This window comes from Rhineura floridana, chromosome 7, assembly GCF_030035675.1.
Source record: "Rhineura floridana isolate rRhiFlo1 chromosome 7, rRhiFlo1.hap2, whole genome shotgun sequence".
NCBI lineage: Eukaryota > Metazoa > Chordata > Lepidosauria > Squamata > Rhineuridae > Rhineura > Rhineura floridana.
Window position 1 is genome coordinate 144,933,253 of NC_084486.1, and position 125,271 is coordinate 145,058,523.

At 47.3% G+C, this 125,271-nt stretch overlaps 1 protein-coding gene across 3 annotated transcripts; it reads left to right on the forward strand.

Moving 5' to 3' along the window:
* Positions 1-20,572: 20,572 nt before the first annotated feature.
* On the forward strand, positions 20,573-119,572 carry CLCN2 (chloride voltage-gated channel 2). 3 transcript variants are annotated; one of them, XM_061637447.1, is made up of 24 exons: positions 20,573-21,053; positions 67,540-67,696; positions 77,718-77,849; positions 78,808-78,936; positions 82,029-82,162; positions 82,404-82,481; positions 83,391-83,469; positions 88,591-88,716; positions 89,536-89,620; positions 89,727-89,828; positions 90,778-90,862; positions 93,663-93,818; positions 94,784-94,853; positions 96,304-96,414; positions 97,602-97,815; positions 98,879-99,012; positions 107,438-107,622; positions 107,843-107,948; positions 108,050-108,126; positions 108,285-108,344; positions 113,793-113,831; positions 115,180-115,284; positions 117,040-117,126; positions 118,205-119,572. In XM_061637447.1, exons 1-24 carry the CDS (start codon positions 21,000-21,002, stop codon positions 118,397-118,399), a joined length of 2,700 nt encoding a protein of 899 aa, XP_061493431.1. In that variant the 5' UTR covers positions 20,573-20,999; the 3' UTR covers positions 118,400-119,572. The 3 variants fall into 3 exon arrangements, with proteins under 3 accessions (XP_061493431.1, XP_061493432.1, XP_061493433.1); XM_061637448.1 differs by lacking the exon at positions 108,285-108,344; XM_061637449.1 differs by lacking the exon at positions 77,718-77,849.
* Positions 119,573-125,271: the final 5,699 nt, after the last annotated feature.

Consider the following 125,271-nt stretch of genomic DNA (forward strand, 5'->3'; position numbering starts at 1 on the left):
TCTCCAAGAGGTCTTCTGTATCTTTAAAAGTTGTGCAGGGGGAAGGGAGAATCCCACCTTGTGGTTTTTCCCATTACAGGGTTGGAAGAACACCTGCACTTGGCTGACTTCTCTTTTCCTAAAGATACAGGATCAGTCTCAGGCCCTGAACCTGGCAACCCTATTCCAGACCCTACCTGGAGATGCCAGGGATTGAACCTGGGACCTTCTGCGTGCAAAGCAGTTGCTCTCCCACTGAGCTGTGGCCCTTCGCCGACACAGTAGAGGAGGAGTGGGGAAACTTTTTCAGCCCTCAGGCTGAATTCCCTCCTGGGAAACTATCTGAGGGCCGCATGCCAGTGGTGGGCAGGGGCCAAGGACAGAAGTGAGTGGAGCAACGTTACACGCCATGCACAGAAAAGTCAGAGGTTCTTCTTACACATGCATGCCTATACATATCACTTTATCCAGGCAAGCAATGTGTATTATCACAGTCTGAAGACACATTCCAACCAAGTTAAAGCACTTGAGGAAAGCATGGAGCAGGCCTGGGGAAAGGGGTGTGGTCTGAGTGGGGTGTGTGGTCTGAGTGGGAGGCGTGGCCTAGGGATACCAGGTAGAGAGCTCAGAAGTCTACATTTGTACCCTGGGCCTGAGGTTCCTCACCCCTGCCGTACAGCACTGTTCTTCAACCTTGGGTCCTCAGATGTTCTTGGACTATGACTCCCATCATCCCCGGACAGCTTAGTCACCAGTCAGGGGATCATGGGAGTTGTAGTCCAACAACATCTTGGGACCCAAAGTTGAAGAACACTGCGGTAGAGGATGCTGTCCTGTTAACAATGCTGATGTGAGATTCAGCTGCCAATCTGGTCAGCTTCTGTATGGGGAATGGTGGTGTGGTGATGGCATATCGCCCTTTGCCTCAGGCAGCACTCTGATATTTCTGTCACCCCTGGGCTTCAGCCAGTGTACCAGCGGGCTCTCAGACGAACGAGACACCCTTCTTTCATCAGTAATAATAACAATTTTAAAAAGTAATAATCATAAAACAGCAGACAACTGTCCCTGCTGCAGTCAGATAACTCTGACCCATTGGGCCTATCATGAATATAATTAGAAGCATAAAATAAGTAGCGCTGAGTAAGGGTACCTTTTTGACCTTGGATTATTCCTGATTTTGCACTTGTTAAAATTATTTTTTTCATGGTGCTTTTGAAGGCAGGCGGGCAGGCACCAAGTTGCCATCACACAGCCCTGTGACACTCTTCTCTCACATGCGGCAGTGACTGAGTCCCAAAACAGGTCATGCAGAGTTCGCAGAGTGAATCATACAATGAGCCTGCTAAAGAGTACTTTAAACAACAACAACAATACAGTAATAATACAGGGATAAGGTGGCCTGTGTATTCAGGGCCGGCCTTACTGTTAGACAAAGTGAGGCAACTGCCTCAGAGAGCAGATGCTGGCAGGCAGTAATAGCAGCCTCTGGGCTGTTCCTCCTCAGCCCCAGGCCATTTCCTTCTGTAGGAGGACAGGGCCAGGTATGCTGCAGAGTGCCCTGGCATAGCGTGGGATGCTGACCCATCACCAGTACAGAGCTTGGAAAAGTTACTTGTTTGAACTACAACTCCCATCAGCCCCAGCCAGCATGATCACTGGATTGAGCTGATGGGAGTTGCAGTTCCAAAAAGTAACTTTTCCAAGCTCTGCACCAGTATCAAAGCTAGAGTCAACTGCTAGCCCAGTGTGCTTCTGAATGTGCGATGGGGAGGGGGCGCCATCCTGTCCTTTGCCTCAGGCTTGTTTTCAGGACCAGCCTATGACATTTTGCTGCCTGAGAGGAAGAACAAGATGGCGCCTCATTTCCCATTCCACATGCCGAAATTAGCTGGATCGGCAGCTGCCTTTTGACTTTGATGCTGACGGTGGGAGACATCTGCCATGGCCTCTTAGGAAGCAGGCCAGCTTAGAGCCTCGGGACAAGAGGCCGTGCAGAGCTCTGCCCTCCAACAATGGTAGGGGGCCTCAGGAGCAACAGCTGGGGGGCTGCCACTGCTGCGCCTCATAATCTACTCCCTGAGGTGGGCACCTCACTCTTCCTAAGGGCAGCGCTGGTCCTGCCTGTGTTCACAAGCACAAAACCAAGAAGCAGGAAGCTAGCTGGGCCAAGCTCAGCGTTTGCAAAACATCCTGGCATTTCAAAATTCAAATGACAGAACTTGCGTGTGTGTGTGTGTTTCCCCATTGCAGGACTCTAGGCTCCCTGGCTACAGTCTCACAAAGTGACTTATCTACTTCCCACAAGTGGGGGGGAAAGCACCGCTCTGCCCTTTGTGCCTGCCAAGATGGCTGGCATGACCTTGGCTCCAAGGTGGAAATCCCTGGAAGCAGACGCTTCAGCTACTATGCCACGAAGCAGAAATTATGTACCAACAAAACCCAACTTTTAAGAAAGATGCTGTTAAGAAATACTGTGTAGGTTTAATCTAGAAACAAATGGTTAATTAAAAAAAAAAAAACACCAAACCTCGACATGACTTGAAATGGCAAACCCTTCCGTGGTTCTGCTCCAAAGACTGCCAAGGCCCAAAGGTGATGCTTTACCAGGGGTGGGCCTGCTTCCCATGATCACCTGGAGCAGGGGGCTCTGCCACCCATTGGGACTGGTAGGGTGAATGGCAGAGATGCCATCAGGAAGTGGAGCCAGGGCCGACCACAGGCACAGCCAAAGCCAAGGACAGGCACAGCCAGCTCATTCTACTTTGGTCCCCAATCCTCCACTGGGCTGTTCTACAAGGGCAAAACTGATGCTAAGGAGGAGGAGGAAGCTGGCAGCCAGGGCCACGCTCCGCAACAGTTGTAAGCAAGGTGGTCAGTCAGAAGGCAGGTGGGTTTGGAGGCATAAAGACCGAGATTGGCAGGGCAGTGCTCCATTTGCCCTAATGGACCAGCCTTCACTGACTTGGGGTAAAAGGCAAACATCCCTCTCTGGTCTTTCTCCCCTTCCTTCCTGCATTTGCCTACTCAAGGCAAAAAAATTGCTTGGCTGGATCAGGCCAAGGTCTATCTGCTCTCTCATTCTGTTTCTAACACTGGGCAGCTCGATGCCTCTAATGCAACGCTGCAGTCCCCAAACTCACACACACACCCCACTTGAAAATTGCTGCTGGTCTTGCCAGACCACTTAGTGGTTTTTCTGCCTGTTTTGTAGCAATTGTGATGCGCTGTGCTAAGCACTGTATGATTTTCAGTTGTGTTTTTGTTGCTTCCTTTATTTCTTGTATTGTATTTCGTAGCGTTTGGGTTCTACGGAATGCAGACTGTAATACAATAAAACACAATATAAGAAATAAAAGAACCAATAAACATACAATTAAAAATCATATGGATATTTAAAGTGGACATGCTGCGGACCACTCAAGTGGACCACTGGTGGACCACTGGTGGTCTACAGGCCACAGTATGGGAACCTCTGCTCTAGAGGCAACCCGGGTGGCTAGCCCCCAGTTTGGGGGCCTCATCCGGCTCCCGCAAGCAAAATTTTCAGCCTCACCCTGACCTAATCAATTTTGGCAGCAGTGACAAAAAAGGAAAAACCTATGGTATACACAGCACTGCAGTGGGCAAAGCCTGTGCTCTGTTGAGGATGCAAATTGCCCCCTTTCTAGCCATCAGATCAGTTATTTGATAAAGAGGACACATAACCTCCCCTCCTAGCTGATTTGAATGAATCAGCTGAGGAGGGAGGGCTCTGTGGGTGGGTGCGTGGGTTTATTCACTTCCTGTTAAAAAAGTCCCAAAGCCATTTACAACGGTATAGCACAGTGGGGAGGAGACCCTGGCTGGGAGTCCAGAGTCTGTGAGTTCAAATCTCCGCTCGTGTCTCCTGCATGTCAAGGGCCAGCTAAAGATCATCCCCACAGTGAGTGGCTCAGGGGTTACGTGCCCTGCCACCTGTGCAGCCGTGGGCAAGCTGCATAGTCCCAAGGAGCCCAATTGCCTCCCAGCTGGCAGTTACGGCCAAGGAAGGGCCTGGCTTGTGCAGCTGTGGCAAGCTGAGCAGGCTCTAGCCAGCTGGGGAGGACTGGCCTCAGGAGGCAATGGTAAACCCCCTCTGAATACTGCTTACCATGAAATCCCTATTCATAGGGTCGCCATAAGTTGGGATTGACTTGAAGGCAGTTCATTTACATTTCAATACAATAAAAATTATATAAACATTATTAAAATCAGACTTAACCATATAATATCATATCATTGGTGTTGCTCAGATGCCTGGGAAAATAAAAACATAATTGCCTGTTGCAGAAAAAAAATCACAGGTGGGCCTCCCTAAGGAAGGCATTCCATAAATGTGTGTGTGTGTGGGACGTTACTACAGAGAAGGGGTGAGAGAGAGCATAAGAGAATACGGGTAGTCACACTCACTTTTAGCCACACCCATCCCTGGCAAGTGGCCCCAGATGGTTGGACAAGGGTCAATTTTTGGGCCCTTGGGCCCAAACAGCTTAGTCACCTTTGCTCTAGGAGTGCACAAAGATGATGGCCATCCCTTGTTTTGGGCCCACAGCACTGGGCATTTAGCACATCCACACCATACAATTGAGGCAGATGACTTCCCAAAGAATCCTGGGAACTGTAGTTTACCCCCACAGAGCTGTAATTCCCAGCACCCTTGACAAACTACAGTTCCCAGGATTCTTTAAGGGAAGCCATGTGCTTTAAATATATGGTGTGGATGTGAGAACTATCTCTATACATACTGGATTGTTGCTATACATGGCATTCAGAGATACACTGTCTTTTGCCCGAACCTGAAAAAGGAAGAACAGAATAAAGCTTTTCAGGAAAAGAGGCAAATCCAGCCTCCTTTTCTGCTGTCCAGGAGTCCCCACTATGAGATGGGCCTTTGATCCAATCCAGCAGGCCTCTTCATATTTCTATGCTGGGTGCAGAGGAGGAGACCCTCTCTTTTATCAGCCATGTGGTTTTGATGCTGGGCACAGAGAGGAGACATGGACTCCCTCATCCCATGTCTGCCAGCCCTGACACTCACCTGCATCCAGCTCCTGCAAGCCTATAACCACTGAACAAAATGTCCTAGAGCAGCTGGTATGATCTGTCTAGGACGCTCTTCACTACCTTGGAGATCTTGACCAACAGCAGAGGACTGAGAAGGGATCAGTTGCTAAGTGATGGCCACCAGCTTAGATGGCTTTAAAAGAGCATTAAATAAATTCATGGCAGATAAGGCTATTTATGATTACTAGCCATGATGGCTATCCTGTCCCTCCACTGTCGAAGACGGTATGTCTCTGAATACCAGTTGCTGGGAATTCCAAAGGGGAGAGCGCCGTTGTGATCAGGTCCTGCTTGCAGGCTTTTCTGGTTGGCCACTGTGAGAACAGGATGCTGGACTAGTTGAACCACTGGCCTGATCCTACTTCAGGGCTCTGCTTATGTTCTTAGGGGTGCGTGTGTGGATTTCCTAGTCCCTTAAACTTCCAGCTTGTTTTGGCTGGCACTTAACTATGGCACAGTTAAGCTATGGAATTCACTCTTAGAGGAGGCATGATGGCCACCAACTTGGAGGATTAGACAAATTCATGGAGGATAACTGCATCAAAGGCTGCTAGCCACGATGGCTATGCTCTGTCTCCACAGTCGGAGGCAGTATGCTTCTGAGTACCAGTTGCTGGACACAGCAGGAGGGGAGAGTGTTCTTGCCCTCAGATCCTGCTTACGGGCTTCTCATGGGCATCTGGTTGACCACTGTGAAAACAGGATGCTGGACTATATGGGCCATTGGCTCTTCTTATGTTCCTAAGGAACTCCTCAGATCTCTTGGGCTGTGCGCTGCACTTGTAAATGCTCTTTCTTGTATAGGCATCACAGCATATTGTGTGTGCCTGAAAAATTCCTACCTCCACCCACTGCAAGAACATTGCATTGTATCAGTACAGGGAACGAATGCAAAGTCGCCCTTGCAGTGCTGTATATTATTGTATCAACAACATAACTGCAAACAGACAACACTCATCATGGAGAAAAATCCAAGTCAAATCTCAGCCACTAAAGTGGGCAAACCCCAGGTCACTCAATCCGGATTAGATAACCCAGGGATGGGGAACCTCAGGCCCAGGAGTTGAATGCGACCCTCCAAGCCTCTCTGTCTGGCCCTTGGGACTCTCCCCCAGCCACACCCCCTAGTGGCCCTGCTTTGAACCCTCCTAGAGTGTTTATAAGCATCCAGCATGCTGTTCTTATGCCTAGCTGGAACTCTGATCATGCCTTTTGCTTTCCTGGAGGACGGACAGAGGGATGTGTGTAGAAACTAGCCTAGTGTACAAAGGTAAAATTTCCATTCATCGTCCCACCCACTTTTGCCTCTGCCCCCCCCCACCACTGGCACGTGGCCCCCAGAAAACTGCCCAGAAGGGAATGCAGCCCTCAGCCTGCTAAAAAAGTCCTGTCCCCCTGAGATATCCCTTTTAGCAACCTAACTACTCTAGGATGGTGAAATAGATAAATGGACTGTTCCTACATAGGAGAAATAAACAAATGGACTATTCTTGCCCTTATAATGCTTGGTAAAACGGGTTGCGCTAATCTACTTTACAGAACAGGAGCAGCCTTGTACCTGGCATTGCTTGGGAACTCTAAGAAGCCAAAAGAATCATTGCAGCATTGAAAAGAGTAGTTCATATCAATGCAGTTTTGAAAGGTTCAATCTGCCTTTGCATGAGCCAAAGTGATCAGTGGCATTTGCAACGGCACAGGGCTTTGCAAGTGCCAACGATCAGCTGATTGGTGGTGCTTGCAAATTTGGCAGGGTGAGGGGGAAGTACAGAACCAACTAAAAACCATAACACAAAGATGTGCGTGTTAATTGCATCCGCTCAGTTAACATCACTCCCAGTTTAGTCCACAGTCCTGAGTGGCTTACTTCGGCTAGGCCCCAGCCTCAGGGCCAACTACATATGTGATGCAGTCACAGATCTGTAGCACTGCAAAGCTAGCAGCCCTTACCAGGGAGAAGAGTCCATCAAAAGGCTGGCTAGTCGCTGAATCACATCTCCATGTGATCTATCTAGGAAGTGGTTAGTGCCTTACTTCCTCCCTGTAAGCCTGTAGCTGAGATGAGGGGGAGACTTTTTAAGCCTTAGGAAGGTTTGAGCTTGGAAATGTTACTTTTTTAAGACTACAACTTCCATCAGCCCCAGCCAGCATGGCCACTGGATTGGGCTGATGGGAGTTGTAGTTCAAAAAAGTAACTTTTCCAAGCTCTGGGCCAGCGCAATCCTAACCCTGTCTGCTCACAAGTAAGTCTTGTTGAATTCAGTGGGGCTTACCCTCTGGTGAGTGGGGTTAGGATTGCTGCAGCCTGCAGAAGGAGGAGCATGTGAGCAAGTGCTCTCTGTGAATTGACAGAGGTGTTTGCTTTAGGCTTGGCTTCTATTGCTGCTGTCAAATTTCTCTTGTAAGTATGTATATGGTTTTAATTGAGGAAATGTGATAAATCAGATTCCTGACCGCAATTTCTGGCTCATTTCAGACTCCACATTAACCTTGGGCCAACCAGCACACCATCTTCTGATATCTTGGGTGTTTTTAGACCTAAAGACAGCTGTTGAGGAAAGATTAACCCTTTCTCCACACTATTTTCCCCAAAGGAAATCTCCCCCTCCATTTCCCCTCTTTCTTCTTTTTTCCTTTTTCTCTCTTTTTTCTTTCATGCATTGATATTGATATTTTGGATTATAATATTAATGATTGTTATTGAAAGTTTGCTCATAATCTGATTATTGTTCAGGTTAGGGTTGCCAGGCTCAGGGCCTGAGAATGATTCTGTATCTTTAAGAGAAGAGAAAATTCAGCCAAGTGCAGGTTTTCCTGCAACACTGTAATGGAAAAAGCCACAAGGTGAAATCCTCCCTTCCCCCTGCACAACTTTTAAAGATACAGAAGACCTCTTGGAGGTCTGTAACCACCAGTAAAATGGCTGATAAGTAAATGATGCACTTTGAACTTTAAAGACATTTTTGTCTTCCTGATAAAGAACCTACTCTGCAACAAACAGCAGGGGCAGGAGAGGGCATAGTTGGGAATGTAATTTGTTTTAAACTGTTTTTAATAATTGTTGTGACCCACCCTGGAACCTACTGGTGAAGGGCAAGTAATAAATTTAATAATGATGATGATAATCAGGGGTGTAGTCATCCACGGTCTCAGGGAATCTTAGACCCTTTACTTGGGAACCAGGCCCCAGCAGGGTCCCTATGTTTCCCCTGTTTGACAGGGGAGTGTGTTAGCCACCGAGAAGAGTCTTCTAACTTGCTTCCTTGCTGTTTCCTACTGATTGGAGCCATCAGAGTGAAAGGAGTTCCTATTAGTTCCTACTTCAAAAACCCAAGTTGTGGAGAGGGAGGATTCTGTAACTGCAGAAGAAGAGGCGGGAGGCAGTGAATCCTGATGATAGCATCCCATCTATATCATCAGGCGGTTTGGAGGCGGCAGGAGACAAAAGTGTAGACACTGAATCCAGTAATTCAAGCAATAGCTCTGGCACTGAGAAAGGACAATCAAATGGTGATAACAGTGACAGAGAAGCAGAAAGCAGTATTCACGCCTGGCCAGATTATTCTATCATCTTAGAAGGCTGTATACTCTTAGAATGGGGTGTGGCTGTGACTATCATGACTTCTGAATTTGTCACTATAAAACTGATAACAACAACAACATAACACAAGAAGAGCCTGGCTGTTGGATCAGGCCAATGGCCCATCTAGTTCAACCTCCTGTTTGTCAAATTGGCTGATCAGATGCCCATTATGGGAAGCCCACAAGCAAGACCTGAGTGAGTCTTCCCACTCATGTTCCTTACTGACTGATATACAGGGTCATGCTGCCGCTGATTCAGGGTCCCCAGCAGGGTTGCCAGGCTCAGGGCCTGAGACTGATCCTGTATCTTTAGGAGAAGAGAAAGTCAGCCAAGCACAGATGTTCTTGCAACACTGTAATGGGAAAAACCACAAGGTGGAATTCTCCCTTTCCCCTGCACAACTTTTAAAGATACAGAAGACCTCTTGGAGACCGGGCCTGGCAATAAAGAGGTCTTCTGTATCTTTAAAAGTTGTGCAGGGAGAAGGGAGAATTCCACCTTGTGGTTTTTCCCATTATGGTGTTGCAAGAACATCTGCACTTGGCTGACTTTCTCTTCTAAAGATACAGGATCAGTCTCAGGCCCTGAACCTGGCAACCCTAGTCCCCAGCCTTTTTTTGTGCCATTGGGCACTTTATTCTAAGGTTAAGAAATTGTTGTGGGGACACTACCACAAAATGGCTGCCATGGGGTGTGCAGCTAGTCACAATGGACAAATAACTTGCCTAAAAAACGCCACAAGAAAGAGGTAGGGCTTGAGCCCCAAATTGCAGCACCCATGGGTGATGCACTGTGGAATGCAGAAATAGCCTTTATGACTAGTAGCCACTGACAGCCTTATCTCCCATGAATTTGCCTTGTAAAGCTAACTAAGGCCACGTTCACACCATACATTTAAAGCACTATTATACCACTTTAAATAGTCATGGCTTCCCCCAAAGAATCCTGGGAAGTGTAGTTTCTTAATGGTACTGAGAGTTTTTAGGAGCTCCCTGTTCCCCCCACAGACCTATAATCCTTCTTCCTAGGGAACTCTGCTAACTAAGGCTCTATGAGGGGAACAGGGGTCTCCTAACTGCTGTCAGCACCCTTCACAAACTACACTTTCCAGGAGTCTTTGGGGGAAGCCATGACTGTTTACAGATCCTCCGTGGCGCAGAGTGGTAAGTGGCGGTAACGCAGCTGAAGCTCTGCTCATGGCCGGAGTTCGATTCCAACAGAAGGAGGAAGTCGAATCTCTGGTAAAAGGGGTAGAGGTCCACTCAGCCTTCCATCCATCCGTGGTCGGTAAAATGAGCACCCGGCATATGCTGGGGGGTAAAGAAAGGCCGGGGAAGGAACTGGCAATCCCACCCCATATATCCGGTCTGCCTAGTAAACGTCGCAAGACGTCACCTAAGAGTCGGAATCGACTCTCACTATAAGTGCAGGGACCCCTTTACCTTTTATGACTGTTTAGTGCTTTATATGTATGGTGTGGACGTGGTCTAAGTTTAGTGGCCGTCCATGGGGGAAATAGCACAGGGGGAAGGGTTACTTGATCACCTAGCACCATGGCCCCAATTCAAGAAGTCTCCAGTGGTTGCTTTTTTGGCTACAAAGAGATGTTGGGAAATCTCTTCAGGGTTCTGAATTGCATGTAGTTTGCCCCTCAGACTACAAGGTTCCCATTGCAAGGCCTGTCCCACCTGGCACCATCAGACCTAAAGCCTAGGAGCTCAGTTGAAAAAGCACCTGAGCCTGGTCGTTTCCCGTGCCCTGATGCCACAAGCAACAACAGGCACACACCTTTTGATTCTGCTTGCATAGATTACCCATAACCAGTGTATGTAGCCTGCATCGCTCAAGTAGGCCATGGTTCACGGCCACCTCAGCGGTCCTTGCAATAGAACATTTTGTTTCGTTATGCTGTTGCTCCTGATTGCCCATGTACAATGTCCTTTGTTAGCTTTGTGAATTGCACGCCATTTAGAGTACAGATGTGGGCTGTTTTCCCACCAAAGCCTCAGCTTTCACCTTTCTTTGAGCCTTTTAATACCTGGGGCTTGCACATCCGATGGCCAAACCAAGGCAGCTGGGATGCTGGCAGCCAGGTTTGTTTAATCAAGTTCCTGCCCCACTGATATATATGTTGCTGGGGGAGGCGCTTTTGATTTTAACATCAGAAGGGATGCATAGCTGAGGGCAGGGCTGGAGCAAGACATTTTGGGTCATACCTACACCATACGTTTAAAGCCTGTGGTTTCCCCCAAAGAATACTGGGAACTGTCATTTGTTAAGGGTGCTGGGAACTGGAGCTCTCTTGGAGGGGGTTAACTAAGACAAGATGCCCCCCACCCCCATACCCAATTCCATGTACAGATGTCAGCTGGATGGACAGCTGAATTGCTTACTTCAACGTTCTTAAAAGAATAGGTCCTCCAGCAGAGCTGAGGAAGCTGCCTTATTACACTGAGTCAGCCCATTGGTCCATCTAGCTCAGTAGTGTCTACACTGACTGGCAGCAGCACTCCAAGGTTTCGGAGAAGGGGGATTCTTAAGTCAGCCTGGAGAGGGCATGAGTTGTTTGGGTGCAAGCCCTGCAGACAGCAGTAGCTTCTAGCAGAGGCAGACAGCTGGGGGAACAGCTGTTCCAAGATGGAACAGCAAGGGACTGCTACTGCCCACCAGCATCTGCTGCCTGAGGTGGTTGCCTCAGTCTACCTTATGGTAGGGCCAGCCCTGGTTGAGAAGGGGGCAAACCCTCCGCCCTACAGTCCAGTGCTCCTGGCAGGCTTTTCCTCCCAGTTCAGTTTACTTGCTGTACCAGAGACAAGCTGGGGTGGGGTAGAGAATTTGGGGTGGGGGGTGACTGCACAGAGATTGCAGAGGGGAAAAGGAGGGTTTACATCCTTCAATGTTAAAATCAAGTGCACATATACACCCCTGCACACAGACACTTTAGATGTGAACAGGAAACATACCTGGCTAGCGCAACGTGGCTTCTGACATCACACCTAATTTGGCCCTTGAAGAGCACCGCATAGAAAGCTGCCTTATACCAAGTCTGTCCATCAAACTCATTATTGTCTACACTGGCTGGCAGAAGATGTCTAGGGTTTCAGACAGGGCTAATGTTGCCCCTATTTTTAAAAGGTGCAAAAAGGAGGAACCTGGGTACTACAAACCAGTCAGTCTGACATTAATCTCAGTGAAAATTCTGGAGCTGATTATAAAGCGATCAGTCTGTAAGCACCTTGAAAACAATGCAGTGATTACTAGAAGCCATCATAGATTTCTCAAGAACAAATCCTACCAGACTAATCTTATTTTTCTGATCAGGCTACCTCCCTTGTAGACTATGGGAATGCTGTGGATATAATACATCTCGATGTCAGCAAAGTTTTTGAAAGTGCCACATGATATTTTGATTAGCAAGCTAGCTAAATGTGGACTGGATGGAACAGTTGCCTACAGGACCATACTCAAACAGTGCTTATCAATGGTTCCTTCCCAAAGTGTGGGGAGGTAATGAGCAGAGTACTGCAGGGCTCAGTCTTGGGCCCAGTGGTCTTCAACATTTTTATGAATGACTTGGATGAAGAAGTACAGGGAATGCTTATCAAATTTGCAGATGGTACAAAATTGGGAGGAATAGCTAATACCCTGGAGGACAGAAAAAAAAATTCAAAGTGATCTTGATAGGCTGGAGCATTGGGCTGAAAACAACAGAATGAAATTTAACAGGGATATGTGCAAAGTTCTAAACCTGGGAAGCATTATGTGGAGAGACTGGGCATGTTTAGCCTGGAGAAGCGAAGACTGAGGGGAGATATGATAGCACTCTTCAAGTACATGAAAGGTTACCACACAGAGGAGGGCCAGGATCTCTTCTCAATCATCCCAGAGTGCAGGACACAGAAGAATGGGCTCAAGTTGCAGGAAGCCAGATTTCGACTGAACATCAGGAAAAACTTCCTAACTGTTAAAGCAGTATGACAATGGAACCAATGACCTAGAGAGGTGGTGGGCTCTCCAACACTGGAGGCCTTCAAGAGGGAGCTGGACAGGTACCTGTTGGGTATGCTTTGAGCTGGATTCCTGTATTGAGCAGGAGGTTGGACTCTATGGCCTTATAGGCCCCTTCTGACTCTATGATTCTGTGAAAAACAGGGAGTGAAGCCAGGTCAGTGAGGGGTGTGGCCTGGGGATAGGGGGTGTGGCCTGGGTAGATTCCGAGGGCCAAACTGAGATGCCTGGAGGGCCACATTTGTCCCCTGGAAATTCAACAGGGATAAATGCAAAGTTCTACACTTAGGAAAAGAAACCAAATGCAAAGCTCAGCAATACGACATATGAGAAGGATCTTGGAATTGTTGTGGATCACGAGCTGAATATAAGCCAACAGTGTGATGTGGCTACAAAAAAGGCAAATGCTATATTAGGCTGCGTTAACAGAAGTATAGTTTCCAAATCGCATGAAGCATTAGTTCCCCTCTATTCGGCACTGGTTAGGCCTCATCTTGAGTACTGCGTCCAGTTCTGGTCTCCGTACTTCGAGAAGGATGCAGACATACTGGAACAGGTTCAGAGGAGGACAACAAGGGTGATCAGGGGACTGGAAACAAAGCCTTATGAGGAGAGACTGAAAGAACTGGGCATGTTTAGCCTGGAGAAGAGAAGACTGAGGGGAGATATGACAGCACTCTTCAGGTACATGAAATGTCATCACACAGAGGAGGGACAGAATCTCTTCTTGATTGTCCCAGAGTGCAGGACACGGAATAATGGGCTCAAGTTGCAGGAAGCCAGATTTCGACTGAACATCAGGAAAAACTTCCTGTTAGAGCCATATGACAATGGAACCAATTACCTAAAGAGGTAGTGGGCTCTCCGACACTGGAGGCATTCAGGAGGCAGCTGGACAGCCATCTGTCGGGAATGCTTTGATTTGGATTCCTGCACTGAGCAGGGGGTTTGGCTTGATGGCCTTACGGGACCCTTCCAACTCTACTATTCTATGATTCTGATTCATACATGTCACATTAAAGCTAGCCACCTTGCAATGGTGTCTGTTGGCTCTGTGTCATTGGGGGCTCTGGGTTTTAGTCCAAACTTTTGCTCCTTAAAAGTTTGGACTAAAATCCGGAGTGGATTCCACTGCCCCACAGTCATGGGGTCACTGCTCTCTTGTAGTCTTTTGACACAGTCACCTTTCTGTTTCAAAGAGTACGTGGTCTAAGCTACATCTGTTGGAGTTCTTTTATTGGCTCTTGCTGCTGATGAACTCTTCAGATTGCTTAAGGCCACAGCTGAAATTGCTTTGATTGGATTTGTGTTTTGATGTTTATGCTTTTACTCATGCAGGGCGAGCCACCTGGAGGATTTAGAGAGGCAGGTTGGAAACTAAGAAAACAAATTGGCTACTGGGAAGAGGGACTGATTATTAAGCCATTCTGAGAAGTGTAGCTCTGTGAGGGGAACGGGGCTCTCTGAACAACTCTCAGCACCCTTTTCAAACCTCAGTTCCCAGGATTGTTTGGGGGAAGCCATGACTGTTTGAAGTGGTATAATACTGCTGTAAATGTGTAGTGCAGGTGTGGCTAAGTGGTGAAGGAAGTTTAAGTGAACACGAGGGATGGAGAAGCGTTGGATATACTGAAACGAACCTTGCTGGTGTGCAACTTAGCCGTAAGCATGATTGTGTCTTTTCAAAGCAAATTTTTTTAAGTGCAAAAGAATTCTGGAGTAGAGCACAATTCAAGATAGATACTACAGTGCTAAGTGTAAATTGTGTAAGACAGAACCAGCACATACCTGGTACAGATGTCCTGGTCAGCAACTAGTTTTGGCAGTGGGCCATGGTGACTGGGCAAACACTCCAAGCCTCACTGTGAGGGCCAGCTAGGAAGTCATGTTCCTCCACGCTGCTTTTGTCTCTGTGATGGCAATGGAGGAGCAGTGGGTGGGCGGGCAAATGGGCTCCTTCAGTGGGCCAGATTTGGCCTAGGGGCTGCCAGTTACCTATCCCATGATAGATTTATTACAGAAAACCTTGTAAAAAAAAAATTGGCCAGGGCCAATAACACCTCCCTAGAGCTGCTGCTGTGTACTTTTTAAAAAGCTTTTCTCTATTACCTCTCACAAGGAACAGCAATTGCCATGCCAAGAAACAGGATGGCTGAGGAATGGCCCACGGGCCAAATGTGGCTGCCCAAATGCATTGAGCAGGGGCTTGGACTTCATGGCCTTATAGGCCCCTTCCAACTCTACTATTCTATGATTCTATGGTGGCCCTACCCAACCTGTTCTTCAGTTGCAAGAAATAAAGAGATTTCAAGACTTGTTTTATTTTCAAATATATTTTGTCAGCCTACATATTTGCATGTAATGCTAGGCTGGAGCGCATGATCAATGTGAGGGGCAAACCTTGAGTGTTGCCCTTCCCTTTCGGGGAGGGTCATGGCGCAGTGATAGAGCATCTTGCTTTGCATGCAGCAGGTTCCAGGCTCAATCCGCAGCATCTCCAGATAAGGCTAAGGAAGATTCCATCTGAAACCCTGGAGAGTTGCTGCCGGTCAGTGGAGACAATACTGAGCTAGATAGATCAATGCTCTGATCCTCAGTATTTTTATTTCATTTACCAAAATTTATTAAGGCAGCTTCCTACGTAGATGGTCCCCATTTTGTTACAAGGTTGGCCATTTCAGATCCTGATCTGCTGTCTGGAGAACACCAGTTCCTGAGATTTCAGAACTTGACAGTTCCTGGCCTAGAAGAGCTTTAACGTCACAGCAACAGCTTTTGAAGACAGGGCAACATTCCAGGGGCATTAATCTGCACCTCTTCCCCTAAACTTGCATAGCAAAAAAATTGTTGCTGTTATGTGCCTCCAAGTCAACTGCGACTTATGGCGACTCTATGAATCAGCGACCTCCAAGAGCATCTGTCATGAACCACCCTGTTCAGATCTTGTAAGTTCAGGTCTGTGGCTTCCTTTAGGGAATCAATCCATCTCTTGTTTGGCCTTCCTCTTTTTCTACTCCCTTCTGTTTTTCCCAGCATTATTATCTTTTCTAATGAATCATGTCTTCTTATTATGTGTCTAAGGTATGATAACCTCAGTTTCATCATTTTAGCTTCTAGTGATAGCTCTGGTTTAATTTGTTCTAACACCCAATTATTGGTCTTTTTCGCAGTCCATGGTATGCGCACAGCTTTCCTCCAACACAGCAAAATAAATAAATAAAAGTTAAGGGGGGAAATCAAAGAGGCCCCAGAAAAGCATAGGAACATAAGGAGTGCCTTTATACTGAGTGAGACCCTTGTTCCATTTAGCTTAGTGTTGTCTGTACTGACTGGCAGCAGCTTTCCACGGCTTTCAGACAGGTTACATCCCCAGCCCTACCAGCAGATGTCAAATAATTGAACCCGTGACCTTTAGCATGCAATACCAATATGCTCTACCATACTGAGCGATGGTCCTTCCCCGAAAGACACATTGGAACAATTGGGTGGACTTGCTGCTGAAGTAGACTGACCATCGGTGGAGGCTAATGCACTTTGAGGCTGGCAGGGGGGATAGCAAGGAGCCCATCAGTGGGCGGAGCCAAAGACAATGGCAGGCGGAGCTAGAGCCAGTGGCAGGCAGTCTCAACTGATTCTGGTTTTGTTCCCGCCTTCTTCCCCGCTGAGTTCTGCAAGGGTGACACTGAGAGTGACAGGGCCACCTCCTAGAATGATTGTAAAGAAGGAGGAGGCAGGTGGGGGTTTGGTGGGGCAGTGGCCCATTTGCCCCAACAGACCAGCCTCCAGTGCTGATAATTAAAGCAAGCATGCGGCAGCTGCTCAGCGATCTGTCACGCTTCCGCCCACCAGCACATGCAAGAGAGAAAATAGCTTGTGCCCCAGTCAGAAGCCCTCACTCTGCCCTCTGCTTCTGTAACATCGCCTGCAACCGGGGAAGGCTGCGAAGGAGGACACATCATTGCTTGTTCTGAAGCGCACCTCCTGCCAAGCAGCTGTGCCCACTTCCAGGAATCACGCCTCCTGCAAAAACTGCCGGCTATTGTTGATATTTCCACATTTACTGGAGCTTCTCTAAACTGATGGCATGATGTACTACATCCTAGTAAGCAAGAACTAAGGAAGGTAGCCTTTGAAAGCCATGGATACAACTGACCCAGTGTGAAGGAGACGGACGGCCTCATTTGTCTTACCCCTTTAATAAATAAATAAAATCTTTTAAAAATTGATTTGCATTTAATGTTTTCAACAATACAGCTGGAAAAAAATGCTTTGAGGAAGGGGCAACCCATCCACAACGTGCATCACACATGCTGAAGATGAAAAAGGCACGTGATACAAATTAGCATTTTTTTTTAGTAAATGAGTGAATCTTTATTGCTCAGAGCCATGGGCCACTACAATTCAATACATACAGAAGTACCGTTTCATCTCTACGTATGTCATCAAACATATTTCATCAAGCAAACACACGTACAAAAGCAAAGTAAAAAATAAGACTTCTCCTCCAGAACACACTGACCCCTCCACAGGATGCTTCAATTTAATAATAATAATAATAATAAATAATCAGTGTTTTAAGGCTTTTCAGCCTGAGGACTGCCTTTCCTTGCAGCCACTTTCCAGGGGCTGCATGCCAGTGGTGGACAGGGCCAGAGGCTAATGGGAGTGTGGCCAGAGGCACAAGGGGGCAGAGCAAACGATGGGGACTCTTCCCTTTGTATTGCAGGCTATAGTCCAGGCACACAAAAGTCAGTGGTTTCTACACACAACTCTCCCCAGCAAGCAGGGGGCATCTTCATAACTCAGGGGCACATTTTAACCAGGTAAAGGCACTCAAAGAGGGTGCAGAGCAGAGCCAATGTAGGCTATAGCCTGGAAAGCTCCTAAGGGCCAAATGGAGGGCCACATTTGGCCTTCAGGGTTCCCCCACCCCAATAGTCCATGACAAATATTTATTTAACAGGAGGTTGCAAGTTACTAGATTCCTTCTCAATATAACAATTAAAACATTTAGCAAAAAAGTGTTAAGATTGCTAGACTTTGGGGGCAGCAATTCAGAGTCATTACTTTCTCCGCCTTTGCCTCACCCCACTCCTGAAGGTATCAGGGAGCTTCCAGTGGTTGTGTCTAGCTCCATCCAAACAGCTGTTTGAAGCAGCAGAAAATATGATCCTTCTGCCTAAGGTTTTCCAAACCGTCTCCAAATAGATTCAGCAAGGCCAAACTCCAATGATCTTATTTTGTAATTTTCCCCACTTCGTGAAAAATCCCATTCCAAAAACTAGAGGCTCTGTGTCACATGGGCTAAAGAGCGCCTAAAGCCTCGCACCACCTCTAGCATTTTATTGAAGTGGATGGCTTAAAAAAAAAAAAAGCATAACGTGCCAGCGATACAACACTTCTGAATGTCATATTTGTCTTATCTCGAGTCTATGGAGACATCTCTGCACTGTGACCCAATTCAGCACGGTGCCTCCTGACAAAGATTTGCCTGCCACGGCACTGGGATCTGGATTCAAGAGACGCCTTGCTGCTTCTGATAGACCTGCTAAACTGCATAGTCCTTTTTTGGGAAGGGCAATACCTCAGCAGCAAAGCATCTGTTTTGCATGCAAAATGTCCCAGGTTCAATCCCCGGCATCTCCAGGAAGGTCTCTTGCCTGAAACCCTGAAGAGCCGCTGCCAGTCAGTGTAGTCAATACTGAGCTAGATGGACCAATGGTAGCTTTCTATGTACTTACAAGCTACTGCCCACCCCAATGAGCAAAGCCTTGGAACAGATGAATCTGCGTAGGAGTGGCAGAGGCCGTTTCTCAGGCCAGAGATGGGGAACCTCAGGTCCATGCACCTCTCTGACTGGCCTTTGGAACTCTCCCCAGCCTACACCCCATCTTCCTAGGCCACACCCATCACCGGCCCTGCTTCACACCTCAGCTATTTCAGCCTGCCTGGAATGTGGCCTTGAACTCTGATCATGTTTATGGCTCGCCTGGACAGAGGATAGAAGCAGAGCATGAAGGTGTGCAAGAACCAGCCTACTGTACATAAGGAACATTTACATCAGTTGCTCCATCCACTTTGGCCTCTGGCCCCGCCCACCACTGTGGGCAGGTGGCCCTCAGAAGGTTGTCCAGAAGGGAATGCGGCCCTGAGGCTGAAAAAGGCCCTCATCCCTGTCTGAGGCAGCAGTTGTGCAAGGAGTTTGAGGGCACCTAGGCAGGTTACCTCAGTGGGCCCACCTCAGCCTAAAGAGGTGGGGTTCACCAAGAAAGAAATCTCTCGCCTTGCCTCTGCCCATTTTGGATGCTCCGTCCACGTTCTGTGAGAACAGCAGAGCTACTGGGCACCCTGGTGGTCCTCCTGCTTCAGCATTAATGCCTGCCTTGTGTTGTAGCGGTTAGAGCAGCAGCGGGGGGGGGGGGACATTTGTCAGACTGCATTCCTTTATGTGAAGCCTTCTGGGAGCCACATGCCAGTGGTGGGTGGGGCCTAAAAGTAGGCAGGGCCAGAGTCAAAAAGTAGGCAGAGCAACAAACGGAATGCGACTCTTACCTTTATGAGTAGCCCACATTTCAGCTGCAGAAAAAGTTAACCCCAAGAGTGTACACAGCATCAGTGATGTAGTGGCAAATTCATTAAGTGAAGGGGCCCTTCCTGATAGTCACAGCCACACCCTCTTTCTCACGGCTGGGTTGAGAATGAAATCCTTACTCATGCCTTCTCCTACAACCACAGACATCCCCAGAGGCCAATAAGCATGAAAGGGGGGTATTAACTACTGAGAAGAGTCTTCTCAGTGGCTGACTTACCTCCTTTCACTCTGATTGGCAGTAATCAGCAGGAAAGTACCAGGTAGCACGTTAGGAGACTCTTCTCAACAGCTAACACACTTCCCTTTCATGCTTTATGGCTTCATAGGATTCAGGAGACATAGAGTGCCTGCTCCCAAAACTGTAAGGGGTCTAAGACCCCTGAGACCTTGGACAACGACACCCCTGCACACCACACACTTAAAGGCCATTTGCCACCCAACCCCCAAAGAATCCTGGGAACTGCAGTTTGTTGAGGGTGCTAGGAATGGTAGCTCTGTGAGGGGTAAACTACAGTTCCCAGGTTTCTTGGGGGAGGGTGTCCTTTAACTGCATGGAGTGTAGGCAGCCTGGGAGAGTGGGGTTCAAATCTCCAGTCTGCCCGGAAGCTCACAGGATGGTTCTGAGCCACTTGCTGTCTCCCAGCCTACCCCTCAAGGCTGTCGCCAGGCTAAAACTGGAGGGTGAGCTATGCACACTGCTTGAAGTTGCCAGGAAGAAGGGCGAGATCAATATGAAATTAAACAGCAAATCCTTTTAACCCAGGAACCTCCTGCATGCAAAGCCATGTGCTCTGGGAGAGCCTGCAAGAAGTCATCCGCAAACTCTCAAAAGAACTGGCACAATCTATCCCCCCCCGCCCCGTGGTCCACCATCCTGTTGAGCAAGGAGTTGGAGGGGGGGGAGGAGGGGAGAGAGAAAACTGCACCCCCCCACCTGACAGCCCAAGAGGGCTGTTTCCAAGGTACTCTTCCCCTGACCTTTCTAAAAAGGCACTTTATGCAAGTGGGGTAGGCCAGAGCAAAGGGCGTCAATGCACTTGTCAGGAAGCCGCTTGACCCTGTTGGGACAAGGAGTGGATGCCAATGGCCTGGGGGTGGGGATACGATGGGGTTCGCCCTCCCGCCCCTAGCATTACAGTGAGAAGACGAGTGTGCGGGGAACGGAACCAGAACGGAGTCCAGCCTGCCAAATCCTCCCCCCTCGAGTCTCAGTGCCGGCAGTCCCACGCACGCTTCCTTGGGGAGTAAGCCCCACTGAATTAAAACGCGGGGTGGATCCTCCGGAGTAAATAGGCACGGGGTCGCATAGCTGCAAACCCAACCCCGCTTGCCGCCGGCCGGACCTCTAAGGACGCTGACTCCGAGTAAGCGTGCCTGGACTGGGGCTGTCACACGCCACGCCCCCTTCCTCACCAGGCCAATCCGGGGTGACTGAGCTGGCCCCTCACCTCGGGTCAGGAGCCGGGGGTTGGTGGCACTGTTGCCCCGCCGTGACGTGTCTTCTCCGGCCCCTCCCCAGGCGCCCCTCCGGCGCAGAGACGGAGCCTTCCCCCTGCGGAGGCGGAGCGGCCGCCTCGGGACCTCCCTCCGGCCTGCCCCAGCCCGCCTTCCCGCCCAGTCCCGTCCCTCCCCGTGCTGGGGGCGTGGGGAGAAGAGAGGAGCCCAGCCGAGGCGCAGGGAAGGAGCGAAGAGAATCGCTGCCGGGTCTGCTCGGAGGAGCCACTGGTCGGAGAGAGACCCGCAGAGCCAACCGGGATGGCGGCGGACGGCGGCCTGGAGCAGCGGGCGCTGCAGTATGAGCAGACCTTGGTGAGTGATCCGATGTCCGAAGGACCTCGGCCGGCCGGCGCGCTGGCGGGCGGGATCTCCTGTAGCGGCTGCCCCGCGGCGGGACGGGTGTCTCTGGGTTCAGCGCTCGGGATTTGTTTCCAACGCTAGCTGGACCGCATAAAGGGGAGAGTGTATCTAAGCGTGTGCAGAGCGCCGCCTTTCGTTGGGCTTAGAGAGGAGAAGGGTTGCCCAGGCTGCTTTCAGCCTCGCGCACCTCTGCACTGTTCCCCGGGTATCTGGGGGAAGAGGGGAAAGGAGCAGGGCTGGGCTAACAAGTGTTTCTGAGCATGTGCGGAATGCCTCAGCAATAGAGTGATGTGGCACCTTAAAGACCACCAGATTTATGCCGCTTGTTAAGTGCCGCCAGCCTCTTAGGTTGCAATCGGATATAAGAACATAAGAAGAGCCTGCTGGATCAGGCCAGTGGCCCATCTAGTCCAGCATCCTGTTCTCACAGTGGCCAACCAGGTGTCTGGGGGAAGCCCGCAAGCAGGACCCGAGTGCAAGAACACTCTCCCCTCCTGAGGCTTCCGGCAACTGGTTTTCAGAAGCATGCTGCCTCTGACTAGGGTGGCACAGCACAGCCATCATGGCTAGTAGCCATTGATAGCCCTGTCCTCCATGAATTTGTCTAATCTTCTTTTAAAGCCATCCAAGCTGGTGGCCATTACTGCATCTTGTGGGAGCAAATGCCATAGTTTAACTATGCGCTGAGTAAAGAAGTACTTCCTTTTGTCTGTCCTGAATCTTCCAACATTCAGCTTCTTTGAATGTCCACGAGTTCTAGTATTATGAGAGAGGGAGAAGAACTTTTCTCTATCCACTTTCTCAATGCCATGCATAATTTTATACACTTCTATCATGTCTCCTCTGACCCGCCTTTTCTCTAAACTAAAAAGCCCCAAATGCTGCAACCTTTCCTCTTAAGGGAGTCGCTCCATCCCCTTGATCATTCTGGTTGCCCTCTTCTGAACCTTTTCCAACTCTAGAATATCCTTTCTGAGATGAGGCGACCAGAACTGTACACAGTATTCCAAATGCGGCCGCACCATAGATTTATACAACGGCATTATGACATCGGCTGTTTTATTTTCAATACCTTTCCTAATTATTGCTAGCATGGAATTTGCCTTTTTCACAGCTGCCACACACTGGGTCGACATTTTCATCGTGCTGTCCACTACAACCCCGAGGTCTCTCTCCTGGTCGGTCACCGCCAGTTCAGACCCCATGAGCGTATATGTGAAATTCAGATTTTTTGCTCCAATATGCATAATTTTACACTTGTTTATATTGAATTGCATTTGCCATTTTTCCGCCCATTCACTCAGTTTGGAGAGATCTTTTTGGAGCTCTTCGCAATCCCTTTTTGTTTTAACAACCCTGAACAATTTCGTGTCGTCAGCAAACTTGGCCACTTCACTGCTCACTCCTAATTCTAGGTCATTAATGAACAGGTTGAAAAGTACAGGTCCCAATACCGATCCTTGAGGGACTCCACTTTCTACAGCCCTCCATTGGGAGAACTGTCCGTTTATTCCTACTCTCTGCTTTCTGCTTCTTAACCAATTTCTTATCCACAAGAGGACCTCTCCTCTTATTCCATGACTGCTAAGCTTCCTCAGAAGCCTTTGGTGAGGTACCTTGTCAAACGCTTTTTGAAAGTCTAAGTACACTATGTCCACTGGATCACCTCTATCTGTATGCTTGTTGACACTCTCAAAGAATTCTAATAGGTTACTGAGACAGGACTTTCCCTTGCAGAAGCCATGCTGGCTCTGCTTCAGCAAGGCTTGTTCTTCTATGTGCTTAGTTAATCTAGCTTTAATCATACTTTCTACCAGTTTTCCAGGGACAGAAGTTAAGCTAACTGGCCTGTAATTTCCGGGATCCCCTCTGGATCCCTTTTTGAAGATTGGCGTTACATTTGCCACTTTCCAGTCCTCAGGCATGGAGGAGGACCCAAGGGACAAGTTACATATTTTAGTTAGCAGATCAGCAATTTCACCTTTGCGTTCTTTGAGAACTCTCGGGTGGATGCCATCCGGGCCCGGTGATTTGTCAGTTTTTATATTGTCCATTAAGCTTAGAACTTCCTCTCTCGTTACCACTATTTGTCTCAGTTCCTCAGAATCCCTTCCTGCAAATGTTAGTTCAGGTTCAGGGATCTGCCCTATATCTTCCACTGTGAAGACAGATGCAAAGAATTCATTTAGCTTCTCTGCAATCTCCTTATCATTCTTTAGTACACCTTTGACTCCCTTATCATCCAAGGGTCCAATTGTCTCCCTAGATGGTCTCCTGCTTTGAATGTATTTATAGAATTTTTTGTTGTTGGTTTTTATGTTCTTAGCAATGTGCTCCTCAAATTCTTTTTTAGCATCCCTTATTGTCTTCTTGCATTTCTTTTGCCAGAGTTTGTGTTCTTTTTTTTTTTGCCCTTCTGAGTCCCACTAAACTCAGCGGGGCTTACTTCTCCAGAGGCACGCGGAGGGTTTTTATTTTGGTGCGACGAACTAAAACTGCTGGAAGTTAGTAGCAAGGGGTGACTGCCTTATACAAAGTCAGACCAAGCGCCATACTCGCTCAGTTTGTCTCTACACTGGCTGGCAGCGGCTGTCCTGAAAAAAGGGATCGTTCCCAGCTCGACTTGAAGTTGCTGGGGATTTGACTCTGGGACTTTTTTGCATGTAAAGTCTGGGCTGTCCCGCTGAGTTACCGTTCTTTCCTCCAGATTCTTGCCCCTGTTGCAGCAAGTCTGCACCTACACATCTGGGCTGATAGCCAAATCGCCCCACTCTCAGAAGAATGAAACAAACGTGTGGGTGTCAGGGCATGGTGGAAGAGGGGGAATGCCCGTGGCATACTTCCCAGTAGTATGCTGAACATGGGAGAAAGCCGTTTTGTAAGGGAGTTCCAGGTTGTGGGTACTGCCAAGGGTTGGCACTTACCAGGGTGCCATGATAGGCCCTGAGGGGACCTTGAAGAGGGCACTTTGGGAGTGGTGGTGCATGGATGGTTGTGCCACTTGGGGGGTCCTGATTATGACTGGGTGCCACGGCAGTGAATGGATCTTGAATGGGCATTGCCAAAAATGGATCTGGCAGTGTAAGTGGGCATCTCAGCAGTATGGGATGAGCGTAGGAAGGGGAATTTCTCATCTTGGAAGGAACAGTTGGCAGCCAGGTGAGGCGGTGCTGAGAAGCCCCCCCCCCCCCCAGCACTGGTGCAAGCACAGGTTTCACAGGAAGGGAGCGTGCCTAAAGGCATGTTTGCAGTAGGGTGTTACTTAAGGTTGCCTGCCGTTTGCATGGGTTTGCCACAGTGAAATGTCTGAGGCAAAGTGGGGTGAGTATCTTGGGGTGTAGCGATGGGATGGGGCTGCGCATGAGAGCCCCCTAGGAAGGGTGTTGAGCCTTGACAGTGCCAGCTGCAAATAGCTAAGATTGGCTCTGCTGGCAGGAGAGGTTTCTTGTTAAGAGTAGGTATGGACAAGGGCATTAGCTGTCAATGTCGAGGGAAGGGAATTTACGTGGATATGTACTGTCAAGATGGCTTGAGCAAGGCACAAGGCTGATTTTATTTGTTTTAGAAAAAAAGAACTTTAAAAAACCCACCTCTAAGCAGTGTACATAAATATAAAAATGATCAGTAACAATAAAGATAAGCATCAGCAAATACTAACCCACACACACACACACCGTATCCCTAACTACGTTATGTGTCTGGATAGGCTTGTTGAAATAAAAAAATTTTTAGAAGGCGTCTAAAGCTGCAATCCTAACCCCACTATCCTGGGAGCAAGCACCAGGAAATTCGATTGGATTTACTTCTGAGTAAACATGGTTAGGATTGTGCTGTAAAACAGTCTAGCGGGGTGGGGTTCCTGCCTCACGTTAACAGGTGTCTGTTAGGCATCTCAGATTGGATCCTTCCCCTGGACTGGGGCCATTTATTTATTTATTTATTACATTTATATACCGCCCATAGCAGAAGCTCTCTGGGCGGTTTGTGCTTTGGCTAGGTCTGGGGAGGAGACCTGTCAAGGTTTCATGTGCTGCAGGTCAGGAGTGGGAATGGAAGGAAACAGTGCCCTGGGTGCGAATCCAAGTGTGCCAGGAGGGTTGTTGCTTGTTATCTTTGTTGAATGTGTGTCTTGAGTGGGGAAGCCAAGATGGTCTGGGCAAGACCATGTATTGCGCCATAGTGGCAGAGACCAGGTGAGAGTGAAATTTCAGGGTGGACACAGATGTGTAGTTTGTAACTTTTGTACATACCAAGCTGCCTTATACTGAGTCAGACCACTGGTCAATATAACTCATTATTGTCTACACTGACTGGCAGCAGCTGTCCAGGATTTCAGGCAGGGTTTCTCTCCCAACCCTGCCTAGACCTGTCAGAGATTGAGCCTGGGACCTTTTGCATGTAAACCAGGTGCTCTAACACTGACCTATGGACCTTCCCTGTGGGGACTTCAGGGTCTGTTTTGGGGCTGTTGTAAAAATAATTGCAAATATCAAAAATATAAATACGATTTTGATTGCTTATTTGTTACATTCCTATCCTAGCTGTCCTCTGAGGACCTTTCCAGGGAAGAATGCCTTTCTGGTTGTGGCATCTTAATCACCCGGAGGTGCCTCTACTAATGTGTTTTACCTGCCCGGCAAAGACTTTTTCATTTCCCCCCTTGCTTTTAACCTCTCATGTATTCTGTGCCTGTCTTGATTGTTTTTAGCATGTTGTGTAATTATGTGTCATTGTCAACCATCCTGGAAATCTTTAATTTGAAAGCTGGGATAAAAATGTTTTGAAACTGAAAGCAACCCTGCAAGGTAGGTTAGGGTGAAGCCCAAGGTTGTGGCTGAGTTGGGGATCTGAGCATGGATTTCCCCAGTTCTAGTCCAACACTATAGAACTTGTGTAGCAGTTAGAAAGTTTATTTCATTTATTACTATTATTATTAATGTGTTGCTTTTCTCACTAGATAACCCACAACTACTTACATAACCAATTAAAAACAACAAAATCCATAAAGCCTAAAAACACCTCTGACATTAAACTAACTTAAAACAAACTCAGTCAATATAAATAAAGGGCAAGAATATAAGTCCCGACTCACTGAAAGGTGTCATCAAGGGCCAAAAGCCTGGGTGTAGACGAAGGTCTTTGCCTGGTGCCTAAGGATGGATAAAGATGGTGCCAGGCAGGGCGTTCCATAGCTAGGGGGTCACCACTGAAAAGGCCCATTCTCATGTTGCCACCCTCTGAATCACCCGGGGGGGGGCACATGAAGAAGGGCCTCCAATAACGATGGCAGGGGGCGGGTTAGTATTGGAGCCCTGAGCCACATAAGGCTTTATAGGTCACTTTGAATTGAGTCCAGAAACTAATTGGTAGCCAGCGCAGTCGTACCAGAATTGGTGACCAACCTGCCCTGGTCAACGATCTGGCCACCCAACTCTGTACCAGCTGCACAATCTTAAATAGAATATAACTAGTAAAATTTAGGGTTCGAATCCCCACATAGCCATGAAGCTCACTGGGTGACCTTGGGCCAGTCACTGCCTCTCAGCCTTATGAAAACCCTATTCATAGGGTCGCCATAAGTCGGAATCGACTTGAAGGCAGTACATTTACATTTTATTTTTTTTTAAGTGTGCAAGTTTTTCTTGGTGCTTTTGTGCTTGTTAGCCTGAGCAGTGGGCAGCAGGGAAAGGTTTGCTTCTTATTAAACAATGGAGGGCAAAGAATGCCTGTATGGTTCTCCTTTTGCTAAGGCAGAAGAATCTGCAGCCCTCTAGATGTTGGACTCTCTGCTCCCATCCGCCTCAGTCAATGGTCAGGAATGATGGGAGTTCTAGTCTTGCAGACTACAAGGGCCATGGCTCAGTGGCAGAGCACACGCTTTGCATGCAGAAGGTCCCAGATTCAATCCCCAGAATCTTCAGGTAAGGCTGGGAATGTCCCCAACCTGGACCCTGGAGAACAGCTGCCAATCAGTGTAGACAACACTGAACTAGATGGACTAGTGCAGCCTTTCCCATAGTGGGCCACCAGATGTTGGTGGACCACAATGCCCATCTTTCCTGACCATTGGCAATGCTGGCTGAGGCTGATGGGAGTTGTGGTCCAACAACATCTGGTGGCCCACTAGTTGGGAAAGGCTGGACTAGTGACTTGGTAAAAGCAGCCTCCTGTGTTCCAGGTAACATCTGGAGGGCCACAGATTCCTTGCTTCTGCCCTGTAGCTTTATATACAAAATGGCTGGAGACTTCTTGCGAGGGAAAAAAGAGAGAACTGAACTTTCAAGGAAGGAGCCTGGAATCAGGGTTGCTGGTGGCTCCATGCCAGTGGGACAGTGGAATCTGCTCCAGGTTTTAGCCTCAACTTTCAAGGAGATCCTTGAAAGTTCAGACTAAAACCTGGAGCGGATTCCACTGGCATGGAGCTACCAGCCACCACTGCCTTAAATGTACCTGAAAGGGCAGATTCCCTATTAGATACTATATAGATGACATAACCGTAAAGTAGCTAAGTACTATTCCACCTCAGGGTTGAAAATTAAAACATTAAAGAAAAAAGTTGTTAAAGTGGTCAAACACTTAGGTTATTAAAATAAGCTTGCAAATCGTTTTGCATAAGTTGAACTTTAAAGAGAAAAAATATAGGCGTGCCATTTCAAGGCCCACTGAATCAAAGCAGTGCACCATTTCACCGTTCATAGATGCGATCTTCCTCGGCTTTCCTTCTGGAAAGACCTCCGCTTAACAGAACAATCCTGTGCTCATGTACGTGGAAGCAAGACCACTGTGTTCAGTGGAGTTTTCTCCCAGGTAAGGGCCTTACAACTGCAGCCTGATTCCAGGATTCCCAGCACATAATCTATAAGATGGCCTGTAAATAGCCAACTCCATGCACATCTTCCCAACTTTCTGCTCTTGTTTGTTGTTTGTTAATATACAGTCACAGACCGAATCAAATAAAATTGTTATGTTATGTTTTATTTCTAGGCCGCCTTTCGGCCAAATAGGCCCCCAAGGCGGCTTACACACAAATAAAAATACAAAATACAAAAAAATCCAAAACAATTTACAAAAAAAAAAATCAAACTAACAAAGTCCTAACATCTCTAAAAAAACAGGAGCAGCAAACCAAAAGCATTTATCTTCCTGGTAAAGGGCAGTCCCCAGAAAAATGTCACTAAGAGCAGGGGTGGGGGGCAAAGCAGGTGGAAAAGCATGCCCCTTGATGGTCCCAGCACAGTCTCATCCCTGCAGCAGTCAGTAAAACATCAGAATAGTTAAGATACAGGAATATAAAAGTACAGCATAAAAGAAATAGCAGTTAAAAGAGAAGAATCCTCTTACGACTAGAGTGGCTGTTAGTTCGGCCAGATAGGCGACTCATAAATAAAATTGTATTATTAGTATTTATTTGGGCAGAGAAGAGGAACTTAGCCACTGACTCTGTTATAGACTTATTAAAATCAGCTAAGAAGTATTTTAAAAACCGGACCAATGGCCTGCCAGGAAAGTTCCTCATAATTGGGCCGAGTAGTCTATTGCGATCCTCCCTATAAAAATTACATACAAAAAAGACGTGAGTCAATGTTTCAACTTTGTCACCACAAGGACCCAACCTTCTGGTTGAACTGGGACAGGCTGAACTGCTAGAATACACTGGGTTGTATCTAACATTAATCATGCTCGGGAGTAAACCCACTGAAATATTGACTAATAAGTCCATTGATTTTAATAAGGCATATAACAACAACCGCAAAACTTTGAGTAACCTAGATACAGTTCGTTGACTATAGCAGGGAGCTCCTTTAAAAATACTATGTACTCAGTATGCGCCTTGCAGCTACTGGGGAGGGGTCATGGCTCAGTGGTAGAGCATCTGCCTTGCATGCTGAAGGCCCCAGGTTCAATCCCTGGCATCTCTGCGTAGGGCTGGTAAAAGACTCCTGTCTGAAATCCTGGAGAGCCACTGCCGGTCAGTGGAAACGACACAAAGCTAGTTGGATCAGTGATCTGATTCAATATAAGGCAGCTTCTGATGCTAGTTATAGGAATATGTGCTGGATATCCTAAAGAGGACAGTGTAAGAGGTTTAAGCCAGTCTTGGTGCCCTCCAGATGTTGGACTCCCAACTCGCACCAGCCGCAGCCAGCATGGCCAGTGGTGACGGATGATGGGAGTCCAGCAACATCTGGAGGGCCACAAGTTTCCCATCCCTGGAGTTAGCTGTACGGGGCTAGAGAGATAGTCTGTTATGGCATAAGGCAGAGCTTCATAACTTGTGGCTTTGTCGTGTGAGGCTCCCAGTGTGTGATGCACCTTCTTGTCTTCCAGCAGGAGCATGTCCGGTAGAAGGACCAGGGGGGCTGTGCATATTCCTCTGCGGAACTTACTCGGAGGATTTTAGGCCCAAATGGCATGTTCTCCTCTATTTTCTGCATCAGGGGGTTCCCAAAATGTGGTCTGGGGACCACTGCTTTGTTCAGATAGTTTGCGGTGCACCTGTGGATTTGTGGTTGAAGACAGGAGATGGCACATCCATTGCATGAAATTTGTTGAGTTTTAATGGTATTTTTGTTGCTTCTGTGATTTCTTTATTATTTTATTATTATTATTAATAATAATAATTTAAAAAACATTTATATACCACCTTTCCTCCAAGGAGCTCTAAGTGGTGTACAGGTTTTTCCCCTCTGCATTTTATCCTCACAACAACCCTGTGAGGTAGGTTAGGCTGAGAGGCAGTGACTGGCCCAAGGTCTCCCAGGTCCCAGCCCAACTCTGTATTTGATTGTATTACAACCTGTGGAATTCAAACTGCAATACGTATGCAATTAAAGAAGCAGTTAGAAATCCTAGCACAACACGCGGCAATTTTTACAAAAGGCAGAAAAATCATTAACTGGTCCACCAAGCCACTCAGCCACACAATGCAGTGTTCAAGTGGCCCTCGAAGAAAACAGCTTGGGAACCACCATTGTTAGATGGTAAAGAAAACAAGATTGATGGGGTGGGGCATGAGGGAGAAGAAGGAAAATGTTGGGTGATGTTGGAACCATGGTTAGGCTACATTTAGTCATCGCCTCCCCATGGAAGGTGGGAGGCTGTGACAGACATTCAAATGAGTTCTAGAAAACCAGGAAGCTTGCAGCCTGTTCTGTAACACTTTGGCTGGCCTAATACAGGCATTTCCCTAAGGTGAATTTTGGAGGAGGTTTTTATAGGCAAACTTGATAACCTTTTCTTACCCCCCCCCCAGTTCGTTTTAAATACAAAAGGCAGCCATGGAGGATTATTTAACCCTTTTTCCTCCAACCTTTTTCCAGCTCAAAATCGCCTCTCCCCTGGTCAATCTGCTTTTCCCCCTATAGAGGAAAATATATTGGCACCTGTATCTTTTCCTGTGCTGGTGAGAACTGAGAACCTATTTTGTTCCAGCAGAGAAAGAGGATGTGGCAGTTGTTCTACACATTGGTTTCTTTTTAACTAAGTTATACTCAAGAGTAGATGTATTGAAATTTATAAACTTAAGTTAGGCATGTCCATTGACTTCAGTGTGGCTACTCAGAGTAGGACTAACACTGGATACAATCCATTGGGTTTTATCCAGCTACTCGAGAGTAGACCTACTGAAATTAGGCTGCAACCCTAAGACTGCAACGTACCTGGGAGTAAGCCCCACTGCATTCATTGGGACTTATTTCTGAATAGACATGGTTAGGATTGTGCTTAAAGCCATGGCTATTAATTTCAGTGGGTTTAATGGGTAGCCCTAACATTGGATGCAATCTAGAACTGTTTGTATTTCAGAATGCTCCACCGTGTGCAGAGTTCCTTCCTTATTGCTATGCTAATACGCCAGAGGAAGCTGCCTTGAGCTCTTCTTCCAGGTGCTAGACTATGACATGAAGAGGATTTTGGTTTAATGTGGGAAACTTTTTTTTTAAAGGAGACACATACCTTCAGTTGAAAATTGCACTACCCCAGACTCTGCTATCTCATTCTGCATCATTCACAGAGTGGATGTTGGATCCATCTCTCCACTGGAACCAAAGAGTTTCCTGGCACCTTCCTCCCCCTCCTGCTGCAAACACATGTGCTAATTTTGTTGTCCATAAATTAAATGTTTATTTCCTCCTCCCTTGCTACTTGTGCCTCTCCCACGGCCTTGCCGCATAATCCCACGTTAAGACCGCTCAAATGCTTGCTGCCGGGCATAGGCGCCTCGCCAGACAGATTTAGCTCCTTTAATCATCCCTTGTAGCCGGTTCCTCCAGGTCCATAATTGGGTAGCTGTGGGCACATATGGTTTTCTGCGGTCATGCTTTGGTCTTCTGTTCTTCCATGTTTCTCTCTTTTCCTCCCCAACCTCTGCCCCCAAATCTTAGCATGGCATTAAGACCCTTCCCTAATAAACGCCACAGGCCTGGTTCTTGCATCTCTGCTCATTTCCCACCTTTTAGCTACTTATCTCCTGTTAGCAACATAGGAAATTGCCTTATACTGAGTCAGGCCGTTGGTCCATCGGGCACCTGGAGGTGCCGGAGATTGAACCTGGAACCTTCTGCATGCAAAGCAGATGCTCCACCGGTGAGCTATGGCCTACTTCCTGTCATCAGTCTTCGGGGCCGCTTTATACCATCAGCATGATCAAGTGGTGGGAAGCTCTTCTGGGTGGGGTGATGTGGTGCATGGATGGGGAACTTGTAGCCCTCCAGATGTTAGGGGGAGAGACTGTAGTCCAGCAGCAGATCTTTGCCTGCAGAAAGTCCCAGGTTCAATTCCTGGCACCTCCAGGTAGGGCTGGGAATGTCCCCTGCGTGACACCCTGAAGAGCTGCTGCCAGTCAGTGTAGACAATACTGAGCCCGATGGAGCAGTGGTCTGACTTGGTATAAGGCAATTTCCTGTGTTCCTAAAGGGAGATAAGTAGTTAAAAGCCAGGAAATGAGCAGGGATGCAAGAACCAGGCCTTTGAAAACCTGGAGAGCTGCTGCCAGTCAGTAAAGACACTACTGAGCTGTATGAACCAATTGTCTGCCATCGTCTAAGGCAGCTTCTTATTGTGGAAGTGTTGTAGCTCAGTGGTAGAGCATCTATTTTGCATGCAGAAGGTCCCTGGTTTGGTCCCTGTCATGTCCAGGTAAGGTTGCGAAAAGACTTCTCTCTAAAACCTTGGAGAGCCACTGCCAGTCAGTGTAGACGATATGGAGCTAAGTGGATCAAGGGTCTGACTCAACATAATGCAGCATGCTGGCTCGGGCTTGTGGGTGTTGCAGGTCCCCCATCTCTGGTGTAGCAGTTGGACTGGGACTGAGGAGAGCCCAGCTCAAAGCTCCACTCGCCCATGAAAGTCGCTGAATTATTTTGAGCCGGTGAACATCTCTGAGTCTGGTCTGCCTCACAGGGCTCTGGGGAGGGTAGAACCATGACCTGTGCCACCTTGAATTTCTTGTTAAATGTAACTGATGAATATGAGACTGCATGCAAGCATGTCTTGTAGGAAGAAAAGACTCTTTCCTATATGTGACAAGCTTGCAAGCTGGGAGGAAGGCTAGGTTGAGCACTTAAGGTCGTTCCCACATTCAGGCCGTCATCTGACTGTGTGAACCAGCCTTGGATGCTGGGAAAATAAGGCTCCAGGAACAGAAACAATTCCTTGATAGATCTCATTTTCCTACCTCTTAACCCTGGTTCACTCCATGAATATTCATAGTTTGACATCTACATCATAATTATCAGACGATGTCATGTGCGTGAGTGAATGGCCCATTGCTGTGTAAAACCTACACCTGGAGCATTCATCTTTTTCACACATCACCTGAAATTTAAGACTGGTCAGGGGAGTCTTGTCATCAAATCAGCTGCCAGTCATCAGTTCATGATCCTTTCCTCACTGTATGCTCTATGACTGGCAGCCAAATTGACCAACTTGATCTCCCTGGAAAGTGTTGTGTGTGATACATGATGAGTGTTCTTTGGCTGTTGTCACTTCTGCAAAATGGCTATTCCCATGGAAAAAATCATCACTGGCTCTGTGACAGGGCCTTGGTAGTCTCTTCAGTAAATCTGGCCCTGGTCAAAATGCCCTCTGTTGCAAGAAAAAAAAAATCTAGTGATGCATCCAAGAAGGAAGGCAATGGTAAACCACCTCTGAATACCTTTTACCACGAAAACCCTATGAACAGAGTATCCAAAACACAACACGAGATAGTGCTGGAAGATGAGACCCCCAGGTCAGAAGTTACTCACTGAGCTACTGGGGAAGAACAAAGGACAAGTACGAGTAGCGCTGTGACTAATGACGCAGCTGGGTCAAAGCTGAAAGGAAGCCCAGAGGCTGATGCGCACAGATGCGAAAGGAGAGTCCGGAGTTGTATGACACACACAATAGGAACATGGAATGTGAGAAGCATGAACCAGGGAAAGTTAGAAACTGTCTAGAAAGAAATGGAATGTATCAACATTACAATACTTGGCATGAGTGAATTAAAATGGATGGGAATGGGACATTTTCAATCAGGCAACTACAAAATATTTTATGCAGGAAATGAGAAATTAAGGAGAAATAGGGTTGCTTTAATAGTAAGGTGTGATGTAGCAAAAGTAATTAGAAGCTATAACACAAGGTCTTAGCGAGTGATATCAGTGAGATTAAATGGGAAACCTATTAACATAACCATCATCCAAGTCTACCCTCCAACAGCAAACACAGAAGAAGAGGAATTGGAGAGATTTTACACAGAATTAGAAGAAGAAATTGATCAAACACCAAAACAAGATGTACTGATAATCATGGGGGACTGGAATGCAAAAGTAGGGAACAAAGAAGAACCAGGAATTGTGGGAAAATGGGGCTTAGGAGATAGAAATGAAGCAGGATACTTATTGAATTCTATGAAGCCAATAATTTGTTTCTTGCAAAAACATTTTTTGAGCCACCGAAAAGGCGACTGTACACATGGACATCACCAAATGGTCAATTTAGGAATCAAATTGATTATATAATTGGTAGAAGATGGAGAAGTTCCATACTTTCTGCAAAAACAAGACCAGGAGCAGACTGCGGTACAGATAATGAACTGGTAGTATCAAAAATGAGAGTAAAGCTAAAGAAGAAGAACAAAGCAATCATAATGCCAAAATACAATTTAAATAACATCTCAGAAGGATATAAAGATCAAATAAGGATCAGATTTGAGGTTTTAGTTGATAGAGAACCAGAAGAACTATGGAGTGAAGTCAGAGACATTATCAGGGAAGAATACAAAAAGACAATACCTCTCGTTAAAAAGAGAGAAAGACCTCAATGGATGACTAAAGAAACTCTTAAAATGCTTAAAGAGAAAAGGAAAGAAAAAGCAAAAGGAGATAGAAACATGGTTAGAACACTAAATGCAACTATACAGTGATTAGTGCATAGGGACAAAGAACTATTACAATAGTTATTGTATAGAAATAGAACTGGACAACAAAAAGGGTAGAACAAGAGTCCAATTCCAAAAGATAAGAGAAATTAAAGGGAAATTTCAACCAAGAGTAGGGATGTTGAATAATCAACAGGGGAACACACTGACTGACTGAGATGATATAAAAGGACCATGGAAGCAATACTCTGAAGAATTCTATAACAGAGATGCAAGAATGACAGATTCATTCATGGATGAACCGTATGATGAAGAACCAGAAATTTTAGAATGTGAGGTGGAAGCTGCTTCTAAAATACTTGGAAGAAACAAATCACTGCAAGCTACTGAAACTGAATCTGTCCAAATTTTGACAAAAATTTGTCAAGAAATATGGAAAACTAAACAATGGCCCACAGACTGGAAGCATACAATATACATCCCAATTCCAAAGAAATGGGATCCCAGGGAATGCAGTAATTATCAAACTATTGCCTTAATATCCCATGCAAGTAAAGTAATGCTCAAGATTCTACAAAAAAGGCTCTTACCATATATGGAGTGAGAAATGCCAGACGTCCAAGCTGGATTTAGAAAGCAAAGAGGCACTAGAGATCATATCGCACACATTCGTTGGATAATGGAATGGACCAAAGAATTTCAGAAGGAAATCACCCTGTGCTTTATAGATTACAGCAAAGTCTTTGATTCCTTCATGAAAAGCTATGGAATGCTTAAAAAGAAATAGGGGTGCCACAGCATCTGATTGTCCTGATATGCAGCCTCTACTCTGGACAAGAGGCTACTGTAAGGACAGAATATGGAGCAACCTATTCATTCCCAGTCGGAAAGGGTGTGAGACGGGCGTATTTTATCACCCAATTTATTTAATCAGTACGCAGAACATATTATACGGACAGTGGGATTGAACCAAGATGAAGGAGGTGTGAAAATTGGAGGAATATCAATAATTTAAGATGTGGAGATGATACCATACTACTAGCAGAAAGCAGTAATGATTTGAAATGAACGCTGATGAAAGTTAAAGAGGAAAGCACAAAAGCTGAGCATCAAGAAGACTAAAGTAATGACAACAGAAGATTTATGTAACTTTAAAGTTGACAACAAGGACGTTGAACTTGTCAAGGATTATCAATACCTTGGCACAGTCATTAACCAAAATGAAGACAATAGTCAAGAAATCAGAAGAAGGCTAGGCCTGGGGAGGGCAGCTATGAGAGAACTAGAAAAGGTCCTCAGATGTAAAGATGTATCAGTGAACACTAAAGTCAGGATCATTCAGACCATGGTATTCCCAATCTCTATGTATGGATGTCAAAGTTGGACAGTGAAAAAAGCGGATAAGAGAAAAATCAACTCCTTTGAAATGTGGTGTTGAAGGAGACCTTTGTGCATACCATGGACCGTATAAAGATCAATAATTGGACATTAGAACACACTAAACCAGAACTATCAGTAGAAGCTAAAATGATGAAACTGAGGTTATCATAGTTTGGATACATAATGAGAAGACACGATTCACTAGAAAAGACCATAATGCTGGGGGAAACAGAAGGGAGTAGAAAAAGAGGAAGGCCGAACAAGAGATGGATTGATTCCATCAAGGAAGCCACAGACCTGAACTTATAAGAACTGAACAGGGTGGTTCATGACAGATGCTATTGGAGGTCGCTGATTCATAGGGTCGCCATAAGTCATGATCGACTTGAAGGCACATAACAACAAGACAGATTCATGGAGGATAAGGTCATCAACGGCTACTAGCTGCAATGGTTATGTTCCACCTCTGCGTTCAGAGGTGTCCTGCTTCTGTAAATCAGTTGATAGGAATCACAAGTGGGGATACTGCTATTGCGCTGAGGTCCTGCTTGCAGGCTTCCCAGAGGCATCTGGTTGGCTGCTGTAAGAACTCTTGTGCTGGACTAGATGGAGCTTTGGCCAGATCCGGCAGGCTCTTGTTGTGTCCTACTGAAGGAGATATTAAAGGAAACGTCTGATCCCAGATTTGACATTGGCTCTCTGCAAAAAGCTCTCTCTGAACTCTGTGGGTCGCCTGGCTGAAGGTCTGAAGCTGGGAAAGTATTTCAGATTCTTCGAAGCTAGAGAGAGATAAGCTGTTTAGACTTACTGATAACATGTTCCTGTCTAGTCCAAAGTCCTTGGAATGTGGTGGAGATGAGACAGTGAGGGTTGCATCTGTTCTGCTTCGGGGCTTCTCTAGGAAGGATTGGAAACTGTGGCTAAACCTCTGCTGCCAAAAGAACATAGGAAGATGCCTTATACCTAACCCTTGGTCCATCTGGATCAGTATTGTCCCTCTTTCCAGGGTTTTAGATGGGGGGCATTTCCTGGCCCTACCTGGAGATGCCGGGGATTGAACCTGGTACCCTCTGCATGCAAAGCAGGTGCTCTCCCACTGAGCTGTGGTTCTTCCCTAAAGTTCTTTCTCTTCTCCCTCTATCCTCGCCCCGGGTGTTACCAACTGACAGTGATGCCACTTCCAGCCTTCCGGGAAGAGCAGATATGTCCCATATGCCCTATTCCGGACTGGGTAACCAGAGAGGAGTCATAGTTCAGTGGAAAATCCTCTGATCTACATATAAAAAGGCTTGGAGTTCATTTCTTGGTATCTCCAGGTAGAAGGATTTCCCGGAGCAGGGGTGAGAAGGGACTGCTGGGGAGCCCCTGCCAGTGACAGTCCTGGGTTGGATGGACAAAGGGGTTGAGACAGTTTCATAGGTTCATGTTCCTAGGCCTCTACAGTTACGTTTTGTTTGTTTTTTAACGGCATTTGGTGTTGGGCATCTGATTCAGTGTTATATGGATCTCTCAGCCAGGGATGAAATTGTGGCATATATCTTTTGCCAGAACTCTCACAGTATTATCACAGAAGCAACAGAGGTCCTTGGGGTGCTTTAAAGACTTAATGGATTTAAGGGGACTGGGAACAGTGCCCTGTGAGGAGAGACTGAAAGAACTGGGCATGTTTAGCCTTGAGAAGAGAAGACTAAGGGGAGATACACTAACACTCTTCAAATACATGAAAGGTTGTCACTCAGAGGAGGGCCAGGATCTTTTCTCAATCATCCCAGAGTGTAGGACACGGAATAATGGGCTCAAGTTGCAGGAAGCCAGTTTTCGACTGAACATCAGGAAAAACTTCCTAATTGTTAGAGCAGTACGACAGTGGCACCAATGACCTAGGGAGGTGGTGGGCTGTCCAACACTGGAGCCTTCAAGAGGCAGCTGGACAGCCACCTGTTGGGTATGCTTTTTGGATTCCTTTTTGGATTCCTGCATCGAGCAGGGGGTTGGATTTGATGGCTTTATAGGCCCCTTCCAACTCTACTATTCTGTAGTTCTGTTCTATGAATTGATTACCTAAGGAGGCGGTGGACTTTCCAGCACTGGAGGCCTTCAAGAGGCAGCTGGAGAGCCACCAGTCGGGTATGCTTTATGTTGGATTCCTGCATTGAGCCAGGGGTTGGATTTGATGGCTTTATATGCCCCTTCCAACTCTACAATCCTGGCATAAGCTTTTATGGAGCAGAGCCATCAGGTGTGCGGGGGTTGCCCTCAGAATGTTCGTACACACATACTCATGCATGGAGGGGGACATAATTGTAAACACTGGGGCCAAGTGGTCATGAAATGTAAAAAGTACTACATAAAGCTTCAGAATGCACAACAGGGCTAGTCAGACTTCAGTTTTGTGGGATTAACTTTCTTGATTACTGGAGCCCCTAGATCCACCAGCTGCAGCTGGCTGCAAAACAGTGGCACAGATGTGTAGGCTGTGTACACACCTTATATATAAAAAGCACATTCCCACCCCCTCCAAAGTATCCTGGGAACTGTAGTTTACCCCTCATAGAGCTACAGTTCCCAGCACCCATCACAAACGTTTTGGGGGAGAGCAGGGATGTGCTTCAAATGTACAGTGCTTACACAGCTTTACTTAGAAGTAAGGAAGGGCGCCTCTGAGACGATTCTCAGCTCTTGGATTTGCTTTCAGTACCAGAACTGAACTCTGCCTTTTTATGCAAAAATCTTGCATTAAGAAAGCGTTCTCATTTTAGGGGGTGAAATGTTTTTGTTACTAAACCATTGTGAGCCAGAAACCCTCATTGATCTACTGCGGATCACCCTGAGATCTACCAGTAGATCTTGATCTACATTTTGCTCACCCTGGTATTCATGTCAAGCACAGTGACAATTCACAACAGTAGAGACTAGTGATAAAATCATGCAGTCTTCCTATCTTTGCTATGGTATTTTAACTCTGGGAGACCAGGGCTCGAATCTCCACACAGCCATGAAGCTCACTGGGCCAGTCACTGCCTCTCAGCCTCAGAGGGAGGCAATGGTAAACCCCCTCTGAATACCACTTACCATGAAAACCCTGTCCCATTGGTTTCAACAAACTTAGTCCAGCTCTAGTCTGCTATGTTCACCTTACAGCAATCCTCTATGGTACCCTGAGTTAAATAAATATGTAAGGTTGAATCCAGTGTCAGGCTAAGTTGTTTTGCTAGTGCAAGGCTTTACCCTGGTGCAACGGGACTTCCCCCCTCTCTTCCCCCTGCATGCCCCCCTAAATCTGTTCTGGGGGTTCTCCCAATGCTCCACAGCACACTTGGGGAGGGTCCAGGGTATGCCTGGGGGGTCCTCAGTGTAAATCCTTGCGTTAACTGAACGAGTGCATGGGACACCTCCTGTGGTTTCTAATAGCACATGCCCTAGCTATGTAAACCCTTATGAAGAAAGGGTTGAATAGCCAAAGTTTTGGCTTACAGAAATACACATTTTTTAAAAACGATGCGTTCAAAAATTTCGTTATGAAAATATAACGTCCTCCCAACCGTTTTTTGTTGACTTTCTGTGAGACCTGCTATCTCTGTACTCAAGAGTGTAATGGAACCAACTTTCCTCTCTGTGCCTATGGCCCTGAGCGACACATTCTGCCGGTTGTTGCAAAACCTCTCTTTCTCTCTCTCTGTCTCTGGGTGTTTTCTCCCTGCCGCCCAGAGCACAGATTGCACCCTCTGCAGTTGCCTCTCTTCTGTCTATCAGTCATGGCTCTTGAAAACTTGCTTTGTGGAGCCACTTCAAAGAGGACCCACAGACAGGCCCTCATGATGCTTATCTGACCAAGGCTGGGAGTGGGAGGAGACCACACACTCTCTAATTATCCCCACCTCCTTGCAGAGACGGAGCCTTGATGGAACTTGACCTGGCTGGTTTGAGCAGGACAGGGAGGCAATGGGAACTGACCCCTTTCCCACTCTTCTGCCTTGCAAACCGGCAGGAACCTGTAGCCAGTTGAATCTTTCCTCTTCTCCCTGTGGGCGCATAGTTCGGTGGGAGAGCGCATGGCTTTTCATGTAGAAGGTCCCAGGTTCAGACTCCAGCATCTCCGGCTATTGATGTACAGGAATATATATCAATGTACGAGACAGCTAAATGACTGTCCTGCTTCCTATTTTGCCTGTTTTAGTCCTAGACAAGTTAAACATAAATGTGCACTGATAATCAATTATAAAATTGCAGCCCTTAACAAATAAAGGTTTCCAATTCCTAGCAAATATTAAAGCCTAAGGCCAGCTGGATTAACCCAAGCAGCCACCAGATCTTGTCTCCTCCCTACCAAAAAGTGGGGATTGGGAGTGGCACAGCCCTGCAAGGTCAGTCGGTCTGCTCCCATAGGAGGCGACCTGAGGAAGCCTCTGTGGACACTTGAAGGCAGCAAGCGTTTGAGAAGGGCATTCTTGGTAGTGGCACAAAGCCGATTTGTGTTCCAGCAGAATGCGCTTTAGGTCAACAAATAGTATGGTACATAGATGAGATGGGGCTGAGGACTTGTGTACAGCACCCTCAAAAAGCACTGACATCAAGTACCAAATGCACATTATCACGCAGGGTGTGCATGCCCTTAGTCTCCAAGACTGGCCAAGCATGCTGACTTAATACCATCTGCATGCCATGTTTGTTGCAACAAAAGTGGGGTCCAAAGGATGAACATCCTCAGAAAGTTATATAAAAAGGTTTTTGATGGGGAGGTGACAGGATTTGGTGCCTGTTTGAGTTAATCCAGCTGGCCTTAGGTTTTAATATTTGCTAAGTATTGCAAGTTTTTATTTAGTTTTAAGGGCTGCAGTTTTATAATTGGTTTATAGGTGCAAATGGTCAATGAAAGCTTAATTAGTGCCTCCTTCTGTAATTAATAAGGACTTCTGGAGCTGGCTGTGGTGCCTCTGTCATCCCTGATATAACCATGATGGAAACTAAACTTTTAAGATCATTCTGATGTGCATCTAAATCCCAGACAGTTGCTTGTTATTTCATGCTGAAGAGGTGCTATTCCCTTCTTTTAGATGTACAGTTTTGAAACATGCATTTGCATTCTCATTCAGCAATTAATTAAAAGTTAGAGATGTAATCAATTACAAATTTGTTAAGTAGCAGATAGTGCTAATATTTACAAGTGTTTTTAAAATGCTTGTAGCCTGACCTTTGGATGGGTTGGGCTATGCATTGGCACACAATACATAAATGTGCTGTATGCAAGGTGGAGACTTACATTATTGTTTTTATCACTGTGGGGAGCCACTTAAAAGAGCCTTTTCTGGGTTTGTGTGGGTGAAAATGGTCAATGTGGTCAGTCATGGGCATGCCCTTGGGAGTAGCTGGGGCTAATGGCAGCTGGTGGTTCCATGTCAGTGGGGCAGGCGAATCCACTCCGGGTTTGAGTCCGAACTTTCAAGGAGCTGCCCAAGGTGCTTCAGTAACTTGGACAGCTCCTTGCATCTTGGGCAGCTCTTTGAAAGTTTGGACTCAAACCCGGAGCAGATTCACCTGCCCCACTGACATGGAGCCACCCCTGGCTAGGACTCAAAAGGGGAAGCCCCTTGATCGTTACTTTTCTGTCTCTGGTAGAGTACAAAACAATGCTAACATCCTCTTTTTCTTAAGATTGCAAGCCACCCAAAATTATGCAGCTCTTGTTTAAATGGGCAATGGGAAAGGCGGTGTGGTGTAGTGTATAGAGTGTTGGACTAGGACCTGGGAGTCCAGGGTTCAAACCCCTACTCAGACATGAAGCTTGCTGGGTGACCTTGGGCCAGTCACTGCCTCTTAGCCTAACCTGCCTCACAGGGTTGTTGTGAGGATAAAAAGGGGAGGGTTGAGAACCATGTATGCCAGCTTGGAGGAAAGGTGGGATGCAAATGTAACAGTAGATAAAAATAGAAGGGTTGCATCCCGTTAGTGCAAGCAGTGGCGGCTGGCACCCATTGAGACTGGTGGGGCGGAAGGCAGGAAGCCCAACAGTAGGTGGAGCTAGAGCCAATGACAGGGACAGCCAACCCATTCTAGCTTTGGCCCTGCCCTCCTCCTCCTCCTCCTCCCTGTTGAATTCTACAAAGGCAGCTAAGGAGGAGGAAGCCTGACAAGCAGGGCCATCTCCTGGGCTAGTGGCTCGGCAGGCAAGCAGGTGGAGGAGGCTGGCTGAGGTGGGTGGGGCAGTGCCCCATTTACCCTAATGGTCCACCTCCACTGAGCACGATGCCTTGTGCAATGGGACTTCCCCTCCCCCTCCATCTGCCCCAGAGGGTTGGGGAATCCTCAGAACGGATTTAGGGAGTGCATTGTGGGGGAGGAGAGGGAGGAGGGGTTGATAGCACAAGCGGAAGTCTTTGCATGAATCAAACCACTTTGTTGGATGCAACTCCAAATAAATATACTTTATTTACAATAATAATAATAATAATCCCAAACCCCAAGTCTGCTCTTTTGTTTTATCCACAAGCTTCAACTCACTCCTTTCCTGCAGTGCGCATTCTTTCCAGGCACGACCTGTGTTCTTGAATATTCACTTTCTGAGCTGGTGCGCTGTCAGCTCTTCTCTCCCTCCTCCCTCCTCCGCTGCTACACCCACCGCACACCAGCTTGTCTGACTCTCCTTGGCTGTTCTACTTTTGCCACTTGCTAACCTTGATCTTTTCCCTGGTGGCCGCCTTATCACCAGCAAGCAATCTGCAGCCTAATCCCTTTTTATGATGGGTTTTTATGCTCTCCCTAGTCAATCCACTTGCCCTATTGCCAGCACAACATTTGCCTACACAAATGTTGCACAACACTTTCCAGGGAATGGCAACGGGCTGTAGCTCAGTGGTAGAGCATCTGCTTTGCGTGCAAAAAGTCCCAGGTTCATTCCCCAGCATCTCCAGGTAGAGGCACCCTGCCTGAAATCCCAGAGAGCTGCTGCCAGTCCGTGTAGGCAATACTGAACTAGATAGACCAGCGTTCTGGCTCATTATAGGGCAGCGGCCTCTGTTCCTGTGAGGCAGAATGTTAAAACAGCAGCTATCTGAACTGGGATCCAACCCTGACAATGGGCACTTGGACTTTTGCAACATTCTCTGAGCACACTCGCCCACTGCACATGGCTTCAGACAGCCTTCCTCGCCCTAGAGCCCTTCAGATGCTGTTGGACTCTTTAACTCCCATCAGCCCCCTGCCAGCGTGACCAATAATCAGGGATGCTGGGAATTGTAGACTGACAATCTGGAGGGCACCAGGTTTGGGGGAGACTGGCTTATGGCTTTTCTCTACCACCTGCATGTTCCATTCATTACTCCGCTGTCGTCTGAGCTGCGCTGACTTTTGCCATAAGCTTTCTTTCTCTGTAAATGCAACAGTGTTTAATAGAATGATTTATCTCCCAGTGCAGCTGGCTGTGCTTAGAGCTGCAGCTCCAAACATACTCAGCAGTATGTATTTGCCGTCTGGATTAGTCATTATTTTTCTGGGGGTGGAGGGGGAAGAAATGCAAGCCAGGCAATGGGCATTTCTGTGCTCATCTGCATACATTGACAGGACTGCACACCAGGGTCAAGAAGCTCTTGCCATAAACATTCAGAAATGGGGGTGGGGGTGGAGGAGAAATGAAGTATAACAAACTCTTGCTGCACCTACGTACACATAACTAACAAAAATTTGCAAAGACACTTTCGATGTCTTCCCCTATAAGAAGTAGGGCAGGGCTAGCCAATGTGGGGCCCTCCAGATGTTGTTGGACTACAGCCCCCATCATCCCACACCATTGGCCATGCCTGGCTGGGGCTGATGGGAGTTGTAGTCCAAAACATATGGAGGGCACCACATTGGCTACTCCTGGAGCAGGGAATAAAAAAATAGGTATTACCACTGCTAAATAGGGATTCTTGGGATTGTCACAGCACTAAGCAACCCAATCCTGTGCATAAGTCTCACTGTGTTCAATCGGGCTTCTCCCTTAGGAATTGTTAATAGGACTGCTATGGGGCTGTGATCAGCTTGCATAACCACCTCCATTCACAAGGGGCAAATGCATAGGTTTGTTTTGTTTTTCTTCTTGGTGAGAGGAGAACAAAGGGGTTCTTAGTCTGATAGCAAACCAGGGTCAAAACACATTGTGTGGATGCCATTGGCATTCCTGTTTTTGCCGTTTAACATTGCGTTCTTACACCAAAAGCATTTCTGTTGATGTTAAAAGTAATTCTGATAAGTGGGGCATGTAATAACGCACTGTGTAGGGTGCTGTGGTTCACTGTTCCAGCCAGCCAGCTGTGCCCTCCTCTAGAACACTCCATTCCATTCTTCCTCCCATTTGGTTTTCCGTTCCCCACCCTACTAGTCAGTCTGCATTCCTTGGCACACTCGTGTTTAATTTATTTTGTACTTCTTCAGATCTTGGGGTTCTCTCCTCAGTCTGCTGAAGCCCCCCTTGTGACACACACTGTGTCCATCAACATTGGCACCTATGCCTGAACATCACAAAGAAAGGGAATTATTATATTTTTTCATCAGTGCACATGGCACTATACAGGGTACAGACAGACAGTTTCCCTGCCTAAAGAGATCTTGCAGTCTATCACAAGGCCCAGCAGAGGGGAGAAAGAAGGCAGGTGGAAGTTAGCAGGGAGAGTATGTGATTATGCTGTCTTAGTCCTTTTTGTTTGGGCTTTAAATTTTGTATATTGTAAGTTTTAACATTTGATTTATATTCTGTGTTTTTAAAAATGTGTTGTAAATTGTCTAAAGACCACTAGATACAAGGCAACTAACAAATTAAATAAAAAATATTTTAAAAATATTATTGCCACTGCATGTGGTCAGGCTTAGCTGCAGGAGAGCAGGGGCGGGGACCGCCGGCCAATCTTGGCCCGCCATGAAGTCCAGTTTGGCCCCCAAGGCCATATTCCCCAAACTACGCGTACCCACTCATCAGCTGACATTACCGGTGATGTCAACTGATGGGCGGGACCTTCTTGGAAAGCCCGACCTGTGATGATCCCAGGGCTGGCATTGGCAAATGCAGGGCCCAAGTGGGAACATTATGGTGGGCGCTGATTTCCGCGAAGCAGCGGAAATGGAAACAAGCACTGCTGCTGGAGGGTTGAAAAAGGTGCAATTCCCCCGTGAGCACAGGGCTCCCGCTAAGCCTTTAAGGCGCAATGGCCCCACGAGCACAGCCCAATCGGTATTTTGCTGGCCCTGGATGATCCCTTCGGCTTCCAAAAAGGATCAGTGAGGGTGGCCTTTCCAAAAAACCTGTTCGCTTTCGCTGGGCTTGCTCAACTGGGAGTGTGGGGGCTGTCTTGAAGCATTTTGCAGCACTGTTTGAAGCAGTCTCTTCCCTTCCCCTTTAAAGGTTGCTTGAGCAATATTCGAAGGGGGCTTGGGAAACTGCTTCAATGAATGCTTGCTTTAAGACAGTTTCTGTGCGCTTGTCCTCAGCCAGGAGCACAGAGGCCGTCTTAAAGTGTTTAGCAGCACTATTTGAAGCAGTTTCCTCCTCTCTTTGAGGATCATTGCTTCAAGGAGCAGTTGCACGGGGACGTGGAGACTGTCTTAAAGCAGGCACTCTTTGAAGCACTCTCCCTTGCTTTAAAAGGGGGGGGAGATTTCTTCAAACAGCACTGCAAAACAAGCCCCTGTTTCTTCATTGCTGTGTAGTGGAGCAGTCCCTGCCAGAGCTGATGTCTGCAACCCACCTGGCAGCCATGTGACATCGAAGTGACAACATGTGATTGACAGGTGGATTGCCCCACCCACCCATCAGAGTTGGCCCATGTGGTAAGGCTGGATGAAGATCAGGCCCCCAAAGGTCAAAGGTCCCCCACCCCAGAAGTAGGGCATGGGGACTTAGTGGAGGTGCCAAAGGCTTCGTGGAAAAGGGTTGTATGGGGAGGGGGTTGAGGAGGGATATGCAAGAATTAGAGTGAAACCCGCAGGTAGGTCTGCAAGATTCACAGAAGATAGTTCATGGATCTTGCTGCGTGTGTATAGCAGCCCTCCCCATCCAGATACCCTCCAGAGATTTTTGGCTACTACTCACATCAGAGTGCCAGTGTGGCATAGTGGTTAGAATGTTAGACTACGACCTGGGAGACCAGGGTTCGAATCCCCACACAGCCATGAAGCTCACTGGGTGACCTTGGGCCAGTCACTGCCCTCAGCCTCATGAAAACCCTATTCATAGGGTTGCCATAATTCGGAATCAGTACACACTCACATCAGCCCTAACCAGCATAGATAATGGCTGGCAGGGAGCTGTAGTCCAAAGCGGCTTTAAATGGCTGAAGGGCACAGGGTGGAGAAGGGTGGGCACACAGAGTGCCCTAGCTGAAATCTTGCTTTGTGCATGAACTCACTTTGTGGACAGAGGCAAGGCACTCCCTCTCAGCCTTGGTACTTCTCCTCCTCCCCCCCCCCCCGCCCACAATATGAGATTGATGATAATACCAGGTTGTGGCAAAGATTACCGAGATAAAATGTACATGAATCACTTTTTACCATCTAAAGCTTGATGTTTGAATTACTGTTATTATCTACCCAGGGGGTTTCATGCCAATTCCTTCATCAGCAATTTCCAATGAGAAATGAACAATTACAGGTTCCTTGAAGCCCACGAAGGGGGCTACTCGCTGTCTCTATGTATGCTTCGTTGCTCTGGTTGTAATGCCTAACTCCAGTCGGCTTCCATGATGTGTCTGTGTACCCGCCACTGCTCTGGGCTTGTAAAAACGTAAAAGGCAGCCCCGTGGGATCAGAGCAAAGGGTCCATCTAGTCCCACATCCAGTTGCAGATGTATCTGGGAAGCCATCAAAGAAGACTTGAGAGCAATCTCTATCCCACGGTTGCTTCTCAGCAGCTGGTATGCAGTGACTGACTGCTTCTGAACCTGGAAGTTTCATTTCATTTCATTTATTACACTTCTGGCCTGCCTCTCTTCCAAAGAGCTAAAGGCCGCATGCAAGGTGCTCCCCTTTCCCTATTTTATCATCACAACAGCCCTGTGAGGTATGTTAGGCTGAGAGTTAGTGCCTGGCCCAAAGCTGATCCCTGCATGAGTATGGATTTGAACCTGGGTCTCCCCAGCCCCAATTTGACATGACAGTGACAGCCCTCTCCACCTCTTTCATCAATTCATCCAAAATGGAAATGGACTGCCTCCAAGTCGATTCTGACTTATGGCGACCCTATGAATAGGGTTTTCATGGTAAGCGGTATTCAGAGGGGGTTTACCATTGCCTCCCTCTGAGGCTGAGAGGCAGTGACTGGCCCAAGGTCACCTAGTGAGCTTCAGGGCTGTGTGGGGATTCGAACCCTGGTCTCCCAGGTCGTAGTCTAACACTCAAACCACTACACCACACTGGCTCTCTCAATTTGTCCAAGCCCCTTTTAAAACCTCGTAAGGTTACTGGCCGTTACCGTATCTTAAGACAACAAATCCCATAAATCAGTTGTGTGTTTGTTTTCTTTCATTCTGGAAGAATGCTCAACAACTGATGTTGAAACACACAGGATGGGCCCCTCTGGGGAGTATACCCTTCAATACTTGAAAGGATTTACATTTTATAACATTGGAGGGCAGACCTCAGGCTTGTAGGATCTACAGCTGGAGCCAGGTGCAAAAGACACGCTCAGAACATTAAAAAACACCGTTCTCTGAGCCACTGCTGAGCACAGGGGCACTTCCAGATTGTCGTAAGTTTTCAGATGTGATTCAGTTGCACGCCAACAAATCCAGGTTGCACAATTCGAGTCAATTATTGATCTTGCGCAACAACCGTTGGACTGTCTGCAATGAGGCCAGTTGCTGGACAGTGTGGGGTAACAGTTGTTTGGTGCAAGGTGGTGTAACCTGTCTGCAAACAAATCAGGATGCGTGCTCGGTTAAGAGCCATCAGTATCTAACCTCCCTGCAAACTTTGTACAAACAAACTGGGATGAATGCTCAATAAACAGCTCATTTGGAAGCAAAGAGGGGTTTGCTTCAAGTAGCCATACTGAGCTGTGCTCACGACAATTCTTCCATGCCAAAATCCTATTTCTGGTCACTCCAAGCTTTCTTTATTTCATCAGCCTAATTGTGGGACAGGGAAGAGTCACTGGGTTGTTGATAGTGTTAGACAAAGGGAATGCAGAAAGCCTTGCTGATCTACCACAAGATCACCAGAAATCTACCAGTAGATCCCAATCTACCTTCTGCCCACCCCTGATTTCGAACATTTAAGGCTGATGGCCAAGACACAGGAGATCTGTGATGAGATCTCCCGGGTTGTCTGTTTCTCCTAGAAGCAGCTTCAGGGGGCTCTAAATTGGATCAGGGCAATGGCACTAGGTGGTGTGGTGATAACATTTCCCTTGTCATCTTCCCAGTCTCGTTCTCTTCTCTCCCAATCCCTCAGCTGCTAGTTGCCCTGGGTCTATTGCCTAAGATCTTCCTGAAGCCTATTAATTCACTTATCAGAACTTCAGGACACACTGTCCTCCAGTGCAGGAAGGTTGTGCCCTGTCCTTGATAACCCAGGCTATAAGAATCAAGCTGGCTCCCACTGCAGTCTTGGGCCTTTCTCTGCGTCAGGGTCTGTTTCTCTGACCACGTTCACACCATACATTTATTCCGCTTTGACCAGTCCTGGCTTCCCCCAAGAATCCTGGAAAGTGTAGTTTGTGAAGGGTACTGAGAGTTGTTAGGAAGCTCCTATTCCCCTCATAGAGCTGCAGTTCCCAAAGGTTCCTGGGAAGAAGGACTGCCTGTTAAGCCACTCCGACAATTGTAGCTCCATGAGGGGAATAGGGGTCTCCTGACAACTCTCAGCACCCTTCACAGACTACACTTCCCAGGATTCTTTGAGGGAAGCCAGGACTGTTCATGGTGGAATAGCAGTGGAATAAATGTATAGTCTGAATGTGGCCTCTGCCACTCCAGACTGCACTGTGGAAATGGGCTTTTTTAGCAGCCCCATTCATGTTACACACGTGAAAGGACCGTGGTGGCTGGCTCTGCCCTAGACATCATTGTATGCCAAGCACCCACTGAGCATGGACATCTTCAAGAGGGAGGCCAGCATTTGCATACTTTCACGCTTTCTTGAACCCTCTGGAATTGGGGCTCCAGAACGCATGGAGGGATACCCAGGAATATAGGAAGTTGCCTAATACCAAATCAGACCGCTGGCCCATTTAGCTCAGTGTTGCCTGCACTGGCTGGCAGTTGCTCTCCAGGATTTCAGACAGGTCTGTCCTAGTCCTGCCTGGACTGTGACTACACCCCTTCTCTCTATGCGTGTCAGCCGGTGGCAGGCAGTGGCTCCCTGTCAGTGCAGCAGTGGAATCCGCTGAAGCAACCTTGGACAGCTCCTTGAAAGTTCGGACTAACCCCCAGAGCAGGTTCCACTGCCCCACTGACGGGGAGCCACCAGCTGTGCGCGCTGTAAGCTTCTCTCTTGCAGATGTCCCGACTCAGCAACCCCTTTGGGTCTTCCGATAGCCACCTTCCCTTGAATGGGACTCCATGCATTGATGGGACCAGGACTTTGACCCCACTCTGGACGTCTGGACTAGCCGCACCCCGGTGGATGTTTGGGCAGGACTAGTCACAGGGTTAGGAGTGGGATTAGTGATGTGGCCCCACAGACCCTTCACCAAATGGAACACCCTTCAGGTGAGTAATGGGTGAAAGAGGCAAAAGGCAGGTTATTTTCTCAGTAATCCCCACAAGAATTCTATAATGGATACCACTATTACTATTATCCCACCTTTCCTCCAAGAAGCCCAAGGTGGCTTACATGGTTCTCCCCCTCCCAGTGTTATCCTTACAACAGCCCTGTGAGCTAGGTTCAGCTGAGAGGCAGTGACTGGCCCATGGTCACCCAGTGAGCTTCATGGCTGAATGGGGATTTGAACCCTGGTCTCCCAGGTCCTAGTCCGACAGTCTAACCATCATACCACGCTAGCTCTGTATCCTTATACAGCAGATGGCTGGGTGTGTGTGCTGAGTTTAGAGCCGGGGTGGGGAACCTTTGGGGGCCAGTGGGCCAGATCTTTTTCTCCCACCCCTTGTGGGCCAACTTTGATAGGTGGGCAGGGCCACCCCCATGTCAGCCATCTGATGTCGTGATGACATCAGGTGACCGATGGCTGGCCAGTCCCGCCCACCTGTCGAAGTTGACCGGAGGGGAGGGGTAGGATCTGCTTCCCCTGTGTGCTCCCAGTGGGGAACGCGCTGGCAAACCAGCACTCAACAAGACTGAACCAGCTGATGAGGAGATGGTTCAGTCCTGCTGTCTGCAGGGGTCTGCCTTGCCAGTGCAATCCCTGAAGGAGTTATGCTGGTGAAGTTGCACCCAGTCAGCTGGTGGAGAGGTTGGCATGGCTTGGAGGAAAATGGCCATGCAAGCCAACTTGGACCCCCTGGGAGGCCAAGAATGGCCCATGGGGTGGAAGTTTAGAGAATATCTTGCCACCTCGGAAGTTCATGGCACAGGAGAGATTCGAACCAGGAATCTCCTTATTTGTAGATCATTATTTACAGCTCTCTCTTAACTGCTGTTCTATCCTAGTCTCACGTATCATGAATGGAGCCTTTGTGTGATGACCCACAAAGAAAGGGCAGCTTACTAAAGCAACATAAAAACAAGCAGTATCTAAAAACAGCTGAGTGCTTGGCAGAGTTAGAAACATGAAAAACTGTAGTTATTTTAAGATCTGTCAAGAATGTAATTTGCATATCGTCTCCATGAATCTGGTGGATGCCAAAAGGCAATTGATGGACGCTGTTTCTGCTGAACATTCACTTAGTGTTGTGTGCTAGGGGCCGAATGTCTTGCCTTGGACTCCTCTTTTGAAGTAATGCTTATTTTCATAAGCTTTTTATCCCACCCTTCCTCTAGTTAGGAGTGCAATGCTTGAGGTCTCCCATTGTCCCCAGTTTGTCTTCACCACAACCCTAGACGTAGGTTCGGCAGAAAGAGAGATTGGCAGTGGATGACTGAAAGATAGAAACCTTAAAAAGAACGTCTCTTCAAAGGGGGAAGGAAATAACATTGGGCATGCACATCTTTTGTATCTTCTCAGTAACCCTGTGAGGTAGGCTTTGCTGTGAGTGAGTGAGTGAGTGAGTGAGTGAGTGAGTGAGAGAGCGAGAGCGAGAGCGAGAGAGCGAGAGCGCTCTCTAGAAGTTGCTGGACTACAACTCCTGGCATTCATCACCATTGGCCATACTGGCTGGGGCTGATGGGAGTTGTAGTTCAGCACTAACTGGATGACTTCAGGTTCCCCAGGATTGCTCCAGAGCTTCATAGTTGTGCAGGGATTTGCATCTGAGTCACTCCAGTCTTAAGCCCAGCATTCCACCCACTGTACCATGATAACTCTCCCTTACGTAACCATCCATGACTTCAACAAAACCTCTTAATATATGGAAATAGGTGTTCATTACAGGGATACCTAGAATTACTTATGTTGTGGTCATCATTTTCTCCTCCCTTCAAGGATTCCCGAGGATGTCACATCCACACCATGCATTAAAGCACACAGCTTCTCTCAAAGGATCCTGGGAACCATACTTTGTTAAGGGTGCTGGGAATTGTAGTTCTGTAAGGGGTGAACAGCCGTTCCCAGGATTTTTTGGGGGAAACCATTCCATAAAGAAAGCCACAGACCTGAACTTACAAGATCTGAACAGGGTGGTGGTTCATGACAGATCCTCTTGGAGGTCGCTCATTCATAGGGTCGCCATAAGTCAAAATCAGCATGAAGGCACATAACAACAACAATGTGTTTCAAATGCCTTTAAACGTATGGTGTGGAGTCTTAAGCTCACTTCCAGGAACAATTCCGTATAGCAGATCTCAGTTCAAAAAACCTACCTCTTTCACGGTCTTTGGCTTTATTCTTTAGTAAAAAAGGTAAAGGTACAGGTGTCCCCGCACTTATAGTACGAGTCGTTTCCGACTCTTAGGGTGACGTCTTGCGACGTTTACTAGGCAGACCGTATATATGGGGTGGGATTGCCAGTTCCTTCCCCGGCCTTTCTTTACCCCCCAGCATATGCCGGGTACTCATTTTACCGACCACGGATGGATGGAAGGCTGAGTGGACCTTGACCCCTTTTACCGGAGATTCGACTTCCTCCTTCCGTTGGAATCGAACTCCGGCCGTGAGCAGAGCTTCGGCTGCGTTACCGCCGCTTACCACTCTGCGCCACGGAGGGTCTTTATTCCTTAGTACTGTCCTCTAATTGAATGGAAGACTGTGAGGCTTCAATCCTATATCCATTCACTAGGGAGTAAACCTCACTGAATTCAGTGGGTCTTCCTCTTGAGTAGACATGTATAGTATTGGGCAGTAAGAGCCCATCTGCACTAGGCATTTAAAGCAGCATTATACCACTTTAGCAGTCCTCCAAAGAATCCTGAGAACTGTAGTTTGTGAAGGGTGCTGAGAGTTGTTAGTGGACCCCTGTTCCCCTCGCAGAGCTACAATTCACAGAGTGGTTTAACAATTAGGCCCACTTCCCAAAGAACTCTGGGAGTTGTCGCTCTGTGAGAGGGATGGCGTCTCCTAACAGAACCCCGAATAAGCTACAGTTCCCGGATTCTTTGGGGGAATTTTATTTTAAGATTGATCTTATGTATTTTTATGTACAATTTGTACTGACCACTTAGATATTTTCAATTATAAATTCAGTAAATAAATGAGTGAGAACACTGTGGGACGGCTGTTGTCTGGGGCAGCGAGAGATCATATCTCCCTGTTCTGAGAGCGTCGCACCTTACTCTCAGAGTGCTATCAGGCCCAATTCAAAGTTTTGCTGTCTGCATGTAGGGCCCTAAACAACCTGGGGCCCAAATACTGAAAAGAACATCTTCCTAAGTACTATCCCACCTGGGTACAACTGCAGGGAGGTTTCAAGCAGTGTCCCTGGAGTTCCTCAGAGGCTTTTGATGGCTTGCTCGAGGAAAGCGTAAAGCTAAGTGATGGGAGATAAACTTCTCTGAAAGGCAACTTGCTCTCACCCTTTCCATTGCTGATCTCCCCTTGCAATCTGCAGCTACAGGAGTCTGGGTTTTAGGGCTAGCCTTGTATTTAAGCACTTGCCTGGTAGGCATGGGCAACAAGGAAATTGCACACAGGCAAGTAAACAAACTGGTTGAGGATGGACAGAGTTCTAGGCTGGATGCAGGGGAGAGACAAAGGAGGGTTTGCTAGAGAAAGGAAGACTTGCCTCCCGCCGCCCTCTTAGCACAGAAACCCAACAGTTTGTGGAGGATGGACTGAGTTCTGTGCTGCCCCTCTGCCAGCTTTTCATCAAGCTAGCCGGTTTTTTGTTTTCTTTTGTTTTTGCAGGCTAGTAACTTTTGTGGTCTTATTTGCAAGGTTGGTTTTAGGGGCTGTGCTCAGTTCACACACGATGAGGTTAAGTAACAGGAACCAGAGAGCAGAAATAAATGGACAGTTCTCCTATTGGAGGGATGTAGAAAGTGGAGTCCTCCAAGGATTGGTATTGGGACCTATGCTTTTGAACTTGTTCATAAACGATCTAGGGTTATGGATGAGCAGTGAGGCAGCCAGGTTTGCTGATGATACTAAGTTGTTCAGGGTTGTTTTAAAAAAAAGGGATTGTGAAGCACTCTAAAAAGACCTCTGCAAACGGAGTGAATGGGCGGTAAAATGGCAAATGTAATTCAGTGTGAACAGGTGTAAAGTTATGCATACTGGAGCAAAAAAACTTATATTCACATATACGTTGATGGGGTCTGAACTGGCAGTGACTGACCAGGAATGAGGCCTTGGGGTCATAGTGAATAGCTGAATGAACATCTCGACCCAGTGTGCGGCAGCTGTGAAAAAGACAAATTCCATGCTAGGAATCACTAGGAAAGGAACTGAAAATAAAACTGCCAATACCATAATGCCATTATGTAAATCTATGGTGTGGCTGCATTTGAAATACTGTGTACAGTTCTGGTTGCCTTACCTCAAAAAGGATTTTGCGGAGCTGAAAAAGGTTCAGAAAAGGGCAACCAGAATGATCAAGGGGATGAAGCGACTCCCCTATGAGGAAATGTTGCAGCATTTGGGGCTTTTTAGTTTAGACTAAAGACTAGTAAGAGGTGGCATGATAGAAGTGTACCAAATTATACATGACATGGAGGAGATGGATATTGAAAAGGTTTTCTCCCTCTCTCCTAACACTAGAAGTTGTAGACATCCAATGAAACTGAATGTTGGAAGATTCAGGACAGACAAAAGGAAGTACTTCTTTACTCAGCGCATAGTTATACTAAGGAATTTGCTCCCACAAGAAGCAGTGATGGCCACCAACTTGGATGGCTTTAAAAGGCTGTGAGCGCTTGCCTACAGCAAAGCATGTCCATTGGTCACACCGGGAAGGCCAACAGGTTGATCTGCTAATCAGTTGCAGAATCTTGTCTGAAGCAAATTAAAAACACACACACTCAAGCTGATCCCACCAAGTTTTACAGTAAAAAGGGACAGGGTTTGACTAGTGTTGTGTGCCCCTGTTTTCACAAAAGAGAGGCGGAGAAACACTGGAGCGGCAGTATAGTAAGTGTGTCTGTATCCTTTCTTTCTTAATTAATTAATTAATTAATTAATTAATTAATTAAACAAACATTTGTATACTGCCCCATAGCCGAAGCTTTCTGGGTGGTTTACAACAATTAAAAACATTAAAAACAAATATACAAATTTAAAAACACTTCTTAAAAAAACAATTTAAAAACACATGCTTAAATGCCTGGGAGAAAAGAGGAAAGTCTTGATCTGGCGCCGAAAAGATGTTGGTGCCAGGTGCACCTCATCGAAAAGATCATTCCATAATTTGGGGGCCACCACTGAGAAGGCTCGCTCCCTTAGACAAATTCATGGAGGAAAAGGCTATCAGTGGCTACTAGCCATGATGGCTGTGCTCTGCCTCCATAGATGGAGGCAGTATGCTTCCAGATACCACTTGCTTGAAAATGCAGGATGGAAGAGTGCTCTTGCACTCAGGTCTTGCTTGTGGGCTTCCCATGAGGGCATATGTTGGCCACTGTGAGAACAGGTTGCTGGACTAGATGAGCCACTGGCCTGATCAAGCAGGCGCTTGTTATGTTCATATGTGAACTTTCAAGAGGCCTGGCTTGTGAACTGAGGGCCAAAATAGGCAACTGGTTAGGTGCATGATTTAGTGCAGCCTTTCCCAACTAGTGGGCCACCAGATGTTGTTGGACCACAATTCCCATCTTTCCTGACCATCGGCAATGCTGGCTGAGGCTGATGGGAGTTGTGGTCCAACAACATCTGGTGGCCCACTAGTTGGGAAAGGCTGATTTAGTGGGTCTTTTTTTTGGGGGGGGGGCAGAAGGGAATCTTTTAAATAGCAGCCATAGGGAGGTGCAATGAGGACTGAGGCTGCAATATGCCAGGAAGAGGAGAAAACCCTTTCCCCTTGCATTGTAGTCCTGATTCTTTTTAATCCCCTGTACCAAATGTGGCATAGCGGTTAAGGCGTTGGACTACGACCTGGGAGACCACGGTTCGAATCCCCACACAGCCATGAAACTCACCAGGTGACCTTGGGCCAGTCACTGCCTCTCAGCCTCATGAAAATTCATAGGGTTGCCATAAGTCGGAATCGACTTGAAGCCAGTACATTTACCTTTTATTTACGAAAGCTGTAATGATTTGAAACAAATTCTGTTGAAAGTTAAAGAGGAAAGCACAAAAGCAGGACTACAGGTGAACGTCAAGAAGACTAAAGTTATGACAATGGAGGGTTTATGTAACTTTAAAGTTGATAATGAGGGCATTGAACTTGTCAAGGATTATCAATACCTCGGCACAGTCATTAACCAAAATGGAGAAAATAGTCAAGAAATCAGAAGAAGGCTAGGGCTGGGGAGGGCAGCTATGAGAGAACTAGAAAACATCCTCCAGTGCAAAGATGTATCACTGAACACCAAAGTCAGGATCATTCAGACCATGGTATTCCCTATGTATGGATGTGAAAGTTGGACAGTGAAAAAGGTGGATAAGAGAAAAATCAACTCATTTGAAATGTGGTGTTGGAGGAGAGCTTTGCAGATACCATGGACCATGAAAAAGACCAATAACAAATGAACAAATGAAACGAGAACTATCACTAGAAGCCAAAATGATGAAACTGGGGCTATCTTACTTTGGACACATCATGAGAAGACATGATTCACTAGAAAAGACCATCATGCTGGGAAAAACAGAAAGGAGTAGAAAAACAGGAAGACCCAACAAGAGATGGATTGATTCCATAAAGGAAGCCACAGACCTGAACTTACAATATCTGAACAGGGTGGCTCACGACAGATGCTCTTGGAGGTTGCTGATTCATAGGGTCGCCATAAGTTGTAATCTACCTGAAGGCACATAACCGCAACAAAACCAAAGCTGTGGTAGACCGCAGGAGGAAACTGCCACAGCCACCTTCTTTGTGGGTGGGGGGAAATAGCTTTATAAGAGAAGGGTAATTTTTCTTGGGAGTGTGACACAAGGTGAAAGGGTTAAATCTCCCCTCCTTGTATGCTACCAGAAGAACGTAAGAACCTCCTGCATCAGGCCAATGGCTCATCTAGTCCAGCATCCAGTCCTCACAATGGGTAACCTGATGCCTGTGAGAAGGCTGCAGTCAGGACCTGAATGCAACAGCCCTCTCCCCCCAAGAGATTCCCAGCAACTCATATTCACAGGCATACTGCTTCTGACAGCAGAGATCTCATTCCTGATTTTCCGTTCCTTGGTGGGGCTACCGTCCCGGGTGCAGCTACCGTCTTTCAAAAAGGAACAAAATAGATGCATTCAGTCATTCATGGATTTAACATAATTGTCCTCTTTGGTCCTGGAATGTACACATCAGAACATCTCCCAGAATCCTTTGCAGGGTTCCATGGTGGGCAGTCGGATCCTCCACCAGCCACCTTAGCATGGAAAGGCTGTCCTAAAAAAATGAACACTGACTGTTATGCTGAGAAAATACTTCTGAATAGAATTATATCCACCGTAGCTGTCCTTTGGCAAAGAAGGTCCTTTGGGATTAAAGTTTACAAGCTCCCGTTGTTCCCCCGTGCAGCCGATTGGGACTGATTAGAGCGGCCTGGGAGAGATTTGTTGAATAAATTCAGCATGACACAGATTTTCTGCTCCTGTTCCTTTGTATCTAGCGCTCTTGGCACTCCGGGCCAGGGACAGACCAGGAAATTATGCCAGAGAGAAGAAAGGCAGGTGGTTCCCCCCCCCTTCTTTGAACAGTGAATGCTTGAATCTAGCAACGTGGAAAACGGGCAGCCACTCTCCCCCCAACCTTCCTGAACATTATTTCTTTTTGACACTGAACTTGCTTTTGACACCTGAGCCTCTTCCACTCTGCCCTCCAGGACTGGAATTGTCCCTGGAGTATTTTGAGCCTTCCGTGTTACCATTAGAGGTTCTTTAGCTCAGTGTCGCTTTTGGGGGGTGGGGTGGGTGGGGAGAGGAGTTTTTTCTCCTCTCTCACAGTATTAGAATTTGGGGGAGGGCAACCAATGAAGCTGAATTCAGGCAACTAGTTCTCACACAGCACGTAGTTAGACTGCGGGATTTGCTCCCTCAAGACGCAGTGACAGCCACCAACTTGTTGTTGTTGTTATGTGCCTCCAAGTCGACTACGACTTATGGCGACCCTATGAATCAGCGACCTCCAGTAGCATCTGTCGTGAACCACCCTGTTCAGATCTTGTAAGTTCAGGTCTGTGGCTTCCTTTATGGAATCAATCCATTTCTTGTTTGGCCTTCCTCTTTTTCTACTCCCTTCTCTTTTTCCCAGCGTTACTGTCTTTTTTAGTGAATCATGGCTTCTCATGATGTGTCCAAAGTATGATAACCTCAGTTTCATCATTTTAGCTTCCAGTGACAGTTCTGGTTTAATTTGTTCTAACACCCAATTACTGGTCTTTTTCACGGTCCATGGTATCTGCAAAGCTCTTCTCCAACACCACATTTCAATCCACCAATTCGGATGGCTTTAAAAGAGGATTAGACAAATTCATGGAGGACAAGGGCATCAGTGGCTACTAGCCATGATGACTATCCTCTCCCTCCACTGTCGGAGGCAGTATGCAGCGGTGGGGGGGGGGGAAGAGAGCTGTTGCTTACTTATGTGACAATCTGGGTGCAGGAGAAGCCTGGCTCCAGCCTCTGCATTTGAGCTGTTCTTACCATAGGGTTCCTCTGCCCCTACAGGCAGAATTCCAGGTAGAATTCCAAATTTGGCCCTCCAGACTTGTCTGTTTAGCCCTTTGGACTCTCCCCAGCTACTCAACCCCCTCCTCAGCTGCACCATCTTGCCCCAGGCCACGGCCCTCACTCGCCTTGCTTCCTGTCCTCCTTTGCTGTTTAACTCTTGCTTATATGGATGGAGGATGGAGAGGTGTGCATTTCTGTGAATCTGTTTAGAAGCTAGCCTACAGTACAAAGGTAACATTTATATTCATTGCTGTGCCCACTTTTGTTTCTGGCCCCGTCCACACTTGATATGTGGGCCCCAGAAGAGAATGTGGGTCTTGGGCTGGCAAAGGTTCCCCACCCCTGATGTGAAGACTCTGTTTCTGGAGCGCTGCCATAAGTGGGCTTTTCATGTGCGTGCCAGAGGTGAAATCCTGTGTCTGGTGCACGTGTCCACACCTCTGTGGCCAGCTACAGCCTGGGAGTCAACATGGACTAGCCCAAGGATGGGCAACTGATGGCCTCCAGATGTTCTTGGACTCCAGCTCCCACTGGCTCCAGCCAGCATAGCCAGTGGCCAACAAGGATGGTAGTCCAATATCATCTCTGGCAGGCTACAACATCCCTGGAGGCAGGCTTGTCCTTGTGCCTGGATGATTTTGTGATTGGATTACCGATTCCAAATTATGTGCCAGGAGAGGACATGAAGTGTGCCTGGGGAAATTAAGGCACCATGTTGGGTGCATTTGAGCTTCTTGTCCAGAGGAGGTTTGGTGCAGCGTTGAGCACACACATTCACATACCCCCACAGCGGTGACGTTATCCGGCAGGTGGAGTGACTGTGTCCCAGGATTCCCTGACTCAGGCTGTGCTGCAGTTAACAGAAGTGTGGGAATCCCAGAAATCATGGACAATGTGATGTGTGGAATGGTGGGGATGAAAGCAGCAGAGAAAGTAATAAGTGGCATCTGGCTAAACAGTTCAACGGCTAGCACAGGTTTAGGGGTCATGCAGGGAGCAGAGAGAGAGCACGGAGTTCGATTGCACAGCTAAAAGGCTGTGTGCCATGGAACTGTTTCGTTGGATGCTGGCCAATAACACAACTTTGAACAGCACCAAAACTTTAAAAGCCTGGGAAAGTAAGAAAATGTCTTTACCTGGCACACAAAAGACCACAGCGCAGGGGCCAGAAATACAAGAGAAATAGTATGTAGGGACAAAAAGAACTATTACAATAGTTATTGTATAGAAATAGAAGAGGACAACAAAAAGGGAAGAACAAGAGCCCTATTCCAAAAGATTAGAGAAAGGGAAATTCAAACCAAGAGTAGGGATGGTGAATAATCAACAGGGGAACATACTGACTGACAGAGATGAAATTAAAGGAAGATGGAAGCAATGCACTGAATAATTATATAAAAGAGATGCAAGGATGACAGATTCATTCATGGAGGAACCGTATGATAAAGAACCAGAAATTTTAGAATGTGAGGTGAAAGCTGCTCTTAAAATACTTGTAAGAAACAAATCACCAGGAATAGATGACATACGAATAGGGCTGCTACAAGCTACTGAGACTGAATCTGTCCAAATTTTGACTAAGATCTGTCAAGAAATATGGAAAACTAAATAATGGCCCACAGACTGGAAGTGTTCAATATACATCCCAATTCCAAAGAAATGGGATCCCAGGGAATGCAGTAATTACCGAACTATTGCCTTAATATCCCATGCAAGTAAAGTAATGCTCAAGATTCTACAACGAATGCTCTTGCCATATATGGAGCAAGAAATGCCAGATGTCCAAGCTGGATTTAAAAAGCAAAGAGGTACCAGAGATCATATTGCAAACATACGTGGGATAATGGAACGGAGCAAGGAATTTCAAAAGAAAATCCCCTGTGCTTTATAGATTACAGCAAAGCCTTTGACTGTGTAGATCATGAAAAACTATGGAATGCTTTAAAAGAAATGGGGGTGCCACAGCATCTGATTGTCCTGATGCGCAACCTATACTCTGGACAAGAGGCTACTGTAAGGACAGAATACGGAGAAACTGACTGGTTCCCAGTCGGAAAGGGTGTGAGACAGGGGTGTATTTTATCACCTTATTTAATCTATACACAGAAAATATCCTATGGAAAGCAGGATTGGACCAAGATGGAGGTGTGAAAATTGGAGGGAGAAATATCAGTAATTTAAGATATGCAGACTATACCATACTACTAGCAGAAACCAGTACAGTAGGGCCCCACTTGTATGGCTGGTTAGGTTCCAGACCCCCGCCGGAAAGCTAAAACCACCAAAGAGCGGATCAGCTGTAGCATGGGGGTCTGGAACCTAACCCACTGATCGCACCAGAGGAGGAGAAGATCAGATCTTCCCCTCCTCAGGCACGATCAGCTGGAGTGCACAAGTCTGACTGCCCCAGAGGAGGAGATGATCAGCTGTAGCATGCTACAGCCGATCTTCCCCTCCTCCTGCACGATCAGCAAGTCTGACTGCCCCCGAGGAGGAGATCAGTTGTAGTACGCTACAGCTGATCTTCTCCTCCAGTGCGATCAGCTGGAGTGCGGAGAGCTCCAGCCCCCCTCCAGGTGATCGCCTCGCTGGTGCCGTATTAACAGAACGCCGAAAAGCGGAGCACCGAGAAGCAGGGCCCTACTGTAATGATTTGAAACAAATGCTGATGAACGTTAAAGAGGAAAGCACAAAAGCAGGACTACAACTGAACGTCAAGAAGAGTAATGGAATGGACCAAAGAATTTCAGAAGGAAATCACCCTGTGCTTTATAGATTACAGCAAAGTCTTTGATTGTGTAGATCATGAAAAACTATGGAATGCTTAAAAAGAAATAGGGGTGCCACAGCATCTGATTGTCCTGATGCGCAACCTATACTCTGGACAAGAGGCTACTGTAAGGACAGTATATGGAACAACCCATTCATTCCCAATTGGAAAGGGTGTGAGACGGGTGTATTTTATCACCCAATTTATTTAATCAATACCAGAACATATCATACGGAAAGCGGGATTGGACCAAGATGAAGGAGGTGTGAAAATTGGAGGAATATCAATAATTTAAGATGTGCAGACGATACCATACTACTAGCAGAAAGCAGTAATGATTTGAAATGTACGCTGATGAAAGTTAAAGAGGAAAGCACAAAAGTAGGACTACAGCTGAACGTCAAGAAGACTAAAGTAATGACAACAGAAGATTTATGTAACTTTAAAGTTGACAACAAGGACATTGAACTTGTCAAGGATTATCAATACCTTGGCACAGTCATTAACCAAAATGACAATAGTCAAGAAATCAGAAGAAGGCTAGGCCTGGGGAGGGCCGCTATGAGAGAACTAGAAAAGGTCCTCAAATGCAAAGATGTATCAGTGAACACTAAAGTCGGGATCATTCAGACCGTGGTATTCTCGGTCTCTATGTATGGATGTCAAAGTTGGACAGTGAAAAAAGCGGATAAGAGAAAAATCAACTCCTTTGAAATGTAGTGTTGGAGGAGAGCTTTGCAGATACCATGGACCATGAAAAAGACCAATAATTGGGTGTTAGAACAAATGAAACGAGAACTATCACTAGAAGCCAAAATGATGAAACTGAGGTTATCATACTTTGGACACATCATGAGAAGACATGATTCACTAGAAAAGACAATAATGCTGGGAAAAACAGAAGGGAGTAGAAAAAGAGGAAGGCCAAACAAGAGATCGATTCATTCCACAAAGGAAGCCACAGACCTGAACTTACAAGATCTGAACAGGGTGGTTCACGACAGATGCTTTTGGAGGTCGCTGATTCATAGGGTCGCCATAAATCGTAATCAGCTTGAAGGCACATAACAAGAAGTTGTAATCTAGAACAAATCTCTGCCAGTGTTTCCTGAACTTTGGGTATGTGGGGATTAAACCGTTAGGTGGTTTTATTATTCAGGCTCGCAGTTTGAGGAGGGGGCAGGAATTCCAAAAATGTGGAGCAGCGCCTCTCTAGGCACCCTTGATGTTTGAGCTTCCATGAATGTAGCGGTTTACAGAGTGTTCTCTGAGGTCCCTGTTAATTAGTGTGAGTTGTTCTGAAGGCAAAGCAAGACCCAGTGTGATTCTGGGCTGTTGCTATTTTTGAGTGTGTTTCAGTCTCATACCAGCAAATTCAGGTTGTACAATTACACTTTATTGAAAGGTCTTGCACAACAAACCTGCTTCCCGAAAAGATCTCACTTTTTGCACTAAGGCAGGTGATGGGAAATTGCACTGGAAAGTGTGGGACAATACTTGCTTTGACGCAACGTCATCTAAGCTCCCTGCAAACAAATCACAATGGATGCTCATTAAGTAACCACCGTCACCTAATCTCATTGCAGACAAATCAGAATGCGTGCTTGGTGAACAGGTTTGTTTTCTGGTGGGATTCAGTCCCATACTAGCAAATTCAGGTTGCACAATTAAAGCTTGTTCAACAAACTTGCTTCTTCCCCAAAACCGGATTTTTGCAAGAAGAAGGGTGACGGGAAGATGCACTGGAAAGTGTGGGAGAATATTTGCTTTGACGTAGCGTCACTGAGCTGGCAAACAAATCAGAGTGAATGTTCAGTAAATGGCCAACGTCATGTAACCACCCCTCAAACCTTGTGAAAACAAATCAGGGTGAATGCTTAATAAGCAGGTTGTCTGGAAGTGGTCCCAGAGCCCTATGTGGACACCACTGCTACAAAGATGTCCCCGCTAAGCAGGCCTAGTGCTCAGGGAGGAAGGGTTGAGCTTGGGAAGGGGGCTCCTATACTGAGGGACAGGGAAGGCCCCAGTGGGGGGGAGGAAACAGTCTAGAGTCGGTTCTCACATTTTGAGTTTTGGGTTTCCCCTCCCCAGCATTTTGTGCTGGTGAACATGTGCTCTGCAAGTTTGTAAGATGTGTTCACAAGTCTGCAATCTGATGTGTGGTGTGAAAAGTCTGAGCTTTTCTAATTTGAAAAAGCAAAACAAGTTTGTATTCTTTAAGGTAGCTGGTTTCTGAGGAAAAGAGAGGGTTCTGTGGTGATGAATCTCAAGTCCCTAGGAGTTCCAGGGGCTCTTTTCTCATCCGTATTGAATTTAGCAGGTACTTGGGCAGCCTTCCTTTACTTGATCCCACCACCCTGTAGCCATGCTGGCAGGGGCTGATGGGAGTTGTAGTCCAAAACATCTGGAGGGCATGAATTAGAGAAAGGCTGGTCTCGGGGAAATTATCAAAGGCTGCACCTCTCCCTCTGCCAAAACTGTCAGACCTCTGTTTTTTTCTCCACATGACCCATGACCATGGGGCCTCTTGAGGCTGGCTTTTTTGTGTAGGTGCATTGTGCAACATATCATTGATGCAATTATAGTGCATTAGTGGTGGATTTATGCTGGAACGCATCCACCCATCATTCTGCTTCTTTATGAATAGTTCTGCAATGCTTCCTTAATGTGACAGCATTATTGCTGTCTGGAGGGGCACCTTTGTCCTATATGCAACGAAAGCGGAACAAAACAAAACAAAAACACTCTCCCAGAATATTTGGAGTATGAAAAGTTATCGGAAGTTACACTGACTGGAAACAAAGGAGTATGCCCGTTTGGAAGCTTTTGCAGGCACAAACAGGGCTGAAAGAATATAACCAGTAACCACACCAATACCACCGTGAGCACAAATCATCATGAATGCACGATCAGAAGGACATTTTGGAGGGACCCCAAATCTCTCCTCTAGCTGAAGCCTCCCACTGTTCTCCCTGCCTTTCCTGCCTGCCTTGCAAACTTCTCCTGGCTCTTTTGCTATTCCAGACCTGGGGCAGAGGGAAAGGAAGCCAGGGAGTTTAATCCTTGGCAGGGCCTAAAAGAACCAGCTGAATGCAGCCACTGACCCCTCAATGATTGTTTCCCGGTTGAAGGACCCTGCCGGAGGATCCTGGGGCTGGGAAGAGACTTCTAGAGGTCATCTGAGCCAACCCCCAACCCCGTTTGTGAAGGGGTCCTCTCTGCACAAAACTGCCACAAAGAATGTTTCCATGCCCATATTACATATGGCAAGGCTGAGGCTGAGAGAGCAGGGGCTTCTCTAAAGCTACCTGATTTATGGCCACCTCTTTGCTGCCTGGCCCCGCCACCCCACACAGGCTCATATGGCCATTGGTGACATCAGGTTGCGTGGGTGGTCCATTCGCCAGTGCCAGCAAGCCTCAGCTGGCCTGTTTCCGGCCTCAGTGCTGGGAGTAGCATTGCACTGGGGAACAATGGCTATTGATCAGCCGGGCAGCCTCCTTATCTGCCCGGCATTGTTCTGGATGGGGCTCTAGATGCCTCCCTGGACAGGGAAGAGGCCTCTGTGTTTGCTTTGCCTTGACCTATCCCTTTGCTTCCCCCCCCTGCCCCCCATTGACGGAACTGCTCGGCTTCCAGGGCAGAGCGTCTGCTTTGTGTGCAGAAGGCCCCAGGTTCAATCCCCAGCATATCCATGAAGGGCCATTAGAGACCCCCGCCTGAAACCCTGGAGAGCCGGTGGTCTGACTCTGTATAAGGCATTTTCCTATGTCCCTCCGAGAGGCAGAGCTGCAGCTTGGAAGGAGCTGTGCTGGCCTCCTCTGGAATATTCCTGGTCCTTTCCCTAAATTTTGTTTTGTTTTAATTTTTTCCTAATGAAAGCTGAAGTTTTTAGTCCTTTTGTTTTATGCCGAGTGAAGGAGAAATATGCAAGCAATATTCTACCCAGTTCAGTGAGAAGGAAGTTTGTTCCCACCTTCTAACTGTCTTCCCAGGGGATGAAAAACCACTGGAGATGCCAAGCAAAGGGATGTGGGGGTGCTTGGTTCAATACGGAATTTTATTAATATCATTCGGTAGCTTTCCACCTGGTGCGCTGCTGCTCCAGGGCACTGGAGGTTAACTTTTTTGCCGCCATTGATTTTATGATAGCAGATACACACACACACATACATGTATATTATTCCTCCCCATGCTGTGTATTTTTATTTCAGAAGTTCTGGTCTTTGGGGCCAAATAGAAGAGGCACAGCCCGGCTGACACTGCTGGGAGCAAAAGACTTTCTCTTTGTTGTGGCTGATGTGGGCAGACAGAGTGGGACCGGGCCACCTGTGCTTGGCTCCTTGCATGGGGTGAAGGGACTGCAGAAGGAAGCGAAGTGGATGCAAGAGCATTCCCTATGGCTCATGCTGTCAAGTTGCTACTTTGATAGAGTGGGTCGCCACCAGGGGTGTAGTCGTCTGGGGTCTCAGGGGTTCTTAGACCCCTTACATTTTTGGGAGCAGGGTCCCTTTGTCACCAGCATCCTATGAGCCAATTAGCACGAAAGGGGAGAGTGTTAGCCACTGAGAAGAGTCTTCTAACATGCTTCCTTGTCCTTTCCTGCCGATTGGAGGCAATCAGAGTGAGAGAAGGTGAGTCAGCCACTGAGAAGACTCTTCTCAGCAGCTAACACTCTCCCTTTTCACATTTATTGGCTTCCAGGAACATCTGTTGTTGTGAGAGATGGCATTCACAAGGATCTCATTCTCAACCCAGCAGCAAAAAGGGGGATGTGGCTGTGACGATCATGAAGGGACCCTGCCCTGCTGAAATTGCCACCGCACTACTGGTTGCCACCTAAAATATCAAGACATCAGAAGAGCTTGGATGCTGGATCAGGCCAGTGGCCAATCTAGTCCAGCATCCTGTTCTCACAGTGGCCAACCAGATGCCTCTGGGAAGCCCACAAGCAGTGCCTGAGTGCAGCAGCACTCTCCCCTCCTGGTATTCAGAGGCATACTGCCTCCAACAGTGGACAGTAATTCCTACTGAGATCTTTAATGGATCCCTGTACACCATGTTTCAGTCTTTAAGACTGACTGAGCATGTTGCCATAATACCAGCTACATGTCAGGGTTGCATAGCAGGAGTGGGGCTCAACGGATGAGGATCCTCGGAAAATCATGAAAAAAACTTTTTGTTGGGAAGGAGACAAGATTTGGTAGCTGCCTGGGTTAATCCAGCTGCCTCTGACAGTGGAGGAAGAACACAGCCATTGTGGCTAGTAGCCACTGATAGCCTTATCCACCATGAATTTACCACATCCTATATATGAAGCTGGAAAAGCTGGTATAGCACAATGGGGAGGAGAGCCTGGCTGGGAGTCCAGAGTCTGTGAGTTCAAATCCCCGCTTGTGTCTCCTGGGTGTCAAAGCCAGGTAAAGATCACCCCACAGGGAGTGGCTCAGGGGCTATGTGCCCTGCCACCTGTGCAGCCGTGGGCAAGCGGCAGAGTCCCAAGGAGCCCAGTTGCCCCCCAGCTGGCAGTTGCGGACAAGGAAGGGGCTGGCTTGTGCAGCTGTGGCAAGCTGAGCAGGCCCTGGCCAGGTGGGGAGGACTAGCCTCAGAGGGAGGCAATGGAAAAACCCCTCTGAATACCGCTTACCATGAACACCCCATTCATGAGGTAGCCATAAGTCGGGATCGACTTGAAGGTAGTCCGTTTCCATTTTACATATAAGACGCTCCCGTATACCAAGTCAGGCCACTGGTCTGTTTAACCCAGTATTGTCTTCACTGACTGGTAGTGGCTGCCCAGGGTTTCAGACAGGGAGCCTTTCCCAGTTCTGCTTGGTGATGCTGCCAGTGGTTGAACCTGGGACCTTCCGCATGCAAAGCAGGTGTCCAGCCATTGAGCTACATCTGCATCTGGATTAGGAAGGAGGAGATGCAGGTCGGAGAGGGTGTTGCTTTGAAGCAGGATGGAGGCCGGCACCTCTTGTTAGAAATGATCCAATGGTGCTGGTACTCCTTGGCTCCTCAGCCCTGGGGCATTTTAAAGTAACAGACACTCAGAATAAGAGGGCTTCACACACTGCAGAGTTAATCTTGAGGAATTGACTGCTGTGGGAGGGAGGTCAAGACTAATCAATGGCTTCTGCTCACGACGGCTTATGCCGCCTTGAAGATCGAAGGCATCTGAATGCCAGTCCCTGAGAAACAACAGCAGGAGGGTGGCTGTTGCATTCAGGTCCTGCTTGTGGGCTTCCCAGTGGTTGGTCTCTGGGAGAACAAAATGCTGGATCTTGGTCAGATCCAGGAGGACTCCAGTGCAGCACTGAGTATGTACTGAGTGCATTTTGTGCAAATAACCTCAGCATGCATCTGGACATCTGGAATACAGGGGCGGATTTCGTGGCTTCCGGTCGCTACCCTTCCTCTCCACAACTCCTGCCCGCATACAGGCATTCTCCTGAACATTGCTGGGCTAGTTTTATGGACTACTTGTTACACATAGCAGGCAGCCCCCCTCCACCAATTGGAAATTGATGGTTGGGTCCCAACGGCAAGGAGGTGCTTCTTCCTGATCTCCACGTGGTGTCGAGTCAATCCGTCTTCTCTTTAACGTGCCTGGCAATGCCCTTCACCCTTTCCCTTTTCATTTCCTCCCCAGATGTATGGCCGCTACACGCAGGACTTAGGAGCCTACGCCAAGGATGAAGCAGCCCGCATCCGCCTGCAGAAGGAGCGCTGGAAATTGTCTCCGAAGGAGTGCCTCCGCCCCTCTGAGCTGCTGGAGTACGACCAGAGCCGCTGTGCACGTTGCCGTAGTAAGAAGCCTGCCATGTGCTGGGGAGCAGGGAGAATTGGAGGGTGAAGATGTGTGTTCATAAGTCCCTGCTGCTTCTTTGAATGTGGGCAACTGAGGGGGGGGCATGTGTCCTAGGCCTGCAATTTGACTTGTCAGAGATCGGTGTACATAGTGCAAAATCTGCATTCAAAGGCATGGTCGGCGTTGTGCAAATTCATCCTCAGCCTTTCATGCCCCTGTGGAAGACACAAGCCGGTGTTTTTGTTACACACTGATAAATTTCTGCCTTGCTATATGCTCTATTTTTCGTCCTTTGTAAACGCACATGCAAACAGCGCAGATCAGATTTTGGGAGGGCTTGAGGTGCTCTGTTCTATTGTTTTGTAGTCATCTCAGTCCAAATGTGGAGGGCGCATCTGCCCAAGGAAGTTGACTCAGAACAGCATTAAGACTGATGCAAGCTGTGTTGTTGACTCCAGCCATTCACTGGGGGGGGGGGCCTCCTGGGAAAAGATGTATTGCCTTTCCCCAGATCACTTCCCATGCTCCCCTTTCACTTCCCATGCTCCCCCTTATTTACCACTGTGCTGAGCTAGTAGTATGAGGATTCATCTTTTGCACCAGCTCTTACTCCCTGATAAGTCAATGCAGCCACTTGGTGCACTCTGAGCCTTTTCTCATGCCTGTGCACAGATGCATGTGCGTGCTTCTTAAGAATCGGCATGTGACTCTGCATTCAGTGTTTGTTTCAAATGAACCAAACCAGACTTTTTCCGTTGCTTATGTCACTCCCTTTATTCATGAATCACTGCATGCTGGGTAGTTCTAGGGTACCTTCTCTTGTGCACACTGTTGCTTTGTCCACTGTAATGTTGTAGTTATCCACACCTGGCATTTCTGGCACAGGTGTCCTCCCATGTTCAGCTGACCTTTCTGTTGCTTCTGCCTTCCCTTCTCGCTTAGCTTCTCTCTCTCTGTCTTGTTTTTGGAGCGAACGCTCTCAGCATCCTGTAACAATAGTCAAGAGTATTCATGACCTCAGCCTGACCAGCACACCGCCCCTGGCTGAATCCTTGACATAAGCGGGGCATGCAAGCACATTGAGCCAGAGGGAGATACAGTTTCGCGCGGCTTTTTATTGGGCACTTGGAGGAACACAAGGTCAGAGAGCTTTCGCACCATCTCCTGTGGTGGAAGCTTCCCCAGAAAATTTGCCAGAGGTCCCAGGCACTCCTGCCTTGTCTGTGAGGGGCGTGTCCTTTGGAAGGAGGCTGTGCTCTTTCTTCCCATTTTGGTCCTCATGCTTTATATCTGTATGTACCCATCTGGGGAAGGGCCGTAGTTCAGTGGTAGAGCATCTGTTATTATTATTATTATTATCTAAAATTTATTCAATGCCTATCTGGCAGGACAACCTGTCACTCTAGGCGACATACAAAGGAATAAAAATACAAAAACAACATCAAAATAAAAATCAACAGGTACATAATAAAAATACTGTTCACATAAGACCCCAAAAATCAGACCACCCCCTTAGCCACCTAACTGTGGCATGTTCATTCATCTGACTGTACAAAAAGCCATGTCTTCAACTGCGTCCGAAAACCCAAAAGTGAAGGGGCTAAGCGAGTATCAACTGGTAAGGTGTTCCATAGCGTGGGAGCTACAATGGAGAAGGCTTTAGATCTAGTACCACTTAATCTGGCCGCTCTGATAGATGGAACCACAAAAAGTCTAGTGGCTGAGGACCTCGTACGCCTATCTGCTCCAAGAAGAGAGAGTTTGTTCTTCAAATAGATTGGACCAGCATCAAAAAAGGACTTACAAGTTAAAGCTAGTATTTTAAACTTCACCCGCAACACTATCGGGAGCCAATGAAGTTCTCGAAGGATTGGGGTGTTGTGTTCTGCTTTGCATACAGAAGGCCCCAGGTGCAATCTCCAGGTAGGGCTGGAAATGTCCTCTGTCTGAAACCCTAGAGAGCCACTGCCGTTCAGTGGAGACAGTACTGAGGTAGATGGACCAACTCAGTATAAGCTTCTTATGCTACTATGTGCAATGATGACTTGCTTTGTCATGGCCTAATAGTGTATAAGGACAACATGCATTGGTTTGGGGCAGAGAGGTAGGCTCCAAAGGGGAGTCACAGGATTAGGAGGCCCTCTAGACGTCCTTTTTATTATGCATTCATGATTATTTCTACTCATGATGGTACAGGGGTGGTTATAAGTAATCCTCCTTTCAACACTGTTGCAGGACCAAAGTGGGCATAACACTTTATTTCCAGTCGGTGCTTATCCCGCAACTTCCTGCTGAAATCCTAAAACTTTTAAATATACACGTTTCCTTTTAATAAATAAACTTCTTATGCCACAAATGTTGCAGTTTATTTTTTGTTCTGCTGTTGTTGCACTATAGTGCAAGAGCGCCCCTCTGGGTGGCAACAATGCGGTAGCGTTGAGGAAGCCTTGCAGGACAAATAATGACGCAGAATGATGTCTGGATGGTACAGTACAAACCCACCGCTAATGCGCTATCATTGCATAAGGGACATGTTTCAGAATACGCTTGCAAAATAAATACATAAATAAATCTACCAATCTGGAGAGGCCTTAGCCACTTCACAGTAGGCCAAGAGCAGAGGGCACGTCTACTGCACCGTCATCTCCTAATCGCTAGGAGGAGATTATTAGGCGTGTGTGTGGTGCAGGCTGGGTGGCTGGGGGCATGTGAGCTCAAGACAAGGGAGAATAGCTTGCTGTGTGCCTGCAGTATTGTTAGAGATGGCCGATGAGAGGTGCCTGTTCTTTGTTGTTGTAGACGTTTCCCGTTCTGTTCTCAGAAGGATCGTTCTGGCCGTCTGTCACCACATCCACACCATGTTAAAGCACATGGCTGCCCCTCCCCCAAAATCTTGGGAACTGTAGTTTATTAAGATTGTTGGGATCTTTAGCTCTGTAAGGGGTAAACTGCAGTTCCCAGGATTCTTTGGGGGACGCCATGTGCTTTAAAGAGGCAGCTGCAAGCCCGGGGCCAAAACTGGAGCCCAGCAGTTCCCCCCCCGACCCCCAGCATAGATCCTTATCTAAGGACATCCCCCCCTGCCCCCAAATACATACACTATTATCTACCTCCCTGTCTCCTAAGCTGAATCACAGGCTAAGAACTCTCTGTTTCCTCTCCCCAGCAAAGTAAATGGCAAGAGAGGCTTTGACTAAGTTTCCCCTTTTCTTGCACACCTCGGTTGCGCCCTCCCATGCACGCACCAAGATCTAAGGAATTGGCAGGAAGGACTGTCCTCTTGCTTGCACTGGGAAAGAAGAGGTGAAAATCTCTTCGCTTCTCTCTCAGTCGCTGTGGGAGTGAGTTGGCAGGCAGAGTCAAGGTTACTGGCCTTTCAGTCGTTGCCTAGTTGGAAAAATAGCTTGTTTTAAAACTGGAGGCCAGCAGGGGCCTATACATAGAATCACAGAGTTGGAAGGATCCTTGGAGGTCATCTAGTCCAGCCAAACTCCATGGTCATCCCCGGACCAGCAAAGTAGGATGCCACTACATGATCTCTGTTAGATGGTTGGCCAGCTTCTGCTTCAACATCTGCACCCAAGGAGAGCCCACCACCTCCTGAGGAAGCCTGTTCCACTACTGAACACCTCTTGCCATTAGGAAGCATCTAATATATAGCCAAAATCTGCTGCCCTGCAATTTCCACCCCTTGTTTCTCATTCCACCCTCTGGAGCAGCAGAAAGCAAGGTTGTGTGCGCACCATACATTAAAAGCACATCCCGTCCCCCACCTCCCAAAAAATAATCCTGGGAACTGTAGTTTACCCCCACAGAGCTACATTTCCTAGCACCATTAACAAACTATTGTTCCCAGGATTCTTTGGGAGAAGTGATGTGTTTTAAATGTATGATGTGTATGCATCCCAAGTCTGCTCCATCTCCTGCAGGACAGTCCTTCAGATATTTGGAGAGCGCTGTCATGTCTCCTCTCAGGCTCCTCTTCTCTAGGCTACTTGATTGGACTCATGTGTATTTTTTAATCCAGATATGTGTGGACATTTTTGTTGTTGTTTCCAGCACATCAAGAAGTCAGTCTCTCCATGTGTGTAAAGTACATTGGCATCACATTGTAGTCTGGCAGAGGAGGGAAACCTTTGTCAGCTCAAGGGCCGCATTTCCTTCTGGACAACTTTTCAAGGGCCGCATGCCAGTGGTGGGTGGAACCAGAGGCAAAAGCAAACAGAGCAATGCATCTTCCAGTAGGCTGGATTTTGCACACCCTCGCACACTCCTTTCTGTCCTCCATCCAAACAAGTAAGAAGCATTCTCAAAATTCAAGGGCATGTTCCAGTCTGACAAAAACATTTGGGGTGCAAAGAGGAGTGTGGCCTGAGGAGAATTCTGAGGGCTAGATAGAGAGGCCTGGGGGGCCCTCATTCAGCCACCAGGCCTGAGGTTCCCTATCCCTGGAATATATAATATTAGAGTCATGTGGGCTTTAGTCCTTTGAATGTTTCCTTCTTCTGATCGGTTATTAATTGTCCTTTATAGATTTTGTATTTTCATTTTTTTTTTTGTATTTCCTGCTTAAGATGTTTTAGCTCATGTTGTCGGAAGCGGCAGAGTCCAGGGGGTCGTTTTTCTGTTTTAATTTTTTTGAGATTGCGTTGAGACACATTTGTAAAAAGGGTGTTTGACTAACAGAAGATGACACCATAAACAATCTTAGGATGATAAAGTTTGTAAAGTGGATGAAGATGCCTTCATAAAACAGGACGGGTGGGAGGAAGAGAGAGATAATTTTTTTAAAAAAAATTTTTTTTAAAGTGATACAGCCTAGGAAGGGTTAGTGTCATATTGTGGCTGAACATTTGAATTGGCACACCAAAAAAGGGTTGTGATAGCTCACTGCCTTTGTGTCTTGGTGTTTTTTTAAAAGAAAAAAAGATCAAAGGCTGAGGACTAACTTTTAAAGCGTTTTTTCCCCCTTTCAGCCCTAAAATCCTAACGCTCCTTGATTATCCAGACCCTCCTTTTTCCAGAGGGCCCAAACGCCCTGGCCAAAGGTCATCATCCGCCTGTTCCCAGTGCCTTAAAATAGTTCCCGTAGCAACTGCTAAGAGACCTCAGCGTGCATTGTTCTTGAGGCAAATTCTCTTGTTAAATGTCGCCGGCTCCCTGGGGCCGCAGCGGGAGCCAGGGCTGCTCAGGACTTGCTGTCTTGTCCCAGCATGGCCCTGGATGTGACTGCCCTCTTTCTCCCCACTTGAATTGCCGACTCGTGTTGACTGATGCACAAGCAGTGTTGTTGTAGTGTGACGGCATGTTTTCCTAACTCGACGTGTGCCTCTCTGTCACTGCCTCCCTCTGGGCCCAGCTGTTGGCTGCCTGCGGCTAACAGAGCAATGGGGGAGTAGAATGCCCAGCCACAGGCCTCTATTGCAAAGCCAGAGGGGTAAGGCTGGCCTCTCCGCTAGCCCCAGGCAATGTGGGCAAGGGGGCTCTGCCGCAAGTGGGGTGCCCTGGCCTTGTTCCTTCAGCTGTGTGAGTGTCCAAAACAAGTGAGCTGGCTTCTCTCTGGAAACTCCCGCCCTCCAACAACCCCAACGTGAAAACTCAGCAGAAATGTCCTCGTATATTTATTATTCCGGTGCTCAGTGGAGTAACTTCGTTCCATTGTGCAATTAAAAAAATGCCCATGGTAGAACTGACAAATCAACTTTTCTCTCTCTCTCTCTCTCTCTCTCTCTCTCTCTCTCTCTCTCTCAGTTCTTCACCTACTGAAGAGAGAGTCTGCCATTTTATATTGCTCAGCCAGGTTACATCACTTCCTGTGGGCTGTGGCCCGCCCACCTTCCGTGCGCTCATTTGTCCTTTGTTTGGCACATCTTCTGCCAGATGATTGGCTAAGGGCCAAGCTACACTGTACTACATTCTACCTGACTATGGGGCAGTTGCCGAGGCCGCCCTGGTCTCTTACTGGGAGGAAGGGCGGGATATAAATCTAATAAATAAATAATCCCAACAAGAAGTGGTCCCCCCACCAAGGACAAATAAGAGAAGCTACCCTTTTCCTAACTAATGTCTCTTCTGAGGCCATATCCACACAATATATTTAAAGCACTATTACACCACTTCAGACAGTCATGGCTTCCCCCAAGGGATCCTGGGAAACGTAGTTTGTTAAGAGTGCTGAGAGTTGTCAGGAGACCCCATTTCCCTCACAGAGCTACAATTCCCAGAGTTCCCTGGGAAGAAGGATCAGTTGTTAACCCACTCTGGTTAACCCTTAGTGTCACATTAACCCTGAACTGTGCTTCCTAATGTAGCCTTTCTCTTCTTCCGCTTAGCTTATTTGGTTGGTTTCTCTCAGAGAAAAGCGTATTTATTTGCATTGCAGAAGAATGGGCAAATAGTGACATCATCATCCCTGCTGTGAAATAAGCTGTGGCACTGTATCCCAGCACATCCGCTACACCAGGGATGGGGAACTCTGGCCTAGGGGCCAAATGTGGCCCTACGGGCCTCTCTGTCTGGCTCTTGGGCATCTCCCAAGGCCACACCCCCTCACCAGGCCACACCCCTTCTCCGCATCCCTCACTGGTCTTGCTTTCCTCCTTCCTCGAGTGTTTTTGTCAGACTAGAATGAACTCTGTGCTTCTGGCTTACCTGAATGGAGAACAGAAAGTGATGTGCGAATACATTAACACTTGTTGCTCCACCCGCTTTTGCTTCCAGCCCCACCCACCACTGACATGTGGCCCTGGAAGGTTGCCTAGAAGGTAATGTGGCCCTCAAGTTCCTTACCCCTGCACTGGACAGTGGCTGGACATTGTTCTTCAGTGGTTCTGCTCCTTCTTGCATGGTCAGTCCCAGAAGGTGATGTAGAAGACTGCAGATGCCACAAGGTTTCATCTCGCCTCCAGTGCTTTTCAACACCAACCTGAAACCACTGGGTGAGGTCAGCCAGCGGCTTGGGCTCAGTTTTCATTTGCATGCTGATGAAAGCGCTAGTACCTCTCTTCTCTGCCTTTGATTCTGAGAAGGAAGCATCAGAGGGGGCAAATCAGGGCCACCCACTTTGGAGAGGTCCTTTTAGAGCTCCTTGTAATCCCTTTTTGTCCTTATCTTACTACCCTGAACACTTTGGTGTTATCAAGCGTAAGGGAACAACAATACACAATGCTAAGTCTGCTGTGTAGAGCAGGCATTTCCAAACTGTGGTCTGTGGACCACCAGTGGCCCACGAGCTCCATTCAGGTGGTCCGTGGCATATCTGTGGATTTGTGGTTGAAGATGCAAGGTGGCACATCCCTCACATTACATATTCATATATATTTTTATTATATTTTTATTGCTTTTATTTTTTATATGTTGCATTTACTTGTATTACAATTTGAATTTATGGAATTCAAAATGTAACACAATAAAATACAATCTATAAGTCATAAAAGAAGCAACGAAAATACAATTAAAAATCCTAGAGCATCTAGCACACTGCGGTACAATTGCTGCAACAGGCAGAAAAACCATTAAGTGGTACGCCGAGACCTTCAGCAATTTTCAAGCGGTCCCTGGGGAAAATGGTTTGGGAACCACTGGTGTCGATAAAATATGCCTGGTTTCGATTCTTCCTAAGCAACGATACGTCTCCACATACGACAGCAGTGAAATCTGAACAGGGCACTAAGAAACAATCTGCTCCTTTATCTGTAGATAAGGTTGAAGGCAAGGGGGTGGGGGGAACCCTAGCCATTAATATTGGCACTGAGGATACAGAATGCTTCATAATTCTTATCTCCCTTATCTTTCCAACAACCTTGTTGAGGTAGGTTAGGCACAAAGGCAGCAAGGCAGCCTCTGCACAGTGAGTTTCCCAGTTGTTCGGCAGAAGTGTGAAGCTGTTTCTTCCACATCTAAATGCCCTAGAACAGGGACAGTGTTGGCACCCAACATTCCTGGGCAGTTGCCATGAACCCAGGGCACTAGCAGGGCCCACCAGTGATGCCTGCCCTAGATGTTTGCTTACTGCTGGGAGGAAGGGTGGGATATAAATCAAATAATAAATAAATAAAAATACAATATTTTTCCTCCTCCCCCAGTAGTGGACAGCTGGGTCTAGCCATCGTTTGAATTTCCCTCATTCCTAATTAGGGAAATGTCAAAAAATTAAAATCTATAGCTCTTTTACAGTGGATGGGCCAAGCAGCTGCTCCAATTAGTTTTGATGAGCCAAGACTTAGTCAGTCTTATGATTGTAGCTTTGTGTTGTCTTGAAAGAAATGTTAAAAAATGTTTCTTTTAACATTTCATAGTCTGCTCTGAAGCAAAAAGAGGAGACTGTGGCAAGAGCCAGTGTGGTGTAGTGGTTAAGGTGTTTGACTATGACCTCGGAGAGCAGGGTTCGAATCCCCACACAGCCATGAAACTCACTGGGTGACCTTGGGCCAGTCACTGCCTTTCAGCCTCAGAGGCAGGCAATGGTAAACCCCCTCTGAATACCGCTTACCATGAAAACCCTATTGTTGGGGTCGCCATAAGTCAGGATCGACTTGAAGGCAGTCCATCATCATCATTGTGGCAAGGAACTGCATTTAGGATGGCTCTTAAGTCTCCACTGGGGGGAGCTACTGGTCCACATTTATGTTCATTGCAATTGGTCCTAGAGAAAACAAGTGCTGTGGCTGGATCCAAAAGTAATGCAGTGATTAAACTCTTTATGTGAGCACAGTTGCAAAATTAAGGGACGCAGGGGTTCGTGTGGTTACATTACAAGTTCCTGCGTAGAATTCTAAGTTGATGCAAGAGCATTGCGTTCCAGGTTTTGCCGGTCATGGTGATGCATTGTTCAGGCTGACTCAAAGCTCTATTTGTGGCTTTTAAAATGCAGCTCCTTTTTCCAAACTCATTCATGGATTTCGCCATACGAGCTGTTGGTTTTGTACTGCCGTCTCCTGAGGCAAGAGGTCGCTTCTTGGCCTTGAAAGACTATCATTACTCCAACCAAAGAAGTTTAGTTTCACAGAAGCGTCAAAAAAATCAGTGTTTCCCCCCTTGCAAATAATCGTCGATTTAAAAAAACAAAACAGTAAGGAAAGGAAAGGGTGCTGTCTTTGGATGCTGAGTTTGCCCTTCACCCCAGCAATCTCCAGTCTTAAGGACTGAGTACAAACACTGTGCTAACTTGTTGTATAGACTGTTGTGTTTGCAGAGACTCAGCACACTTCTTTCACTGTGTTACGCACGCACACTGTACGTGTGCTCAAGATCAGTAGCCATTGGTGGTTCCCTGCCGGCCACTTCAAAGGTGGCTGTGTACAAGGACTATTGACTTTATTTGTTAAATATGAGACCTCCATTGCCTTGCTTTGGGTGGCGAGTGGGGTGCTGCCCCACCAGCATCAGCCTGCTCTCAGCCAGCCCCCACCTGCCTGTCTTCTTGCTTACAGCCAATCAGCTTTGTCTGTTGTTTGCTCTGGTTCCACCTACTGTTGGCCTCCCTGCCTTTCGCCGTACCAGTCCCAATGGGCACCAGCCACCTGGTGGAAGGGATGCTCACATGCCCTCCACGTCTCTGGCATGTTTGGCTTCTGCTGCATCCGCTCCCAGGAGTGCAGAAGCATCATCACAACATCATAATTTCTCCCTCTTCCACCACAGCTTTTGCCCCTCTTTTCATATATGGCAGGGTTAACCACGTTTTAAAACCCATGGGCACATTTGGATTCTTGATTGAGCCCTGTTAGCCGTGCCCCCCTCCAGTCACTCCTCTCCCCCGGATCAGCCCCCATTCCACTGAGAAAAATAGACAGTGTGTGTGCATGCATTCACACTCCACTTTTCCAAGGGGTCTGGGTAAAAGTCAGAATTAATTAATCGGAGCCTTGAAAAAAATATAGAGCTGAAAGAGGTTGTGGAAAAGCACGTTACTTTTCCAATTTCCTCTTACAGGTTTTCAAGAGAGAAAAAGGTAACCACTCTCACCATTTGCTCTCCATCCCTAAAGTGTGTTCCCTTCCCCCCCCCCCTTCTTGCAGTTTGTACTGTGCGGTGCCAAAAGTTCCTCATCTCCAAGGTGGGCGAGGACTGGATCTTCCTCATCCTGCTGGGGTTGCTTATGGCCTTGGTCAGCTGGGCCATGGATTTTGCCATCGCAACCTGCCTGCAAGGTAAGGAAACTGCAAGCAGTTGGTGGAATACAGAGGAAGGTTGGCGCTCCCCTGTGCAGACTGGTTGGGCTGGCCAGCTTCACAAGGGCTACGAAGCCAGCTTTGCCCTCCAGGGCTCGGGCCCACAACACCCAAGGGAAGATGGGCACTTATGCGTAGCAGAATCGCTTTGACTGAAGCGAGCCCGTGCCGTTAGGCATCCTTGGGATATATTGCTGTTCAGGATGAAGACTTAGGGAAAGGACAGTAAGCAAGGGTGTCATGGAAAGATGGGTTTTGAAGTGGGTTTGAAGGATGAGAGAAATGGCGCCTTGTGCGGTGTCAAAGGGAGGAAAGGTGGAGTTATTTTAAGAGAGCAGATTTGGGTGGGGGGGCGTGAGGATGGTAGAACTGGAGGAACAAAGGTTCCAAGCACAGAGATACTAGGAAATCAGGGCCAAAACATATATAGATGTTTTGCATGTGGTTTGGCTGGACCTGTAATTGCATACTAAACCCCCTTTCCCCTGATGTCTGTTCTTGGTGCCAGAGAAGCGACACTTCTCCCTTTCTCTTTGGGCCTGCTCCTTAGTCAGTGCAGCTGCTGGTGGAATGAGAGGAAGCAGAACCTATAATTCCCACCTGTTTTTTTTTTTCTTGTTGTTTCCTGATAGTTTGGAAAAGGCCCCTTGTGATGCTTGATCTGATGAGCGATGACTCACTTGTTGCACAAAGTCCAGGCGTCCTACATTATCCATTGAGAAAAATAATCCCATTCTCCCAATATGGGCTGTGCTATGTATTCTGTGTGCACATGTGTGTGCTCCTTGGGAAAACGTAATTCTACCATTTTCTTAGGCAGGGTCACCTAGGTCCCCTGCATGGGTCTATTAATGACTTACCCAGTGTTGAGGAACACCTTGGCCTTACCCAGTGCACACCTTACCTGCACACCATCTCCTTTTGTGTCTCTGTGCAGCCCAGAAGTGGATGTATGGGGGGCTGGACGCCAACATCTTCCTGCAGTACATGGCCTGGGTCACCTACCCTGTGGTGCTCATCACCTTTTCAGCTGGCTTCACCCAGATCTTGGCTCCGCAGGCTGTTGGTGAGTCCAGGGAGGGTGGGGGTGCCGGTTGGGAGAAAGCGTGTCTTTGTAGTGGGGCTTATAAGAACAACCCCCTTCTATCAAAACATCCCCCTCCCCCATTCATTCAGAGAGCCAATGTGGTGTAGTGGTTTGAGTGTTAGACTATGACCTGGGAGACCAGGGTTCGAATCTGCACACAGCCATGAAGCTCACTGGGTGACCTTGGGCCAGTCACTGCCTCTCAGCCTCAGAGGCAGGCAATGGTAAACCCCCTCTGAATACCGCTTACCATGAAAACCCTATTCATAGGGTCGCCATAAGTTGGAATCGACACGAAGGCAGTCCATGTCCATGTGTTGTCCCCCCATTCATATTGGGCTGTCTTTCCTCTGCAAGAGGCTTCTGGTTACTGGACCCAGGAAATTTCCCTGTTAGGTTCTCCTTTCCATGTGAACGGACTGACCTTCCCCTGCAACCCTTGTGGGGCATCTCCCTGTTGTTCGCTTGTCCCTTTCATCCCTTTGGCAAAGGGAAAGGTTGCAATGGCATGAGCTCCAAGGGTCACAGCTGAGTGGCAGAGCATCTGTTTTGCATGCAGAAGGTGCCAGGTTCAGTCCCCAGCATCTCCAGGTAGGTGTGGGAGAGAGTCCTTGCCTGAAACTTGGAGAGCCCCTTCCTGTCAGTGTAGACAGTATTGAGCTAGAGAGACCAACGGCCTGACAGGCAGCTTTCAATGTTCCTATGGCCAGGCTGGGATAATTTAAGGCTGAAATGATGAAACTGAGGTTATCATACTTTGGACACATCATGAGAAGACATGATTCACTAGAAAAGACAATAATGCTGGGAAAAACAGAAGGGAGTTGAAAAAGAGGAAGGCCAAAGAAGAGATGGATTGATTGCATCAAGGAAGCCACAGACCTGAACTTACAATATCTGAACAGGGTGGTTCACGACAGATGCTCTTGGAGGTTGCTGATTCATAGGGTCGCCATAAGTCGTAGTCGACTTGGAAGCACATAACAACAACAACAAAATATTCTAAGATCCCCTGATTGCACCACAGATATTGGAACGATGCGCATAAATCCCCTGATTCCCTAATTGCCCACAGATATTGACACTGGGCACAACCCAGAGGGTGGTAAGTGATAACTTTAAAAAAACAAACCCTTGCTTCCTACGATGCACAGGGGCAATGCCTGACTCAATCTCCAGAAGCCCGTGTGGGACTGAGCAGGATTCCCCATGGTCCAAGAGGGCAGGTTAATGACCGGTCGCCATTGCTCCTTGGCTCTCCCCAGGCCTTTCAGAAGCAGTCTTGAAGTGCTGCACATTTTTCTGTTAGGTTGACAACACTATCAAATTGACTGGTTAAAATGTTCCATGATGCCAGAATACTACTGCTGTGAGGGGCAGCTTGGTTTTTTCAAATTTCACTTTGGTTCATCTGTTAGTGAGCAATGCTTACACCTTACACCTACAGGAAGGGGGGCGCGGCACAAATCTAGCAACACAGCAAAGTTTCTTCTACTGGCCACCTGCTGTGGCTGCAGGCATCAGAATATAAGAAGACCCCTTTAGCTGGGTCAGACCAATGGCCCGTCTCGTCCAGAATTTGGTTCTCACAGTGGCCAACCAGATGCCTTTGGAAGCCTGCAAGCAGGACCTGAGCGCAACAGCACTTGTGATTCCCAGCAACTGGTAGTTAAAGGCATACTGCCTGCGGAAGCAGCCATCATGGCTAGTAGCCATTGGCATCCCTGAACAGGACCGCAAAGCAGTCTTGAGGGGCCAAAGTCACTCCCTAGGCTGGCCCATGGCTCTATCTTGCTTACTGCAGGGACTAGGGTAGTGCTGCCCCATCCACATGGCCTGTCATTCTGTTCTGTAAAACTTCCAGGGAGGGATTGGACTCAGGTCTAGAAAAATGTTGAATCAACTCAATACCTTTATATCTAGTGCAGCTATTAATCCCATTTCCAGCACCGTCACACAGCTGATGGTGCTGGAACAACACCTGACATCAGGTTGGGCCTCATAAATGTACACAATCCTGATAGGAAAAATGATGAGGCAACTTCACCTGGCTGAAATGGACACGGGAGGGAGATCTGGGGAAGTGCATTGAAGAATCCAGACTGGAACACCAGCCTCCTTTCAAGGCAATTTTTGCGCAGACCAGAAGACGGGCACTCAGTTTAATACGAAGATGGTACCTTACCCCTTAGACGCATCTCATACCTCAGGAACACCTTCTCCTCTGCCTGCTGGCGGGGCTGGTACCTACCACCACATGTGCTGGGAATGCAAAAAGTGGGGACCTTTTGGAGTACAATCTTTTCGGAGATGGAGGACATCGCTAAGCAGGTTATCAATGGGGCCCCGGGGTTAGCCTTGCTGGGTGTGTTTAGGGGGAAAAATAGGGATCTCAAATCTAAGGAGATGGATTTGTCATTTACTAGCTTCAGGAAGAACTGCTTTCTTTTTTTACTTCAAACAGAGTAAATGCTTTCAAAATACTTGACCATTATTTGACTGGTCAACTGACGAAATCTTTGTTTTTTAACTAGTTGGATGCTCAGTCCTATTTTTCTGGGCCTGGAGGTGAAAACAAGGAATTTCAGAAGCAACACAGCCATGAGTGCATCTGAGGAATTGGTTCCCAGTCCCTTGTACAGCAGGGTTGGGGGACCTTTGCCCTCCCCCCAGAAGTTGCTGAACTACAACTCCCATCATCCCTAACCATTGGCCATGCTGTCTAGGGCTAATGGGAGCTGGAAGTCCAACAACATCTGGAGGGCAAAAGGCTTCCCAACCTTATTATATAGAGTAGACCCTGTTTCAAACACCATAATTAACCCCACATCATTTTGGAGTTGCAAAGGTACCTCTCTGTAGAGCAGGGATGGGAGAACCTGTGGTCCTCACGCTCCCATCAGCCTAAGCCAGTAGGGCCAATGGTCAGATGTGATGGGCATTGTTGTCCAGCAACATCTGGATGACTATAGGCTCACCATCCTTGCCACAGAGAGAAAATGAGAGAGGGGTGTTATAAGTTGATGCCTTTCTTTTCCTCCACCCTCTTTTCTCTCTCTTTCTCTCTCCAGGCTCTGGAATCCCTGAAATGAAGACCATTCTCCGGGGTGTGGTGCTGAAAGAGTATCTTACCCTCAAGACCTTTGTGGCCAAGGTGATCGGCCTGACATGCGCGCTGGGCAGTGGGATGCCTTTAGGCAAAGAGGTGAGGTAGTTCCGTGGTGCTGTTGGGCTGCAGCACGGTTGGGCACACAAAATAGGGGTGAGACTGATGGGTTGGAGAGCTTCTTGCAGGAAGAGCTGTGGGGAGGGAGTGTAGGGATGGGATGCTCCCTCTCCCACCTAAACCTCCTCCTGTTGCTGCTTTGTCTTGTTTCTCAAAGGGTCTGTGTTGTTGCAGGGAGGTGTCTCCATCTTCCTAACTCCTCCTTTCCATTCCCATGCAGGGACCATTTGTCCACATAGCCAGCATGTGTGCTTCCCTCCTCAGCAAGTTCCTCTCACTCTTCGGCGGCATCTATGAGGTGAGAATCTTGTCTACAGGGTTGCAAGGTGCTGCAGGGTGAGAATCTGGTCCATGAGGTTGGAACATGTTGCAGGGTGAGAATCTGGTCCATGAAGTTGCAAGGTGCCGCAGGGCGAGAATCTAGTCCATGAGGTTGAAAAATGCCGCAGGGCGAGAATCTGGTCCATGTGGTTGGAAGATGCTGCAGGGCGAGAATCTGGTCCATGAGGTTGGAAGATGCCGCAGGGCGAGAATCTGGTCCATGAGGTTGGAAGATGCCGCAGGGTGAGAATCTGGTCCATGAGGTTGGAAGATGCCGCAGGGTGAGAATCTGGTCCATGAGGTTGGAAGATGCTGCAGGGCGAGAATCTGGTCCATGAGGTTGGAAGATGCCGCAGGGCGAGAATCTGGTCCATGAGGTTGGAAGATGCCGCAGGGTGAGAATCTGGTCCATGAGGTTGGAAGATGCCGCAGGGTGAGAATCTGGTCCATGAGGTTGAAAGATGCCGCAGGGCGAGAATCTGGTCCATGAGGTTGGAAGATGCCGCAGGGTGAGAATCTGGTCCATGAGGTTGGAAGATGCCGCAGGGTGAGAGTACTGTACCGGACTGAAGAACTTATGTGGGAAGGTTCTTGGCTGTAGTAGGCAAGAAGCACAGGAGACTTGGTGTAACTTAACAGGCAGATTCTCTTTGGCAGTGGGGCTGTTTTTTTTAGGGGTGCAACAAGATGGATTCGGAATGGGCACCCAGCGCTTCAAATTAATCCGATTTTAAAATAGCCCATTCTCTGAATCGGACAAAGGGGAGCCACTCATCACTTGAGATATATCACTGTTTCTCTTCCTCCACAGCACTCTCTGCCGTTGCTTCCCCATCACATGCGTGCAGCTCCTCACGGCTGTTGTGCCTCTCAATTTCTCTTGCAGAATGAATCCCGCAATATTGAGATGCTGGCGGCTGCGTGTGCTGTGGGCGTCGGCTGCTGCTTCGCTGCTCCCATTGGAGGTGAGGCTTGCTCTGGAGCCTTCCCTCATGTTTGGCCTCCACCCCGGCCAAGAATCCTCCTTGCCCCCCCTTCCCTTTACCAAGGGGCAGTTGGGGGGAGGCTCCAGGTCCTGGGTTCAATCCCCGGCAGCTCCAGTTTAAAAGGTTAATGGCAATAGGAAGGAAGCTCTGCCCAAGTCCTTGGTTTGCTGCTGCTGGTTGTGATAGCCGGTATTGGGCTAGACAGGTCAAGAGCTGGGCCCAATAGTTTTGTAGGTCTGCATACCTGTTGGAGCTGTGGGCTGTGAATTGCTCGGTTACTTCAGTCCTTAAATCTTTGCAACTGCCCTGGGGACAGCTTCATATGCTTTAGAGAAGTGGTCATAGCAGATGCACCAAGTGACTTGCACGCCCTTGCACATCTCATGAGCAGTGCTCTGTGGAGGCAGGGAGTTGCAGTCGAAACGTCACCTTCAGTGAAAAAATAATCAGAATGAATTTAGGGTTCCTTCTCAGGCAAACCTCAGAAGGAAACCCAAAAGAGCTCCTCTGAGGCTTGAGAAGTGTTTCCTCCAGGTAACTTTGCATGCCTTTAAGGGTCCTTACATGTGGATATACTTTCAGTCGTATTTTTTTGGAGGCATTACAGTGTAAATCACAAAAAGCAAAACAAGACAATCCAAGAGTTAAGTTAAAACGTACATATTTTTGGAACGACAGCTTCTCAAAACTTAAAATTATGAATTTCCCCAAATAATTTAGATTTTCAAAAATCCCCTTGACAATCAAGACAGTTTGAATAAAAAAATATAGTCTGTAGCTTTCTCGCTGCTAGTACACATAAAACTACCCTGTATAGGTAACATATTTGTCTATGTCAGCCAGCAACCACCTAATTTTGAAATAATCTGACTGACCTTCTTAAAAATTCTGAAGTGAATAGAGGAATCTATCCCTAGGTGAATTGTGAAGGGCAATACAGGATATAGTACACAGTGTCTTTGATCTGGCCTGATCTACAAACACACCCAAGATGGTCATTTGTTGACATATTAAATAATTTATCAGATATTAGGTGGGCTTAGTGTGAAAACTTCATGTCTAACAGGGTGAAAAGGTTAATTCCTGCAGATAAACAATTCTTTTATGATCAGATTTAATCTTGGGCCCCTCCAGACACCCTTTTTGTGTGCATTCATGATGATTTATGCTCATGATGGTATTGGGGCAGTTAAATGCGACCCCACTTTCAATGTTCTTTGCACCTGCAAACGTTTGGGGGTAGAAATACTGCATAATTTCCAATTGATGCATGTCCTGTGGCTTCCTGCTGAAATCCTGTACCTTTTTATACCACAAATGTTCGGGGTTTGTCTTGCTTTCGTTGTGCTGTCATGCTAGAGTGTACCTCTAGACAGCAGTAATGTGATTATTTATTTATTTATTTATTAGATTTATATCCCACCCTTGCTCCCAGTAGGAGCCCAGGGCGACATTGGGGAAACATCACAGAACAAATAATATAGCGGAATGATGTGTGGATGGTCCAGTATAAATCCCCCACTAATGCTCTATTAGTGTGTCAGTGGCATATTGCAGAATACATCCATAAAGACAAACACACTCTGGAGTTGCCCTCAAATATGCCAAACTGACAATTTCGAATTCTTCATAAAGTCCCTTTTGGCATCTTCAGGAAAAAAAACACTGCATCCCTGATTTTACGGTCAGAAAAATCCTGAGATGGGGAAATTGAATAAGCCCGCATCAAACTGTTACAATATTGTGCCTTCTGCAGGTCTAAGGTACACAATTCTGCTAAATCCTGGCCTGGCGTTAATAAGAGTTTCCCCCCCAGTATAGAATCATAGTATTGGGAATGTGTGCTTTTATGTGGATACAGCTCTCAGATCACTGGGGTGGTGGTGGATGGTTGGGGTCTGGGTGAGCCCTCTCTCCAGTTGCAAACATAACGTAGTCTCCTCCTTTTCCCTCTTTGCTGCATGCTCCTCCCAGGCAGGCCGTTCTGCACAGCCTGACTGCCTCGCTGCTTTACGCTCCTAGGTTGGTGGCACGTCTGTCTCCCTTTGCGTGATGTGTGTGTCTTCTGCTGTGTTTATGTCTTTTCCTCTCTGCCAGCTCTCACAAAGAAAGGCAGGGGGAGGACAGAGGGAGGCCATTTCTCACTTGCACAGATGACCTTTGCCTACGTGAATGTGAATTCATAAGTTTCCTGTTTGGGGTTTTCGAAAGGAAAAGAAAAGCGTGGGACAAAAGCACCAACACAGGGAGCTTCTAACTAACTAAGTGGCGCACTTGTTGGCTCTTGCACCATCCAGCCTGCCTCTTTCAAAGAAATTCAGTCTATTACCAGTTGCGGGAAGGAAGGGATCAAATTTCCTGGTAAGAGGAAATAAGTGCAGGCCAAGTGCTGAGTGGCAGTGGTGAAATCTGAGAAGGCAAACAGGTATTCATGGCATGAAGAGCCCTGCTGGACCAGGCCAATGGCCCATCTAGTCCAACTTCCTTTCTCACTGTGGCCAACCAGGTGCCTCCAGGAAGCCCACAGGCAGGACGTGAGCGCAACAGCACTATCCACACTTGTCCTCCTCAACAGCTAGTATTCAAAGGCATGCCACCTCCAGTGTTGAAAGGCAGAACATAGTCGTTGTGGCTAGCAGCAATTGGTAGCCTTCCCCTCTGTGAATTTGCCTAATCCTTTTTTAAGCCATCCAGTTTGGTGGCTATCACTGCCTCGTGTGGGAATGAATTTGCAGAATTTAATTATGAATTTAACGTTGTGAAGAAATGCTTTCCTAGAGAGAGGGGCTGGAGCTTATTGGAAGAGCTCTTGTTAAACATCTGCCTTTAGGAGACAAGCCGTAGGCTAGTACTTACCCACCCCCACACACCCCCACCCACACCCCCCCACCCCCCCACACACCCCACCCACACACAGAGGTCTCTGGATTCCAGCGGTGGTGACAGAGCAGGAAAAGGGAAGGGGCATGTAGTGCAATGGGGTCCCACTCGTGTGGGACAGCGGTTCAGAAATGGAGATTATTGAGGGGAGAGGAGGTGGAAGAGAGGAAATGGTGCCATTTGTAGTATCCAATGCCAACTACTAGAATGGGGAGAGGCTACCTTTTTTGGGCCCAAGGACTATGTTCATCCTTGCCCAACCTTTCAAGGGCTACATACCAGCAGTGCATGTGGCCACCCTACCCTCTCTCTTGTGCATGCATGCACACATACACATGGAGCCCATCCTCATCTGATCTGTGCAGATTGGAAAGGGTCAATTTGCATCCCCATCAGGGCGCTGGGCTGAGCAGAGAGGCTTAAACGTTTCTATCCACTCAGGCACATTGTCTACCTCACTTTTTTCATTTTACCACTACTGTCAAAATTGGTGGGATCTTGGGGAGGGTTAGAAGAATTGCTTCAATGGGGGGTCAGGTTTGGCCCCTGGGCCAGGGGTTACCCTCCCCTGCGCTAGAAGCATAGCGCAGGCGATTGGTTTGGAGCCCCACAGCAAACGCTGCCCTTTAAACAGAGCACAGAGAACATTTATTGGAGAAACAGATGATTCCTCTTATCAACTGATGACTGATTAAAAATGTGGCTTTGAAATCCATCCCTGTGCAAGTCTGTTTAGTGACAATTGTGCTGTAGTGGTGTGTGTGTGTGTTTTGATTTCGGCAATGTAATGTTTGCCAAGAAATAACGTTCTTGTCCATGTTAGTTGTGAGGAAACTGCGGTCTTCGTTAAGTATTCTCAGAACGCTGCTTTGATACTTTGGAACTGTCATAATATTTAGACCTGTAACACGAACACAACTGGCATCTGGAGAAAACAAGACACAACTGAGCAAAGCTATTTTGAAAGTTAGCCACTCATTCGAATATACATATGTAAAATATTTACTTTAAATATTTGTAACTGCCTTGCCTTTCTATGCTCATCTGGGGTGTTGTTCAAAGAAACAAAGGGCTAAATGACTTTAAAAAAAAAAAGTGTGGCTAAATTGGCCGCTTTTGTGTGAAGGAAAAGCAGCTGACAGGGCCTCCATTTGGATTGGAGCCACATGCTGGTTTGTTGCCAAAAATCCAGCCCTCAAGTACTCTTCGCCCTTGAACGTGCAAATATTGGGATAGGGGAGGAAACGGATGTGAGGCCCCATCAGGATTGCACTCAACGTGGTTGCCACTCTTAATTGCCAACCGAAGCTAGGCAAGGAGGGCTTGCACGATCAGAACCGCAAGTCCAAAGCAGTGCCCCTGTCTTCATCCATCATGGCCCATGTCTGCCTGCATCCGCACCAGACATTTAAAGCAGTATTACACCACATTAACTGTCATGGCTTCCCCCAAAGGATCAGAAGAGCTTCTCTTCTTAGAACTGAGTCTGCCTGACTCACAGACTTAAGGAATGCAGTGTGCTCTTCCAGGACTGAATTGAATATAGAAACCCCTATTCCCCTGACAGAGTTGCAATTCCCAGAGTTCCCTGGGAAGAGGGATTGATTGATAAAACTATATCTGTGAGGGGAATAAGGGTCTCCTAATGACTCTCAGCATCCTTAACAGACTTCATTTCCCAGGATTCTTTGGGGGAAGCCATGACAGTTAAAGTGGCATCATACTGCTTTAAATGTATAGTGCGGATGTGGCCTCCGTATTCAATTCAGTCCTGCAAGTGTGCACTGTTATGTTACGTTTTATTTCTAGGCCGCCTTTCAGCCAAAAAGGCCCCCGGCTCCCAAGGCGGCTTACACACAAATACAAATAAAAACAATACAATTTATTTTAAAAAAATCAAACTAACAAAATCCTAACATTTCTGAAAAGCAAGAACAGCTAACCAAAAGCATTTATCTTCCTGGTAAAGGGCAGTCCCCAGAAAAATGTCACTAAGAGCAGGGGTGGGGGGCAAAGCAGGTGGAAAAGCATGCCCCTTGATGGTCCCAGCACAATCTCACCCCTGCAGCAGCCTGCATTCCTTAACTCTATGAGTTACGCAAACTCAGTTCTAACTCTTCAAATGGGGAGGTGGTCCTCTTGGCCTGCAAATGGTGACTTTTACCCACCCATGGCTGCTCCCAGACTCTTCCCTCTTCTCTGTCCACCCCCAACCCCCAGGTGTCCTCTTCAGCATTGAAGTCACTTCAACCTTCTTTGCTGTCCGCAACTACTGGCGCGGCTTCTTCGCGGCCACCTTCAGCGCGTTCATCTTCCGGGTCCTCGCTGTGTGGAACAAGGACGAAGGTACGATCCCTCTCTTCCTTCCCAGGCAGAAACGTCTCCCGTGCCTGCTTCTGAGCTTGTCTGCTCTGGTGATGAGTCCCAGTCTTAATGCAGGACTGGGTGTCTCTCCTGGCCAGTCGTGACCCCTCCCCAGAATTCTCAATCAAGGGAGTCCAAATTTAGGAAGCAGGATAAGTCACACAACTTGCATTTTAAAAAGTAAAAAAAAAAAGTCAAGTGCTTTATAACTTGCCGGTCTTCCTAAAATCAAGGCCACTAACTGTCATTCTTAAAATACAAAATAAGAACTGTCAAAAGATAAATGTAGTTAAATAATCAAACAGTGGCCAGGTTTGCACATCACAGTAAGCTGTACTTTGTCTTTTAACCATGGTTGGATTGCGATGGTGCCTTTTCCAACCCCTGCCTATAACTCGTTCCGTCTTGAGTGTAACCAGAGGCAAAAGTGAGCAGAGCACCAAATGTAAACTTTACTATAGTTGGCTCGTTTCTAAACGGACTCTTGCACACCCTGCTCTGTTCTCCATCCAGACAAGCAAGAGGTGTTATTAAAGGATGCAAGAACACCTGGGAGTGCCAAGAGGCCTGGGGAAAGGGGATGTGGCTTGTGGAGAAGTCTGAAGGGCCACATTTGACTCCAAGGCCCGAGGTTCCCCACTCCTGTCCTCAAGACTTGGGATTCATTTACTGTTATTGTATTTATTTATTTTATTAAATTTCTCTCTCCCTTCCTCCCAAAAGGAGCTCAGGGTGGCAAACAAAACACATTTGTTTAAAAGATCTTTTTTTAAAAAAACAAAACCTTCTCTTTTCCCTCAGAAACCATCACGGCGCTTTTCAAAACCCGATTCCGGCTGGACTTCCCCTTTGACCTGCAGGAGCTGCCGGCCTTTGCTGTCATTGGGTGAGTCTTGTGGGGTTTCACTGGGGCCTCCCCTGCCCCTCTGTATCGGAGCCCCTCCCCACCCATCCTCCCTCCCTCTGTTGATGCCGCCTTCTCCCTGCTTTAGGATTGCCAGCGGCTTTGGAGGGGCGCTGTTTGTGTACTTCAACCGCAAGATCGTCCAGTTCATGCGTAACCAAAAGGCCATAAACCGCTTCCTAATGAAAAAGTAAGATGTGGGAATGGCCACGGCTGCCAAGCACATGGTTCGAGGGATGTCCTGTCCTGAGTGTGAGTGAGGGGGAGCCCCGGGAGAGGACGATGGGGGCCAGAGGGTGGCTTAGTGAGTTGGGTGGCAGGGTTAGGGTCAGACTAGAGTTGGGGGTCCGGGGCCCTTTTATTCCTACTGGGCCAGGTGACCCCCTCCCAGTGGTGGGGAGACGTGGGAGTTTTGCTGTGTAATGGGGCATACCTTTCAGTTAATTTATACTCCTGCCTTCTCTAGCCTGGCACCTTCCAGATGTTTTAGATGACAGTTCCCCTCAGCCCCAGCCAGCTGATGGGCATTGCCAGGTTTTATGGGGAATGCAGCACTGCATTAAATGCTGTGCAGGGCACCCGGTTCTAATTCCACTTCCAGCTGACTGCAGAGAAGCCATGCCTTCGTGGCTGTTACCCTAGCGGGGGGGCACCCTCACATGTCCCCCGATTCCTTTTTCTGAGCTTGAGTGATTGCAGAATACTGACCTCCTACTAGCTGTTAAAGTATAAGCCGGCTGATTCCACAAGGAATAATCTTTTCTCTTTCTGTAGGCAAGTGGTCATGCCGTTCAAAGCCTCAGAGTTTGCAAAGTTTGGCGAGTCTGCGTCTGTGTTAGAATTGCTTTTAACATGTTTTCTTTAATAATATGTTTTTAACCCTTTTTTAAAAAAAGATGTTTTTCAAGCTTTTAAAAAATGATTTTAATGTTTGGTTTTAATGTATTTTAAGGTCTGTTTTTATGATGTTTTAAAGTGTTTTTAGAGTTTCTGTTTGCCGCCCTGGGCTCCTGCTGGGAGGAAGGGCGGGATACAAATTAAATAATTAATAAATAATACAATATTTTTTGTGTCCATGTGGGGGTGGTGCCGCAGGGCAACTCTTTTTTTTTTTAACCACTGCTGTCTGTCCCCTCCAGGCGCCTGCTCTTCCCCGCACTCGTCACGCTCTTCATTGCAACGCTGACCTTTCCACCTGGCTTTGGACAGTTCATGGCTGGCCAGGTAATTTGTAGCCCTTGAGCTTTAAATGCTTTTAAATGTCATGGTGAGTGGAAAACATATGAAAGCAAAGAATTCCTGGTCACTAAACGGGGTCCCAATAGAACTGGGTTATTTATTTATTTATTTATTTAATTACATTTCTAAACCGCCCTATAGCAACAAGCTCTCAGGGCGGTGTACAACAAGATAAAACCACAATTAAAATACAAGCAAGTGTAGATTATAAAACATATTAAAAACAAAATTAAAATACAACTTAAAAATAAAAAATACAATAAAATTAAATTTAAAATTAACATTAAATTAAGGTTAAAATGCCTGGGCAAAGAGGTAGGTTTTTACCTGGCGCCGAAAGGATAACAAAGAAGGCGCCAGGCATATCTCATCTGGGAGGGCATTTATAATTCCTATAAATATCTCGGCATATTGCTGACAAATAACCATTCCTGGACCCCACAGTTAAAAGCAGTGACCACAGCAGGCGCACGCGCCCTAGGTATAGCCAAAAAGTTTTTTTACACGCGAGGGGGCCAATTGGTTCCCCCTATGATTAAAATATTAAAGGCTAAAATCCTAGCTAAGATACTATACGGCGCAGAACTATGGGGCCCAGCCGCTAGATCCACCTTGGAGCCAACCCAGAACGTCTTTATGAGGATAGTGTTAGGCCTCCCCCCGGGCACTCCGGCTGCCCACATGAGAGCTGAACTGGGACTCCCCTCAGTAAGGGCACGTATAGATATGGCATACCTACGGTACTGGCTTCGAATTCTTAATATGAATAATACATCTATGACTAAGAAATGTTGGCAGGAACAAATGGCGAAGGGAGGATGGGCGAAGGAATATCAATCAGTACTCATAAAATACAACCTTACATTAGATAAACTGTTAGACTTAAGCAAAATGGCTCTCCGCAATTGGATTTATGAATGTGATGCAGCCCAGGACCGAGCCTCAATTGTGATGGCCCGGTTTTCAACATGGTACCCTCATATTAAACTTAATCACACGTTAGCAAATTATTTAGACTCACTTGACAGAGCCCACATTAGAAGAGCCTTTACAGCTCTGTGCTTTCAAGTTATGTCATCGGCCTATTTGGAAGGCAGATATGGAGGCATACCAGTGGCTCAACGCCTATGCATCTTTGGATGCATGGCAATAGAGGACATTACACACGACATACTCCATTGCCCACTTTATGACAATCCTAGGCGGAAATTTTTATCCACTTTTTTAAACCTTTTAATACCTTATTCAGATAGGGAAAAGATAATTATGCTTTTATTGGATGGATGTAATTATGTATCACTAGCGGTTGCCAATTTTGCCATGGCAGCACAAAAAATGAGAGATTCCTATGTTAAGAGTGTCTCCCCCATGAATGAGTCACCCAAAGAAATGTAAATTGTAAGATGATATGTATCAATGTATGTTTGTATGTTTTAACATGTATTCTTGCACATGGCCCATGGCTAAGCATGCAATAAAGATTATTATTATTATTAAATGCTCACCCGGGATCACTTGCCGTTCTGGGCTGACTCTACCGTATAGGCACGAGGTGGGGAACTTTAGGACCAGGGGACAAATGCGGCCCTCCAGGCCTCTCTCTCTGGCCCTCGGAACTCTCCTCAGGCCACTCCTCTCCCTGACCCTGCTTTGCAAAGCGAATGCTTTTCTCTGGCTGGAATGCATTTGCAAACTCTGAAAATGACTCTTGCTTGCCTGGGTGGGGAGGGGTGTGTAGAAAGCACTCTGCTGTTCAAGGGCACAACCTGCATTGATTGCTCCAACCATTTTTGCCTCTGGCCTTGCCCACCACTGTCGTGTGGCTCTCGGAAAGTTGCCCAGAAGGTAATGCGGCCCTGTGGCCCTTCTATACCCAGTCGATCACTGGGCTCTGCAGGTGAGGGCCTCCTGCAGATACCATCTTATCAGGAGGTCCGTTCTGCACAACATAGGGAACAGACCTTTAGTGTGGTGGTACCTACACTTTGGCATTCCCTCCCCTTAAATATTAGGCAGGCGCCATCTCTGCTATCTTTTCGGCACCTTTTGAAGACTTTCCTCTTTCAACAAGCCTTTTAGGTTGAGACCTATCCCAGTCTGCGTCTGTGTTAGAACTGCTTTTAATATTTTTTTAATAATGTTTTTAACCCTTTTTTAAAGTTGTTTTTTAAAAAAATGTTTTTAACGCTGTTTTGTTTTAATGTATTTTAATATCTGTTTTTATGATGTTTTAAAGTGTTTTAGTGCTTTGTTTGCCGCCCTGGGCTCCTGCTGGGGGGAAGGGCGGGATACAAATTAAATAATAAATAAATAAATAAAATGGTTCCCTACTCCTAATGTAGGAAGACCAAACAGCTGCCTGGCATGGTGCTGTTTGAGGGGTGTCCTCTATCCCAGAAGGAGTGTGTGAGGGGAAGCTTATTTGCTGCTCTCAAATGCATTGTGCATGGCCTCCCCTCACAGGCTCCGTGCACACTTTGCAGATCCGCATGCTTCATTTCCACAGCTAAAGGGCTAAGTGGAGCCTCCATGTAGAGGGGCGGTATACCTTGGAATGTCACGTGCTGGGATTGGGGAGCGCCTCTCGCTTCATGCCCTGCTTGTTGACCTTCCCAGAGGGCATCTGACTGGCTGCTACAGGAAGGGACAGTAAGGTATCCTAAATGAGACAGTGGCTTGATCCCACATAGCCAATTCAGGTCTATGAACACAACCAGAGCGTATGCTTTGGGCAGGCACTGCTCCTTTCTCGCCTTCTGATTTGCTCTCCTCCTTCATCTCTCAGCTCACACAGAAGGAGACGTTGGTGACTCTCTTTGACAACCGCACGTGGGCCAAGCAAGGCCTAGCTGAAGAGTTTGAATACATCGGCGTCTCCGAGGCTTGGAAGCACCCACGCTCCAATGTCTTTGTCACACTGGTGGTTTTCATCCTCATGAAGGTGTGTTGCACATCGCCCCCCTACCCCTTTCCTTTCATCCTTTTCTTCCAGCTGCTGAGAACTGCAGTAAGGACAGTGCTGTTGCGCTCATGCTCTGCTCGTGGGTTTCCCAGAAGAGGCATCTGGTTGGCCGCTGTGAGAGCAGGATGCTGGGCTCGATGGGCCATTGGCCTGATCCAGCAGAACTTTTCTTACAGTTGTGCTGTCAGCAGCATCTAATGAACGGAAGCTCTCTTGATGCTTCATAGCCAAGATGTTTACAGGATTTGGTTGGACTGATTGGTTAAGGTCTGGAGTCAAGATACACAAGGCTTGGGGCTACTTTACCTTGGCAGGTAAAATCAATCAGTACGGAATCCCTAGAACTGCACCATTTCAGGCTGCAGGCTCACCTGCTGCAGTCTGGAATGGTCCACTCCCTAGGAACTTTGGACTGTGTGATTTATCTACTAGTGCAGATTAGCCCTCTGGCGCTTGGATCTAGTTCTTAGTGAGAAAGTAAGCCTGTGTCTCTGAGCTACACCACATCAGACAACAGGTAGGGGTCAGGTGTCTGTTGTTACCATACCAAAATGTCTCCTCTGCAATGCTAAATGTCAAGGGGCAGAGTTCTTGTCTAATTTCTCTCTGAGATTTCTTTAAAAAGCAGGGAAATGGGGCAACTATAGTGAATGCACTAGGGGAGCAGGAGACCTGACCTATCTGAGATATTGTACAAAATTGTACAACTGCAAACTTAAAAAATGCAGGGCTGATTTTTAATTAATTTAAGAAATTTAAAATTGAAGTCTATTATAGCATTGGGCATGCTCAGTAAGAACCAACTGTCATGTTCTAAAAGTCAGACTCACAGCTGTTTGGCTTGGCTAATCGAGGGGCTGCACCTTTGGATTCCACCAGACATAGCATTGCTGGTTCCCCCCACCCCCTAATCATGGATGCTTGTTTCTCTTCCTTCTTCCTAGTTTTGGATGTCCGCCTTGGCCACCACCATCCCGGTGCCCTGTGGAGCCTTCATGCCCGTCTTTGTCATTGGTGAGTAGCAAGCCCCTGTGCTCTCCCCTGACCCTCCCCCTGCTTTCTCCCTGTTACTGTGCAATGACCCTTAAATCTTCCTAGAGAGGAACAATCGCACTTCTGTTAGTGGCCAATAGGAATAGGGGAGAAATTTGTTTGGTTGACATTTTAAATATGACCCTACATCTTAATCAGCACTTCCTGAACCAGTAGTGAACCGAAACACAGGTAGCCTTCAAAACTCACGCTTCTCCAGATTAACCAAGAAGTATGCTTGAAAGATTCATACATTAGTGAAAGTCATGTACGAAAGTAAAATTGCTTGCAAACATGTGTCTTGGACACCAACTGCATGAAAAATGCATTTATCAGGGGAAATGGCACAAAAGTATATGTGAAAAGGCATACACATTTTTATGCCAGCTTTAAAAAAATAAATATTTGCAAATTGATGCAGAAATGAGGCAGACTGAATGTAAGGCTGGGGAAAATGAGGAATTGAGAGTAACCAAAATTGACAGATTCATCCATCTCTAGTGGCCGTCTATTGATGAAACCTACTGGTGAGGTGGTAGCAAAACTAGCAATAGTACGGAAGGATCGTCTCACCTGTTACATTCCCCGTCTATCACTGTGCTCTGCAGGTGAGGGCCTCCTGCAGACACCAGCTTATCAGGAGGTCTGTTCCACACAACATAGGAAATGGACCTTTAGCGTTGTGGCACCAACCCTTTGGAATTCCCTCCCCTTAAATATTAGACAGGCGCCGTCTCTGTTATCTTTTCTGTGCCTGCCGAAGACCTTCCTCTTTCAGCAAGCCTTTTAAGTAGAGACTTTATCCCAGTCGGCATCTGTGTTGGAATTGCTTTTTAAAGATGTCTTTAAGATTTTTGTTTATAAATATGTTTTGTTTTCAGATGTTTTTAGTACTCTGTCACCCGTTTGCCACCCTGGGCTCCTTCTGGGAAGAAGGGCAGGATATAAATGTAATAAATAATAATAATAAATAATAGTCTATCTTTTCATCCTTAATTCCTTTGTGCACCTTAGACAGCCATTCTTGCTCTCGATATCCAAACCCTACATGCCCCCATTGCCATCCTTCCTCTTCTGTGGACTTTTGGTTTAATGAGCATGACATTTTATTTTACCTTTTTTTTTTTTATGACGACGGTGCAAAACTGAAAGAGCCCGCAAGATTTTTGAGATGCCATTGCTGGGGAGAAATGGGCATCCTGACTTCTTTGGAACTCAAGTGCCACTTGCTAAGACCAGCTTTTTTGTGTGTGAGCGGCTACTTGGTGCCTGGATTTTTGCACACCTGACGAAGAGGCTGAGATTGCAATTCTGCCCCCAGTTCCTAAACAGAGGTGGGGTGGGGGCGGGGAGATGCATCAGCTGTGCCACTCGGGTGAATGAGTCTGCAGGATGTGTGTCTCACTCCGTCTCCCTCCCTCTCTCTGGGCAGGGGCTGCGTTCGGCCGCTTGGTGGGCGAGAGCATGGCGGCTTGGTTCCCCGATGGCATCCACACCGACAGCAACATCTACCGCATTGTGCCAGGGGGCTACGCAGTGGTGGGTAAGATGCAGCTTCTCTCGTATCATTTCCAGAATTTGGGATGTTCAGGTGGGGGTCAGCAACATCCCAGTGGAGGAGGGCTTGGACCACTGTTGCAGGAAGAGATAACGAGCCCTGGTGGATCAGGCCAGAGTCCCTATCCAGTCCAGCATCTTGTTTCTCACACAGCACATGCTCTAGGGTGCACGGTCAGTTTGCCTGAGGCATGGACACAGAGACAGTCCACTGCCACCCCGGGCAAGATGGGGTCTGCACTCTAGACCACATCCGGTGCTCCGACTGCAAGGGGAAGTCAGTATCGGGGGCCAATCTGTCCCCCATACCTAATCTTCTTATGGAGGAATATCCTGCCCTCTTCCCTCCAACAAGAACAATGTTTGGAAACCAGAGGTCTGTTTCTCAGTGTGCAAACCAAACCCGTCAAGTCTGCCCTGAGCAGGCAACCAAACCTCTGCCTCTTCTCCTTCCATCACCATTGACCTTGCACCTTTCCATAACGGCAGCGGGGCAGAGGTTGGGGATGGCCTTTCCGATGAGGCCTTAGAACCAAGGGAAGGGGGGAATCTCAAGCCTGGGAGCCAAATGCCCCCCTCCAGGCCCCTCTGTCCAGCCCTCGGGAGTCTCCTTGCACTGGTCACGCACCCCTCCCCAGCCTTGCTTTGCACCTGCTTAGAGTATTTTTGCCTGGCTGGGATGCATCCTTAGACTCTGATACTTGAACTTCCCTGAATGGAGAATAGAGAGGGATACGTGTTTGTAGGTAGAAGCTAGCAGAGTGTAAAAAGGTAAAAATCTATATTTGTTCCTCCCCTGCTTTTGCCTCTGACCACGGCCACCACTGGCAAGTGGCCCCCGGAAGGTTTCCCCCAAGGAAATGCGGCCCTTGGTCTGCAGAAGGTGGTTTCCCAACCTTGCCCGAGAACATATGAGACGCTGAGGGGTGGCATTTCTGTGGGGTGTCTCTAGGCCCCCATGAGCCATCACAAGAGCTGGGCCACAGGCTTTGGGTGCTGCATACTGCTTAGCAGATCATTGCCTGGGTAGCTCTGGGTCTTTGGGGGTCACTGGATGCTTATGCAAGGGCTTGCTTGCCTCTGGCCTGCAGGGTTTAAGACCCCCCTTCATTTCCAGTCAAAGCATCTAAATGACTCTTGTTCTAACCTTGCCACCTCAAACCCCACCCCCAGGTGCGGCTGCGTTGTCTGGTGCTGTCACCCACACCGTGTCCACGGCGGTCATCGTCTTTGAGCTGACGGGCCAGATCTCCCACATCCTGCCGGTCATGATTGCGGTGATTCTGGCCAACGCCGTGGCCCAGAGCTTGCAGCCCTCGCTCTACGACAGCATCATCCGGATCAAGAAGTTGCCCTACTTGCCGGAGTTGGGCTGGGGGCATCAGGAGTAAGCGTGCGTGTGTGTGTGGTTGCTCCCCCCTCTACCCTGTGTAGGGCTGGCATCAGGGGCAGGCACTGGTAGACCACTTCTTGGAGCCTTCTGGTCTTGCTCCTCTTCCTGTAGTGGTGGTGAGTGATGGTGGTGAGTGATGGTGCTAAGTGATGGTGCCTATCGAGACTGAGCTAGACCCCATGACAGGCAGAGATCCGTCCCCGTCCTCTTCCCTGCTGAGTTCTATCAGGGCCACACAAGGCTAAGGAAGAAGAAGCTGACAGGACAGGCCACCCCCTGGACTTGTAAGGAAGGAAGCAGGCAGGTGGGAGTTGTCTGAGGGCAGATAGAGGTCAGTGGGGCACTGCCCCATCTGCCCTAACGGACCATCCTCTTCCTCCTCCTTGCTGTCCCTGCCTGCTCCCCTGCCCCTCTCTGAGCATGCAGGCAGTGACAAGAGGAAGAAGCATCCTTCCTTCCTTTCCCTTCTTCTCTCCCTCTGGGCGGTTGTGCAGATTGGGGCCCGGGGAGAGAAGGCCAGCGACCGGGCAGTGATGCCTTGGAGAGGAGGAGGAGGAGTGTCCACAGCAGGGGGGGGGGTAACTGAGGGCATCTTTCCCCAACCGTCCCTCCAAAATCTAGAGATGACACTGACTCCAGGCTGTTGTGCTGCAAAGAGCTTGCTACGTAAGTGCCAGTTTTTCTCATTCATTCCCTCTACCTGGAGACATCAGGAATGGGTCCTGCTTGTTCTGAGGGTCTCCCGATGCCTTGCTGATCCTTCTCATCCTGGGAAGCAAGGGGCTTTTGTAGTTTGTAGGCCACAAACCCAAACTGCCTCTCCCCCCCCTTTTTTTTTTTACAACCATCGTAGCTTCCAGCAAAGCAGTGTGTGGGAATTGACGTTTGGAGGTGTGGAGAATGCTCAGCCAGATTCCCTAGCCCTCCTCACAGACTGTAAAGGCCTTAAGAATCCCACAGGAAAGGGAATGACTACAAGGCCACTCCTAAGAATCTGCAATGTGGGTATATATTCCTGCCAAGACAGCGTCTCTGAGCACCTGGTTGTGTTTTGCAGGAAATACAATGTGCGGGTGGAGGACATTATGGTGCGCGATGTGCGCTACATAACCCTGAGCTGCCGCTACCGTGACCTTCAAGATGTGCTGCACAGTACCAAGATGAAGAGTTTGGCTCTGGTGGAATCGGCTGGTAAGAGGGAGGAAGAGGGAGGGAAGAGTTAGGGCTGGACAGAGGAGGGCCGATTCTCAATAATTCATGATATTTCCAGAGAAGTAGCCCTGTTAGTCATTTGCAGCAAAACCTACAAAGATTCTGGTGGCACTCGAAAGACTCACAAATGTATTATGGCATAAGCTTTCCTGGACTACAGTCCACATCATCGGATGCAAGAAGTGTTAACCTGACACTTGCAGGTACATAAATATATAGGGTGCTATTCAACTAACCTTTTGCACTAGAGTTAGCAGTAGTGCAACAGTGTTTTCCTGGCTTCCCACCCTTGTGCATACCCCGCACGGTCCCCAAATCTGCTCTGGAGTGTTAGGGGAACCCCCGGAACAAATTTAGGGTGGTGCACAGTGGGAGGAGAGGGGAAGATTGTTGTGTCGCACAAGGAGACATCCTTGAACTGATGAAACGATTGCCTTAGCACTACATTGAGTACTAATTACACCCACAGGCCAGAGGTTCCCTCCTCAGCGTTGCACTAAATCTGTATTTATTTATTTAATTTATATTTATTTATTTAATTTGTATCCCGCCCTTCCTCCCACCATGAGCCCAGGGCGGTAAAGAAAGCACTAAAACACTTTAAAACATCATAAAAACAGATCTTAAAATACATTAAAACAAAACAGCATTAAAAACATTTTAAAAAAACAACCTTAAAAAAGGGTTAAAAACATTATTAAATACATATTAAACAATTTTGACACAGATGCAGACTGGGATAGGTCTCAACTTAAAAGGGTTGTTGAAAGAGGAAAGTTTTCAAAAGGCGCCGAAAAGATAGCATATATCCTGCACCTTCCTCCATAGGAACCCAAGGCAGCGAATGTGTCAATACTAAAACAGTACAGCTAAAACGTCTAAAAACAGTTGAAAACAATCTTCTAAAATCAGTTGAAAACTCCTAAAAGCAATTAACTCCTCTCAAACAAATCATTTCAGGGTATTATTGTTATTATTATTATTGTTATTGTTGTTATTGTTGTTATTGTTGTTATTATTATTATTAATAATAATAATATTTATTAGTCGCTTGCTACCTGAAGGTCTCCAAGTGACTCACAACACTGTTAAAAACAAAAATATTTGATACTATAAAAACAGAAGAATAGAACAACACCCCCAAAGCAGCCACAGGAAGCTTTGGCAGCACACTAATAACAGAGAACATCATCTCAGTCTATCAGCTGCTTGGGAAAAAAGGTAAGTTTTTGCCTGAAAATATGTTAATGAAGGCACTGGGGAGCATAGTCCACAGATGGGGAGCCACAACTGAAAAGGCCCTTTCCCTTGTCACTACCCTCCAAGCCTCCCTCAGAGGAAGTGAGTGCCTCAGAGGAAGATCTAAGGGTCTGGGTAGGTTCATACTGGGAGAGGCGCTCCAAAAGATATTAGGATCCTGAGCTGTAAAGAGCTTTGTAAGTCAAAGCCAGCACTTTGAATTGGGCTTGGAAGTGTACAGGGTTGCTAGGGACAGGACCTTTCAGTCATCAAATGCCTGGTTAAACAGGAACGTTTTTATAGTTCTCCTAAAAATTAATAGTGCGGGAGACTGACTCACCTCACTAGGGAAGACATTCCACAAACGAGACCACCACAGAGAAGGACCTGTCACGTGTCACCACCAACCGGGCAGCCCCCTGGCAGCACAACAAAGAGAGTCTCCTCTGCTGATTGTGGGGCCCAAGATGGTTGTTGCTGGAGACAACAGACACAATTCCCATTCTGGGATCTGCTAATTCTGCCTCCAGGTGGAATTGAAATTCTGCTGAATGATGCACCGGGAAAGGGAGGGCACAGGATAAATCTCCAAATCCCCACTTCTGCTGTGCAAACACAAGAAGTGCATTCAGGGCCGCTGTTTTCTTTTCTTGCTGAGTTACTTGTGCGTGCATCTCTGCCTCTGCAGTGCTTAAACAATGTGAGTAAATCATAAGCGCAGCACATCTGCAGCAGAGTGTTTCTATTGATTATTTAATTGAAGGCCTGCTTCATAGTGACAAATTTAGATTCTCCAACTTGTCCCAATGCCTCTTCCAAGGCAGCTGATGTAATGTGCTATTTTCCTACACTTATCGATTTGGTGAGTCAACGGAATAGTTACCGACATAATTTGGCCCAAATTATAACAAGATTGGAGCACTCTTCAGTTGTAGCTGAACTGGAAACAGACCTGGATCAATAACATTTATGAATCCAGATCATGGTCAGTAACGCAGCAGTTGTTTTTAAATTCCTCTCAAGCTTGATTTTTATTTTGCTTTAGTTTTTTAACACGGATGGAGCTCCAGTAGGCGTGGGCTTTTCAGCCCTTCCCTCCGTCTTAAACAGGACTTACGTGTGCACATTTTCACCTTAAGTCACTATGCTCTTGGTCACCCTCAGCTGCAGAGACCTCATTGGAGGGACTCTGAAAATGTCCATGGCAGCACCTTCTGGAGCATAGGAACCTGCCTTAAACTGAGTCAGACCATTGGTCCATCTAGCTTAGTATTGTCTACACTGACTGGCAGCGTCTCTCCAGCGTTTCAGGCAGGCGTCTCTCCCAGCTCTTCCTGGAGATGGTGGGGATTGAACGTGGGACTATCTACATGCAAAGCAGATGCTCTGCTACTGAGCTGTGGCCCTTCCAGCTATGTGGGGCTACTCTTGAGGTTGTTCCGGAGGCTGCAGCTAGAGTAAAATGTGCTGGCTAGGTGGACTGTGAGGGCAAACTACTGACAGCCTAGAGCACCTTGTCTGCCCGTGCTGCCAGTCTGCTACCTGGCTAAGTTCAGGGTTTGGGTACTAACGTATAATGTTTGGGTACCCTATATAACTCAGACCAGGTTAATTGAGAGACCATCATATATACCCAGTAAGTCACTGCATTCTGCAGCAGAGTTTCTCCTTGAAGTCCCTAAAATATGAGAAGCCCACTTCACAGTAACACAGAGCTAGGCATTCAGTGCTGCTCTTTCTGTTCTGTGGAACAGCATCCCTGAGGAGATACAACAGGCACCCACTGTTTGTACATTCCAGAAACAACAGAAGGCATGTTTTGTTTCCACAAGCTTTTTCAGCTGGGTAAAAAGGTCTCTGCCTTAAGTGTTTATTCTGCATTTGTTTTAAACCTATATTTAGTTGTCGTTTGTGTACTGTTCTTAAAGCTATTTTTAGCTGTTTTCAAATAAACCACTTTGACTCATGCTGATGCTCTCAGCATAGCTTGTCCCCCCTAAGTTTCTAGCCCTCATTGTTACAGAGAATAGATGTATGGATCTGAGTTGGCAGCCTCTTGCACTGGTTTGAAAACATAATTGTTACTCCTCTCAGACCTCCATTGTATATACCCTCTGGTAATAAAGCCTTCATTTCATTGGACTTTCTGTCTTCTGGAACATTCTGAACTTTTGTCAGCCATAGAGTTAGAAAATGAATTCAGTCATGCACAGCCTGAACCTCTGTTCAAAATTTAAACCTGGTCATGATTCTTCATGGATGCAAAGTAGCAGTGACTTTTCCTTTCCCATCTCTGTGGTAAAATCCCTATATGTACTTTGCACTGAAAATTAGAATGCAAATCCATTCAGTTATTTAACCAAAAGTGCCATAAGGATTTCAGCAAGAAAATGGCTTTTGGCGTCAAGCAGCCACACTCCTAAGCTGAGATGCCATTTTGACACAGATAAAATCTGAAAGTGTGTTGATGTGTGCTGCTGAAAATGTAGAAATGTCCAAAGTGGAGCAAAGCGTAGATCAGGGGTGCCTAAACTGCAGATCAGCAAATCATGTTGGACACCATCTCCCATAATCCCTGACCATTGGCCGTGCTGGCTGGGGCTGGTGGATGCTGGAGTCCAGCATTCAAGAGGCAGCTGGACAGCCATCTGTTGGGAATGCTTTGATTTGGATTCCTGCATTGAGCAGGGGGTTGGACTTGATGGTCTTATAGGCCCCTTCCAACTCTACTATGATTTTATGATATCTGGAGGGCCGCAGGTTGCACACCCCTGGGGCAGGTGTTTCATTCAGCACTTTCTCACCCCCACCCCACTGGCCCTGGCCTCTCTGCCCTTGCAGTTTATTCCTGCATGCACAGACATTTTCCCCTCCCGTGGGTAGCAGTCCCAGTCTCAGACTGCAAGATGCCAGATCCTCCGGCGCAGGCTGTATGACGCTTGCACAATAAATATATCGTAGTTTACAGAGGTTGAACAATGTGTTTCTGCTGGTAAGCATTCGTGCCTTGTAGTCGCAGATTTTGGGAGGTTGAGCACCTTGCTTGCAGATGCCCTTTGTGTGTGAATCTGTAAGTGTGGCTCCGAACACGTCTAGGGATGCACTTTTGCTGCTACAGAAGTACCCTGTCGAAATGGTTTACCTCCTCTCCTAATATGTGCATTGGAGGGCCATTCTTACAGAGTTTCTTCCAAAAGCCCGGCCGGCAAAGCAGCCATGCAACACATTCCTCTCTCCTAACCCTCTCTTTGCCTCCCTTCATCCCTCCGATACACCACCTGTTGCTTTGTTGGATATGCCCTTGTTGTTTCTTGCATGGGGCTTGATATTCTATTTCTCTCTCTGTCTCTCTCTCACATACACTCACACACACAGCCTCCTCCCAGCTTTGTGCCAGATAGCTCCCCTGCTGTGGCACTGATACCTTTCTGCTAGCCACAGCTATCATTTACGGCTACTGCGGCAACACATTGCAACACGGACACTGCCATGTTGTCATGGCAATTTGCAAAGTTTGAAGGAGAGGAAAAGGCCGGTGCCGGCTGATCGGAACTGGCTGGATATAATTCTTTTTATTATTATTTATTGAATTTCTATCCTGCCCTTCCTTCCAAAGGATCCCAGGGTGGCAAACATAAACACAGACAATTTAGCAAGAAAAAGTTTAAAACGTTCCAAAACACAGTTACAGTTAAAAACCTTCTAAAGCACAGTTGCAAATATTGTAAAACACAGTTTAACAAATTCTAAAACACAGCTGAACAACCTTCTTTCATCAATGAGCTTCAGGTCGCCAGGAACAGTCCTCTTCAGCCTTCAAATGCCTGAGTAAAAAAGAATGTTTTCAAATTCCTCCTGAAAGTTAATAGTGATGGAGACAGACACAGCTCACTGGGGAGGGCATTCCACAAACGGGGAGCCACTGCCAAAAAGGCCCTGTTGCAGGTCCACGCCAACCTGGAGATAAGCAGACATGGAATGCTGGTGTCTTTTCTCCTCTACTTAAAGATCTTCAAGTTGTGACCTCCCACACCAGACGCAAGTCGCCAGCCATGTATTGCAGCCTTCCTTCCACCACCGCCTCTTCCCACCTACGCACCTGTTTCTGCAGGCTGCCTACACGGCTGGTGGGCTTCCACTGGCTTACTGTGCAGGCTGCACCTAGTCTGGCTGGGAGTGGCTCTTCAAGGCCTGCTGACTTGCTGCTTTCTGCCCATAGCAGTAGCACTCTCTCTCGTACAGTAGTGTATGTTGGGAGGCACAAAAGGCTGTGCACCCCAATCCATGCCTGCATGCAATTGCCTGCCTCAGTTTGATCCACCCAGCTCAATTGCCAAGAAGAGCCATGTGTTGATGCTTAACAAAGGACAGGGCTCCAGGCCAATCCATAGGATGCAGATAAAAGCCAACCTGATGGCCACGTTGGGGAACCTTTCTTAGCCCCAGGGCCTGGGCAACTTTCTGGGGGCCACCTGCTGGGGGGGTGGGGAGCCATGGACAACAGCAGACAGAGCAACAGATGTCAAATTTTACCTTTGTACAGTAGGCTCGTTTCTACGCAGGCGTGCGCTCACCCACCCTGCCTCTCTGCCCTCCACCCATTCAAGCAGGAGGCACAGTCAGAATTCAAGTACACATCTCAGCCAGGCAGAAAACCTCAAGGGGGGTTGCAAAGGGGGGACCAGGGAGGGATGTGTCGCCTGGTTAAGAGTCTTAAAGGCCAGGTAGCGAGTTTTGGAGGGCCACATTTGGCCCCCTGGCCTGATTTACCCCATACCTGCACTATTATTTATTTCTGCCAAGGCACCCAAGACAGTTTGTCAGGGGAGAAGGGGGCAGTGTGACTGGAGCAGTCTTTGTCTCCCTTGCTCTCTTTTTCCTTCTCAAGGGCAGGCGGTGTCTGTTGGCCCTGTGAGAGGGGAGGGTAATGGAATCATGAAACTGGAAAGCCATCATCAACCCCCTGCCCCAGGAAGGGTCCCTCCTCCTCCTCCTCCTCCTCAACACCTAATGCTTAACCGCCTGAGCACCTAAATGTATTGGCCTCCTAATATTTAACTCCAAGAATCTGTATGTAAAGAAAAGCACACCCCAAAGCACAAGAGCACCAGCACCTTCCACTGAGACGCTGCTGACAAAGATACTGGGCTATCCCAGAAGTGTTTCTCAGATTTTGTGGAGGAATGTTGATCAGAAACTACCAATGCAGCATAGTGAAGGATTACGTTTAAATACCCCCTCCCAGTGTCAAGAACTCACTGCCTTTAGGCAGCTAGCACCTCCAGGATAAGGGTACCCATAACTTCTCCCTGATGTGCTACCTTTCTATGTGCAGGTGTTCTTGGTGTGGGTTTCTTTCTCCCACCTACCCTAATGAGGAACTGTTCAACATGGAGCCCCCCTGGCTGTATTTTGAACATTGAATGGTTTTTGTTCCATGTGCTTTCTCTGTATGTTTTGACTGGCTAGCGTGAGCACCTTCATACACTGATGGTGTTGTGGAGTGGATAGGAAGCACAATGTGTCATGTTCCTTGCCCCTCCCCAACACAATCTTGTGCGAAATTCAGCCTTGCCATTTCTCCTTGTGGGGACAGTTTACCAATTTCAGGGGTTCCCACCTGTGGTCCGTGGACCACATGCTTCCTTCAAGTGATCTGCGGCATGTTCATATTAAATGTTCATATTGATTTAAGTTTGTATTTGCGTTGCTTCTTGTATATTGCATTTTATTTAGGGATCGGGTTCGGTAGCTGGTTCCTATGCATTTGAATTCCGACAGCCTGGCTTTCAGTACCGATCCACCACTTTTTGTTCCCGATTGTTTCTGCAATTGCCTGTTTACGTGTTTTTTTTCCCCCAGCGAAAAAAATAATGTAACTGCTAATGAAAATACTTATACTGTAGGCACTTGTTCCACTCAACTAAGAATGCATCATCTTAGAGGAAAGCTGATTAAGGAGATACTAACGTGAAATCCAGAGTGGATTATTTATTTATTTATTTATTTATTTATTTATTTATTTAAACGGTGCTGATTTCAGCCGCGACCTGATGCAAGAAATCAGTGCCAGTCCGAAAATAATGCGGGTTGTCGGATTATGTTAAAATCTGGTAATCCGATTTAGTGAATATCCTCCCCTCGTCTCTCATTTTATTGTATTGCAAATTGAATTCTATGGAATTCAAATTGTTACACAATAAAATACAATATTTTAGAAATCAAAAAAGCAATACAAATGCAAAAATCATCTAGCATCTAGCACAGTATATTACAATTGCTACAACTGGAATAAAAATAGTTAAGCCGTCTGCCAAGACCCTCAGCAATTTTCAAGTAGTGTGGGGCGAGGAGGGGAGGAGAGGGGGACCCCTGGAAACCACTGGCATATTTCTGAGATGGGGAAGATGCAAAAGTTGTACTTCAAGTGAGATGGAACGCAGAGCTTGGGAAAGTTACTTTTTTAAACTACAACTCCCATCAGCCCCAGCCAGCATGGCCACTGGATTGGGCTGATGGGAGTTGTAGTTCAAAAAAGTAACTTTTCCAAGCTCTGGATGGAAGTGGCAAGGAGACAGGAGAAGCATGAAACGTTCGTACTTCGTGCTCGTCCTACAACACTATAAGCTTCTCACTCTTGCTCTCCTTCTTCCTCTACCCCAGTGGTTCTCAAACTTTTTTGGTTCGCGGAGCACTATAAAACATAAAAAATTTCCGGCGCACTTCGTGTACAAAATTAAAAATATATTAATATATTTTAAACTATGAATAAAAATAACATAGAAAACTATTACTTACCTTATTTTCATAAATTAAGCATGGTCGTGTGAGACATGAGCTTGATGTTTTTTGCTTGCTAGCTGTGTACCATAATAACTGTTACCCTAGGGGCCTGGCCTAGCTATTAATTGATCATGGATGTAATAAATCTCTATACAAATGGGTTTCTTCTCATTTTTAAAATATACTTTCATAATATTCGCGGCGCACCAGCGTGCCACGGCGCACCATTTGAGAATCACTGCTGTACCCGGTTGCATCTCGTGCCTCTGGATTATGTTTAAAAGCACAGTTTTTTTGGCGTCAGGGTAAACCCCTTCTCTGTAAGCAAAAATGGCGTCTCGGCCCAGAAATCAGCTCATCCCGGTTTCCCTTCTCTCTGCAGAGTCCATGATCCTACTGGGTTCCATCGAGCGGACACAGATAGTGACCCTTCTGAATGAGCAGCTGGGCTATGTGCGGCGGCTCCAGCACATGTGGGAGAAGGCCCAGGCCGAACGCCGAGCCACCGAGAAGATCCCGGAAGGCGAGGAGCAGCACCAGACGCCTGAGACAGGCGTGCGCTTTCAGGTGATGAGGGTGAAGGCCTGGAAGAGTGTAGTTTTTCCCTCTGTGGGGCAAAATATGCAAACCAGCCAGGGGCCCGTGACAATTTGGAGGGGGAAAGAGGGGACAACTGGAGAGAGTGGCCACATGGAAGTAGCTGCCCATGTTGGCCAGGGTTAGCCTAGCAGAAGGTCCTGAGCCTCAGTCCCCTTTGTAACCTTCTCCCTCTTTCTTCTCAACCCAGATCATCACCGAGGAATCCTCATTCGTCCCCCCTCGGAGTGAGTCACGCAAGCCACTGAAGCCGGCTCTAAAGCGAGCGGCCAGCACTTTATCCGAGAGCCCTTCAAGTGAGTCCTCTGCCCCCTTTTATCCCTGTGGGAGGGCTCTTCCCAGCTAGGCCTCGCTGATGCCTGATTGGCTCTCTCTTGCTCTCTTTGTCTGTGGGCAGCTGGGACTGTGGACCACCCAGGCATCGCCTTGAGGAGCCTTTTTTGTGCTAACACCACAACGGCAGAGCCTGCTGAGGTGAGCCCTCACTTCTTTCCATTCCACCCCCACATTTGGGTATATTTCTGGGCAGAGTCTCTTCTCTCCCCTGGGCCAGCCCTCTCTCTTACATTTGCTGCCCCGTCCCATAATTCCTGTCTCTCTTCCCTATTTTTTTCCCCTGGTAAAATAAAAAGGATGAGAATTTGGGCCTGCCTGAAAAGCGCAAGTCGAAGCGCGTCCGTGTTTCCATGGCGGTAAGTGTGGGCCACGCCGCATCCATACAGCTCCTCCCTCCCCAGACAATCGCAGCACAGGAAACCTTTTCCTGGCCCAAATGTGTCCATTGAGGTCTGGGACTGTGCTGAAGGTTTCTTTGCAATGTGAGAGCCTCACAACTGGGGCCTGCCCAATATTTTATTTATTGTATTTTTTATTTATTGAATTTATATCCAGCCCTTCCTCCTGAAGGAGCCCAGGGTGACAAACACATCAACAAAACAATTTTGTTAAAAAAAGTTTTCTAAAAACAGTTTAAAACATGCTTAAAACAGTTACAGTTAAAAACACTCTAAAAACATTCTTTCATCCAGCAATCTCTGGGTTGCCAGGTACAGTCTCCTTCAGCCAATACCTGGGTAAACAGGAATATTTTAAAATTCTTCCTGAAGGTCAATAATGAAGAAGAGGGTTGTACCTCATCAGGAAGGGCATTCCACAAGCAGGGAGCTGCCACTGAAAGGACCCTGTCATGGGCCAACACTAACCTCTCTCCATGTGCGCGGGATGGGAGTTACACACACACACACACACACACACACACACACACGAGAGAGAGAGAGAGAGAGAGAGAGAGAGAGAGAGAACAATTATCCTGAATCAGCTTCACTTGAACTGAATGGGAGTTGTCCAAGATCATTTCAGCTCTCCTAGAACTAGGGACAGTGGGAGGTGGTGGTGATCGTCCAATGAAATTTTGGAAGCATTAGGCTCAAAACAAGCACAGTTTCCTCTCCACAAGGTCTGGTGATGGCCACCGCTATCTTAGATCAGTTTAAAAACGAAAAAACAAAAACCCCAATTACAAAGAGAACAAGAACTACTGTCCTCTGTAAATTTGCAAATCAATGGCTACTAGCCATAAAGCCTAAATAGGACCTCCATATTCAAACAGAATATATCTCAGTGAGTACCAGATGCTGAATGGCCACTGCAGCCAGGCATGGGTCCCAGGCTTTGCAAAGGCTGGCCTCTGCTCAACGCAAAATGCTGGGCCTAGCCGGGTGATTTATATGAGAAAACCAGAGGCTACGTTGGTCTGAGAGAAAACCCAGGAGTTCTCCCAGAGCTGTTGCTGCTGCTGCGGTAGAAAAAGTGGTCAGAGGCTGCAGCACCTTTCTCCCAATGACTGACTGGTGAAATTATCTTGTGCCACAGTGCAAAGAGAGGGTGACAGCACAGACAGAGCCTTCAACACAGTTCAGCCTCTTATTTTGATTGATATTTTTTCTTAGTGGCAGCTCTTCTCCCCCCCCCAAAAAAAACCCCCTCCTTCCCCTTTTATAAACTAACTGATTTATATAGTGATTTCTTCTGGAACAGACAATCAGAAATTTCCACTGCCTGCCTTCCTGCTTCAGAATGACTTGCTTCCCCAGCTAATTTGCTCCTCTTCCCAATTCCTGTGGTGGAAACCTGCATCACTGAAATGATTTTGGTGATTCTGCATGAGCTTCCAGAAACGCTGGGATTTGGCTGGGATTTAAATTCTCCTGGGTGGGTTTTTTTGTTTGTCCGTTTGTTTGGCCATACATCCAGGGTTTGTACCCTGGCTCAGCTTTCTGATGCATGGTTTTCCCCAAGAAGCATCTGAAAAGAGACTAATCTAATCCATTATTTAAGAACGGGTGTCCAGGAACCTATTTTGCTGCCAAGGTATGTGTTAAAAATGGGAGCTGGCTCAGCAAAGGCACATCATTACAGTTAAGTATAATATGTTCCAGGGCTGGGTCTGTGAAACAGACTTAAACTGGTTTTTACAGCCATTCACTCTTCCAAGGAACTCTGGGATCTGTGGTTAGGTGGGCATCTCTTAACAGAGAATTCTCAGCACCTCTCCAAACTAAAAATCCCAAGTTTCTTTTTCGGGTTTGTTGGAGTGGTATAAAATAGATGTTAGTTTGTAACTAGATTTGCCCTAAGGGCCTCTGACTATCATTTTAAGAACTGCTCTCATCTCAGAGAGGGGTAGCGCAGGCAGAAGGATTGAGGAAAAGAAGGGGGGAAATGAGGCGTTAGGAAAGGACAGGTGGGAGTGGTTCAGAGGATGAACAGCTACTAGCCATGGTGGCCATGTTCAGCCCCCATTGTCAGAGGCAGCGTGCCTCTGAATGCCAGTTGCTGGGAAATCTCAAGAGGGGAGAAAGTTGTTGCTCTCAGGTCTTGCTTGCGGGTTTCCCATTGGGGCATCTGGTTGGCCACTGTGAGAACAGGATGCTGGACTAGGTGGGCCGTTGCTCTCTGATCCAGCAGACCTCTTGCGTTTTTATGAGCAGGATGTCAGGGAGGACAGAAGGGGGAGCTTGAGAACAGAGGGAGAAGCTAGTCATGAGAATGGACAGAGAGAGGAGGAGGGCTGAAGTTCGCCAGTCTTAGGCCTCTGGTGCCAGCGGCTTTGGCACCGTGCATTGGTGGTCCTAGCCATCTAAATTTGTAGATGTTTTGATGGCCTGCAACAGGGGCGGCTAACTCTCTGGGTGTTGCCGGGTTCTTTTTTTTCAATAATTTTTTATTCAAATTTTCATAAAACATACAAGACAAAATCATAAAACATTCAAAGACAAAAAACAAAATCAAAAATAGTTAAACAAAAAGAAAAAAAATAAAAAAAAAAAATAAAAAATAAAGAGTAAAATATTGACTTCCCATTTGTCAAAGATCAAATCAGTTATAAGTCTATAATATATAGCAATCCTGTCTCTTAAGTCATATTATAAAATCACTTTCCTCCAGTAGTTATCTTACTTAATCATCAAATCTCATAAACATTACTTTATTCTTTCCACAAAAAGTCAAAGAGAGATTTCAATTCTTTAAGAAATATATCTATCAATTTTTTTTTTCCAGATAAGCATATCGATTAATCCATCTCATTACTAATTATGATAATCTTATTGTCATAACCATAGTCAAAATAAACATTTCAATTAATCCATCACATCAGAATCTGTTAGGTTCAGTAATTTCAGTAGCCATTGTTCTATTATCTCTATTAGTTCCATTTTCCATCTTCCATCTTCAGTAGTCTTGTTAAGTCCAGTAATTTCAATATCCAATCTTCCATTATCAGTATTCCATAATAATCTTGCTGTCAAAGCCATAGTCATATAGTAAGAGTCTGATGGGAATTACCTCTATCCCAAATATTTTCTTGCCATCCATTCTGAATAGGTTGCTGAAATACTGCTGTAAAATCATATCTCTGTTCTTTTTTTCAAAATACACTGGGACATCTCTTAAAAGTTTTTCCATTGTCACATGGCTGCAGTTAATTCCATAGATTTTCTCTATATTGGGCTCCATCACATCATTCCAGTCCAAAAGATAATCCATGCCATTGATAACTTTATCTCTAGAATCTTCATTAATTTCTTCAGAGATAACATTGAGTTCCAAACAATAGATTTTATTTCTAAAGTCCATAGACTCCAAATCTTGTTCCTGTTCCACGTTTGTTCCAATCTCCGGGATCTCCTCTCTCACAGGGACCCCTATTCCAGTCTCCAGGGTCTCCTCTCTCACAGGGACCCCTGTTCCAATCTCTGGGGTCTCCTCTCTCACAGGGACCCCTTCCAGGGTCACCTCTCTCACAGGGACCCTTATATCTTTAATCTCCTGCTTCATTTTACTCAATTCAATTTTCGTTATCTCAATCTCATCCATTATTTTCTGAAACATAGTTATTTCCAGATTCTCAGCCACTTTCTTAATTGCCATTTTAAAAGAAAAATATAGGAAAACCACTTCTTATTTCAGCAACAATTGGGTTAATACTCCAGACTTGGTGACATCACAGTATAAACAGAGCAGACAGCCTTATCTCTCCAATAGTTAAGTAAACAAAATGCAGTTCCCAGGATCGAAACAATTAATGGCAATCGTCAAGAAACAGATTCGTCAAAATAAAATAGACCAAAAAGAGAGTAGTCTCAAAACAGTATAATATTTTTCAAAATAAAAATCTGGAATAGAAATCCCTCTTCTGTGTGTATCTTTAGAATGCAAATCCAGGACAGCTTTTTGCAACAAAAACAGAGATAAGCTATTAATTAGTGCGTAGCAGAGAGAAGTTATGGCTCCCCAGTGAGATGTCAAAAACCGATCAATCTGGCAAATCTCTTTTAAACAGCAACAATTTAAGTCAAGTAAAAGAAAAATATAGAAAGAAGGGTGCTTGCCTGTTAGTGCGTTCTCTCTTAGAAGATAAGATGAACGTTCGCTTTAACAGATAGAGCTTGCTGTTGAAAATCCGTCCCACCTTCGTCGGCTGGACCTCGTCCCATAAATTAATGAGATCTGGTCGTCCCAACAAAAATAGGCTTTGAGGTTAATCTCTTCGTTTCCCCCTACCCGGGAGAAGTTTAATCAGTCAAAAAAAAAGAAAAAACTGACTGATATATCTGAATAAGCTTCTTTTGAGGCAGGAGCCCGTCTCAAAAGCAGGCACAGGCTAAGTCACCCTTCCCGGAAGTCCCGGTGTTGCCGGGTTCTAACTCCCAGTGGCCACCGTCAAGAATGATGGGAGCCCACGGTTTTGTTGCTAGGCACAGAGGGGACACAGAGCACCACTTCCTCTGTTTCTAGCTTGTATGGAATTCCTGGTAGCTTATAGCTACCAGACTGGTGCTTAAATGCAAGGCTGCTTTCTAAATATGAATTTAGATGAACAGCTGTTTGAAAACAGCGTATGCACACAGATGTACTTACTTGTTGGAGAGCTGGGATTGACGGCAGCTCCTTGTAGAGTATACAGTCGGTGACAAAACAGTCTTTGCTGACACACAGTGTTTGGAGTGGCTCTGAGATCCATCAGCCTGCAGACAAAAACACAGGAAGTGTTCCAACCTAGAGGGCTTGTAAACCCTGAGCAGAAACCTACTTGTTGGACAACACCCATACATATCCCAGTGGGAAGAAAACTCTCAAGGGCAGGAATGTGACTATGAAGAAGTCCTTGCATGGGGAGAGCTGCTATTTCCCATGCTACAGCAAGCCGTTGAAGAGTTGGTTCCGGTAAAATAAATACCAGCTCTTGCCACAGGAGGGTGCATTCAGACAACATATCCACCATGCAAAATGAGCAGGGCAAAAATCGCTTTGAGGTGACTTTGCCACCACATCAGAAATTAACATAGGGCCAATCCAAACCAAACTGTACACGCAAGCCTTTGACACACACACACACACCCTTGCCCTCAGGAAGCTGGAGTGCACAACTCTGTTTCTCCTTCGCTACCTGCGTCTCCTGAATGTCCACTGTTCTCCACCCCTTGGACCTCAAATCTGGACCGTTTGGGTGTCGCCTTTTTACGCAGCCCAGTTACACTCTGCCCCTTCATCTTTTTCCATTCTCGGTTGATCATCCTCTCTCCGGTGCCTTGCCAGCGTGGCCTTGACAGATGTGGCTCCCTTTTTTTTTCTTGTAGGATGAATGTGAATTAGTTGGTGAAATGACCCCTGCCGAGGTGAGTATCCTTCGCCCATAGACTCTCCTATCCATACAAACAAAGAGACCTCCCTGCAGTGCACTGCAGCTGGATGCAGGCTGCTCTGCTGAGTTTATGCTGTGCCCCAACTGTTGCCTTCCTGGAGGGCTAGCTCTTTGCATTCAATTCTCTGAATAACTTGGGCTTGATTTTTAAAACATGTGCCCGCCCCCCGAGAAAATAAGCCCCAAGTCCCATCATTCCCAAAGATGCCACAGCACCTAGGTTGCTCGCTGGCTCCGACGGCAATTGGTTTTCCCCTTCTCTCTGCTTTAGAGGGTGTTGAATGCTGCGGTTGGGGTCTTGTCGGCTAATACTAGGACTGAGGGCTGCCCAAATGAAGCTGAATGGTGGGTGATCCACAGCAGTCACAAAAGGAAGCAGTGCTTCACACATCACCATAGTTGTTGTCACATGTATATCCCACCTTTCCTCTAAGGAGCTCAAGGTGGCGTACACACATGGTTCTCCCCTCCTGATTTTATTCTCACAACAACCCTGTGAGGTTGGTTAGGCTGTGACTGGCCCAAGGTCACCCAGTGAGCTTCATGGCTGAGCAGGGATTTGAACCCTCATTTCCCAGGTCCCAGTCCAACACTCTAATCAGTACACCCCACTGACTCTTAAACCAGGGGGTGGGAACCTCTGGCCCAAATGTGGCCCCTCCAGGCCTCTCTGCCTGGCCCTCGAGACTTCCCCCCGGCCACATCCCTCACCGGCCCTGTTCTATATCCTCCTCAAGTGCATTTTGTGCGACTGGAATGCACCGTTGAGCTGTGAGAATGCCTCCTGCCCCTGATGCCTAGGTGGAGAGAGATGTGTTAGCATTTGTATTGTACAAACCTGCACTACAAAGGTAAGAATCGCATCCTTTGCCTGTTTTTGCCTCTAATCTCACTCAGTGTTGCCTCTGGCTCCACCTAGCAGTGACTTGCAACTGCCTGGAAGGTTGCCCTTCAGAGAATGTGTCCCCCACCCCAGCCTTAGCCAATGGAATTCACTATCACCGAATGTGGAGATGACCACCAACTTAGACAACTTTAAAAAGAGAAATTCATGGAGGATAAAGCTGGCGGCGGCAGCTGGTTGTGGTGGCTATCTTGCTGATTTCAGCATCAGTGACAGTTTGCTCCTGACCACCAGTTGCTGCTAAACAACAGCAGGGCTGGGTTGTTGTGACAATAAACTGTAGACTCCTTTGAGCTCCTTGGAATGAAAATGGGGAGTATAAAGTGTAATGAATAAAACCTGCTCTGGCCCACGTGCTTGACGTGGCTGGTGTAGCCTTCCCCCAGCAGGTACATCAACTGGGTTTCTCAACTTTCAGATCCTGGAATGGGAGGAGCAGCAGCTGGAGCAGTTTGTCAACTTCAACAACAGCAAGATTGACCCAGCACCCTTCCAGCTGGTGGAACGCACTTCTTTGCACAAGGTGCGTGCATGCTTGGGGAGAGGGCGATGCTTTAAGCAGGGCTGGATGGGTACACTGATTCTGCACAAGTAGCACATGAGTGCAGAATTTGCTGTAGAGAATTCAGCACCCTGAAAAATCCCAATTTTCCTTTTCTTGTTGTTGCTTTTATTTTAAAGTAAAGTTACTCATCCTCAGGGCTCTGAAAATGGCTTGGAAGCGTTCAAGCATTTCCTGGCAAAATTTCAGAAGCCCAGACAGGCTTGGCCTGGATTAGATTTCAAAAGGGGTAGTCGATCAAAACCTAGTCGATCACTGCACTTTGCAAGTGAAGGCCTCCCACAGATACCATCTTATCAGGAGGTCTGTTGTACACAACATAAGAAGTGGACCTTTAGTGTAGTGGCACCTACCCTTTGGAATTCCCTCCCCTTAAATACTAGACAGGCACCATCTCTGTTAACTCTTTGGCACCTACTGAAGACCTTCCTCTTTCAACAAGACTTTTAAGTAGAGATCTTATCCCAGTCTGTGTCTGTGCTGGAATTGTTTTTAAGGATGCTTTTAAAGTTATTTTTTTAAAGATGTTTTAAAAGATGTTTTGTTTTAATATGTCTTAAAGTCTTTCGTTTTTAAGATGTTTCAAAGTGCTCCTAGTGTTTTTGTTTGCTGGCCCTGAGCTCCTTGTGGGAGGAAGGGCAGGATATAAATTTTATTTATTTATTTATTTATTTGATTTAAGTCCCACCCTTCCTCCCAGCAGGAGCCCATTAAATAAATAATAATTAATTAATAAGGAAAAGATCTCCCATGACTATATAGCCCCAGACCTCCTTTCTCCCTGTGATAAATGGTGCAAAATTAGCAAAAGACGTGCAAAGCTTTTCATTTGTATAATTGATACAGGCTGGAGGTGTGCATGTCTGTAGAAGGATATAGATATTTACGTGCAGGACATAACACAGCCCAGGGTATAGCTGAGAAATCCCCCATGATGCCAGGTTCAGGAGGCAAGGCTTAGGTGGGGCGAAGAATGTGTGAACGTGAGTTCTACTGACCCGTAAGATATGACTAGTGCTTGCTGGGGACCCTGTTCTGGTTTGCTTGCTTGCTTCTTTGTTTGTTTGTTAAAATTTTCTCTGCTGGCTTTCAAAGTAAAGCCTTCGCAAGGCTGAGAAGACCCTGTTTCTAATGCCTGCCAGTCTAATTGCTCTTAAAAGTGGGCCCATAAGCAGGGCCCAGGCAGGCTCATATGGGTGCAGGCAGCCCTTCAAATAACCTGGTCCCAAACCCAGTTTAGGCCTTTAAAGTGAATACCAGCACTTTAAATTGAGTCCAGAAACATACAGGTCGCCAATGCAACTGCTACAATTACAGGTGTACGTAAGAAGAGCCTGGCTCCAAAGGCCCATCTAGTCCAGCATCCTGTACTTCCAGTGGCCAACCAGATGCCCAGGGGAAGCCTGCAAGCAGGACCTGAGGGCAGCAGTAATAGAGTGTAACCTGCTTGGATAACCTGGCCCCAAGAAGCTTCTGTGTGGCTGCGTTCTGTACCAGCTGAAGTTCCTGAACTATCTTTAAGGGCAGCCTCATGTGGATTACATTGCTGTAGTCTAGCCTGGATGGTAACCAGTGCAAGGGCAACGGAGGCTTGCTCCACTTGTAGATACTGAAATAGTGGAGCGCAGGTGTGTGTGTGTGTGAGAGAGAGAATGAGAGAGAGAGAGAGAGAGAGAGAGAGAAGTTCCCAGTTGATTCTGCTTTTGTCTTTTCCAGACACACACCATCTTCTCTCTCTTGGGGGTGGACCACGCCTATGTCACCAGCATCGGGCGCCTAATTGGCATGGTGTCCCTCAAGGAGGTGAGTTCTCAGTGGGGTAGAGGGGAGAGTCTACGAGGGTTCTCCTTCTGTCATGAGGTGCATGTGTCCCCACCCCCAAACCCCAACATTATGACATAGAGTAAAAGGAATGTTCCCATCCAGTCCATCTAGGATGTCAGAGGTTAGCCTTTCCCAGTTCTGCCCTGGCGGGTTTGTTTGCAGTAACTGGGAAGGTGAAGGAAATGATGCCTGAGAGTCTCTGTGCTCTGCGCTTTTCTCCTTTGGGGACAGAGACCTGGCCTCTTGCACGCTGTAGAGCCCTGTGCAGGTGGGTGGTGCTGTAAGAATATAATTAAGAGCAACAACTGGAAACCTTTTCCTGATTGTCCTCAAGAGAGGGCAAAGAGGACACTTTTCCACGAAGCAGACGTTGCTTAGAAGGCTGTGGATCTGGAGGTGAGTATCTCACCCATGCCATCGGTTCCGTAGGTGGCCTGAGGATGGTGGAGGAGGACCCAGAACAGATTTGGAGGGCATGTGGTGAAAGGAGAGGGAGGGCAAGTCCTGTTGCACAAGCGGAAGTTTGTGTGAGAACAGGACAACTCCGTGAGATACAACCCTAAGTGTCTCTCAGGATGGCCCCGTGAGTTTTTTCCCCTTTTCTTTTCCATTGACAAGAAATGCCTTTTTTGTTTTCTGCTTTCACTTGCTCGTTTTAGTCCTGTTTTGTTTAGAAATAAAGAGTTGCCTGTAATTAAATGAAATGGCACATTAGTCGTTGTGGGGGTGGCTGTATTTTTCCTCTGCTTGGCACGTGCATGTGGAAGGATGTGCCAAGGTAACCTTTGCCCATAGTTCGGTGGCAGAAGACATGTTTTACATGCAGAATGATCTCGGTCAAACCTCTTGTATTGCCACTTAACAAAAAAAAAAGGCACAAAAAGATCTTTAAAAGCATGAGATGTGGCAGGGCTGCCTGCCTGAGTCTGTGGAGAGCTGCTGCGGTCAGAGTAGGCAGTACAGACCTAGATGGAAAAAAAGGTATAAGGCAGGTTCCTGTATCCCGATCTCCTAATTCATCTCATCCTTTTGCACTCTCTCTCTCTTCCTCCTCTAGTTGCGGAAAGCCATTGAGGGCTCTGTAACAGCCAAGGGTGTGAAGGTGCGTCCCCCGTTGGCCAGCTTCCGGGATAGCACAACCAGCAGTAGTGAGACAGAAACCACAGAGATCCACCAGCTGTGGGACCGGCGGCATAGGCACTCCATCCCCCGCGAGTCCAGCCCTTCTGAGAGTGACGACAAATGCCAGTGATGGCAGAAGGAGCCTTGCTAATGGCCGGCGGGGAGTTCAGCGTCGCTGGGACGTGGCTGTATTTCTTCCAGCCAAATCCTCCCAGGGTCCCTCATTCAGCATTCCAGCCCAGGGACCCACAACTGCGCCGAGAGGCTTGCAAAAGGCCACAAGCCTGTTCCTTCCTCCTGCTCTTGCGCTGAAGGAGAGATGATTACAGAACAACTTCCCATCCAGGATCAGAGGGAGGAGCTTGCTCTTCTCACCAGCCCACACCTCAGCAGGGCCTTGACTTCCTAGAACCGCAGAAGTCCTTTATCCCTCACCTTGATGCTGAAGTCACACCCGCCTTCGGTCCCACACCTCTGCAGCCCCTCTCATCCTGCCCTTAGTCTCGGGGCTTGCTCAAGATGTTCGTGGGCAGGAGGCCAACCGTTTTACTTACTTGCAGCACACAATTCCCTGCTTTTCCGTTACCTTGTAATGGGATTGCGTCAGATGAGGCGAGGGCCTCAGAAAGGAGGAGAGGTCAGGAGGCGGAAACTGCGAGCCAAGGTGTTAAAATCCCAACCTGTCACCTTTGCTCCTCTGCGCAGGTCGCTCTTAGCTGAGGGAGAGAGGTGTGTGGCACCTGTCATGCGGAGTGAACCACTCCCACCTCCAGGCTTAGGCCCAAGGCCCAGTCGGCCTGCCCCGCTCTCTCACTGCCACGCCACATCCGTTTGCGTTCAGTCAGCGAGTCTTGGATCGCCAGTTTAGGAAGGCCCCGCTATACAACGCAGGAGTGGGGCACCCACAGACCTCCAAATGTTACCCACCGTCATCCCCGACCATTGGCTGTGCTGGGGCTTCTGGGAGTTGGTTCTCCATCTCTGGTATAATGAATAGCTTTTTTTTTTTCCTTTTATTGATTAATTATATTCGGGAACAGACTATGGTGAACACTGGATCTCTTGAGCAACTGAGCCTTCGGAAGCCGCCTCTTCCTCCCTCTCCCAACACCTCCAGGAAGGACTCTGAACTGCTGCCCTTCCCCCACCCCTCTCTGTGGAGCCCACCCTACTTTTGAATCCGGGGGTAAGGAGAGGAAAGTGGGGAGATGGCATTGGAGATGTAAATACAGAGGGGTTTTTTTATATTAATTTAATAAAAAAAAGAGAGATTACAAATAGAGTTCTAAAATAAACAAACTAATGAGTGTCTCCTGTCTACTTAAACCACACGGTGCTACTGGAACCTTGCGCCCGCTTGCTTTGGGCCAAAGGGCGTGGCAAGGCCTGGTCTCCAATGGTCCCTGGACAAGGGGCCGAAGGCCAGGGAACTGAGCAAGGGAAGTGAAGGCCACTTACTGGTTTAGGACAAAGTTGGGGAACTTCAGGCCCAGAGGCTAATGCGGCCTTCTAGGCCTCTCTGTCTGGCCCTTGGATCTCTCTGCAGACTATGCCCATCACTGGCCTGCTTTGCATCACCCTTGAGGGTTTCCCCCTGGCTGGCTTGCATCCTTGAATTCTGATCACGCCTCTTGTTTGCTGGGATGGAGGGTAAGAGAGGGGCGTGCAAGTGTGGGGAGAAGCTAGCCTGCTGGACAAAGGCAAAATTTTAATTCCTGGCTCTGCCCACTTTTGCTACTGTCTCAATTTACTGCTGGTGTGTGTCTCCTGGAAGATTGCTCAGAAAGGAGTAATGGTCCTTGCGCTGAAAAGGGTTCCCACCCCTGGTTTAGGATGTTGCCCTCAACTCCCCCCCAAGGGTCCCCCAGCCCTGATTTACAGTTGTATCCTGGTGTATCCTAGTGTTTTTGTAAGGAGTTCAGAAAGGTATGTGTGGTTCTGTTGTGCCCCCTCCATTTTTATCCTCACAAGAACCATGTGAGGTAGACAAGGCTGAGAAACAATAACTGGGCCAAGGTCACCCAGCTGGCTGTGTGGCTGAGCAGGGATTTGGACTATGGCACCCCCATCGTTACGTCAAACACTGTCTCCACTCTCCCATACTGAATGATACTCTTGGAAGGACCTGGCATAAGTCTGGTGACCCATACAATGATGCTTCACGCCAGCAACAGCTTTGCACCTCCCTCCCAAGACTTTCCCCGTCCCCCAATTGGAGATGCCTGTGCCATGCCGTTATCTCTGGCTTAGAGAGTCAGCCTGGAATTCTCTCTACATCTAGGACCTCTTGCTTTCTTTTGTTCTTGTGCTATTTTGGCAATAAATGCCCCTTTGTATTTAATGTGCAGGCTTTTAAAAATGCAAATGGCATTGGTGATTGCAGAAGAGAAATGGGCTGATGATTCTATTAATTTTTTAATTTTATTTAAAAACACACACACACCATTCTTTTCATGAACAGCTGGTATAGCTCAGTGGGGAGGAGAGCCTGGCTGGGAGTCCAGAGTCTGGGAGTTCAAGTCCCTGCTCGTGTCGCCTGGGTGTCAAGGGCCAGCTAAAGATCACCCCCATAGTGGGAGGCTCGGGTTACATGCCCTGCATAGTGGGCAAGCTGCATAGTCCCAAGGAACCCAGTTGCTCCCAGCTAGCAGTTGCGGACAAGGAGGGGTCTGGCTTGTGCAGCTGTGGCAAGCTGAGCAGGCCCTGGCCAGCTGGGAAGGACTAGCCTCAGAGGGAGGCACTGGTAAACCCCCTCTGAATACCGCTTACCATGAACACCCTATTCATAGGGTCTCCATAAGTCAGGATCAACTTGAAGGCAGTCCATTTCCATTTTTTCTTTTCATGATAGAAACCCAAGGCAGCTTACGTGTGGTTCCCAGGCGGTCTCCCATCCAGGCACTGACCAGACCTGACCCTGCTTAGCTTCAGCAGGGAGCTGGAGGAGGGGGAGATTTAACCTTTTGCTTCTCTGCTGCAGGTCCTGAGGAAAATCGCTCCTCTGTGACTGGCATTACCTCTTTCGGTGTGTGAGAGAAAGAGAGAAAATCCTTCATTGGCACCAGTGGCAGATCCTCCCCCCCCCAAGCAAGTACCAGCTTCAGAGGAGGGATTTTCCTTAGAATTGACAGCAGGGAAGGAAAGGGTTATATTCCTCCTCGGTGCCAGGTGCACTCCCCATAATTATGTCTCCCAGGCACTGATGCAATTTGCTTTTATGAATGCCTCATTTAACTTTGCAAGTAGTTTGACCCTCTGTTTCACCCCCTCCCAAGGCCAGATTCTTCCACTTGTTCAAGATGGCTTGGAGGGGAGGGCTGCCCTTCCACTGACCATTGCCCCTCCCACTCTGAGCACAGCCTCCTCGCTCCATCTGCTCCCCTGTGATTGTCCTGCTCTGCTGCTATCGACTCGCCCCTGCCTGTTGTCTCTGCGCTGACACAAGAGATGAACCTCTTCCTAAGGCCAGAACTGCGGTGGTGATGGCGGCAGCAGGCCGGCCCTGTGGCGGCCGCAGCATGCCATTGACATTCACCCGCCTGGAGCCGCAGCATGCCAGCCAGCTGGATGTCCTGTGACCCTCCGACCTCTGGGCCGGCTGGCTGGTGGTAGTTGGCGCTCTCTCGACCTGCTGTGCTGGGCTTGGTGCAGCCCGGAGAAAGACTTTGTGGTCATTTTGCTGCTTAATGAGCTCCACGTTGCAGGAAAAGAACGAGGGAGGCAGAAGGACAGAGTCTCCCAGAGGCCAGTGGGAGGGCACACACAGTCCAAAGGCAGCTGCAAGCTGGCCGTGAGCAAGCAAGCCTAGAATCGGGGCAGCCCCCTTTATATGAATGAATGAAAATGCCTTCAAGTCGATCCCGACTTATGGTGACCCTATGAATAGGGTTTTCATGGTGGGCGGTATTCGGAGGGGGGTTACCGTTGACTTCTGAGGCTGAGAGGCAGTGACTGGCCCAAGGTCACCCAGTGAACTTCATGGCTGTGTGGGGATTCGAACCTTGGTCTCCTAGGTCATAATCCAACACCTTAACCACTGCACCCACACTGGCTCTCTGCTTTCTTCTTTTTATACATACACACAAGTGCTCCATGTAAGTGGGACAGTGGAATCCACTCCGGGTATTAGTCTGAACTTTCAAGGAGCTGTCCAAGGTACCTTGGGGGCTCTGGAGAAATGGGAGGTGCTGCTTCACTACACACCCAGTATCTTCCTCCTGAGGTAGCTGCCTCTCCTTGCCAACAGCAGGGTGAGCCCAACTGACTTGGGACACGGCCGCTCCATATGATACAGAGCCTGTGGTTTTTCTGTGATGGTACTAACCGGTACGAACTACCGGCACCTCTGTTTTATTTATTTTTTTGGCTGCTCATGGCAACCATTTTGTGCAGTCACCGTAGCACTTTAATCAAGACACGAGCACCGGCACTTCATTTTCTTTTTTTAACCAAAAAAAAAAAAAAAACCACTGTACAGAGTTAAGTGCGCGCAGAAGTCCTTGCCCAGTCCTTTGATGCACTTTTAATGTTTCCTTTGAAGGCCTGCCGTCTTGCTTTGCTGCTGTTGCTTTCAAGGTGCAAGCACACCCTCGTCACCACCACTCCTGCCTCCGGGCAGCCAGATTCTGTGCTAGATAACCAGTTCTATGTTCCTCAGTAGGGAAGCGTGTCTCATCGTGGGAACTGGCCTTCATTCATCACAGGATTCTAGGAAGCCAGGACTTTGCCCTTAAGTTCAGGTCTTGCAGGGCTCCTCTGCTCTTTCCCAACTCTTGGCAGCTGTCCCCGACCCACCCCCCAACTTTATTTTATTGCCAGAACTCTCTCTGCCCTAGTCAATAGGAGTCCAAGCTGGCCTTCCGAGAGCTTTGCTCGAGAAAGCTGAGCCAGGGATCCTGAGGCTGGGAACAGAGAGGAAAACAGAAATGAAACTACTGTGCTATAGAGATGTAATGAGCACCTGGCATCTCCTCTGGAATAGAATAAAATAAGAATGAGGCAGTCAGCCAGAGCCAACAACTCCTCTGCCAAAGTCATGTGGCTCCTTTCAAAAGAGAAGCACCAAAACACACCAAACCCAGGAGAAGGGGGGGGACCTCAAGGTGCCAAGGACGAAGAGAAAATGGTAAGCAGTGTGGATATTAACTGTTCGAATGCTTATTCAGGCCAGACACGTTTCAGGTCATCAGACCCTTCCTCAAGGGCAATCTGTAATAAAATGAACTACAGAAATACCTAAGAGGAGTAATCGTCAAGGTTTTCAAGGTACATTTTGCTGGGAATACTTTCTGTCTTTTTCAAACTTTTATGGGTTGACCCCTCTATGTTTTACAGCCAGTGGGGTTAACATTTTTCAGTGTTAGCATGTATGATATATCTAACGGTGTGTGCTGTTGGTTACGTATTCATTTAAACGTTGAAGTTTTCATTGTCTTATGGTTGATTTTTGCAGTTTTCATTTTATTACAGATTGCCCTTGAGTAAGCAGGGGTGTAGTCCTCCAGGGTCTGTGTGTGTGTGTCTTAGACCCTCTTCTTTTTTGGGAGCAGGGACCCTATGTCTCCAGCATCCTGCGAGCCAATCAGTATGAAAGGAAGCGTCTTCTAACATGCTTCCTTGTCCTTTTCTGCTGCCTGGGCCAAGCAGAGTGAAAGGAGTTAAGTCAGCCACCGAGAAGACTCTTCTCAGTAGCTAACATTCTTCCCTTTCATGCTGCTTGCCTTCTAGAGATGTCTGTTGTTATGAGAGAAGGCATTAACAAGGATCTCATTCTCAACTTAGCAGCAAAACAGTGGGGAGGGAGCATGACTGTGACTAATGTGAAGAGACCCTGCACTTCTGAATTTACCACTACACTACTGTGAGTAAGGGTCCTGAAATGCATCAAGCCTGAATAAACATTTGAACAGTTAATATCCATGCTGCTTATTGTTTTCTCTTTGACCTTGGCACCTTGAGCCTCTCCTGGGTTCAATCTACTTTCCAAAGAGCCTTCTGGGATGGGGGGAGGAAGGGCTAGTCATAGCTGCAAAAAACTTATTTGGTGTGGGTTTAGATTGAGGACAATAGGCATAGCAGGGGAAATGCTGTCTGGCTCTGTGGCCAAGTATGTGTGCGGTAAGGTATGGATTTGACAATTCTGAACTGAGCAAGCCCCGGTGAGGGCAACTAAATGATCGGTGTGGATTCTTTAGCTGGAGCCTCTGAACTCTCCTGCTTTTTGCTTGGAACCCTTCGGGAAGGGATGTAGCTCAGCAGCAGAGCGCCTGCCTTGCACACAGAAGGCTCCGGGTTCAATTACTGGCATCTCAAGGCAGGGCTGGGAGAGACTCCTCTGTGAACCCCTGGAGAGCTGCTGCCTGTTGGTGTAGACAGTGCTGAGCTAGATGGAGCAATGGCCTGACTCAGTAGAAGGCAGATTCCTATGTAACTGGGGGGAGGAGGGCTTCAACCATAGCCCTTACCTGCCTTGCCTCCCTTCCTTCTCTTACACATCCACAGGCAGTGGTGGCTGGCCCACTAGAGCTACCAATCTCAGTCTGCGCTCAGCCATCCCCTCAGCATCCTCTTGCCTGCTTTCTCACTTGCAATTCCTCCAGGGGGTGGCACTCCCTCCTCCTCCTCCTCGGTCTCAGTGTTGCCCTTGTGGAACTCGGCGTAGAGGAGGATGGGGGCAAAATTAAAATGAGATGGATCTGCCTGTCATTGGCTCTGCGTGTACCTCCTGTTGGGCTCTCTGCATTCTGCCCCACCAGTCGCAATGTCCACAGCAACACCTTGAACTAAGGATAGGCAGAAGGAGAATTGTGCTCAGGGCCAGTGTCATCAGCAAGCACGTCAGATGAGGATTGGGGAGACCCTTCATGGAAGCTCATTGGGGTACGCCTGGGCCAGTCACCATCTCTCAGCTTACCTTACCTTACAGGGGTGTTATGAGGACAAAATGGCCAACTATGCCACCTTGAGCTCCTTGGAGGAATGGCTGCATATAAATGTAAATAA

Coding starts and splice junctions, on each gene's coding strand:
- CLCN2 (XM_061637447.1), top strand. CDS start 21,000: ATGGCGGCGGACGGCGGCCTGGAGCAGCGGGCGCTGCAGTATGAGCAG. Junction 67,697..77,717: donor CCGCTGTGCACGTTGCCGTA/GTAAGAAGCCTG, acceptor CCCTTCTTGCAG/TTTGTACTGTGCGGTGCCAA. Junction 97,816..98,878: donor TTGGGCTGGGGGCATCAGGA/GTAAGCGTGCGT, acceptor TGTGTTTTGCAG/GAAATACAATGTGCGGGTGG.